Consider the following 144,179-nt stretch of genomic DNA (forward strand, 5'->3'; position numbering starts at 1 on the left):
GGAAAGAAACACCATGGAAGTGGAGTGAGGAATGCAAAAAGGCTTTTCGCAGAAGCAAGGAGTTGATTACCGCTGAAGAAGTGTTGGCTCATTTCAACCCAGAATTACCCCTTCGTCTAGCTTGCGATGCTTCCCCGTACGGAATTGGGGCAGTACTCTCGCATAGGCTACCAAATGGCTCGGAAAGGCCAGTGGCTTTCGCGTCCCGATCATTGACACCCGCGGAGCGAAATTACGCCCAAATAGATAGGGAGGCCCTCAGTCTTGTGTGGGGCGTGAAGAAATTCAACCATTACCTACAATGTAAAAAGTTCACATTGCTGACAGACCACCAGCCGTTGGTGTCCATATTCAACCCAAATAAGGCCGTTTCCACCATGACAGCACAAAGGTTACAAAGGTGGTCCGTGTTACTTGGGGCACACCAATACGAAATTGAGTACAAAAGGTCTAAACAGCATGGAAATGCTGATGGGTTGTCACGCTTGCCATTGCTGATGGTAGAAGAAGCGAGTATAGTGGACCCAGTAGAGTTGTTCCACTCATCCATAGTGGAGTGTCTACCGATAACAAACTCAATGATTGAGAATGAGACAAGGAATGACCCGACTCTTTCACGAGTCTATGATGTAACGGTGGAGGGATGGCCAGCACAGAGCGAACCAACACTGCAAGCATTTGCACAGAGGAAAGAACAACTGTCAGTGTGTCGAGGAACCCTGATGTGTGGATCTAGAGTGGTGATTCCACCCAAACTCCAAAAGAAGGTGCTAAAGGAGCTGCACGAAGGACATCTGGGGGGAGTAAAGATGAAAAATCTAGCAAGAGCGTTTGTGTGGTGGCCAGGCATTGATAGAGACATAGAGGAGATCACGAAGAACTGCCTAGGATGTCAGAGGGTTCAGAATGCGCCACCACAGGCTCCTCTGCACCCATGGGAGTGGCCCTCATCTCCCTGGCAAAGAGTACACATCAACTTTGCTGGTCCATTTATGGACTCGATGTTCCTAATAGCAGTAGATGCCCACTCCAAGTGGCCAGAAGTAATTAAGATGACCACCACCACGACGGAAAAAACCATCACGGTGTTAAGGACTATGTTTGCTCGGAATGGCCTGCCAGAACAGATCTGTTCTGACAATGGACCGCAATTTGTATCTGAGGAATTTAAGAAATTCTTAAAGAGCAATGGGGTTAAACATTACACGTCAGCCCCATACCATCCCGCCTCCAATGGATTGGCTGAAAGGTTTGTCCAGACCTTCAAGAAGGCCGTAAAGGCCATGAGTAATGAAGACATAAGTTTACAGCATAAGGTGGATAGTTTTTTGTTGGCATACCGAAATGCAACCCATGCGGTCACAAATCAAACTCCCGCGATGATGTTTTGTAATAGACGCCTACGATGTCGGCTGGATTTACTCAAACCAAACGTCAGAAGGGACGTAGAGAACCGACAATTCCAGGGCATGAACGAAAGGGCCACTAGATCCTTCCAGACCGGTCAACGAGTTTTGGCCCGGGACTATCGTACTGAGAAATGGCAGCCTGGAACGATTGGAAAAAGGCTAGGCCCGTTGATGTACACTGTGGACATTGGAGACAATATAATAAGGCGCCATGTTGACCAGATCATAGGGTCCGCCACAAATGGGCCCCCGACTTCACCACCTTACCCGGATAAGGTTGAGACTGAGTTACCCAGAACACCTACGTCCGATCTGGTAGTTCTGGAGTCAGAGGAACCTGACACTGTGCTTCGAGCCGATTCAACTTTAACAGAAACACCTACTAGCCCGCTTGGAATGACGACACCACTGCAGCGTTACCCGGACAGAATCCGGAAACCTCCCGAAAGACTGAATCTATGAACTGTCTTAAATAAATCTGTATATATATATGTGATAATGTATGTCCACTATGGACTCAGTATGTTGAAAGCTAAAAAGGGAGGATTGTAGTGTATGTACCCGTCTACCCTTAAGGAAATTATTGTATGTAACCATTCACCTTTAAGGGAACTACTTTAAGTGCGGCACTACTTGTTTGGCTTCTGTATACTGTAATACCGACAGTGACCACACCAGTGTATAAGTGTTGTGACAGGATAACTGGGGCAGATTCGCCCGGACCTTCGAATAGAAAAGACCTGTTTGTTGTTATTTCTGAAGTCTGTGTATTGATTAACTGCACAACCCACAGACTTTACAGCTAGCTTTTGCTAGACACTTTATTGAGCACATGTGGGCTAGGTACAGTATCTGTAGAGGCCTCCATCTTGACTGCTGCCTTGTGGGTAGCTGTTGTGTATGTACCTTTAAGGGAATAACTGGTCTCAGACTGCAGTGCCGGCAGTGGCCACCCCTGTATAAAAGGCCCTAGCAGGCTTCTGTAGTTTCAGTTTCCAGGTTGTCTCCATTCAGTAAAGACTTGTTATAATGAACTCCTGCAGTCCGTGTCTCAATTATACACGGACATAATACTGGCGACGAGTAAGAAACAAACTTCCCTGCAACTCGGCAGCACCTCAGACGACATTATTGAAGGTCGAAGACAGAAGAAAGAAAAAAAATAATCCAAAGAAACTCAAGAAACGGGCATCGACCGTGGGCAACCGCCCTCCAAATCATCAAATTGAAAAGTGCAGGAGAGACTGTCGAGAGCCAGGCTTGGTTCTCCAGTCTGTGGTTTCCCAGCTAATCGGGCTGGTGGCAGGTAGTGCACTGATCCTTCCTGGGCTGCGGCGGGCTAGAGCTCGATCGGGTGGCTCTGCAACGGGGCCGGGCAGCGAGCCGGGAAGCAAAGAGAGAGAGAGAGGGTGGAGTACACAGGGCGCGGCCAGTGCTTCGAAGCCGGGCAGCGTTCGGACCTAAGAAGAGGGAGGGAAGTGTCCCAGAGGGTCCGCTCCATGACGGGAATGGTTCTTCAATTAACGGAGCAAACATTGAAGCGCGATAGAAAAATAAAAATACCGCGGAGAGCGGCATTGACAGCAGCGATCGGGGAGGCGCGAAGACCATAGGGCGTCGCCATTACAGGATAGTAAAATAAATATAATCACCAGCAACAGTGTTGGCAGCAGCGGCAGCGGCGGGAAAGCGCGGGAGGCGCCATCTTAACTTGGCGGGGAAGAAGGAAAAGCGCGGGAGGCGCCATTTTGATCCATCGGGGACGAAGGCAAAGTATGGGAGGCGCCATCTTAGATTTTCAAGATGCCAAAGACTGGCGATATCACTGCCTTCGATAATGCAATAGAAGACTGGACCACGTATGTGGAAAGAGTCGAGGTATATTGCGAGGCAAACAAAATAGCCGATGAGAAAAAGGCATCGGTATTGCTAAATTTAATGGGCGCAAGAACGTACGGCCTATTGCGGGACCTGATTACTCCAGCCAAACTGAAGGCGAAGAGTTTTAACGAAATTGTTGCTATCCTACAGGAACACCTAAATCCTACACCGCTGCTGATAGCAGAAAGATTTAAATTCCACAGGAGAAATCAGCATAAAAATCAGAGCAATGCTGATTACCTTACGGAACTACGCAAGTTATCAAAGCACTGCCAGTTCGGAGCAGGACTGGCAGATACCTTACGGGACAAATTTGTCTGTGGACTCCTGAGTGAAGGAACCCAGAAGAGGTTACTCTCAGAGAAAGAGCTGACGCTAGATAAGGCTTTCAGCATGTCAGTATCGTACGAAGCAGCAGCAAGGGGAGCTGTGGAAATACAACAAAAGCCACAGGAATACGGCACCCACGAAATGACACGGGGGTTTGCAAAATGTTATCGCTGCGGCAGAACAAACCATGACCAGAAGGACTGCTGGTCCAAGGACAAAATATGCAGGCAATGCGGAAAGATGGGACACATTGCATGAGTTTGCAGGTCTGGGAAGAAGACTAACGACAACAAAAAGGCTACTAAGGAACCGTACAGGAAAGTACAAAAGATGACGGACAGTAGTTCCGAAGACCAGATGAGCGATAGTGAATCCGGGAACAAGAGACTAAGCTGTCTCAAACTTCACAACGTAATCGCAGAAGAGGATCACCGCACCATTTGGGTCACCCTCACGATAGCAGGGTCCCAAGTCAAAATAGAATTGAATACAGGATCAGCTCTAACCGTCATGAATCGACGAGACTACGAGCGGCTATTCTCACACATACCCTTGAGAGAGACATCCATTGTCTTGAGGACGTATACGGGGCAAAAAGTATACCCCAGAGGAAAAATAAGGGTGCCTGTCGAATACAACGGCAAGAAAATACGGAAATTGTATCTCTACATCCTGCAAGATGGTGGACCACCGTTATTGGGACGTGAATGGATCAGAAAGATAAGTTTAGACTGGCACTCCATTCAGGCACTGACGGTGGCTGGTAAAAAGGATGACGACGTCACCCCTGGATGATTGTCAACAATCTTAGCTGACGCCAAAGAGGTATTTCAACAAGAACTGGGCACTCTTAAAGGCGTAACCGCCTCGATAAAAATAGAGGAGAATGCAATTCCCAAGTTTTTCAAAGCAAGACCGGTACCATATGCAATTCGCCCAGCCGTCGAGGCAGAGCTGGAGAATCTGGAGAATGCAGGCGTGTTATCTAAGGTAGACTGGAGCGAGTGGGCGACACCCATCGTTCCTGTCATGAAGAAAATGTTAAACAATAAGTCTGAGGAGCCAAGGAAGGTTAGCATCTGTGGGGACTTCAAGGTGATGGTGAACCCAGTCCTTCACACAGTACAATATCCTCTTCCAAGGATAGAAGATATCTTCGCCTCACTATCTGGAGGGAAGCGTTTTACAAAAATTGACCTAGCACAAGCATATTTGCAGATGGAGGTTGAAGAATCCTCTACGAAGTATCTCACGATAAACACTCACAAAGGTCTTTACCAGTATAATCGACTGGTATTCGGAGTAGCATCAGCTCCGGCAATATGGCAAAGAGCGATGGAACAAGTCCTGCAAGGGATTCCGGGGACTCAGTGTTACTTGGACGACATCCTAGTGACAGGTGAAGATGACAATGAACACCTTGCCAACCTAGAGCAGGTGCTCACTAGACTACGTGAACATGGGCTATGAGCCAATCGCCCCAAGTGCGAGTTTTTTAAGAAACAGATATCGTATTGTGGCCACGTGATTGATGAAGAGGGGTTGCATAAGTCCCCTGACAAAATTGAAGCAGTGGTTAAGGCTCCAGCACCTGAAAATGTGTCGCAACTGAGGTCATTCCTCGGATTGGTGAATTAGTACCATAAGTTTTTGCCGAATTTGTCCACAATTCTGCATCCACTGAACACCCTACTACGAATGGGGGTAGCTTGGAAATGGAGCGATGAATGTAAGCGGGCCTTTCAGAAGAGTAAGGACCTAATCACTTCAAGAGAAGTATTGGCTCACTACAACCCATCACTACCGATAAGACTGGCATGTGATGCGTCTCCCTACGGCATTGGGGCGGTACTGTCACATAAATTCCTTGATGGGTCAGAGAGGCCGATAGCTTTTGCGTCACGCTCGTTAACTTCAGCCGAGCGTAACTACGCCCAGATTGACAGAGAGGCCCTCAGCCTGGTGTGGGGGGTGAAGAAGGTCAATCACTACCTGCACGGTCAGAAATTTACTCTACCAACTGATCATCAACCTCTCGTCTCCATTTTCAACCCTCAGAAGGGCGTACCGATAATGACGGCACAACGGCTACAGAGGTGGTCCCTTTTCCTAGGGGCACACCAATATGACATTGAGTACAAAGGAACTAAACAGCATGGGAATGCTGATGGATTGTCGCGCCTACTGTTGCCGACGGTGGAAGAAGAACTGGCAGTGGATCCAGTGGAGTTATTCCACTCGACTATAGTCGAATGTCTCCCTGTGACGAATGCAAACATAGAAAAGGAAACACGAAATGACCCGACACTCTCCTGGGTCTATGATTTAACGGTGAAGGGATGGCCAGCACATGGTGAACCACTGCTGCCAGCATTCTCGCCGAGAAGAGAACAGCTGTCAGTGTGCAGAGGAACCTTGATGTGTGGACCTAGAGTAGTAATTCCACCCAAATTGAAGGATAGAGTGCTCAATGAGCTTCATGAGGGTCATCTGGGAGGGGTAAAAATGAAGAACTTAGCCAGAGCGTTTGTGTGGTGGCCGGGAATCGATAGAGAAATCGAAGAGATGACCAAGAGCTGTACAGGATGCCAGAAGGTCCAAAACGCCCCACCACAAGCCCCTCTACATCCATGGGAGTGGCCCTCATCTCCATGGCAAAGGGTGCACATTGATTTTGCTGGTCCCTTTATGGACTCGATGTTTTTAATTGCGGTGGATGCACATTCAAAGTGGCCAGAGGTAATAAAAATGTCCTCAACCACCACAGAAAAAACTATCACAGTCTTACGAACCATATTTGCCAGGAATGGGCTGCCTGAACAGATTTGCTCTGACAATGGACCACAGTTTGTGTCTGAAGAGTTCCGGAGGTTCTTAAAGAACAATGGCGTTAAGCATTACACATCCGCCCCATATCATCCAGCCACTAATGGATTGGCCGAGAGGTTTGTTCAAACATTCAAGCAGGCTATCAAGGCAATGTGTAATGAAGATATACCCCTACAACACAAGGTGGATAACTTTTTGTTTGCCTACCGGAATGCGACACATGCGGTTACCAACCAAACTCCAGCCATGATGTTCTTCAATCGAAGACTATGATGCCGCTTGGATTTGGTTAAGCCAAACGTCAGAAGAAATGTGGAGAACAGGCAGTTTCAGAATATGAATGAAAGGCCGACCAGGAGTTTTAAGATAGGTCAACCAGTTTTGGCCCGGGACTACCACACAGAGAAATGGCAGCCAGGAACGATCTGCACATGGCAAGAACCTCTAATGTATACCGTGGACGTTGGAGAGAGCATTGTAAGACGACATGCTGACCAGATTCTAGAGTCACTGGAAAACGGCAACTCCACACCACGATCTGATACACCTGGCGACGAAACCGAAGTACCAATTGCATCTACCGCAGAATCGGTGATATTGGAAGCAGACGAATCAAACAACGACATTGATCCCGACTCAACCGTGCCAGAAGAACCTGATATCCCAAAGAGGTGTTATCCAGACAGAATCAGGAAGCCTCCTCAAAGACTGAACTTATAATTGCTTAACTTCAACCAATGTATCTAGCTACCGTAATTGTAATTGTAATTAGTTATTATTTAGTTGTTAAATGAATGTTATGTACTGTTTATCTAAAAGGGGAGGAATTGTTGTGTATGTATCTTTAAGGGAATAATTGGTCTCAGACTGCAGTACCGGCAGTGACCACCCCTGTATAAAAGGCCCTAGCAGGCTTCTGTAGTTTCAGTTTCCAGGTTGTCTCCATTCAGTAAAGACTTGTTATAATGAACTCCTGCAGTCCGTGTCTCAATTATACACGGACATAATAGTAGCCTAGTGCATCCTGGGTAGCCCACTCTTATATACATACAGCACCACCTAGTGTACCATTCCAGAATGACAGGTTACTAATCATTACACTAGGGTTGATTTCTAGAGTGATAGAATTGAAAAGTAGAGAAGTTATGCTAAACTTATATCGAACCTTAGTTAAACCACACTTGCAGTACTGTGTACAATTCTGGGCTTCGTATTATAAAAAGGATATAGAGACACTGGAGAGCGTGCAGAGAAGATTTACCAGAAATGCGAGGGTATACATATCAGGAAATGATGAACAGGCTGGGTCTCTTTTCTCTTGAAAAGAGAAGGCTGAGCGGTGACCTAATAGAGGTCTTTAAAATTATGAAAGGTTTTGATAGAATGGATACAGAGAGAATGTTTCCACTTGTGGGGAAGAGCATAACTAGAGGCCATCAATATAAGACAGTCACCAAGAAATCTAATCGGCAATTCAGAAGAAACTTCTTTACCCAGAGAGTGGTGAGAATGTGGAACTTGCTACCACAGGGAGTGGTTGAAATGAATAGTATAGAGCATTTAAGGGAAGGCTAGACAAGCATATGAGGGAGAAGGAAATAGAGGGTTATGCTGATAGAGTTAGCTGATTAAAGACAGATCGAGTGCAGCATAAATGCCGGCATGGACTGGTTGGGCCAATTGGCGCGATTGGTGGCGGGATCGGGTGGGAAAGTGTTTTTTTCCCCCAGTGGGTCAGGACCCTGCCGTGAACCTGCTGCCATGTGCCTTTACCAAATGTTGGTTCTGTCAGTGCTGAGTAGACCCGACATGCAGCGGCGGGGGAGCCGATTAAAATCATTAGTGGCTTGTTTACAGCCACTTATCAATGTTTTTTTTCCCAGTTTTTTGAATTTGACAGGTCACCCACCGGTTTCCTGCCGAGCCTAGACCTTGTCTGTGAAGCTGAGGTGGGAGGTCACTTGCCATTGAATCAGCTGATGAGTTGACAGCTTCAAATATCAAGTCAAAGCTCCCAGCTGATTGAGAAATGTTCCCTTAACCACTAGCTTCTCTAAACTGCATTTCCACTACAGATTCAGGATGCTGCAAGTCTTTACACAAGTCTCCATCCAGTCTGACCTCATTACCTCTCGCACCATAGGCAGAACTCTTCTGTCATCACTAGTTCATCTGCCATCTATTCCATCAGCACAGGTGCTCTTGAACTCTCTCACCTTGGTCCTCAGTATCCCATCACGATCAGCCCCAACACCAGCAGCACCAGGCACACCAGCAGCACCAACAACAACACCAACCTTCTCCGCAATCACCTGGTGCTGTACAGGACAGAGGGCATCAGCACCTGATCACATTGCTGCCTGGAAGGCCAAGGATGACTTCGCCATGGTCACATTTACTTCATTTGATGCTGTACATCCTGGCTGCCATATGATGTGCCAGGTTGGCACCACCCCCCACAAACACCATAAAGCAGCCATTCCATTCACACTCATCACCATTGCGGGGGGTACCGTTATGTCAATTCACTAAGCCACTTCCAAAGGTGCACACAAATTTGTCCAAGAACACAAAGTGTTGAAAAAAAAGTTTCAATGTTTGACACCACATTAACAGGAAATTTACATCAACATTGCATAAAACACCCAAATGCCTACCCTTGTGTGTTGTTACTTGGTATGATTGCACTAGGATGAGGGTGAGAGTGAGAGGTGGCTAGTGAGATGGGGATGTGATAATGTAGATAGAGAGGGATGGATGGAGGTGCAAGGTAAGTTGGTGAGAGTAAGGATGTGCAGGAGTAGGGTAGGGAAGGTAGAGTGATGGGGATGTGATGAGAGGCACAGCAGGATGAGGTTGAGTGTGACTTTGTACTAACATTTCATGATCTACTGAGATCATTGAAAGGTTTGCGGCACTGCACCCAGATCCTCCTGAGCACATCCCTGCTTGTGCCCTCCTCTGCAATGTGCAACCAGGCTGTGTTGATCTCCTGGGGAGGTGTCTTCCGCCCATGGGAAGGGAAAAGGACCTCCCCACATGCTGTGACTCCCTCCATAAGCATATGGAGGGAGTCATGGGAGAGCCATGGTGCAGCCCTGCGCCTCTGTGCAGTGCTTGTTAGTGTTTGCAGCACCTCAATGCTGACAGCACAAATGTCAAAATAAAGTTGGCCATGGTCCCTTTAAGGAAACTGGCTGATGAAGCATCATCAAATGATGTCACCAGGCCCACTTTGTCTAATTGCCTGGGAAATGCGCTGGATGGGCTTAAGAAGCCCTATCAAGGGAAATTCATTTCAGAGGTTGAGATGGAGCCAGCAGCGGTTTCGGGACCCGCCACCAATGTTGCCCGCTACGGATCCGCTGAGCTTAGTAAAATCACGGCCTATGTATTTACGGCACAGAAACAGGCCACTCAGTCCAACAAAGCCAGTATTTATGTTCCACACAGCCTCCTCCCACCCTTCTTTATCTAGTCCCATCAACATATCCTTCTGTTCCTTTCTCCCACATGTGCTTATCTAGATTCCCCTTAAATGCATGTATGCTATTTGCCTCAACTACTCCCTGTGGTTGTGAGTTGCACATTCTAACTACCCACTGGGTAAAGAGGTTTCTCCTGAATTCCCTATTACATTTATTGGTGACTGTCTTATATTTATGGCCCCTAGTTCTGGTATCGTCCGCAAGTGGAATCATCCTCTCTACGTCTACACTATCAAAATCCTTCATAATCTTAAACACCTCTATCAGGGCACGCCTCAGTCTTCTCTTTTCTAGAGAAAAGAGCTCCAGCTGTTCAATCTCTCCTGAGAGGTATAAGCTCTCAGTTCTGGTATCATTCTATGTAACCGTAATGTCACACATGTCACCATGTGCACTTCTCCAATCTTCTGAGTGGTAGACTGTTTAACGCTTTAGAGACAAGGCCAAATAAAAATTGTCAAACTGCTTTATTTTAGAAACAGCAAGGGAATGCACAGAATACCATTTATTGTAAATCACTCCTTACTTTAACTTAATTCTGTAACACTCTTTGCAACATAAGAAATAAAAAAATACACCATGCTATCCTTGTTAGTGAACAAAGTGGACTCTTCTACCAGAGAATTCTTTGAAACTAGTTGGCACTGAACTTGGATGAGAAACCTTTCTCTCTCTCTCTCTAGGTATAGCTGCCTCACTAGCTCTCCCTGACTGTCACAGACCATTTGATTCTTTGCCCCTTTGGCCGGACAGGACCTCTGACCTCCTTCCAGCTTTTTGGGGCCGGGGATTGACCAGCTGACCTGGCAATTAAACAAGCTACTGCCCTCCTAGGTAAGGGTCCTCTGCAACTATCTCTGTGCTTCTCAAATAAATAGGTCACCTTAACATAAGTGGATGTTGACTGGAATGTTTAGGTGTTCCTCCATTGTCTAAGGTTGAAGTCGTATGCAGGACGCACCATTTCACTGGCTGGTTTAGGATTTATGATGTGAGCATGCCCTGTGCGCATGCCTACCAGCTCTCTCATAGCTGAGTTGCACAGCAAAGCTTTCTCTCATACAGCATGACCCACTACGGGTGAAATTCATCTTGGGTGGCAGTGAAAAACAGACAATAGCGAATCAACAGCTAATCATTTCGCTGTGGAAATGGTCAGGTGGAGTGTAAAATGGGCTGCCTATTGGCTACTGCCTAACAACAATTGTATTTGTATTGCCAAAGGCAAATTTCACCACCACAGCCCTCAGAACAGGAAGGGGAGAACTTGGAAGACAAAAGTCTTCAATTTATCATTAGGTTACTATTTGTTTTGCATACCGATGACTGACAGCAGACAAATAGGAACAGTTGCTTTCATTATTCACTTTCTGGGTGTATTAGCACGTAAGACTTACAAGACTGGTTCCAGGGATGATGGACTTCAGTACGTGGATAGACTGGAGAAGCTGTGGTTGTTCTCCTTAGAGCAGAGAAAGTTGAGAGGAGATTTGACAGAGGTGTTCAAAATCATTAGGGGTCTAGACAGAGTAGATAGAGAGAAACTGTTCTCATTGGTGGAGGGGTCCAGAACCAGAGGACACAGATTTAAGGCAGAAGAACCAAAGGCGACATGAGGAAAAACTTTTTTACGCAGCAAGGGGCTAGGATCTGAAATGCACTGCCTGAAAGGGAGGCGGAGGCAGATTCAATTGTGGCTTTCAAAAGGGAATTTGATAAGTACCCAAAGGAAAAACATTTGCAGGGCTACGAGGAAAGGGCGGGGGAGTGGGACTAGCTGAAGTGCTCTTGCAGAGAGCCGGCATGGGCTCGACGGGCTGAATGGCCTCCTTCTGTGCTGTAACCATTCTATGATTCTATGATAAGATAAAAGGACTTGCATTTATATCACATTTTATCATACACTCAGGAAATTCCAAAGCACTTCACCACAAACTTCTGAAGTGCAGTCTCTCTTATTATGTTGGCATACACAACAGTCAGTTTGCACTTACCAAGGTCCCACAAACAACAAATGAGATGAATGACTAGTTCCTGGTGGTGTTGGTTGTCGAGGGAACATTGACCATCAGAAAAATTTCTTACACTTCAGATAGTGCCATGGGATCTTTACATCTACCTGACTGACAGAACAGGACTTCATTTTAACATCCCATCTGAAAGTTGGCGATACTCACAGAGCAGCAATCCCTCCGCATTACAGTGTCACCCTAGATTACCTGCTCAAGTCCAAAGGTTGGCCTAGAACCCACAGTATTCTGACCGACAGATGAGATTACTCAGTCAAGGTGACAGACAGGTAAATATGTAAGAAAGAAAACAGGATGAAAAGCTGAGTTCTAAGGCAAAAATTTGATTGTTATATTGGAACACTGGAATGTTTTTGAAAACTGTAGTCTGTTCTGGCAGAAAATAAGGAGTTTTATCGAAGTATTTGAGAGGAATAAGAAAATGCTAGTTAATTATAACCTTGACTTCTGTTAATGCAGCTGATAGAGCAATTCTTCCCCACAATGTTAGCTTATTCCCTGTGACAAGGTCATTAGTCCATGTGATGTATGATTATTCCATGTGACAGTGTAATTCTTCCACCGTACCAGGTAATTCCAACTCAAGGTTCTGTAAAGACTACAAATGCTCGAGCTTATTGCGCAGTGCCTCAGTTTTACAGCCAGCTCCAGGCACAAGGCACCAGGCTACTCCAATTATGTGCGGGCTCCAAAATTACAGGGTGGGGAAACCGTGAGCAGACACTTAACGCATGTTATTTTAGCGGGGGTGGTGACCCGTGGTTTAAAATAAAGGGGTTAACGTCGCCACTAAAATAAGGGAGAGGGGAATTTCAGACGGATGTGGTAAGCCTTCATATGCGGTTATTCACAGGTTATTTTCTAAGCTATACGACCTGGAAATTCCTGGGTTCCCGATGCGGCGGCTTAAGCACCACTGAAATCGGAGGACGCGGAAATCCCCAGTCAGCTCATTTAAATAAGATTGGCAGGTCAAGGGCTAGAGGAATGTAAACTTGCTCTTCCTTTCTATCAGCAAATCGTTGAAACCTGTGTTTCATTCTTACTTTGTTTTTTTTCCCTTCTTTAATCTGTTCTTAAAATATACCTTGTCTCCTTGCTTAATTATTGGGAGCTGGGTGGGTTTCAGTCTTGCCTTTTAGAAACATAGAAACATAGAAGATAGGAGCAGGAGTAGGCCATTCGGCCCTTCGAGCTTGCTCCGCCATTCAATGAGATCATGGTTGATCATCCAAATTCAGTACCCTGTCCCTGCCTTCTCTCCATATCCCTTGATCCCTTTAGCCTTAAGAAATATATCTAACTCCTTCTTGAATATATTTAATGAATTGGCCTCTACTGCCTTCTATGGTGGAGAATTCCACAGGTTCACCACTCTCTGGGTGAAGAAATTCCTCCTCATCTCTGTCCTAAATGGCTTACCCCTTATCCTTAGACTGTGACCCCTGGTTCTGGACTCCCCGGCCATCGGGAACATCCTTCCTGCATCTAGTCTGTCTAGTCCTGTTAGAATTTTATAAGTTTCAATGAGATCCCCTCTCATTCTTCTAAACTCCAGCAAGTATAAGCCCAATTGACCCAATCTCTCCTCATACGTCATTCCTGCCATCCCAGGTATCAGCCTGGTGAATCTTCGCTGCACTCCCTCCATGGCAAGAACATCCTTCCTCAGATAAGGCGACCAAAACTGCACACAATACTCAAGATGTGGTTTCGCCAAGGCCCTGTACAACTGCAGCAAGACATCCTTGTTCCTGTACTGAAACCCTCTCGCTACGAAGGCCAACATACCATTTGCCTTCTTAACCGCCTGCTGCACCTGCATGCTTACCTTCAGCGACTGGTGCACAAGGACACCCAGGTCTCGTTGCATTTCCCCTTCTCCCAATCTATTGCCATTCAGATAATAATCTGCCTTCCTGTTTTTGCCACCAAAGTGGATAACCTCGCATTTATCCACATTATATTGCATCTGCCATGCTTCTGCCCAATCACCCAACCTGTCCAAATCATACTGGAGCTCCTCGGCATCCTCCTCACAGCACACACGCCCACCCAGCTTTGTGTCGTCTGCAAACTTGGAGATATTACATCTAGTTCCCTCGTCTAGATCATTAATATATATTGTGAATAGCTGGGGTCCAAGGACCAATCCCTGCGATACCCCACCAGTCACTGCCTGCCACTCGGAAAAAGACCCATTTATTCCAACTCTTTGCTTTCTGTCTGCCGACCAGTTCTCTATCCAAGTCAATATCTTGCCCCCAATCCCATGTGCCTTAACGTTACACGCTAATCTCTTATGTGGGACCTTATCAAAAGCCTTCTGAAAGTCCAAATACACCACATCCACTGGTTCTCCCTTATCTATTTTACCAGATACATTCTCAAAGAATTCCAAAAAGTTTGCCTTTGGTAAATCCATGTTGACTTTTTCCGATCCTGTCACTGTTTTCCAAGTGTTCTGCTATTACATCTTATATAATGGACTCCAGCATTTTCCCCACGACCGATGTCAGGCTTACCGGTCTATAATTCCCTGTTTTCTCTCTACCACACCTTTTGAATAGTGGGGTAACATTAGCTACCCTCCAATCCATGGGTACTGTTCCAGAGTCTATAGAATTTTGGAAGATGACCAGCAATGCATCTACTATTTCTAGGGCCACTTCCTTAAGTACCCTAGGATGTAGATTATCAGGCCCTGGGGATTTATCGGCCTTCAATCCCATCAATTTCCCTAACACCATTTCCCTACAAATACTGATTTCTTTCAGTTCCTCCCTCTCATTAGAACCTATGTTCCCCGACATCTCTGGGAGGTTATTTGTGTCCTCCTTTGTGAAGACAGAACCAAATTATGTATTTAATTGGTCTGCCATTTCTTTGTTCCCCATTATAAATTCCCCTGATTCTGACTGCAAGGGACCTACGCTTGACTTCACCAATCTTTTTCTCTTCACATATCTACAAAAGCTTTTACAGTCAGTTTTTATGTTCCCTGCAAGCTTACTCATACTCTATTTTCCCCTTCTTAATTAATCCCTTTGTCCTCCTTTGTTGAATCCTAAACTGCTCCCAATCCTCATGTTTACTGCTTTTTCTGGCCAATTTATATGTCCTCTCCTTGGATCTTCTGCTATCCCTAATTTCCCTTGTTAGCCACGGTTGAGTCACCTTTTTTGTTTTATTTTTATGCCAAACTGGGTGAACAAATTCTGTAGTTCACCCATGCGATCTTTGAATGTTTGCCAGTGCCTATCCACCGTCAACCCTTTGAGTGACATTCCCCAATCAATCCTACCCAACTCGCGCCTCATACCATTGTAGTTTCCTTTATTTAAATTCAGGACCCTAGTTACTGAGTCAACTACTTCACTCTCCATCTTAATGAAGAGTTCTATCATATGATGATCGCTCTGACCCAAGGGGCCTCGCACAACAAGATTGCAAATTAATCCCTTCTCATTACATAATACCCAGTCTAAGATGGCCTGATCTCTAGTTGGTTCCTCGACATATTGGTCCAGGAAACCATCCCGTGTACACTCCCGGAATACCTCCTCCACAGTATTGTTACTTATTTGGTTAGCTCAATCTATATGTAGATTAAAGTCACCCATGATAACTGCTGTGCCCTTATTGCACGCATCTGTAATTTCCCTTTTAATGCCATCCCCAACCTCCACATTACTGTTTGGAGGTCTATATACCACACCCACTAAGGATTTCTGCCCCTTGGTATTTCTCAGTTCTACCCATACAGATTCCACTTCGTCAGAGCTTATATCCTTCCTTACAATTGTGTTAATCCCCTCTTTAACCAGCAATGCTACCCCACCTCCTTTTCCTTTTTGCCTATCTTTCCTGAATTTTGAATACCCCTGGATGTTGAGTTTCCAGCCTTGGCCACCCTGGAGCCATGTTTCCGTAATCCCAATCATATCATATTCAGTTACCTCTATTTGCGCAGCTAATTCATCCACCTTATTACGAACGCTCCTCGCATTAAGACACAAAGCCTTCAGGCTTGTTTTTTTAATGCTCTTAGACCTTTTAGAATTATTATTTACTGTGGCCAAGTTTGATTTAAACCCTTGATTTCTCTGACTGCCACCTTTGTTTTTCTCCTTCCTGTCTTTTGCTTTTATCCTTGTTTCACTTTCCTCTGTCTCCCTGCTCAGGTTCCCAACCCCCTGCCTTTTTAGTTTAAACCCTCCCCCAGAGCACTAGCAAACACTCCCCCTAGGACATCGGTTCCGGTCTTGCCCAGGTGCAAACCGTTCGGTTTGTACTGGTCCCACCTCCCCCAGAACCGGTTCCAATGTCCCAGGAATTTGAATCCCTCCGCCTTGCACCATTCCTCTAGCCACGTATTCATCTGAAATATCCTTCTATTTCTACTCTGACTAGCACGTGGCACTGGTAGCAATCCTGAGATTACTACCTTTGAGGTCCTATTTTTTAATTTACCTCCTAACTCCCTATATTCAGCTTTTAGGACCTCATCCTGTTTTTTACCTATATCGTTGGTACCTATATGCACCATGACAACTGGCTGTTCACCCTCCCCTTCCAAAATGTTCTGCAGCCGCTCTGAGCCATCCTTGACCCTTGCACCAGGGAGGCACCACATCATCCTGGAGTCTCGTTTGTGGCCGCAGAAACGCCTATCTATTCCCCTTACAATAGAATCCTCTATTACTATAGCTCTACCCCTCTTTTCCCTCCCATCCTGTGCAGCAGAACCACCCCTGGTTCCAGGAAGATGGCTGCTGCTGCCTTCCATTGATAAGCCATCCCCCTCAACAGTATCCAAAGTGTTATATCTGTTTGAGAGGGGGATGACCACAGGGGACTCCTGCACTACCTGCCTGCGCTTACTACCCTGGTGGTCACCCATTCCCTTTCTGCCTGTGCAACCTTTACCTGCGGTGAGACCAGCTGATTAAACGTGATATCCACGACGTCCTCAGCATCGCAAATGGTGCAGTATGTATCCATTCGCAGCTCCAGCGCCGCAATGCGGTCTGCCAGTAGCTGCAGCTGGATACACTTCCTGCATACATGGTTGTCAGGGACACAGGAAGTGTCCCTGATTACCCACATAGCGTAGGAGGAGCATACCACAGGGCCGAGCTCTCCTGCCATGACTTACCCTTTAATTAATTTAAATTAAATTAACTCAAATCAATACCACCAATTACATTATAATTAAATGATATATTCAAGGGCCCTTGTTTACCAACAGTCCCTGCTACACCAGAGAGAGCTTAGAAATTATAACCGCAGAGTTTAAGTTTGGAAAAAAGGAGAAAGAGAGAAATATTCACCAGCTTTCTGGTGATGTCACACTTTGATTACTTTTTACTTCCCTCTCTCCCGCTCTGAGATTGGTAAGCCTACCTACTCCTCGCTGCCTCTTGTAGTCGCTCCGCCGCCGCTACCTCACCCAGATCCACTGCCGCTATGGGGCCTACCTGCTCCTTGCTGCCTCTTGTAGTCGCTCTGCCGCCTCACCCAGGTCTGCCGCCGCTGTGGGGCCTACCTGCTCCTCGCCGCCTTTTGTAGTCGATCCGCCACCGCCGCTTCACCCAGGTCTGCCGCTGCTGTCAGTCTGGTGAATCTTCGCTGCACTCCCTCTATGGCAAGAACATCCGTCCTCAGATAAGGCGACCAAAACTGTACGCAATACTCAAGGTGTGGTCTCACCAAGGCCGTGTACAACTGCAGCAAGACATCCTTGTGTTACGGGTGTGGTAGTGGACCCAAGTGCAGACAGACAGCCAGAGACCTAAGATGGAGTAAAACTCGAAAGATGCTTTAGTAGAAGGCTCTTCAAAAACAGGACGTACAGAGAATTCTTCAAACAAAAGACCAAAGTAACAATTTAAGGAAACAAAAGCGAGTATACAACACGCAGGGCAAGGACTAGAAACTAACCTGTGACTTGCAAGCGTGAGCACTCAAGACTGAGCGACTGGGGCCGGAAATAGCCAGCTTAAATAACAGGCCTGATTATTCTGATGAGACAATTACACTAATGAGACACATGTGAGGAGAGAGATACAGAGACATGGCAGCGGAGTACTGAGGCCTCCTAAACCGCCCTCTGGCGGCCAGCAGAGGAACGTGTATCTGGGACCCTGACACCTTGCTCCTGTACTCGAATCCTCTTGCTATGAAGGCCAACATACCATTTGCCTTCTTAACCGCCTGCTGCACCTGCATGCTTACCTTCAGCGACTGGTGCACAAGGACACCCAGGCCTCGTTGCACTTCCCCTTCTCCCATCTATTGCCATTCAGATAATAATCTGCCTTCCTGTTTTTGCCGCCAAAGTGGATAACCTCGCATTTATCCACATTATACTGCATCTGCCATGCATCTGCCCAATCACCCAACCTGTCCAAATCATACTGGAGTTTCTCGGCATCCTCCTCACAACACACACGCCCACACAGCTTTGTGTCGTCTGCAAACTTGGAGATATTATATCTAGTTCCCTCATCTAGATCATTGATATATATTGTGAATAGCTGGGGTCCTAGCACCGATCCCTGCGATACCCCACTAGTCACTGCCTGCCACTCGGAAAAAGACCCATTTATTCCAACGCTTCCTGTCTGCCATCCAGTTCTCTATCCAAGTCAGTACCTTACCCCCATTCCCATGTGCTTTAACTTTGCATGCCAATCTCTTATGCGGGGCCTTATCGAAAGTCCAAATACACCACATCCACTGGTTCTCCCTTATTTATTCTATCAGTTACATCCTCAAAAAATTTGATTAGCTTGGGCTGCCAGCAATGTTTAAAATACAAACCAGACAACCGCAAATCTGACTTGTAAACCAGAAATCCATTCTACTATTGCCTTCTGTGCATTAGTTTTTATACTTGTTGAAGGGAAGGTAACTCTAGAGGGAATAACGTTGGTTCAAAAGTATGCCCCTTTTTATAGAAGAAACCAAGGGACCGATAATGCAACAGTCCCTGTACTATTGGATGTGGAGGCCTGAGGCCTATAATGTGCCTGAGGCACCCAGCACATCGCAATGCAGGTGGTGAGTGCAGAGGTGGCTGGTGGTATGCTCATAAGTTGCACACTAGGCTCATTAGGACGATAGCAAAATACTGCGGATGCTGGAAATCCAAAATATCAACAGAAAATGCTGGAAAAACTCAGCAGGCTAGGCAACATCCATGGGGAGAGAAATAGAGTCAACGTTTCAGGTCGAAACTGTTGTGTATATACCTTTAAGAGAATAACTGGTCTCAGACTGCAGTACCGGCAGTGACCACCCCTGTATAAAATGCGCTAGTGAGCCTCTGTTGTTTTCAGTTTCACTATTGACTTCCACCAGTAAAGACTTGTTTTGTTCAACTCCTGCTGTCCGTGTCCCAATCATTCACGGACATAATACTGGCGACGAGCAGGTACGAACTTACCTACAGTCTGCACCACCTCCTGGGATCCATTCCTACAGCAAAGTGAGCAGAGGTCGAGGCCAGGAAGAAAAAGAAAAAAAAGTAAGAAGCAGTAGAAACGGGCGTCGACCGTGGGCATCCGCCCCTGTGTTAGCGGAGTTGAAGATTGCTGGAGAAGCTGTCGAAAGCGGGGCCTGGTTCCTGTCGACGGTGCTTCAGCTAATCGGGCTGGTGGCAGGTAGTACACTGATCCTTCCTGGGCTGCGGCGGTCGCGAACTCGAGCGGGTGGCTTGCAACGGGGCCGAGCAGCGTTGTCGGGAAGAAGAGAGAGAGAGGGTGGAGCACACAGGGCGCGGCCGGTGCTACAAAGCCGGGCTGCGTATAGACCCGAGAAGAGGGAGGCAAGAGTCCCACAGGGTTGTTCCACGACGGGAAAATAATAAAAAAAGAAATATTAAACGCGCAAGAAACCGCGAGGAGCTGCAGGTTGCAACGGGAACCGCGGAAAGCAGCGCTAGCAACAGCGGGGAAGAAGGCAAAGCGTGGGGGGCGCCATCTTAATCAGCGGGGAAGAAGGCAAAGCGCGGGAGGCGCCATTTTAGATTTGCAAGATGCCGAAGACTGGCTGTATCACTGATTTTGATAATACAATAGAGGACTGGACCACGTATGTGGAAAGAGTCGAGGTATATTTCGAGGCAAACGAAATAGCTGATGAGAAAAAGGCATCGGTATTGCTAAGCGTAATGGGCGCTAGAACGTACGGCCTATTGCGGGACCTGATTACTCCAGCCAAACCGAAGGCGAAGAGTTTTAACGAAATTATTGCTGTCTTACAGGAACACCTAAACCCTGCACCGTTCATAGCAGAAAGATTTAAATTCCACAGGAGAACTCAGCATAAAGATGAGAGCAATGCTGAGTACCTTATGGAACTACGCAAGCTATCAAAGAACTGCCAGTTCGGAGAAGGACTGGCAGATACCCTACGGGACAAATTTGTCTGTGGACTCCTGAGTGAAGGAACACAGAAGAAGTTACTATCAGAGAAAGAGCTGACGCTAGATAAGGCTTTCAGCATGGCAGTATCGTATGAAGCAGCAGCCAGGGGAGCTGCAGAAATTCAACAAAAGCCACAGGAATACGGCACCCACAAAATGACACAGGCATTTGCAAAATGTTATCGCTGCGGCAGAACTAACCATGACCAGAAGGACCGCTGGTCCAAAGACAAAATATGCAGGCAATGTGGAAAGATGGGACACATTGCACGAGTTTGCAGGTCTGGGAAGAAGACCAGCGACAACAAAAAGGCTACTAAGGGACCGTACAAGAAAGTACAAAAGATGACGGACAGTAGTTCCGAAGACCAGATGAGCGATAGTGAATCCGGGAACAGGAGACTAAGCTGTCTCAAACTTCACAATGTAATCACAAAAGAGGGTCACCGAACCATTTGGGTCACCCTCACGATAGCAGGGTCCCAAGTTAAAATGGAATTGGATACAGGATCAGCGCTAACCGTCATGAATCGACGAGACTACGAGCGGCTATTCTCACACATACCCTTGAGAGAGACATCCATCGTCTTGACGACGTATACGGGGCAAAAAGTATACCCCAGAGGAAAAATAAGGGTGCCTGTCGAATACATTGGCAAGAAAATACGGAAATTGTATCTCTACATACTGCCAAATGGTGGACCACCGTTATTGGGACGTGAATGGATCAGGAAGATAAACTTAGATTGGCACTCCATTCATGCAATGACGGTGGACGGTAAAACAGATGAAGACGTCACTCCTGGACGATTGTCAACAATCTTAGCTAACGCCAAAGAGGTATTTCAACAAGAACTGGGCACTCTTAAAGGCGTAACCGCCTTGATAAAAATAGAAGAGAATGCAGTTCCCAAGTTTTTCAAAGCAAGACCGGTACCATATGCAATTCGCCCAGCCGTCGAGGCAGAGCTGGAGAATCTGGAGAAGGCAGGCGTGTTGTCTAAGGTCGACTGGAGCGAGTGGTTGACACCCATCGTTCCTGTCATGAAGAAAACGTTAAGCAATAAGTCCGGGGAGCCAAGGAAGATTCGCATCTGTGGGGATTTCAAGGTGATGGTGAGCTCAGTCCTTCACACAGTACAATATCCTCTTCCAAGGATAGAAGACATCTTCGCCTCACTGTCTGGAGGGAAGCGTTTTACAAAAATTGACCTAGCACAAGCATATTTGCAGATGAAGGTTTGTAGTGTATGTAACTGTTCCACCTTTAAGAGAACTATTTTAAGGGTTGCACTACTTTATCTTGGCTGCTGTATACTGTAATACCGGTGGTGACCACACCAGTATATAAGTGCTGTGTAATGATTTATTGGGCAGTTCCGCCCTGACCTTCGACTAGTAAAGACCTGTTAAATTTTACTCTTGTGGTCTGTGTAGTAATTCTCAATATAACACACAGACTTAACAGTGGCGACGAGTACGATCTTACCCTGCGGCAGAGATACATCCAAGGCAGTTTAACGGGCGTCGAGAGGAGGCATCCGCCCTCATCATTCTGCTGAGAGAAGACTCGGGTCTGCAGAGCAAAGGAAGAATTCTGACATGAAGCCTTCCATCAGCAACAGGCAGTGATCATCCCTTCTATCACGGTGGTGGGTAAGCCGATCAGCGACGAGCAGCAAGTCGGCCACGTTGGCTGTGAAATAGGGGAGGGAAGATCGGAGGATATAAGGGCGGAGAACTCGACCACGGCCGGGGAAAAGAGCCGGACAGTAGTCGGGGCCAGAGGCGCTGAGACTGGGGCAGCGTAAGGCACGAAAACCGCGGAGAACTCAGCCGCAGCCGGGGGGGAAAGGACCGGACTGCAAGAGGGGCTGGGAGGCACGATTCGAGAACCGCTTGCGCGGGAGAAAATTAATTTTTTTTTAAAAAAACCGCGGAGAACTCAGCCGCAGCCGGGGGGAAAGGACCGGATTGTAAGAGGGGCTGGGAGGCACGATTCGAGAACCGCTGGGGAGGGCGAACGCAGCAATATGGCAATCGCCATTACAGCCAGCGGGGGAGAAAGGCAAATGCGGGAAGCCGCCATTTTCGTGGGCGGGGAAGAAGACAAGCGCGGGAAACCGCCATTTAAAAAAAAAGTTAAAGAAAAATTTCTTTTTGTTTCTCAAGAAGATTGCGAGGATGCCTAAGCGTGGTAACATCAATGATTTCGATCCCGATGTTGAAGATTGGGCCACGTATGTAGAACGCATAGAGATATATTGTAAGGCAAATAAAATATCAAATGAAGATAAAGCAGTAACCTTACTAAACTCAATGGGTGCAAAGACATACGGGCTATTGAAGCATCTTCTATCACCAGCTAAACCGACGGATCAGACTTTCGCTAATATTGTTGCGGTCCTGAAGGATCATTTGAACCCCACACCGCTGATGTTAGCGGAACGATTTAAATTTTATGCGAGAACGCAACTGAAAGAGGAAAGCAACGCGGAGTATTTAATTGAACTGCGTAAGCTAGCGAAATACTGTCAGTTTGGGGAAAGTCTGACAGAGGCACTGAGAGACAAATTCGTGTGCGGATTGTCGAAAGAAGGAACACAAAAGCCGCTGCTTGAAGAGAATGATCTTACACTTGATAAGGCTGTCTCTATTGCAGCATCGCACGAAGCCGCAGCGAGAGGCACTGCGGAAATGCAGCTGAAGGCAGCGGTACTCGGCGTAGATCAAATGGCTTTGGGTACAACGAAATGTTATCATTGTGGGAAGACAAAACACGATCAGAACCAATGCTGGTTTAAAAACCAGGAATGTAGAAAATGTGGCAAGCTTGGTCACATAGCTAAAGTATGCCGGTCAGGAAAGAAGACCAGCAACAAAAAGTCACCGCAGGAAAAGTGCAGAAGGTGGCTGAGAAGAGTTCGGATGAACAGAATTCGGATTCAGACTCCAACAGCAAGGAACTGGGTAGTCTGAGAATTCACAATGTGAGTAAGGAAGCTGACCGACAAACTATCTGGGTCACACTGCAGATAGCAGGAGTCCATGTGAAGATGGAATTGGACACTGGATCGGCATTGACGGTCATGAATAAGCAAGATTACAAAAGGTTATTCACACATATTCCCCTACGGGATGCGGAGATAGTATTGCAGACATACACGGGGCAAAAAGTATACCCCATCGGAAAGATAAAAGTCAAGGTGATACACAAGGGCAAAGAACACCAAGGAATGGACATATATGTACTACCTGAGGGAGGTCCACCACTTCTAGGACGGGAGTGGATCAGGAAAATAAATATGGACTGGCACTCCCTAAAAGCAATAACGGTAGATTCCGGAAAGAAAGATGTCAAACCTGAACGATTGTCCAGAATATTGGATGAGGCTAAAGAGGTGTTCCAACAGGGACTGGGTACACTGAGAGGAATTAAGGCAAAAATCAAGATTGCAGAACATGCAAACCCAAAATTTTTCAAAGCCAGACCGGTACCTTATGCGATACGACCTGCTGTGGAAGCTGAACTAGAAGGGCTTGAACGTTCAGGAGTACTGTCTAAGGTGGACTGGAGTGAGCGGGCCACGCCCATTGTTCCCGTCATGAAGCGTTCATCGAGTAACAAGCCAGGGGAACCGGGGAAGGTCCGCATCTGTGGAGACTTCAAGATCACAGTTAATCCGGTGCTTCACACGGTGCAATATCCGCTTCCGCGGATTGAGGATATCTTTGCTTCATTGTCTGGCGGGAAACACTTCACCAAGATAGACCTGGCGCAATCGTACTTACAGATGGAAGTTGAGGAAGAGTCGCGCCAGTATCTCACAATCAACACGCACAGAGGCTTGTATCGATATAATAGACTGGTTTTTGGAGTGGCTTCGGCTCCAGCAATTTGGCAGAGGGCCATGGAGCAGGTATTACAGGGAATTCCAAGCACTCAATGTTACTTGGACGATATTCTGATTACAGGAGAGGACGATGAGGAACACCTCGCAAATTTGAAACTGGTGCTCACCAGGTTGAAGGAATATGGCCTTCGAGTTAATCGCCAGAAATGTGAGTTCTTTCAGAAACGGATCTCGTACTGTGGTCATGTCATTGACCAGGAGGGGCTGCACAAGTCACCTGACAAGATCGAAGCTGTTGTGAAGGCTCCCGCTCCGGAAAATGTATCCCAGTTGAGGTCGTTCCTAGGGTTGATTAACTATTACCATAAGTTTCTGCCAAATCTATCAACGGTGCTGCACCCGCTGAATGCTCTGTTGCAGAAAGAAGTACCATGGAAGTGGAGCGAGGACTGTAAGAAGGCCTTTCGCAAAAGCAAGGCATTGATCACCTCAGAGGAAGTGTTGGCTCACTTCAACCCAACGCTACCTATTCGTCTAGCTTGTGATGCTTCCCCTTATGGTATTGGAGCAGTACTCTCACACAAGTTGCCAAATGGCTCGGAAAGGCCAGTCGCATTTGCATCCAGATCATTGACCTCCGCTGAGCGCAACTATGCTCAGATAGATAGGGAGGCTCGCAACCTTGTGCGGGGAGTAAAGAAGTTCAATCATTACCTGCAGGGCAAGAAGTTTACACTGCTGACAGACCACCAGCCGTTGGTATCCATATTCAACCCTAAAAAGGGCGTTTCCATTATGACAGCGCAAAGGCAACAGAGGTGGTCCATTTCCCTAGGGGCACACCAATATGACATCGAATACAAAAGATCAAAACAGCATGGGAATGCTGACGGTTTATCGCGCCTACCGTTGCCAACGGTAGAAGAGGCGCCTACCGTGGACCAATTGGAGATGTTCCACTCAACCATAGTGGAATGTCTACCAGTAACAAATTCTACCATTGAAAAGGAAGCGAGAAATGACCCGACTCTCTCACGAGTCTACGATCTAACGGTGAAGGGATGGCCAGCACATGGCGAGCCACTGTTGCCAGCATTCTCGCAAAGAAGAGAACAGCTGTCAGTGTGCCGAGGAACCTTGATGTGTGGATCCAGAGTGGTGATTCCACCCAAACTTCAGCATAAAGTGTTAAAGGAGCTTCACGAGGGGCATCTGGGTGGAGTGAAAATGAAGAACCTAGCCAGAGCATTTGTGTGGTGGCCAGGTATCGATGGAGACATCGAAGAAATGACCAAGAGCTGTCTAGGATGCCAGAAGGTCCAAAACGCCCCACCACAAGCCCCTCTACATCCATGGGAGTGGCCCTCATCTCCATGGCAAAGGGTACATATCGACTTTGCTGGTCCATTTATGGACTCAATGTTCTTAATCGCGGTGGATGCACACTCCAAGTGGCCGGAGGTAATAAAGATGTCCTCCACCACCACGGAAAAAACCATCACAGTATTAAGGACCATATTTGCCAGGAATGGGCTGCCGGAACAGATCTGTTCTGATAATGGACCGCAATTTGTGTCCGAAGAATTCAGGAAGTTCTTAAAAAACAATGGGGTTAAACACTACACGTCCGCCCCATACCATCCCGCCACCAATGGATTAGCTGAAAGGTTTGCCCAGACCTTCAAGAAGGCCATAAAGGCCATGGGTAATGAAGACATAAATCTACAACATAAGGTAGATAACTTCTTGTTGGCGTACAGGAATGCAACACATGCGGTCACAAACCAAACTCCCACCATGATGTTTTTCAATAGAAGACTAAGTTGCCGGCTGGATTTGATCAAGCCAAACATCAGAAGGGACGTAGAGAACCGACAATTTCAAGGCATGAATGAAAGGCCAACTAGAACCTTCCAGATAGGTCAACAAGTTTTGGCCCGGGACTACCGTACCGAGAAATGGCAGCCTGGAACTATTTGCACACGACTAGGACCGCTGATGTATACTGTGGACATTGGTGAAAGCATAATAAGGCGCCATGTTGACCAGATCATAGAGTCATCCGAAAAGGGCCAACCTACTCCACAACTCTATACGCCTAATGATGAAGCAGAGATACCCATAGTATCTACCTCCGATCCGGTAATACTGGAATCAGATGAACCCGACACTGGCATTCAAGCCAAATCGACCTTGCCAAAAGAACCTACTACACCACCGAAAACTACTACACCACCAAGGCGTTATCCGGACCGAGTCAGGAAGCCTCCAGAGAGACTGAATCTGTGAACTGTGTTTACATGAAGTTGTGTATATATGTTATGATGTTATGTTTAATGAAGAATATATACTGTTAAGCTAAAAAGGGAGGATTGTAGTGTATGTAACCGTTCCACCTTTAAGAGAACTATTTTAAGGGTTGCACTACTTTATCTTGGCTGCTGTATACTGTAATACCGGTGGTGACCACACCAGTATATAAGTGCTGTGTAATGATTTATTGGGCAGTTCCGCCCTGACCTTCGACTAGTAAAGACCTGTTAAATTTTACTCTTGTGGTCTGTGTAGTAATTCTCAATATAACACACAGACTTAACAAGGTTGAAAGGTCCTCTAGGAAGTATCTCACGATAAACACTCACAAAGGTCTTTACCAGTATCATCGATTGGTATTCGGAGTAGCATCGGCTCCGGCGACATGGCAAAGAGCGATGGAACAAGTCCTGCAAGGGATTCCGGGGACTCAGTGTTACTTGGACGACATCCTAGTGACAGGTGAAGATGACAGTGAACACCTTAACAACCTAGAACAGGTGCTCACTAGACTACGGGAACATGGGCTACGAGCCAACCACCCCAAGTGCGAGTTTTTTAAGAAACAGATATCGTATTGTGGCCACGTAATTGATGAAGAGGGGTTACATAAGTCCCCTGACAAAATTGAAGCGGTTGTTAAGGCCCCAGCACCTGAAAATGTGTCGCAACTGAGGTAATTCCTCGGATTGGTGAATTAGTACCATAAGTTTTTGCCGAATTTGTCGACAATTCTGCACCCACTGAACGCCCTGCTACGAACGGGGGTAGCATGGAAATGGAGCGATGAATGTAAGCGGGCCTTTCAGAAGAGTAAGGACTTAATCACTTCAAGGGAAGTATTGGCTCACTACAACCCAGCACTGCCGATCAGACTGGTGTGTGATGCGTCTCCCTACGGCATTGGGGCGGTACTGTCACATAAATTCCTTGATGGTTTAGAGAGGCCGATAGCTTTTGCGTCACGCTCGTTAACTTCTGCCGAGCGTAACTACGCCCAGATTGACAGAGAGGCCCTCAGCCTAGTGTGGGGGGTGAAGAAGTTCAATCACTACCTGCACGGTCAAAAATTTTCTCTACTAACTGATCATCAACCTCTTGTCTCCATTTTCAACCCTCAGAAGGGCGTACCGATAATGACAGCACAACGGCTGCAGAGGTGGTCCCTTTTCCTAGGGGCACACCAATATGACATCGAGTACAAAGGAACTAAACAGCATGGGAATGCTGAAGGATTGTCACGCCTACCGTTGCCGACGGTGGAAGAAGAAGGCCTTGCAGTGGATCCAATGGAGTTATTCCACTCGACCATAGTCGAATGTCTCCCTGTGACGAATGCAAACATAGAAAAGGAAACACAGAATGACCCGACAGTATCACGGGTCTATGATTTAACGGTGAAGGGATGGCCAGCACATGGCGAACCACTGCTGCCAGCATTCTCGCCGAGAAGAGAACAGCTGTCAGTGTGCAGAGGAACCTTGATGTGTGGATCCAGAGTAGTAATTCCACCTAAGTTGATGGATAGAGTGCTCAATGAGCTTCATGAGGGTCATCTGGGTGGGGTAAAAATGAAGAACTTAGCCAGAGCATTTGTGTGGTGGCCGGGAATCGATAGAGAAATTGAAGAGGTGACCAAGAGCTGTGCAGGATGCCAGAAGGTCCAAAACGCCCCACCACAAGCTCCTCTGCATCCATGGGAGTGGCCCTCATCTCCATGGCAAAGGGTGCACATTGATTTTGCTGGTCCCTTCATGGACTCGATGTTTTTAATTGCGGTGGATGCACATTCAAAGTGGCCAGAGGTAATAAAAATGTCCTCAACCACCACGGAAAAAACTATCACAGTTTTACGAACCATATTCACCAGGAATGGGCTGCCTGAACAGATTTGCTCTGACAATGGACCACAGTTTGTGTCTGAAGCGTTCCGGAGGTTCTTAAAGAACAATGGCGTTAAGCATTACGCATCTGCCCCATATCATCCAGCCACTAATGGATTGGCCGAGAGGTTTGTCCAAACATTCAAGAAAGCTATCAAGGCAATGTGTAATGAAGATATACCCCTACAACACAAGGTGGACAACTTCTTGTTTGCCTACCGGAATGCGACACATGCGGTTACCAACCAAACTCCAGCCATGATGTTCTTCAATCGAAGACTACGATGCTGCTTGGATTTGGTTAAGCCAAACGTCCGAAGAGATGTGGAGAACAGGCAGTTTCAGAATATGAATGAAAGGCCGACCAGGAGTTTTAAGATAGGTCAACCAGTTTTGGCCCGGGACTACCGCACTGAGAAATGGCAGCCAGGAACGATTTGTACACGGCAAGGACCTCTCATGTATACCGTGGACGTTGGAGAGAGCATTGTAAGACGCCATGCTGACCAGATTCTAGAGTCACTGGAAAACGTCAACTCCACACCACGATCTGATACACCTGGCAATGAAATCGACGTACCAATTGCAGCTACCGCAGAACCGGTGATATTGGAAGCAGATGAACCAAACAACGACATTGATCCCGACTCAACATTGCCAGAAGAACCTGATACCCCAAAGAGGCGTTATCCAGACAGAATCAGGAAGCCTCCTCAAAGACTGAACTTATAATTGCTTAAACTTAATTACGGTTGCTAGATACATTGGTTGTGATTGTAATTACAGGTAGACTACCTTTTATCCGAACTTCCGAAAACCGAAACCCTCTAAAAACCGAAGGTTTTTTCGTTCAGCGTAAGTCGTGCGCACGACATGACCAGAGTGGCGCACGACTTACGCTGAGCAGAGGGTCAGCGTAAGTCGTGCGCACGACCCCGATCCCCGCCGACGACCCCCCACGGACCCCCGCCGACCCCCCCGCCGACCCCCGCCGGCCCCCCCGCTGACCCCGACTCCCGCCGCCCCCCCCGCGGACCCCCGCCGACCCCCCCGCCGACCCTGACTCCCGCCGACCCCCCCGCCGACCCCGCCGACCCCCCCGACCCCCCGCCGACCCCCCCAACCCCCTGCCGACCCCCACCCCGACAAATTTCCCAGTCTTATAAAATACCTTCCGAAATCCGAAATTTTCCGAAAACCGAAACACGGCTGGTCCCGAGGTTTTCAGATAAAGGATAGTCTACCTGTAGTTATCATTTAGTTGTTAAATGTATGTTATGTACTGTTTATCTAAAAGGGGAGGAATTGTTGTGTATGTACCTTTAAGAGAATAACTGGTCTCAGACTGCAGTACCGGCAGTGACCACCCCTGTATAAAAGGCGCTAGTGAGCCTCTGTTGTTTTCAGTTTCACTATTGACTTCCACCAGTAAAGACTTGTTTTGTTCAACTCCTGCTGTCCGTGTCCCAATCATTCACGGACATAATAGAAACCCTTCGTCAGGACTGAAGAAACACAGGAAATGAAACAGATTAAAAGGCCAGTTTGGGGGCTGGGAAATGGGGATGAAAGAACAAAAGAGAAGTGAAGAGACATTAAGAGGTATTCAAAACGAGACGAGATGGTGATAGGACAAGTAAAGAGACAAAAGACGGCTCTAGATGAGGTGTGAAATGCGCTGGCAGAATGAGAGACAGCTGCCATGTGGGAGAGAAAAAAGGGGGAAGGGCACAAAAGAAAGTTGTGGATAAAAAATATATATAAAAATGTAATAGTGACCGAGGTTATGATCTGAAACTGTTGAACTCGATTTAGGATCCTGACTTTTCTGTAAAGAAGGCAGGCACGATATAGTGTGGTTGGAATGTCTGAATTGAGCCATGCAGCAGTTGTTTGCAAAGGGCATTGAGAAGGAGGCCATTGCTTAAAGCTAAATTCCCACCCACCGTCGCTGCTGCCCCGGCACCCACGACCCTCTGGGGCAAGCAAGCGCCCTTAACCATGCTCCCATGTCTTCCTGTTCTCCCAACCCTTGCCATCCTACCCTGTGCTCTCATCTCCACATTGGAAAATTGCCCAGTGCACAATGGCCAACTTCACTGGCTCTTGGTGCCTGACATTGCAGTCCTGGCACTCCTGTCACATTATGGGTGACACACTTGCGAACAAACTGATGCTGTGTTATCTGGCGAGGTCAACCCATTAGTACACAAGTGCATGCAGCATCTGCATTGGTGTCACCGTGCATGGGGTGGATCATCTACCTTTCATTGTCTTATCAGAAATTTCTCAAACATTTTAAAAAACCATTAGCTTTACTGCTGATCAGGACTTTTTTGAGTAGGATTTCATTGCAAACCTGTGAAGGGGTGGAACTTCAAACCATCTCAAGTGCAGCTCCAGAACTGCTGATTTTGTAAACCCAATGCTGAAGCTTAGGAACGCAGATGACCCAGTCTATGGTGTTGTTTATTGATGTCAAATGGCTTTGGAGAGTCCCTCAGGTTGGTTTGAAATTGTTGACCTGACCACCGTTTTCAATATAGCCACTTCAACTTGGGAAAGCTCCTTATATTTGACATCACTTGAGTGACCCAGCAGAGTAGGAGACCTTGCTGGACGATCTCAGTGATGAAGATTGATAAAAGTCAAAGACATTTCTGGCAAGTTTGTTATTTTCATCTATAGTGAAGAGGGAATGCTCTGAAGCATCCCTTTTATACCTACCTTCCACTTTAAGATTTCCTCTGCTGTAGCCCTGAAACTGCAGGGCTGATTTTCATCTTGCTACTGCCCCTTTGTAGGGGGTGGTGTTTGGGGTCAGCTTCACCCCTGACTTATGAGCGATTCAAATCGCTCCCACTCCCTTGGTTCTAGACCTTGGATTTATTTGGGGGTTGTGACAAAAGTGCAGCAGACAACTGGTTTTGGTGCAAGAAAACTTTGTTCTTTATTTGAGAAAGAAAATACAACACAATAATCTTAACACTCTAATAAAATGGGGAACACTTCGATACACACGAGGGAATTACAGTAGAAAAATACCTCACCCCTCCCAATCCCACCTTACTAGTTAAGTTGGACATTAAAGGACCAGGGATAATGACCGGACTTTATGGTAGTCCCGGCGATCACAAACCATCCCGAAACCCGCTCGCCGAGACCAGATGAGGGGCGGGATCGGTGTGCCTGGGCGGTCGTGTGGTCGGTGTGTGACTGTGAAAGGATAAGATCTGAGCGTTCCTGGCGGGGCCCGGAGGAGCACTGCTGCTCTCCCTGACCTCCCCTCCCAAAGATGGTCACTGAAACTGTTGCTCTGGTTTCTTCTTGTGTGTTACTTCTTCTTCAAGAGAGAGCTGCTTCGAGATGCTTGAAGTCCTTGATCTTGATATTGCTCTGAAACGGTCGAGTTTCGATGTTGGAACTGTGCTGAACTCGAACTTGGAACTCCTACTGCTGTGAAAAGAGGCCTTTAGTTATACTAATCGGGGCCTGCTAATGTGCGTGCCAAATCAGTCCTGGTTTATTGTTAGATTTTGGCGGGCTCGTTAATATTAAGTTGTTTAAAGTGGTTTCGGTATGCTTCCATGAGCTGTTGAAGTTTTAAGAATGTGTGAAGTGGTTTCGGGATGGTTTCATGAGCAGTTGAGCTCATACTTGATTGTAGTGAAATTGTCCTCAGGCTTTGAGTTTCCTGTGGGGCCTGAGATTCTTTGTAGGTTGGCGAAGTGATTTGTTTTATGCATTTGTTGGATGGGTCCTGTGTTTTGGGTGGAGACTGCTCTTCCGTGGGTCTATTGTTATAATGTAAAATTGTCTGATAGGGGCTGAGTGACGTTTTCCGTTCCCCCAGACAGTTTGATTAACTGATTAACTCCAATACTCAAACTGTCTATTACAGAGGTTGATCCCATTTCCTATTGTTGCAGCCTTTTTCTTCCATTTCAGGCCCAAACATGCCCCCTTTTAAAATGCCATGTCTGTTTTTGACCTTGAATCTCCCTGTTAGGCCCAACATGCTTTTGATCCCCCTGAAGTTTTTGGCAAGGGTCCAAAATCATTTTCTTTAAGGGTTTTCTTCCCGTTTTGGGGGATCTGTTAATTTTGAGAATTTTACAGTCCCCCCTGTAATACTTTACTTGCTAGAGTATCATGCTGGGTGAGCAAAATTCTTGATCCTTGAGAGCCAACCTTCCCCTGTAGCTTACCTATCTAAGACCCAAAACATACATTCCCTTTTAGCTATTGTACTTCCCTTTTAGATGTAGTGTTCAGATGGTAAAAATTCAATTACATTCATATCCAAGCACGGAGGGGGTCCAAAACCCCTGCACCACTTGGAAAATATGGTACATACATAGAAAAAGAATACACGGTCACAAAACTTTATTTTAAAAACAATTAAGGCTCGTCCCATACCTGGTCATAGACTTTATTGTAATGCACGTCCCATGCTCTCTCATGTCGGGATCGGGGCATTCTGCCCCTCCCCTTGCACTTTGTGCAAAGTCAGTAGAAGACTATACCGAGCTGGCAGACCACTAAAATATGGGAAGCCATTCTGATCCAGGAAGGGACCTCTATATTTTTGAAAATATCCCACCAGGGTGGAATTATGACATCCAAAATCGCGGCCCCTATCTCGACTGTCTTTTGTTCTAGAGTATAGAAATGTTTTTGTGATACTTCTATGGCTTTGAGTAGGGTGGTAAGATGTTCGGGTAGAGGGGGAATTCCAAAGCCGAAATGTGTGACATAGTTTTGCAGGTTGGTTATGTTTTCCCTGACAGTGAGGTGAACAGTAGAGGGTTCAGGAATGGGGACAATCCGTTCCTGGGCCACTTGAACTTGTGCCTCGGGTTTAAAGCAGAAACTGCTGTCACTCACCGGACACCAAATGTGCTGTCCATGCTGGTAGTGGGGCGCACTTCTGGTGACACAATATGTCCCACCCCCTATGAACGCTACCTGTGGGGGAACATGGCCTTGTGCCATTACCTCCATGGTACAGTTCACAGGTTGTGCACCAGCAGCTTTAAACCCACACTGTGGTCTAGAATAGGCGTTCAAGTGCTGGGGACACAGTATTATGTGTGCTCCCTGGTTCCGGCACCCGGAGAGGCCAGTACCTGTCATAGCGTGCTCCCACTTTATGACATAAGGTGGGACTGCTGCGAAATGGACGTGTGCACCCCCTTGAATGATCCCAATGTTCTCCACCCTGTATACTGGTGCGGGTCAGGCTGTCCCACCCATGACCGGCATCCTCACTACTATCCCCATGATAGTGTGATTGGAATGCCCGCAATCTACTGGGACAGGGTAGGCTTCAGAGGCTAGGCGGAGCTGACACGGGCTCAGCGAATTGCTAAACGGGTGGAGGGCTGCGAGGTGCTTGTTGCTGATCCAGGAGGGGACTAAACATCATTTTAAATCCTCCAGGTTGCTGCGGCCCTCGCCCAGCAACTATGGCCCGTATAGCACACACACCTCATTCTGTGCAGCCTGATCCGAAGCATTCCTGCCCTCCCGTATGAGTGCATTTACTGTTTTTGCGTGTCTTTCTAGCTCAGCAATGATCTCCTTTAAATGGACCATCATAGCTTGGTCCTCGTGTAGCTCTGGGCCTACCACTGTGTTTTCTTCCATTAGGATCTTTCGTAGTTGGGTTTTTAGGCCATTTATTTGTGTTTGCAGTTCTATATCGTCCAGGCTATTTATTACAGAGGATCCTGTATTGTAGGTTGTGAAAATATCGTTCCAGGTTCCCCTTCTTTCTCTCCCTGTGCCCATAGTGTGCTCAGCGTGTAATGTGTACAGCTCTGCTTTGTCTATGTTGGCAAAGTTGAATTTGTAAAATTTCCTAAACATTTCTTGTGGTAGGGCCTGGCATAGCTGTTCTGTCTCCTTAGGGCACCATTCAGGTAAGTGTACTTCGGTAAGGTTTAGGATAACTGAAGCTACGGCATAGTGTACCCCCGGTATAGTACCTTTTCGGTCGGCACTAGTACTAACCCATTCCCCGGTCCCTTAGTGGTGGTAGGACACCTCTCTATTACTGTCCGTGATGTCGGGGTCGTGGGCAGGGGCTTTCGGGTGCGTGCTACGAGTTCGGTGGTGTTGACTGGGATAGGGGAGTGTTGGAGCGTGCATGCATGCAGGCTAGAATCCCACCCCATCCCCTTCCCGGTATCTTGCCATTGTCTAGAGAAGATGATGGCTATGCCTGTGGGGAAGGCTCTCTCTGATCCCCACATGCAGATATAGATTCCCTGTTCCGACTCCCACCACTTATCCCAACACACAATCACTCCCCCTTGGGTCCCTGTGATCGTCCGGTGGGTGTTGTTCCCCAGTCATTCCCAGTCGGCTGTACGGTCCCCTATGTCCCTGCTCAGCTTCCTGAGCCACCACCACCTATCCAGGGGAATCCATCCCTTGCATGTAAGACACACACGTTTCCCCTCAGTGACACTGACCCTTGTAGCAACGACCTGTACCCTGGGGCACGGGATGGAGGCCTCCCCGTAGGTGAACCCGGTCTGGCTGGAGTATTGTGTCGAGATAGACCCCAACCACCCTGGCCACCTTCCCTCAAGGAAGTAAATAGTGAGCTCCTCCACACCTGGTTCACCACCCCCAGCGGTAACGATCGGCGCTCTCTCTCCTGAGCACCCATAGATGTGGGAGTCCTCCACGTCGCCTCGGTCACCGATGCTCACCCCTACCAGGGCAAGCAGGAGCAGAACCCTCCTCATGCCGATTTCCTCTCTGTAGGGACACACAAAACAGATAGCTATGTCCCGAGAAGGTTCTCTGGCTTGACAAGTGATCGAGTCTCGAAATGTAAACCTACGTATTGTAAAATAATTAAATAATAATGATATTAAAACTACCAAAACTGTAAAAAACACCTAACATTCATCAGAAAAGCTATGTACATCCGCCGCTCGTCTCCGGACGGCCAGGTTAATTCCTGTATGGCCTCTGTCTTCTGCGGCTTCTGGGCAGCTTGTACACCTGGGCGTAAGGTGGCCTGTACCGCAGGACCCGGAGAGTCCTTCTTAAAACAACTGGGAGTTTCCCTGAATCCCAGATGATAGGGGGAGTGTGCGCTCCTGTACTGCAGCACACTACCCCCTTCGGTGTGGCTGCTGAGTCCCTGTCCTGTCCTGTGGGTTCCGCGCAGTCTGAGGCTGCAGGCTGTGGATCCCTATCTCTAGATTGATCCCTGACCTTGGGCATTCTTTTTCGGGTTGCGACCCTTCCGGGGCTGAGTCATTTAAACTGAGGCACTGGTGACCATGGTAGTCTTGGCTGTGGTGTGCGAGGAGACCTCCTTAGGGCTCCGGCTACTGGGGGTGTGTCCGAGTCCCAAATAATTGGTGGGATGGCCCCTCCATTGACTCAAGCCACTGCCCCCACCGGTGCGGTCTGTGAGTCTGCCACAGCTGCTGGCTGAGGATCTCTGGCCTAGAAATTCCCTTGGGTTTGCGCCCATTTAGGGGCGCAAGAGTGGGTTGCGCCGGAAGTTGCGTCGCCGCTGAAATTAGGTGGGCCTTTAAATCGGCGTAAGCTGGTAGCGCTGCGCCGGCACCGATGACGTCATCGGTGTGCGCAGCGCCCCGGTACCGCCCGAAACCACGCCGATCCCCATCTTCAGTAGCGGCCGCCACTTCCCTGGCGGCCGCTAACAACGTTTTGAAAACCTGGCCGTGCTGCAGCCTTAGAGGCGCTATTTAAAGCGGAGATGCGGCCGGCCGCTTTTTCGGCGGCCGCCTGCCCGCACCTCCTTCCCCGGCCTCCTCCACCCCCCCCCCCCGCGGCATTGCCGGCTGGTTTCCGTGGAGCCCGGCACTTCGCCGTTGTGCCGGGCTCTTTTGCCGGCACTTTCAACGGGGCTCCGGCCGTTGCAGGCACCTCCCCCTTAAGAGAAGGGGGAGGCCTGCAGTACAGCAGCCTGCCGCTCCGCATCGGGTGGTGCAGCGGGACCGGCAGCGCTGAAATTCACTTTCAGCGCCCCAAGCGGGGCGGGCACACCCTGTACCAGCGCCCGCTTCCGCTTTGGGGCGCTGAAAGTGAATTTGGGGCGGGCACAACTGGCTCGGCGGCGGGCGCTAAATTTCCGGCGCAAACGTGCTGGCGGGGCGTCACCGAATTTATAGGCCTCTATCTTTAACCTTATCCTCTGCTTCCTGACCCTCCTCGTCCCACTCCATCTGGGTTTCCCCTGGTGCTATTGAACAGACCATGCCTCTGGCCTCAGACAAGGCTTGGGTCAATTTTGTAATCCTTTCCTCGCAGAGACTGTGATCAGAGTCTTCATAATCCCTACTTCTAACTACCTTATCAGCTATTTTAATGTCCCTCAGCTGACCCTCCAAACCAACAGCTCTCGTTGTTAATCTTGCGTTCTCCTCCCGTAAAGCCTGCTCATTTAACCTGGCCTCCGTAACCTGGCACCGCAGGTATTCCCCCATATTACGGGAGGTCTCTTCCTGGGCACGTCTTTCAAGGGGACACAGGTAGACAGGCTGCGCTGGTTCTAGTCATAGGTCTGTGTTGAGTGGGGCAGATGGGGTTAAAGCACCAGTGGCGGTGACTACCTTCCCTGGGCCATTTAATAAAGCTCGGATCGCAGCTACGACTGAGTCTAATGTGGGGGGAGAGGTCGGTGTTTCGGTTCTTGGGGCAGGAGCTGGGGAGTTCTTTCCTATGTTATCCTTCCACGGATTCCTACAGTCCCTTCTCCAATGCCCATTCTTCCCACACCCGAAGCAGTTGCGCTTTGTGTCGGAAGGGTTACCCCCTTCCTGGTGCCACTCTTTCTTATTACTAGGTTTCATTTCATGTACTTTTCCTTTTGGTGGGTGCTCTTCTGTCCCTCTACAATTCCGGTGAGCCAGGGTCAGTTGTCTGACCACTGTCTCCTCGGTGACCCAGGGGTCTTTCGGGTCAAATCACAGCTCAGCCTTGGCTCTGATCCGCGGCAAGCTGTTTGCCACCAGGCTTCGGAGCCAGTGGGTCAGCTCATCCTCATTCTGGTGAGCCTAGTCGAGAACCCCATTACAGGCACTCTTATACACAGGCCACAGTCGGTCTGCGAAAGCTTGTGGAGTCTCCCCTGCTAGCTGTGTGGTACTCTCCACCCGGGAGAAAGGACTATCATCGTTCATAACCACGGCCTCCAGAACTTCCTCCCGGAGAGCAGCGTACCCGCTCTGCCCTTTCTTGCTCTCCGCAGAGAGGGACTGGTACAATTTGCCATCCAGGGAGAAGAGGAGCATTTTTGCCATCTCGGAGTCATCACACTGGTTAACGCCAGCTGCCTGTTCCACTTCCATGAAGTGGACCGAGGGGTCTCCTTTTTGGGTGAGCTTACTCAGGTGGTTTATCATAGCCCTAAGCTGTTGGGTGCCATGGGGAGCCACAAATTGGTTTTCAAGGGGTCCTTGACCCCCACCACCGCTGGGCGGGCCAAACTTTTGCTGCCGGATCGGGCACATCGGCCCCAGCTCCAACATTTCTTGCATTGGTTCGCCCACCCCTCCCTGCTGCCAAACCGAGTTAAAACCCGGCGCCACAGGTGGTGGTTGTGTGTACTCCCTGCCAGCCTCACAAATCGTTCGTCCCTCCTGCTGCCAAAACGGGTTGTTCTCCGGCACCACAGGTGGCATCCAAACAGTTTCCCCTTGCACTTCCAGGTCCACCCGGGCCACACCCGGGCTTATTAGGCATACCATGCCTTTGGCCCTGGACAGAGCAAGGTTCAAACTCTCGATTTGTTTCTGGCAGGGGCCGTGATTTCCCGCCTCAAACCCCCTAGTGCTTGCTGTCTTGTAAGCTGCCTGTACGTCTCTCAACCTCTCCTCCTGTTGTTTTACTTGCCTGGCAAGGCGGGCGTTCTCTTCCCGTAACACCAGTTCATTACATTTTGCTTCGGTGACCTGACACCGAAAGTATTCCTGTCTGTTCCTATGTTTCTCTACTATCTGCATTTTTTCCTGATTTTGGGCGGTTTGTTCTGCCAATAATCTGTCCTCTGCTAGAGCCCTTGCTTGAGACAGTTGAGCTGATTCCCACAGCTCTTCTGTCAGTGCCTCGATGCATTTATCTAAAAGCTGGATCTGTCACTGGGAGCAGACCAACCAGATGGCTTTCTCCACAGACTTTTTATGATCCTTGCTCTCAGTCCATTTGGCTGCAGCATCCATCGGATGCTCAGCGCGCAACAGACTGAGCACCCATTTCTTTGTTATATTTACTTTCTCGAACATGTAAGAGGAAATCATCGCTTCCATCTTAGTTCTCTCCTCAAAAACAGTGTCCACTGTATCACATCCCTTTTGCCAAGGTCCTGCCGTGGTCGCCATTATGTAGGGGGTGGTGTTTGGGGTCAGCTTCACCTCTGACTTATGAGTGGTTCGAATTGCTCCCACTCCCTTGGTTCTAGACCTTGGACTTGTTTGGGGGTTGTGACAAAAGTGCAGCAGACAACTGGTTTTGGTGCAAGAAAACTTTGATCTTTATTTGAGAAAGAAAATACAACACAATAATCTTAACACTCTAATAAAATGGGGAACACTTTGATACACATGAGGGAATTACAGTAGAAAAATACCTCACTCCTCCCAATCCCACCTTACTAGCTAAGTTGGACGTTGAAGGACCAGGGATAATGCTCACCAAATGAATCCTTGACAGTTGGGCTGGTTTGCGGTTTTGGGGTTTGCTGGATATGCTGGTTGGGGCCTGCCATACCCCGGACATGGTAGAGGACTTCACCTGAGTATCTGGTCAGTCTTCGTGAGTCCGCTGATGCGGTAGGATGCGTATTGGATTTATCGGGTGAGTACCCAATTTTCTTCTGTTAGAAATAGGGCTTAGAGTCTCCTTGAGTAAAATCTTACCCAGGGGTAAGTCAGGAATAGTTTGTAGAGTGGAAAAACTTGCGAATCTTTGGTTTTCTTCCGAGCTGGTTTTCTTTGGTCGCGGTGGCCCAGTATTACCCGATTGGCTGATGGTAATGTTCAGTTGGTTGTTTCGTAAGGCCCTTGTTGCCGCGAGGTGTCCGATGGTCACTGAAACTGATGCTCTGGTTTCTTCTTGTGTGTTGCTTCTTCGAGAGAGAGAACTGCTTCGAGATGCTTGAAGTCCTTGATCTTGATGTTGCTCTGAAACCGCCGAGTTTTAATGTTGGAACTGTACTGAACTCGAACTTGGAACTCCTACTGCTGTGAAAACAGGCCTTTAGTTATACTAATCGGGGCCTGCTAATGTGTGCGCCAAATCAGTCCTAGTTTATTGTTAGATTTTGGCGGGCTCGTTAATATTAAGTTGTTTAAAGTGGTTTTGTGATGGTTCCATGAGCTGTTGAAGTTTTAAGAATGTGTGAAGTGGTTTCGGGATGGTTTCATGAGCGGCTGAACTCTTACTTGATTGTAGTGAAATTGTCCTCAGGCTTTGAGTTTCCTGTGGGGCCTGAGATTCTTTGTAGGTTGGCGAAGTGATTTGTTTTATGCATGTGTTGGATGGGTCCTGTGTTTTGGGTGGAGACTGCTGTTCCATGGGTCTATTGTCATAATGTAAAATTGTCTGATAGGGGCTGAGTGACGTTTTCAGTTCCCCCAGACAGTTTGATTAACTGATTAACTCCAATACTCAAACTGTCTATTACAGAGGTTGATCCCATTTCCTATTGTTGCAGCCTTTTTCTTCCATTGCAGGCCCAAACATGCCCCCTTTTAAAATGCCATGTCTGTTTTTGACGTTGAATCTCCCTGTTAGGCCCAACATGCTTTTTATCCTCCTGAAGTTTTTAGCAAGGGTCCAAAGTCATTTTATTTAAGGGTTTTCTTCCCGTTTTGGGGGATCTGTTAATTTTGAGAATCTTACACCTTTTATGTACATTGTCAAAAATGGGTTTAGAATGCATATACGTAAATGCACAAAGTGTGGTGAAGAAGGTTGGTGAGCTACAAGCACAATTAGCCATGTGGCAATATGATGTTGTGGCAATAACGGAAACGTGGCTTCAAAACGGTGAGGACTGGGCACTTAATATTCAAGGGTATAAGTTGTTCAGAAAAGGTAGGGAAGGAAAAAAGGGAGTTGGGGTGGCAGTGCTGATTAAGGAAGACATTGTAGTGGTGGAAAGGGAGGATGTTCTTGAGGGGACAAGGACAGAATCCATTTGGTTAGAGTTGAGGAGCAAAAAGGATTTGATCATGCTATTGGGGGTGTTCTACAGGCCTCCAGAGGGAGGTAGAAGAACAAATCTGCAGAGACATGCAAGAGCTATAGAGTGGTGATGTTGGGGGACTTTTATTACCCAAATATCAACTGGGATAATGCTAGGATAAAGGAAAAGGAGGGGGAGGATTTTCTGAAATGTGTACAGGAGAATTTCCTTGACCAGTATGTTCTTGGCCCAACTAGGAAGGACGCATTGCTGTATCTGGTGCTGGGGAATGAGGTGGGCCAGGTCGACCAAGTGTCTGTGGGAGAAAACTTGGGTACGAGTGATCATCGTATCATAAGATTTAGATTAGCAATGGAGAGGAGCAAGAAACAATCTAGAGTGGAACTTCTAAACTGGAATAGGGCTAACTTCAATTGGATGCGAAAGGATCTAGCCAGAGTAAAATGGAACCAAAGACTGACAGGAAAAACTGTAACGGAACAATGGGTGATCTTTAAGGAGGAGATGTTCCAAGTACAGGCTAGGTACATTCCAACAAGAGGGAAGGGTAAGGGAACCAAAGCAAGGGCTCCTTGGATGTCGAGGGAGATAGAGAAGATGATGAAACAAAAAAAGAGGGTGTCTGATGCTGGTCAGGTGAATTCTTCAAGGGAGAACCAGACCAAATACCTTAAGTTGAGAGGGGAGTGAAGATGAAAATAAGATTGGCAAAGAGAGAATATGAGAGTAGAATGGCAGTCAACATAAAAGGGAACCCAAAAATCTTCTACCGGCATGTAAACAGTAAGCAGGTCATAAGAGGCGGGGTAGGGCCTATTGGGACAAAGAAGGTGATATATGCTTAGAGGGCAAGGCTAGAATACTCAATGAGTACTTTGTATTGGTGTTTACTAAGGAGGTGGGTGCTGACAAAATATCGGTAGAAGTGGAAAAGGTAGAAGCAATGGAAGGGGTGAAAATTGATAGACAGGATGTACTAGAAAGACTGGGTATGCTTAGAGTAGATAAGTCACCTGGTCCAGCTGGCTTGCATCCCAGGTTGCTAAGGGAATTGAGGAAGGAGATAGCAGAATGACTTGCCATAACTTTCCAATCTTCCCTAGATGCGAGGGAAGTGCCTGAGGATTGGAAATTGGCAAATGTGAAACCATTGTTCAAGAAAGGGTGTGAGGACAATCCTAGTAACTACAGGCCAGTCAGTTTAACATCAGTGGTGGGTAAAGTTTTAGAAACAATAATCAAGGAAAAAATTAACGGGCACTTGAAGAGGTTTAAGCTCATTAAGGAGAGCCAACACGGATTTGTAAAAGGCAGATCATGTTTGACTAACCTAATTGAATTTTTTTATGAAGTAACAGGGATGATTGATGAAGGGAATGTAATGGATGTTGTCTACATGGATTTTAGGAAGGCGTTTGACAAAGTACCACATATAAGGCTGGTTAATAAAATTGAGGCTCATGGAATAGGTGGGTCAGTGACAGCTTGGATAAGGAATTGGCTTAAGGACAGAAAACAGTGAGTTGTGGTAAATGGCTGCTTTTCAGTCTAGAGGATGGTAGACAGTGGTGTTCCCCAAGGGTCAGTGCTGGGACCACTGCTTTTTTTGATATATATAAATGACCTGGATATTGGAATACAGAGTAGAATTTCTAAATTTGCCAATGACACCAAACTTGGGGGTGTGGCAAACAGTGAGGATGATACCAATTGACTGCAACAGGACATAGAGAGGCTAGCAGAATTGGCAGACAAGTGGCAGATGGAATTTAATACAGAGAAGTGTGAGGTGATGCATTTTGGCAGAAGGAACAAGGAGAGGCAATAAACACTTAATGGCACAGTTTTAAAGAGTGTGAAGGGTCAGAGGGACCTGGGAGTTAATGTGCACAGGTCCCTGAAGGTGGCGAGACATATTGAGAGAGTGGTTAGCAAAGCATATGGGATCTTGGGCTTCATAAATAGAGGTATTGAGTACAAAAGTAGAGAAGTTATGCTGAACCTTTATAAAGCACTGGTTAGGCCACAACTGGAGTATTGCGTTCAGTTCTGGTCACCACACTTTAGGAAGGATGTGAAGGCACTTGAGAGGGTGCAGAGGAGATTTACCAGAATGGTTCCGGTATGGGAAATCTTAGCTACAAGGACAGGTTGGAGAAGCTGGATTTGTTTTCATTAGAGCAAAGGAGGTTGAGATTTGATTTGATAGAGGTGTACAAGATTATGATGGGTTTGGATAGGCTAGATGGGGAAAGGCTGTCCCCACTAATTGATGGTACAAGGACTGGGGGACACAGATTTAAGGTTTTGGTCAAGAGATACAGGGGGGATGTGAGGAAAAACCTTTTTATGCAGCGAGTGGTGAGGACCTGCAACTTGCTGCCGATGGAAGTGGTGGAAGCGGAGACACTCAGGCCTAGAAATTGGGTTGGGGCGCCAAAGTGGCGCAAAAGTCGTCTGAGCGCAGGATTTAGCGCAGCGATCGGAGTAATACCGATCGCCAGAAATTCAGTTTCAGTGCCGCTCGAGGGACACAGGGCGAGGCTCGAGGTGCGCCGCATCCCTCTTAGGGCGCTGAAACTGATTATCGCAGCGCAACGTGCCGCAGCGCCACACGCTGCGGCACGGCATGCTGCGGTACTGCAGGCCTTCCTCCCACTGTTGAGGGGGAGGTGCCTGCAACAGCGCGATCCCTGCTCGCGAGTGCCGGCAAATGAGCCCGGCACCAAGGAGAAGTACCGGGCTCTCGGGAAACAGCCGGCAATGCCGTGGGGGGGGTGCGTTAGGAGGCCGGGGACGGAGGTGCTGGCAGGCGGCCGCCGAAAAAGCGGCTGCCCCGCACCTCCACCTTAACTTGCGCCGCTGCCGGCACAGTAAGGCCCCGTGAACCGGGCGCGGGTAGCGAACGGCGCAACTGCAGCGTTCGCTACCAAATATCGCAAACAGGGCACAAATGGGGCGCTGCGCACACCGATGACGTCGTCGGTAGCGGTGCAGCGCAAATGCCTAACGCCACCATTAGCGCCCTGACTGAATATCGCGGGAGACACAGCCAGTGGCGCTACAGCCACTGACTGCCTCTTTAGGCGCTAACAGGTGGCGTTACTCACCCAATTTCTCCCCCTCAATGTTTTCAAGGGGAGACTGGATAGACACTTGAGGGAAATAAACTTGCAGGGCTACGGGGTTAGAGCGGGGTAATGGGACTGACTGGATTGCTCTACAGAGAGCCGGCATGGACTCGATGGGCCAAATGGCCTCCTTCTGTGCCATTATGACTGTATGATTACAAGCCAGGCAGAAGTGGGATGAAAATTGCAGAATTTAAAAAAACGGTGACTAACAGCAGGAGATCTGCCTGTTTTGATTTTCAGGCAATTAAAATATTAAAATAATATTAGGGGCCTAATTAAAATATTAAAATAATGCTCAAATGATGCAGTTAAGACCCCAATGTGATATTCAGCGCTGCTACCGCTGCCACTGTGGTACAAGTCAGGAGGCGGCCATTTCCGGTGCTTCTTAAAGGAGATACTCACCTCCTTCTATTTAAAGCACTGCAAAGGCTCAGGAGACAAACTGGACATCCTTTTAGCAATTCCATTCTGGCTGGAGGAAGTGGAGCAGAAGCAACAGGTGGAAGGTGCACTGGAGTCCAACTAGAAGGAAATGTGTTCGCAGGAATCCTTAATCTCGCAACAAAGTGTACAGGCCCAGTATAACACATCTGCACTTATCTGAGGAGCAGTGCTTTAAGGAGGCTCCAGTGCTCCAGGGATGCTCTCACAGAGTTGTGTTGTCTCCTGCAACAAGGCCTGCAGCCTACTGCCACAGCTGGCACTTGTTGCAGTCAAAGTCACTACAGCCCTGAACATCTTTGCCTTTGGCTCCTTCCAAGCTGCAACATAGGGAAACCATCAACAACAGTCAGTTGTAGTTCATGCATGTCTTTTGCTGGCTACTGATGCCATGTTTCTTCACTTTCTTCCATGGACAACATGAAAACAACAGGATGGGGCCCTAAGGTTCGCACGCATTGAGGCATCCCCTAAGTCCAGGGCCTCAGTGGCTGCACCCACTTTGCCCTGAGGGCTCCTTCAGACAAGCCCATGACTTTCCTGAATTGCAACTGGTTTGTCGTCACGAGCCGTGCATCATGCAGGTCTGTGCCCACTTTTCTGACGGCTGCCATTGTAAAGTCTGTGGGTTGTTTAGTTAATTAATACACAGACTCCAAGAGTAACTTAAAACAGGACTTTACTATTCGAAGGTCAGGGCGAATCTGCCCAATAACTCCTGGCACAACACTTATATACTGGTGTGGTCACCGTCGGTATTACCGTATACAGAAGCCAAACAAAGTAGTGCCACACCTAAAATAGTTCTCTTAAAGGTGAACGGTTACATACAATAGTTCTCTTAAAGGTAGACGGGTACATACACTACAATCCTCCCTTTTTAGCTTACAACATACTTATTCCCCATTAAACATAACATATAATCAACTTCATGTAAAACAATTCACAGATATAGTTTCTGCGGGAAACAGTTCACAGATTCAGTCTCTGCGGGAACAGTTCACAGATTCAGTCTCTGGTCTTGACTCGGTCCGAACAACATCTCTGTGGTGTAGCCAGTTCACATTTCTAGCGTGACTCATCCAATAGTCTTTCCCTTGGCTTAACAGCTTGAACTTCCGTCCTGCTGAACCAGCAGTGCTGACTTTTACAAACAGCTGGACTGCCTTGGTAATTTTTCCTACTTTCCAACTGATTTGGCCCCCTTCGTGGGGCCCACGTGCATGATCTGATAGAAGTGATAATGATTTAGATGGTTATCGTCTTCTGCTTCGTCTTTTTCTTTTCTGCTTCTTGGAGACTCTCGGGGCTCCCTTATCCGCTGCCAGCTGTAGCGCCACCATCTCCCTATGTTCCTTAGACTTTAAGTGCTTCATCCTGATTTCTGCACTTTCGGAGTTTTCATCACAAGCTGGGCAGACCAAGCCATCGTAATATTCCGTGTCACTCAACAGGTCATGGTAATATTCGGTGTCGTCCTGAGCTAGTCTAGCGAGAGGGCCTGCTACTTCTTCCGTACCCAACTGGACGTTAGCCAGCTGTTGTTCCCTCCCTAGACATCTTTCCTGAAGAGACTTCTTCATGCGTTCATATTCATCCCGCTCTTCCTGGGTTTCCTGCAAATCCTTCACTAATGACCTCGTTTGTGATTTCAATACTTCCCCTTCCCTCGGGGATTGATTGATCAGGCTATTCAATCCTTCTACTGGAGCAGCTGTTTCAACATTCTGCTGTTCACATTGACGTGATTCAGCGTACTTTTGGCATCCCTGTAAAATCTGTGTTGCAACCTCAGCTATTTCCATAACTTTTGAGAACTCCGAACTCCTTCCCTTTGAAGGTTGAAGCTCGTGTTCAGATTGTTCCCATTGTAGAGTCTTGTCCTTCAGCATATGAAGGAGTTGGCTGACCGTTAACTCTTCCACGGGAACACTGTGGGTCAGAGTCTTCTCCATTTCGTCCACCTTTTCCTCCAATGCTTTCACCTTCTTTTCCTCTTGTACTTTGGCTTCCAGCGCTCGGAGAAGTTGTGCCTTGATGCTCTCTAGCTCATGTTCAGAGGCCATTCTTACAGTCTCTGTGTTTCTTACAGTTCCCTTTTCTTCCACTGAACGGATTCCCAGTTGAATCTGTTCTTCAAGTTGTTGAATCTCGGTCATTGCCGCCCCATATTTGTCTTGGGTTTCCTTTAATATTTTTATGAGTTCTTGTACATCTTGTCTTTCATGTTCTGCCATGTCTTTCACCTCTAATTTCTCATCTATGGATGGAACTTCTACCGATGAGTCTGTCTTGGCCTTGAGCGCATCAAGAATTTCCTGCAGCCTTTGGACTTCCTGCTCATGTTCAACCTTCAGTTGCTCATATGCTTTCACTGAAACTAGCTTTTCGGAGGTTGCCGAGTTAACCCCTTCCAGAATTGTAGCCTGGGCCTGTTCATACTGTTCTTTCAACTTCTCACACTCTGCTTGTAAGGAGTCGTAGGGAAGAACTGGAATAAAATCCTGGCTTCCTGAAGATTCCTCTTCATTTGCTTCTTCCTGCAAATATTCTAACTCCTGAACAGCATAAGGGAGATGTGATCGGTAATTGGTCACGATGGCTCTATGGTCGCTCTCTGCTTGAGCTAGCTGCTTCTGTTGTCTTTCCAGATTCTCCCATTCGGTGTCATAGAACTTTTTCATTGTTTTCATCTCTTGTACGAGACGGTAACTCAATTGTTCTAATTGTTGTCGTAATTTGAAATAAGTTTGAGTCCGAGCTCGGTGTTCTTCCGTCATGGGTATGTCCGTAACTTGAACAGGCTCAGAATTTTCTGTCAAACTAGGTTGTCGTTGTTCGGTGGAGTTCTGTTCTGAAACTTTGTTCTTCTCTGGAGCATAAGCCTTTATGCATGCCTTCGTTTTTCCAACCTTCGTCGGCAAGTGCATTTCAGCCTTGTCTTTCATATTTGGGTTGGTCTTATCGTCATCCATTTCAGAATCTGAGCTGATTGTCTGCACCGAGTCCTCACTCGTTATGGCTTTTAGATAGTGCCATTCCATGTCTATTTTCTTGATCCACTCCCGTCCTAGAAGTGGTGGTCCTCCCTCATGTAGTACGTATAAGTTCATTCTTGGGTGTTCTTTACCCCTATCTCTCACTTTGACTCTTATCTTTCCCATGGGGTATACTTTATGCCCCGTGTATGTCTGCAATACGAACTTGGTATCTCTTAAGGGTATATGTGAGAATAGCCGGTGGTAATCCCTTCGATTTATGACTGATAGAGCTGATCCAGTGTCCAACTCCATTTTCACTTGGATTCCAGCTATTTTTAGCATGACCCAGATAGTTTGTAGGTCAGCTTCCTTACTCACATTGTGAATTCTCAGACTACCCAGCTCCTGGCCGTTTGGGCCTGAGTCTGAATTCTGTTCGTCTGAACTCTTCTCAGCCACCTTGTGTACCTTGTTGTACTTTTCCTGTGATGGCTTCCTTTGGTTGTTGGTCCTTTGGTTGTTGGTCTTCTTCCCTGACCGGCATACCTTAGCTATGTGACCCAGTTTGCCACATTTCCTACATTCCTGGTTCTTAAACCAGCATTGGTTCTGGTCGTGTGTTGTCTTCCCACAACGATAGCATTTTGTTGTTGTCGAGGTAATTTGATCCACACTTAGTGCTGCTGTCTTTAGCTGCATTTCCGCAGTTCCCTTCGCTGCGGCTTCGTGCGATGCTGCAATAAGGACAGCCCTGTCAAGTGTAAGGTCGTTCTCTTCGAGTAGTCGCTTTTGCGTTCCTTCCTTTGCCAACCCGCACACGAACTTGTCTCGCAATGCCTCTGTCAGATTCCCTCCAAACTGGCAGTATTTCGCTAGTCTACGCAGTTCGACCAAGTATTCTGCGTTGCTTTCGTCTTTCCGTTGCGTTCTCGCATAGAATTTGAATCGTTCCGCCAACATCAACGGTGTGGGGTTCAAGTGATCCTTCAGAACAGCCACAATATCATCGAAAGTCTGATCCGCCGGTTTAGCTGGTGATAGTAGATGCTTCAAGAGCCCGTATGTCTTCGCGCCCATCGAGTTTAGCAAGGTTATAGCTTTGTCATCTTCTTCTATTTTAGTGGCCTCACAATAGATCTCGATGCGTTCCACGTACGTGGCCCAGTCTTCTACCTCGGCATTAAAATCATTGATGTTACCACGCTTAGGCATCTTCCTCTCTTTCTGATGACACCCTGAATTATTTCTTTAACTTATTTTTTTTTTTTTTCTAAGATGGCGGTTTTCCCGCGAAAATGGCGGTTTCCCGCGCTTATCTTCTCTCCCCGCCCACTTCAATGGCGGTTTCTCACTTCTGTCTTCTTCCCCGCCTAATGGCGGCTTCCCGCGTTTCTTCCCTAGCGGGAGGGGTACACTTTCCCCCACAGGCGACGGCCGCTGGCTTTCAGATTCACAGCCTGCGCGTCGGCTTCAGTGCTTTCCCTTTTCTCGGCAAGGCAACCGGCGCTGGGTACACCCCGTTGACGGCGAACAGGTTCAGCCGCTGGGCTGGCTCTCGCTCAGTTCCCCTTGCTCGGGCTCGGTCTCTCTCCCACTCTCTCGTCTCTACCGGCGCTGGGTACACCCCGTTGATGGAGAACAGTTTCAGCCGCTGGACTGGCTCTCGCGCAGTCTCCCTTGGTCGGCTCTGCCTCTCCCGCTCGCTCGGCTCTACCGGCGCTGGGTACACCCCGTTGACGGAGAACAGTTTCAGCCGCTGGACTGGCTCTCGCGCAGTCTCCCTTGGTCGGCTCTGCCTCTCCCGCTCGCTCGGCTCCCAAACGCCTCTCCCAGCCGCCTCGCAGTCTGGTGCTTCCCTCCCCGGCTGCGGCTGAGTTTTTATATCTTCCCGCGCCTACGCTCCCGGTCGCAGCGCTTCGTGGCTTCGGTCGCTGCCCGGCCTTTTTCGCCGGTCGCGGTCTAGCTGTCTCACGACGCCGTTGCGTCCCCAGCCTGTCTGTACCGCGGCTTCCTTGCTCCACGCTGCCCCAGTCTCAGCGCCTCTGGGCCCGACTTCTTTCCGGCTCCTTTGCCCCTCGACCGTGGTCGAGTGATCCGCCCTTATCCTCCGGTTATTCTTTTTACTTTTCCCTTACTCACAGTCACCGTGGCCGCCTTGCTTCTCGTGTTGATCGGCTCACTCCTCACCGTGGCAGAAGGGACAGTCAGTGCCTGTTGCTGATGGAAGTCTTTGTCTCTGAATTCTTCCTCCTTTCCAGCTCTGCAGACTCGAGTTTTCTCCCAGCAGAATGACGAGGGCGGTTGCCTCTTCTCGACGCTCGTTAACTGCTTCGGAATTATTGTTGCCGCAGGGTACGATCGGACTCGTCGCCACTGTAAAGTCTGTGGGTTGTTTTGTTAATTAATACACAGACTCCAAGAGTAACTTAAAACAGGACTTTACTATTCGAAGGTCAGGGCGAATCTGCCCAATAACTCCTGGCACAACACTTATATACTGGTGTGGTCACCGTCGGTATTACCGTATACAGAAGCCAAACAAAGTAGTGCCACACCTAAAATAGTTCTCTTAAAGGTGAACGGTTACATACAATAGTTCTCTTAAAGGTAGACAGGTACATACACTACAGCCATGATGCAGTTATATTGTGCCGGTCCTCCATCCCCACTCCCTCCACACATTTTTCCCTCTGCACAGCAAAGGAGAGGATGGCTGCTTGGCACAAGGGCTAACTCCTGTTCACTTAGCTCAGGATTCCTCTGGGGAACTCACACTTGGTGGCCAAACTGAGCTACAGTCAGATCCATGGTTCAACTAGACTCTTGATTGAGCAGACCATTGGGGGGAAAAATTCAGTAGTTTGCACCTACTGTTAGCACCTTACGAGGGCACTAATGGGGCGCAAAGCAACTACCGCCCAGGCACGGCAATGTTTGCGCCGCTCGCAAAATTAGCTAGACATTTTGCGGCGGCACTAAACACTACCACCATGATCTCCTGCACCGGCAGATTGTGACGTCAGTCGAGTGCGCAACGCCCCGGTAGCGCTCCGGACCGGATATTGAGTGGCGCCCCCTGCCTTACCGCCTGCCACTAGCAATGGCAAGTTGAGGGGAGCGTTTTGCAGTCAGAAAGGGACTGGGGGAGCACTATTTAAAGGTGACCGCTTCCTGCCTTTTTTTGTTGGTGACATTTTTGCACCACGCATTCTGAGAGAGAGAGAGAGAGACTTCTGGAGAGATTCAACGCTATGTGAAGGAGTTTTGGGTACTGAGCAGCACCTTGCATGTTCATTTTGATTTGCCCTTCCTTGCTTCGCCAGTGCTCTGAGGTAGCGCCTCGCTCCTCGGCCTTTGCGCCCTAAGACAGGTGTGAAGCGCCTGATTTAGCGCTCCAATCACCTCCAGGGGCAATAAAAGCCAAGTTAGCTGTCGGAGGCGATAATTAGCACCAGGCGCTAAACTTTGCGCACGGCCGATAATGGCGCCCCAAATGGGGCGATACTGAATTTCTCCCCCCAATTGGTGTCCTCAAGCAACGACTCCACTGCCTGGACAGGTCTGCTGGCTTCCTCCAATAAGTCCCAGAAAGAGCATTCCACATGATGGTGGTTTGCTGTATGCTGCGTAGCATTGACATCACCCTGCGAGAGAAGCCATACTGATAACTCAAACAGCTGCCAACCAGATTTTGGGCTGCACCATCACCACATGGTTACTGATGAGCTTGCCCAAATGAGGGAAGAGATGGAGATCAGTCACAAAATGGGGGCAAAGGATTTACACCTATTGTCCCTGTGTATAGTGTCTATTTTGTAGGCACGATTTGTGCTAAACAAAGGAAAATCAACTCTTAAATTTTCTTTACTGAACGGTGGCTATTACCAGTTGCAGGCAATGCTTTTGGGAGGGGAAAACTGGCAGAAGAAAAAGGGAAAAATAGAAGACAAAATGAATCAGGAAGTAGGGATTATGCAATCACATTGTAGGAAGGGTAGACTAAGGGAGGTAAGCAGTCCCTTATTTTTTAGATCCTGGGAAAGCATGAGTTGAAATCTGAATTGACATTTAACTCACCAATGCTTTGATCAACTTACTGCCATTGTACTAACCCAGCCCATGCAAATATATGCTTTCTCAGAAGGAGACTGCTGAGCCAAAACTTCAAAGTGCAACAGCCTAAAGCTAAATATGAGTGAGTGTTATCTGTAATTCATGCAATTATCAATGAATTTGTTTCATAAGGTTAAACTTCAGGCACTGTTAGGAACTATTTAGAGGCACATGCCTTCGGGCTTTGTGTGTGTGTGTGTGTGTGTGTAATCATGCTCTGTTTGATGGCTTGCAATAAATGATATCCTTCTTTAAACTGCTTAACAAGCATATTGCAGTTGTTACCATGCAGCCAATATTGTTTTAAATGTAATAGAATTGAGGCTCCCTGTATTACTTCTGTGCTAATATTACGATTATTCATTTGGATCAGCATCAAGTTTTATTAAAGCATAAAACTGACTTCATGGAATGCAATATATATGGCTATTTTATTCTGAAATATTTATTAGAAATCTATGGAATTTACTTGAATACAGGTCACCTCAACACATAACCCCTACACCAGCTTGATTCCTGTCCTCGGGGGTTGAGGAGCAGGGAAATAATAACTACCATTGAGACTGCATGTCTAATTCAAATCAATTACAGACTTTCATTTATTGTTAAGTAAGTACTGAGAACATAAAACATAAGAAATATGAGCAGGAGTAGGCCATTTGGACCCTTGAGCCTGCTCCGCCATTCAATACGATCATGGCTGATCTTCTACCTCATCTCCACTTTCCTGAACTATCCCCATATCCCTTCATTCCCTTAATATTCAAACATTTATTGATCTCTGTCTTAAATATACTCAACGACTGAGCCTCCACAGCCCTCTGGCGTAGAGAATTCCAAAGATTCACCACCCTCTGAGTGAAGAAATTTCTCCTCCTCTCAGTCCTAAATGACCGACCCCTTATTCTGAGACTGTGACCCCTGGTTCTAGACTCCCCAGACAGGGGAAACATCCTCCCTGCATCTACCCTGTCAAGCCCTGTAAGAATATTGTATGTTTCAATGCGATCACCTCTCATTCTTCTAAACGCTAGAGAATATAGGCCTAGTCTACTCAATCTGTCCTCATAGGACAATCCCCCCATCCCAGGAACTAGTCTGGTGAACCTTTGTTGCACTCCCTCTATGGCAAGTATATCATTCTTTAGGTAAGGAGACCAAAACTGTACACAATACTCCAGGTGTGGTCTCACCAGGGCCCTATATAATTGCAGTAAGACTGTACTGTATTGTGCCAACTTGTAAGTATAGACAAACCCTTAATTTTTAATTTTAGTATATATTAAAATGCTTTGCCAGGCCAAAAGGTTTTTCGAAGTGAAATAAAGTTGGTGAATGTAACAGACTGTCTTTCACTGATAAGTGGACATGGAATGTGCTTTGATGTGCTTTACTAAAAGGCAGCAGATATTTGGTGAGCAAATGTGCTTTCAAAAGAAACTGTTGAATTGGAGAACTGCTTTGTGATGGAGATATTTCAAGAGCTGTGTTTCAGATCTTCTTCTTAGGCAGTCCCTTGGAATCGCAGGTGACTGATGAGTCCAATGTGCTTTCAAATGTGCTTTCAAAAGAAACTGTTGAATTGGAGAGCTGCTTTGTGATGGAGATATTTCAAGAGCTGTGTTTCAGATAAGCAGATACTGACAGAACAAATGGTTGTGACTGCAGGGGGTCGTCATAGACAATAGAGATAAAGGAGAAAAGGAGCAAAGAGAGGTAACTGCACCGAGAGAGAGAGACGGAGCGAGAGAGCGTGAGAGAGAGATTGGGAGAGAATCAGCAGCGCGGCGGCGCGAAGAGATACTGTGAGAAAAAATCCTGAAAGAGAAACCCCGAGAGAGAGAGAAACCCCGAGCGGAGAGCAGGTGAGAGCCGAAAATCAGCAACATGTCCCGGGAACGGCAACTCCCAACTTGGGCAGAGTTCGCGGCTGCTCCGAGTAACTCGGGAGAGAGAAACAGCGAGAAATAGCGAGAGAGAAACAGCGAGAGAGAGCGCTGAGAGAATCACAGATACACACTGAGACAGAGGCCTGAACCGCGAGACCGGAGACCGGGAGGAGCAGCCCGAACCAGGACAGTAAATAAGAGGCCTGGGGAGGGTGAACCCGAGAACGCGAGGCCCAGAGACCGCGGGATCGGAGACCGGGAGGAGCGGCCCGAACCGGGAAAACGAGTAAGAGGCCTGGGGAGGGTGAACCCGAGACCGCAAGGTCGGAGAACGGGAGGAGCGGCCCGAACCGGGAAAACGAGTAAGAGACCTGGGGAGGGTGAACCCGAGACCGCGAGGCCCAGAGACCGCGGGAACGGAGACCGGGAGACCAGGGCAGAAAACAGCCTGGCGAGTCAAAAAACCCGGGGGCCTGAGACCGACACGACGACGCGAAGAGATCCGCCCAGAGCGCGGAAAGCGAATGAGTCCGGGGCACGGAGAGTGGACGAGTTTGGAACACGGAGAGAGAGAGCGAGTCCAAGACCCGGAGAGCGAGTGAGAGAGTCGGAAGAGGAAAAAAAATAAATTAAAAAAAAATAAATAAATAAAGCCGGAGAAATAAGTTTTACCTAATTCTACCTAAGCTTCATTTTAGTTAAAGTTAGTTCGGAAAAAGTTTAATTTTATTTAAATTTAGTTCGAAAAAAACCTGAAAAAAGAACAACAAACCCGCGAGGAAAAGGAATAGAAACCCGAGAGAAACGATAAACTACCCGAACCAAGAGCCTGTGAGAGAAAGAGAAAGATAAACCTTTAAGAGCAGCTATATCAAAGATGAACCCCTGAAAAACTCCCAATTTTGGACCTAAAAGTGGGCTAAGGTGGAACACGACACAAAAAAGAGAAAAAAAAAAGTTATCTATCTGAGACAAAAAACAAACGACTACAATGAGCAGGGAAATGATATATCCTGAGCAATGCACAAAAAATAAAGCAAAGGAAAAATACAAGTACACAACACTAAAAAATAACCCAGAGATCCTCTACGTTGACTATACCACACACAAAGGGACTAAGCTGAAGAACAACCTCATATTCTACACCGAATACGTCACCTCCTGGAAGGAGACTTTACAAAAACACTACACATACGTCTCCAGTGAAGGTATTGGCAGTGGAGGCAGACTGAAAATATGTAAAGATGGAAACCTAGATAAAGATGACCCCCTGCTAACCATAAGCTACTACAACAAAAATAGAAAGATCATGATACAGGGGAATGTGGAAAATCTGGACTCCTTCGAAAAGGAATTCCCCCAGTTGAAAACTAAGGCAGACACAAAGAGGACCAATGGACAGGAAACAAAAGAGAGTCGAACAGAGGATGATGAGAGCCAAGTGGAGGAAGAAGAAGAGAGACCAGCAGAGGAAAACACCTCCCTGTCCATCTCCACCCCCCCCACACCTCTCAACGAAAACAAAATGATGAAAGAGAATCTGGCCAAACTAGAACTTGATTTCAACGAATACAGAGAAACACTGGCCAAGAATTTGAAGGAGGAATTCAAACAGCTAAAAACGGAACACGAGTCCACCATCCACAAACTGAGAAAGACCATAGAGGAGCAAAGAAATGAGATCAAAGAACTCCGTACTCAACAAAACAAAACGAAGGAGACCGTAGAAAGGCTCAGCAGGCAACACAAACCTCTTAAGGTCCAAAAACCTGAGGACACAAAAACACACACAAGGACACAGAACCCGCCGGATGCCACCCCACACGAAGACACACCGAAAGCCACAAACCCCGCTCCAACCAGCCCTCAGTCGAGTCATGCCCAGACTACTGCTACCCAGTCCTCACACACAGGAACACAAAAACCGACAGATACCCCCCCAAACGATGACACACCGAAAGCCCCAAACCCCGCTCCTGCCACACAACATATCCCAGAAACCCAGCCAACAACCAGCCACCAGGCGAGTCCTACCCAGACTACTGTTACCCAGTCTGAAAAACCAGCCCCTCAGGCGGTCCTGCTGACCGACTCCAACGGAAAGTTTCTGGACCCCCAGAGGCTGTTCCCAGACCATCAAGTCCTGAAAAAATGGTGCAGCAACACAGACCAAGCAATGAAGATCCTGAACAAAGAATCCCTTGGAAGCCCCAAATGGATTGTGATCCACACAGGCACGAACGACCTACGCACCCTACAGGAAGGCACTGCTAGGGCGGTGAGCAGGATGGCGGAAAAGGCCAGCAGGGAATTCCCCGAGGCGCAGATCGTGATCTCCACACTACTGCCCAGAAAGGACACCCCAGCCTATATAATCCACAACACCAACAGGGAGATCGACACGAGATGTTCTGTCCTCCCCAACGTCTCCCTGGCCCATCATCCAAACATCAACACAAGGGACCTCTATGACGAAATACATCTACTCAAACAGCGGATGTGGGTCTTCGCAAGAAACCTCATAAACACTGCCAAAAGACGCAGACCTCCCACCCCCTCTACCATTGGGAGACCAAACAGGACCACCAATGTCCCCCACCCCCCTTTACAAAACCAACAACAGAACCGTGCTTTTATACCTGACCCAAGACCCCCCTCTAGACCACAGACTGTAGACCAAGAACTGAGAAAGATCATGACGATGCTGAACAGCCTGATAGAAAGCCGGAGAAATTATTAATATTGCTATTTATCATTATCATTATTGTTATCTTATCAGTATTATTACTATTATTAGATAGATATATGTGCATGCCTCATGAAATTTATACTAAATCATCATTTAGCATTATAGAAAATAGTGTTTCCACACTCATCCCACAAAATAGGTCCATTTTATTTCGTTTTATTGAACTATATAAATGCGTTCTTTCCACATAAGCTGCTGGAATATCCAGGGCCTCCGCTCCTCAACTTTTGGGATGAAGAGTACAGACCCTGAACTCCTAAAAGCTATAAAAGACATTGATATAATTGTGTTAACAGAAACATGGTGCCAAAAGGACGTGCCGACCCACTGTCCTCCAATGTACCATGAAATCATTGTGCCCTCAGTAAAGAACACTAAAACACGCAAGGGCAGAACCTCCGGGGGAATATTGGTGTGGTATAAGGGAGAACTGGACAAACACATCTCACCGGTAAAACAGGGAAAATCACACGTATGGCTAAAACTAGATAAAAATATAGGAATAGCAAAAAAAGATGTTTACTTATGTGCGATCTACATACCTCCAATAGAATCGCCATATTTCGAAGAGGAGTTATTTGATACTCTCCACATGGAAATCAGCCATTTCCAGGCCCAAGGAAAGGTGATAATATGTGGGGACCTAAATGCAAGGACCGGTTGTGAACCTGACTTCATAGACCCACAGGGAAACAACCATGTGTTTGGCCAGACCCCTTTAGATGTCACACCAGCCATCGCAAATCGGAACAACCTTGATCGTGAAATAAATAAAAGCGGTAGGGAGGTAGTGCAACTCTGCCGAGCCTTAGGCCTGTACATAGTTAACGGTAGGTTCAGAGGGGACTCCCTAGGGAGACTCACATACTCCTCAACTCTTGGGTCTAGTGTGGTGGACTACACAATCACTGACCTGGACCCCTGCGATATCAACGCATTCACTGTCAGGCAGCAATCCCCCCTCTCAGACCATAACCAAATAAATGTGTACCTTAAACTTTCTGCCCAAACTACAGACACAAAAAAGGAACCCAGTAAGCTACATAAAATAAACCAGACATACAGATGGGCCCCAGACAGTGGAGATAAATTCATCACAGCACTAAAGTCACCTGATCTCACAAGAAAAATATCAAAATTTAAAGAAAACCCATACGAGATCACCAGAGATGGTGTAAACATGGCCATAGAGGATATAAATATGATCTTCCATGAGGCAGCTGTAAAAGCCGACCTTGTGAAACAGAAGAGGAAGCTTCACAAAAGACAAAATAAAAATAAGAAATGGTTTGACCACGAATGCAAAAATGCCAGAAAAGACCTGAGAAAAATATCAAACCAAAAGCATCGCCAACCAAACAATCCGGACCTACGTACTAGATACAATGAAACCCTCAAAAGATATAAACACACCATTAGGAACAAAACACAAAACTATACCCACAAAATACTCGAAGAAATTGAAAACTCCACCAATCCAAAACAATTCTGGGAAATGTGGAATAACCTGAGTACAACACAATTGCAAGCATTACCAATCCAAGATGGCGACATCTGGAGAACACATTTTGAAAACCTCTACAAAGACATCCCAATAAACGAAACAAACCCAAGTCAACATCAGGTCACAGAAAAACTCCACACATTAGAAGCAACAATTAAAGACAACCAAAACCCTCTAGACTCCCCAATCACATGGAAAGAACTGGCCACAAAAACAAAATCTCTCCACCTAAAGAAAGCCTGTGGCCCAGACAACATCAAAAATGAAATGCTCAAGTTCAGCAATATGGAGATGCAGGGTGCGGTACTCAAATTATTCAACATCATATTACGTTCAGGCTGTTTTCCCGATATCTGGTGCCAAGGACTAATCTCCCCCATATATAAAAGTGGAAACAAATCAGACCCAAATAACTACCGCGGCATCTGTGTCAACAGTTGTCTAGGGAAGTTATTCTGCAGTATTCTAAATAGTAGATTACTTGATTTTCTTAACAAACATAATATCCTCAGAAAAAACCAAATAGGCTTTCTTCCAAAACACCGCACCGCCGACCATATCTATACCCTTCACACCCTCATTGAAAAACATATACACCAAACAAAAAATGGGAAAATATTCGCCTGTTTCATCGACTTCAAGAAAGCCTTTGACTCTATATGGCACGAAGGGCTCTATTATAAACTTCTTCAGTGTGGAATAGGGGGCAAAGTCTATGACCTTATTAAATCAATGTATCTGAAAAACAAATGCGGGGTCAAAATTGGAGACAAACGCACCGATTTCTTCACCCAGAGAAGAGGCGTCCGGCAGGGCTGCAATTTGAGCCCGACCCTGTTCAACATATACATAAATGAATTAGCAGACATGCTGGAGCAAAGCGAGTCACCAGGTCTCCGTCTCCTGGATGGAGAAGTGAAATCCCTGTTCTATGCGGACGACCTGGTTCTGCTGTCTCCCACAGAACAGGGATTACAGCAACAACTAGACCTACTCGACAAATACTGCCAAAATTGGGCTCTAACAGTAAATCTAAAGAAAACCAACATCATGATTTTTCAAAAAAGGCCCAGATGTCAGGAAAACAAATACCAGTTTACCCTCAGTGATACCACCATAGGACACACTATGAGCTACACCTACCTTGGTCTAACTATTACAGCATCAGGGAGCTTCAGCATAGCAGTGAATGCACTAAAAGAAAAAGCCCGAAGAGCCCTATATGCAATAAAAAGAAAATTCTACAACATCCAAATCCCAATCAAAATCTGGCTCAAAATATTTGACAGCATAATCCTGCCCATTGCACTGTACGGTAGTGAAGTATGGGGCCCGCTAAATCACCAAAGCTACACTAAATGGGAAAAACACACAATAGAAGCCCTACATGCAGAATTCTGCCGAAGCATCCTTCGCACCCAAAGAAAAACGCCAACAAATGCATGCAGAGCCGAACTAGGCAGATACCCACTGATAATAAACATCCAAAAACGAGCACTAAACTTCCTAAATCACCTCAAATCTAGCTCCCCAGACACCCTTCATTTCAAAGCCTTTCAGACCCAAGAGCTAAACCCAGAAAAGAGTCCCCTGAGTCAGCTGCTACTGAAACTAAGTACTCAGCCGGACCCTGACCAGCCCCAGACCAACACAGCCGTCCAAACACCAATCCGAGTGAACCAAATCATTAAAAAATGCAAAGAAACCTACCTGGAACATTGGAACAAAATAACTGAAAGCCAAAGCAGATTAGAATGTTACCGGGCCCTAAAAAGAGAATATAAACTGGCAGACTACCTCACGACCATCAGAGACACAAAACAGAGACAGACCCTCACCAGGTACAGACTAAGCGACCACCAACTGGAAATTGAAAAAGGCAGATACAAGAAATCCTAGAGAGAATAGAATATGCGATCAATGTCTGGCCGGCGAGGTTGAAACAGAGATGCATTTCCTCCTAAAATGCGAAAAATTCAACACATCAAGAAACATATTATTCAACAAGCTAAGCCAAACAACCCCAGATTTCAAGGAATTGGATGACCTGTCAAAATTGAGATTAGTCCTAGGAGAAGGAGACAGACCATACCTTGGGGCCAAATATGTAACAACATGTCACAACCTGAGGACTGTTTAAAAATTAAGACTGTTTAAAATTAATATTGAGCGTACCAAATGAAGTACAAAGACTGTTTAAAATTAATATTGTTTAAAAGTAATATTGTATGTAACCAACAAATGTCAAATCGATTGACACCTACAGAATGTTGGAAAACTGTACCTTTTTGCTATGTAAGCTTTGGCAATATGGTTCTCTGTAAACTTTCATGCCAATAAAGCATTTGAATTGGAATTGGAATTGGATAAAACAAACCCCCTTAGATTTGCAGACTTTGTGTCTACAACGAACAGGCCACAAGGTTGTGGGACGACTTTTGGTGGCTAAAGGGGAGGAGTCAAACCATGGGAGTTCGGAAATACAGGATGCAACATAACACGTGAAATGTGACAAGTGCTTTGCTGCCACTTCTTAAACTTTTATGAGTGAATGAACAATTTGGGCTTTGATAAAGGCAGCTAATGGGTAACCACACAAGATGTGAGGGTGTGAAAGGTTTACAGCTCAAACAACTCAAGTCGAACATTAAAGGAACACCTCTCAATCTCTGAATGATTGATTTACTGAGCAAAGCAAGGAAAACTATAAAAGACAGTGACTAAAAATATCTGTATTGCAGTCGACAGGTGAAGAGCTACCGCAGTCGGAAGACAAAGAGCTACCGCAGTCGGATGGAAGGGATTGGCTGATCATCTCATCTCGAAGAGCTGCTGCAATCGAAAGGAAGTGACATGCAATCAACGCTGGACTGATCATCTGCGGGTGGCTGTATGTATGATTTCTTGTAATATTACTGGTGTGCTGCTCGAATAGTGGCTGGGGTTTTGAATCTGTTTTAGGAACAATAAAAGGTTAAAGGCAGAACTGGTGTGTCTGGTGTAATTTCTCATAAGTTTCAAGTCCGAACTCTATAACCTGTTGGATGGGGCGAGGGGTAATTCCGCATGTCCTACAAACTTTCTGATGAGACATTAAACCATAACCATTGCACTATTTGAAGAAGAGAAGGGAATTCTCCTGGTATCCTGACCAACATTCTTCCTTCAACCAACTCCAACAAAAACAGATTTTCCAGCCATTCAATCATTTGCCATTTGTTCCGCTGTGCACAAAGTTACTGTTGTGTTTGCTTACATGACAACAGCGACTACTACAAAAGGAATACATTGGCTGTGAATTACTTTAGGACATTCTGAGGATGCAATGAGGCATAAGAGCATAGGAACAGGAGTAGGCCATTTAGCCCCTTGAGCTTATACTGCCATTCAAAGAGACCATGGCTGATATGTGACCTAACTTCATATACCCACGCACCAGTCCATTTATTTGTGTTAAAAAAGCATGGCCTATATTCAATGAAGTATGGTAAATTGCATGATACATGCAAAAGATGCAACATGAGTAAACATAGATTACAGCATCCCACAAGTGGCCTGAACTAATGTTAATTTTAATCAGATCCACTTGCGCAGTTTTGCATTGTGCATTGTGGCTGCACATACTAAGTAGTCAAATAAAAACAGTTTTTGTTGTGGGTCCACACCCACTAAAAACTGCATTGAGACTTTCTAAAATAATTTCACAAAGGAGCCTCACAACCAAAAGTCAGAGAAGACCTTTATCCCATCAGTGTGAAGTGCATTTGCCCATAGGCCTCAGATATGAAAGGACAGTGTGCCAATTTGCTAGACCCCAAAAAGTTGCCTTTTGGAACAAGGAATCACTACTGCAAGTCAAATTGAGACCAAGTTTTGTTTCAATTTGATGGCTGGTATCCAAGAAGAATATTGAAAGGGAGTTGGTGTAATGGAGTCATCAGCAGCATGTGTTCAGATACTAAACAAGTTTAACTGAGCTCTGTATGCATAGACTGGAAAGGTTTGGACAGCATATAAAGCCTTATGGGATATCAAAGCCAGTCATAAAATGGACACTGAAGGTAGCGCTGTAGCACAGAAAGTGAAGAAAAACTCAGAAGGACCATATTAAAGAGAATGTGTAAGCAACTGGGCTATATGGTGGCCAGAGAGGTCCTCAAGGAAATAGCAGACACCCTAATAGATCAATACAGTGTAAGGAAGCATGTCAGATAATAATTTCAATAATTTAATTATTAGTTGATGTCCAGCTTAAAAAAGGAAGTCTATTTTTTTCATTTTTTCCAGTCTGTTCATTAATACTTTTTGTTTAGTGAGTGCTGATGACATCATGGGGGAAACTAGTTTGGAAGAGATATTAGCCTTCGAATTATATAATTAATGAGCCTTTAAAGGAAATTTCTTTGCTATTTTAATGGACGGTCAACCCATTTATTCTAATGTTTGGATAATGGCATTTCAAAGTCATTGGGGTAAACATTCATCTTGGGCGATAGGGCAAAATGAGATAGTGAAGCAACAGCCTGTTTTACATTCCACCCAATTTCCTTTTCCATTAACTTTAGTAGAAAGGAAAATAGGGCGGAGTTTAATTCATACTGTCGATTTGCGCGACCGTCCAAGACAAATTTCTACCCCATTCAGTCTGCCAGTGTGGAACCGAGTAAAGATAGACACAGTTAGAAAAATATGATCACTGAAGCGCCGGCAGTTAAGAGTACAGTAGCATAGTGGTTATGTTACTGGATTAGTAATTCAGAGGCCTGGACTAATGATCTGTGAGACGTGAGTTCAAATCCTACCATGGCAGCTGGGGAATTTAAATTCAGTTAATTAAATAAAAAGCTAGTATCAGTAATGATGACCATGAAACTACTAGATTGTTGTTAAAACCCATCTGGTTCACTAATGTCCTTTAGGGAAGGAAATCTGCTGTCTTTACCTGGTCTGACCTATATGTGACTCCAGGCCCACAGCAATGTGGTTGACTCTTAACTGCCCTCTGAAATGGCTGAGCAAGCCACTCAGTTGTATCAAAACCACTACATAGAAAAATAGGAGCAGGAGCAGGAGTAGGCCATTCAGCCCTTCGAGCCTGCTCCGCCATTCAATATGATCATGGCTGATCCTCTATCTCCATACCATATTCCCACTCTCTCCCCATACCCCTGACAAAGTCAGCACTGCGGGCATACCTTCACCACATGGACTGCAGCGGCTCACCACCACCTTCTCAAGGGCAATTAGGGATGGGCAATGAATGTTGGCCTGGCCAGTGATACCCACATCGAATGAATAAATACAGAATATAAAAGAAAAAAGGTAATGATGATTCTATATAAAACCTTAATGCATCTCAGGTAGAGTACTGTGTGCAGTATTGGGCTTCACACTATAAGAAGGGCAATGAGGTTTTAGTGAGGGTACAACACAGATTCACTGGGATGCTGCCTAGTATGAGGAAATGCTAGGGATGGAGTCTTCTGTCCAATCAACAAATGAGGATGAGTCTCATAAAACAGGTTATAAAGTGGGAAACATTGCTTATAATGGGGGAATGTGACTTATAAAGTGAAGAATGCTGCTTATAAAATGTGTGGAAATTGACATTATACTTAGCATGCTGGGTAGAATAAAATGGCCAAGTAAAAATAAGCTATCAAGGGGTTAAAAGAACAAACTTGCTTAGGTTGTAGCTAAAGCATAGAAGCAAATGTGTCACAACGTGTCTAGGACCAAGAGACCTTTCAAAATACCCACCCACATTGATGATGTGATAACAGCTGTATTGACTCACTAGCACAAGGGAGGCTTAGGCTATAGAATAGATAAACAATTAATGATTGTCGCTAGACAAAGAAGTAAAACTATTGAGTAAGCTGATCATTTTGGTAACAAGATTCAGACATGAGTAAGCTGATCATTTCGGTAACAAGATTCAGACAGAACCTCCTGACAGGATATATGATTAACTAACCTTGTCTGGAGATATTTCTGTCCTGCTGACCTTTTGATTGTCCTTGTGCAAACTCTTAATTTGTTCAAAATGATACAATACCATTACACATGATATATGGAATGCTTGCTTGTTTGAGTGTATAAATATGCTGCATTCGCTGATGTTCTTTGGAGATGTTGGCCTAGCCTTTGTCCAGGCAGCTCTCCCCTTGTGCAAGTAAAAAAAAAATAAACTAACAATCTGACGGTATTGCTTGTGTTTTAGAGTCTTACTCGGAGTCGAGATTTCGACAGTAAAACTTGGAGGTTCCACCGAGATCGCTTACTACCTACTGGTGAGTAAACGGACAAGAACATGATGACTCTCTAAGAACGGACCCTAACTGGCCAGTTATCAGTGGCGCTTAGTCACCAAAGGGGTTCCTCCTTGGACAGTACAGTAGTGTAGTCTGTTTGTCTCAGCAGGAGTACTGCGATCTGTTAAGACTCATTTCAGGGTTGAGTTGAAATTTTTGTTATCACTTCCTCTTTCAGCTTGACAGTAAAGGGAGACAGATTTCGAAAACCTGAACCCTGAAAACAGACTGGGCAGATTGTTGAAAGGAAGGTAAGAAGAGATGTCTGTAGAGGTCCCTGTTTCTTGAAGGAAAGAAATGATTACCCTTGAAAGAAAGGGAGAGATATCCTTGAAATAGAGGAAAAGTAAAAAGGGACGCTCGTCCTTGAAAGATAGGACTTATCCTTGAAAGACAGGATTTTAAAGTAACAAGTTTTACTGTTAAGGACTCAGTACAACGCAGACTGAGAATTGGCTATTTGTTTAGTTAGAGTATAAGAATTATGATCTGTATACCCCTCTGGGTTTTTGCAATTTTTTTGTCATCTCTGTAATTTTTTTTAGCTTTGTATTATTGTGCTACTATTGTCTGTGAGCTCTTGGAAAAACATAACAGGGGATTCAATAGGGGAGGTTGGGTCTTAGGAACACTTAAATTGGTAGAGAGTAAAAAGTGATCGGGGGATCGTCAATCCGTTTTCAGCAGTATATCCCACACACCCAGACTGGTCAAGTGACGGCCAGGTGAAGTGGGCATAGAAAACTCGGTTGGAACGGAGGGATTGTGATACCAATTACTTGTGATAACCTCAACCAATAAAAATGGGAGCCAGAGCAAGTAAAATACCAGAAAAAGGCACACCTGCCTGTTACATGCTCCAGAATTGTGGTCAGACATCAATAGATGACTTACCCAAATGGGTAAAATGGACCAAAAAGGGGAAAAGGCCATGCCCACCGGATGGTACATTTAATCTAGACTGAATAACGTGTCTCGAGGGGTGTCTCTTAGAAAGGGACCCAGGGAGAAGTGGTAGAAGGAAAGCAAACTGGTCAGCATTTGATTCGAAATGGGAAGCTGAGAAAAGACGCAAACGAAGTATTGAAGCTAGTAACGCAGGACGTAGTGAGAAAAAGTGAGTCGAAGAAGGTAAAGGGGATGTATGTATCCAAAAACAAATGGTACTAAGAAGGGCACAAAGAAACAAGCCCGCTGCCCCTCGTTGGGCTGCAGAGGAAAGGGATGAAGTAGATGATGATTGGCCGGGGTATCCACCCCTGCCTCCACCTTACGTAGCACCACCTGATAATAATAACCCCCTTGTTGGTAACAATGATTGATTGCCGGCTCTACCACCCCCACCCCCAGTAGACAATGATGAAACACAAAACCCTCAACCACAGGCAAATGGCGAAAGGGGGGACGGTCCGGCTGCCTACACTCATAGTCAAGGGTCCGGTGATCCGTCCACATCAACACCCACCAGTATGTACCCTCTTAGGTACTTTCCTAACAACAACCCAGCTGGTGGAGACCCGATAGGGGTCCATAGACCATGGACTGCTGCCGAACTTAGAGCCATGGTAGATGGGCTCCCAGATCCCCGATTAGACATAGAAAAATCCATAGACCAACTAAGGACCATTATTCTCTGTCATGAACCAAGTATTCTGGATGCAGAACAATTGTTTAAAGCCTGGATGAAAGATTCAAAATTTAAGGCTTTTGAGGAAGGGGACGATGGGTTTAAAGGATTTAAGGACCATCGAGGGTCACAAAACCCAAGTCCTACTACCATGCCCGATGCTAATTTCTGGAATAACTGTTGGGACGCAATGCATGCTAAATTCCCAAAGAAGACTAATTGGGCAAAAATTATGGAAACAACCCAGAAAAAGGATGAGGATATAGAAGATTATGTAGAAAGATTGGAGGAAATAATGGCCCAATATTCGGGATTGCCAAAAGAATCCCAAAAAGCACCCATGGTCAACGCATTAGTAAATGGCCTTAGACCAGAATTAAAAGACCCTCTAAAATTGGTTTGCCTGGGATGGAGACAGAAAAACCTCCCAGAGTTGGTGGCCATATTGAAAAACTTACAGGAAAGAAATTCCGAATCTAAGAATAAGGTCACCGTTCTTATGGAACAAACCACTGAACCCACTATGTATTACCAAGGCCAACAGTATCCCCAGCAAAATAGGGGAAGGGGCCGAGGTTTCGGAAACAAAAGAGGATTCGGAGGTAGAAATAGAGGAGGTGTGGAACGAGGGGGTCAGTGGAACAAAGGTGGGGGAAGTACAAGCTGCTATAATTGTGGACAAATGGGACATTGGAAAGCCAATTGCCCTTGCCCACCACAACAACAACAACAGCAAAACTGGCAATTACAACAAAATGGGGGACAAGGTAATGAATTTACCCAGGGAAACGGTTCTACCCAAGCGCAGGCTCACACCCGCCCTCAAGCGAATTTTTCAGTCCACAACCCATGGGAAGCACAAAATGCTACCCAGAATCAAAGTGGACAAAGTTTAAATTTACCCTATTCAGCATGATGCCTGGGACCTGACCCGCAGATTGCCCAAAAGCAATTACCCCTAGTACGATTGCCTGCAGTTTCAACCAATATGACAGAAGAGCCCACCTTAATAATAAATATGGAGGGAAAAGAAATTCCTTTTCTGGTAGATACAGGAGCCACCAATTCAGTGTTGACAAAACAATATGCAGAAGGAATTCCGTGTACATCCAATAGTGCCAGTTGCGTAGGATTGTCAGGAGTTACTCAGACCATGACTTGATCAGAACCCCTCAATGTGCAAGTAGATAATTACAGGAATCAACATACCTTTTTACTGTCTCAAGAAGTACCAGTGAATTTATTAGGAAGAGACTTATTATGCAAAATGAAGGCAACGATTGTTTGCTCTGAAAAAGGACTTGAAGTCCATGTTCCCGTAGACAGATGTGGTATGTACCCACTACAGATCAAATTGTCCCCGGTCCTATACGCATGGCAGATGTGTGAAGATGGTCTTAGTAAAACATTGTCAACTATTATAGGCTCCCTCCAATTTGTCCTTAGATCGGTGTCCAAATACCAGAAAGAATTGCATTTGGGCCATTGGCATACAGAGCTCCACTGCACAGCCTTTTATGATGAGACAGGAATAGACAAATACCACAAAAGATATTATCAGCCCGTTCTACAACACAGATATTTGCTGAAAATTCAGAAAATTTTAATTGGTCCCGAAGGCATAGCCACCGCTGTTCTTTTACCCATGGAAGCATGGGACCTGTTTGAAGAAAAAGACAGTAAACCACATTGCACCCTAACGGTGGCACAAGGACATGCAACAAGGGATTTGGGACCAATGGTTAAAAGAATGGGAGGACTAGGAATAGAAAAAGAGTGGCAAGTGCCTCAGGGTACCTTGGTCCAGTATGAAGAAAAGCAGGGATACGGGGTGGAGTTGCAGACAAGCCTGCTGTTTGAAGGCAAATTTGAGGCAAGGGTGTTGGACATCCATAACTTCCCGCTCCTACCAGAAGTAGAGAAACTTCTGAGTCAAATCCCCAAGCAAGTATGGTCTAGCCACCCCAATGAGGTCGGAAAGATGTTAACTGCACAACCCTACAAGGTTACCCTCAATCCTGCAGTCCCACTCCCAAGAAAGGCACAATATCCTTTCTCCCAAGCAGCAGAACAAGGCATTGAACCAGTAATCAAGTCCTTACTTGACCAGGGCATTATAATACCAACAAGAAGTCCCTGCAACACCCCTATCCTCCCGGTCCAGAAAGCCAATAGTGATAAATGGCGGCTTGTACAGGACCTTCGAGCAGTGAATGAGTCCGTTTTTCCCGTCTATCCAGTGGTGCCAAACCCTGCAATTATTTTAGCAAGTATCCCCGTGGGATCACTGTACTACACGGTCATCGACCTATGTTCGGCCTTCTTTTCTATTCCAATTCATCAGGACTCACAGTTCCTATTTCCCTTCACATTCAAAGGAACTCAGTATACATGGACAAGACTCCCACAAGGTTATACTGAGAGCCCAACAATTTTCTCCCAATGTCTGAAAAAGGACTTCGAAGATGTTGTATTGCCGGCAGGCTCAACCCTCGTCCAATATGTAGATGATTTGCTATTGGCTTCACCCGATAAGCAAACCTGTGAAACTGACTCACTGATATTGCTACAGGCTTTGGCCCAAAAAGGCCATAAGGTCTCAAAATCAAAATTGCTGTTTGTGTCCGAAAGGGTCCGATATTTGGGTCGTGAACTGTTCCGTGACACTCGTCAATTGGCCCAAGAGAGTGCAGGCGATATGCTCAGTCCCATTGCCCACCACCAAGAGGGAAATGAAGCACTTCCTGGGCATGTCAGGATATTGTAGACAGTGGATTGTTGGCTATGCAGAGTTAGTACAGCCACTTCTAGACATCTCCATGCCCTCAGAGGACGATCCCTTGGTCTGGAACCAGAAGGCAAACGACGCTTTTGCCTCACTCAAACGGGCCTTAGTTTCTGCGCCTGCCCTGGGGCTCCCTGATTATGAGAAGCCGTTTCATCTGTTCATCCACCACAGATCAGGCTTTGCTCAATCAGTCCTCACCCAAAACCATGGAGACAATCAGCGACCCATCGCCTATTTTAGTACCCAATTGGACCCAGTAGCCAGAGGTCTGCCGGGATGCCTGCCCGCACTCGCCGACACTTACTATGCTGTACAACAAGCACAAACTGTGACTCTAAATCATCATACAGTACTACATGTCCCACACTCTGTCGAGGTGCTGTTAACCAAATGCGCCACTCAGCACCTAACATCAGCACGTACCATTAGGTATGAGGTAGAATTACTGTCCAATTCAAATTTGACCATAAAGCGATGCACAACCCTAAATCCAGCTACGCTCCTCCCGACCATTGAGGATGGCACACACCACTGCTGTGAGACGGTAACCCAACTGGTCACCAAACCCCGAGTGGACTTAAGTGAAACACAGCTAGAAAATCCAGATTTAATATATTTCGTCGACGGCTCAGCCCTCCGAGATGACAAAGGTACTTCCCGCACTGGCTACGCCATCACGATGGACAATTCAACTGTAGAGGCAATGTCGTTACCAAACTCCTTTTCAGCACAACAAGCAGAACTATTCGCACTCACAAGAGCATGTATCTTGGCCACAGACAAAACTGTTAATATTTATACAGATTCAAGGTATGCCTTTGGAGTTGCCCAAGATTATGGACAGACCTGGAAATTTAGGGGTTACTTGACCTCCGCAGGCTCAACGATCAAGAATGCAGAACAAGTTGACAATCTTTTACGTGCTGTCCAGTGTCCACGTAAAATTGCTATTATTAAATGTCAAGCACACACAGGCAATCAGGACCAAATTGCATTGGGCAATGACAGGGCTGACAGGGCTGCAAAAGGTGCTGCTTTGTCAGATACAGGTTCCCAGGTGTCAGCCTATGTTCTTAAAAACACAAAACCCGTTGATTTGCCGCCCACATTGGATGATGTATTGGCCTTTCAGTCACAGGCCAGTACTGAGGAGGTGTTAGCCTGGGCACAAGATCAATGTGATAAAACACCTAAGGGAGTGTGTGTTCACCATGACGGCCGAGTGGTGGCACCCAGATCTTTGCTCCCATGGATTGCCCGCTGTGTTCGTACTTTCACACATGCGGGCAAAGGGGGGATGGCAGACTATATCGCACAGACATGGTTCGCACCGGGTATTTCGGCAATTGCAAAACAAATTAGTGAAAAGTGTACTGCCTGTCAGACGATGAATCCGGGAAAAACGGAGCAAGTACAGTCTGCCTCCCACCCAAATCCAACAGGACCTTTTGTGAATTTGCAAATGGATTTTATTGAATTACCCGCATGTATGGGTTTTAAGTATGTATTGGTTATTATAGATGTGTTTTCTGTTAAGTCTGTGTGTTATAGTGAGAATTACTACACAGACCACAAGAGTAAATTCAACAGGTCTTTACTGGTTGGAGGTCGGACTATACTGAATACAATATTATTACACTGTGCTTATATACCGGTGTGGTCACCACCGGTATTACGTATACAGCAGCCAAAGAAAGTAGTACCTTTCTTAAGGTGGACCAGGCTTAAGTTCTCTTAAGGTGGAACAGGTTACATACACCACAATCCTCCCTTTTTAGCTTAACAGTCATATCCCCAAATAAACATAACATATATACATATATAACTTCAGGTATAACAGTTCAAAGGTTCAGTCTCTCAGGAGGCTTTCTGATTCGGCTTGGATAACGCCTTTCAGTGGTCTCTGATTCTCGTTGTTGAGGTGCCTCCTCTAGTTGGTTGCCAATGTATTGGGTGTCATCATCATCAAATACATTCTCGGCCGAGGTAGATGCTTCAGGTTCATGAACGTCTTCCACAGCTGTCTCTGTCACAAACATGGGTTTGACCCTTGCTCTCGACTCTACCAGTTGATCCGCATGACGCCTTATCACATTATGACCAATATCTACGGTGTACATCAGAGGTCCTTGTCTGGCCCGGATTGTTCCAGACTGCCATTTGTCGTTTCCATAGCCCCTTGCCATCACTGGTTGTCCTACGTCGAAAGTTCGAGTGGTCTTGCTGTTAATATGCCGAAACTGTTTGTTTTCCACTTCCCTCCGCACATTTGGTTTTAACAAGTCCAACTTGGACCACAACCTCCTGTTATAAAACATCATAGCAGGACTTTGGTTAGTCACGGCCTGATCGGCGTTTCTATATGACATCAGGAACTTATCGACCTTGTGTTGCAGCGGAATCTGATCATCATTCATGGCCTTAATAGCCTTTTTGAATGTCTGGACAAATCTTTCAGCCAACCCGTTTGTCGCCGGATGATATGGGGCAGAGGTATAATGTTTAACTCCATTCTTCTTTAAGAATTGTTGGAATTCTTCCGATACAAACTGTGGTCCGTTGTCCGAACAGATCTGTTCTGGCAATCCGTTCCTTGCGAATATTGTTCTTAACACCGCAATTGTCTTTTCTGAAGTAGTGGTATTCATCTTGATGACTTCTGGCCATTTGGAATGTGCGTCCACCGCGATTAGGAACATGGAGTCCATGAATGGACCAGCAAAGTCAATGTGTACGCGTTGCCATGGGGCTGAAGGCCATTCCCATGGGTGTAGCGGTGCTATCGGAGGTGCATTTTGCACTTTTTGACACCCAGCGCAGCTTTTCGTTAACTCCTCAATCTGTTGGTCAATACCCGGCCACCATACGTAAGCCCTAGCAAGACTTTTCATTTTAACTCCCCCCAGATGACCTTCATGTAGTTCTTTTAAAACTCTTTCCCTTAACTTGGGAGGAATAATCACTCTTGTCCCGTACATCAAAGTACCATGGCAGACGGACAGCTGGTCTCGCCTTGCCGAGAATGCCGGTAACAGAGGATCACCCCGTGTTGGCCATCCTTTCACTGTCACCTCGTAGACTCTGGACAGTGTCGGGTCGTTCCTGGTTTCTCTTTCAATACTTGCGTTGGTGACAGGTAAACACTCGATAATGGTCGAATGAAATAACTCAACAGGGTCAACTTCCGTCGTGTCTTCATCTTCAGGTAGTGGCAGGCGCGACAGGCCATCAGCATTGCCATGCTGTTTCGTGCCTTTGAATTCTATCTGATATTGATGTGCCCCTAAGAAAAGAGACCATCTCTGGAGACGCTGTGCTGTCATCACCGAAACACCCTTCTTAGGGTTAAAAATGGACACCAACGGTTGATGGTCCGTCAGAAGTGTGAATTTTTGGCCCTGTAGGTAATGATTAAGCTTCTTCACTCCCCATACAAGGCTAAGGGCCTCCCTATCGATCTGCGCATAGTTGCGCTCAGCGGAGGTCAATGATCTGGATGCAAACGCGACTGGCCTTTCCGTGCCATTTGGCAATTTATGTGAGAGTACTGCCCCAATACCATATGGAGAAGCATCACAAGCCAACCGAATAGGCAGTGTTGGGTTGAAGTGAGCCAACACTTCCTCTGAGGTGATCAATTCTTTGCTTTTGCGAAATGCCTTCTTACAGTTTTCGCCCCAGTCCCATGGTACCCCTTTCTGTAAAAGAGCGTTCAACGGATGCAGCACCGTGGATAGATTTGGCAGAAATTTATGGTAGTAGTTAATTAATCCTAGAAACGACCTCAACTGAGAGACATTCTCCGGAGCGGGAGCCTTTACAACTGCCGCTATCTTGTCAGGAGACTTATGAAGCCCCTCCCGGTCAATGACATGACCACAGTACGAGATCCGCTTCTGGAAGAACTCACATTTCTGCCGATTTACCCTAAGTCCATACTCTTTCAGTCTGTTGAGCACCAGTTCCAAGTTAGCGAGATGCTGTTCATCACCATCACCTGTGATCAGAATGTCGTCCAGGTAACATTGTGTGCCTGGAATTCCCTGTAATACCTGCTCCATGGCCCTCTGCCAAATTGCTGGAGCCGATGCCACACCAAAAACCAGCCTATTGTACCGGTACAACCCTCGATGCGTGTTGATCGTGAGGTATTGGCGTGACTCTTCTTCAACCTCCATCTGCAAGTACGCCTGCGCCAGGTCTATCTTGGTGAAGTGTTTCCCATCAGACAGTGAAGCGAAAATATCCTCAATCCGTGGAAGCGGATACTGCACCGTGTGAAGCACCGGATTAACGGTGATCTTGAAATCTCCACAGATGCGAACCTTCCCTGGATCTCCTGGCTTATTGTTCGCAGGACGTTTCATAACGGGAACAATGGGCATAGCCCACTCACTCCAATCTACTTTAGACAGTACCCCTGAACGTTCTAGTGCTTCCAGCTCCGCTTCAACCGCAGGTCGTATTGCATAGGGTACCGGTCTGGCTTTAAAAAAATTTGGTTGTGCATGTTCATCAATCTTGATGTTTGCCGTAATTCCTCTCAGTGTTCCCAGTCCCGGCTGGAACACCTCTTTAGCCTCATCCAATATTCTGGACAATCGTTTAGGTTTGACAGCTGTTTCCCCGGAATCTACCGTTAGTGCTTTCAAGGAGTGCCAGTCCATATTCATTTTCCTAATCCACTCCCGTCCTAGTAGTGGTGGACCTCCTTCAGGTAACACATATAAGTCCATTACTTGGCTTCCTTCGCCCTTGTGGACCACTTCTACCTCTATTTTTCCGATGGGGTACACTCTTTGCCCTGTGTACGTTTTCAATATAATCTCCGTATCCTGTAAGGGAATATGTTGGAATAACCTTCTGTAATCTTTCTTATTCATGACCGTCAATGCCGATCCAGTGTCCAATTCCATTTTTACTTGGACTCCTGCTATCTTAAGAGTGACCCAAATTGTCTGGAGGTCTGTATCCTTACCAACGTTGTGTATTCTTAAGCTATCCAGTTCATTACTGCTAGCGTCTGAATCTGACTTCTGCTCAGTCAAACTGTTCTTTATCACCTTGTGTACCTTTGCATATTTTCCTTGCGGTGACTTTTTATTGCTGGTCTTCTTTCCTGACCGGCATACTTTAGCTATGTGGCCAAACCTGCCACACGTTCTGCATTCTTGGTTTTTAAACCAACACTGGTTCTGATCATGCGTTGTCTTTCCACAACGATAACATTTGACAGAACTCAAACCCAATTTGTTTGTACCGAGTTCCGGTGGCCGTAGCTGCATTACTGCCGTGCCTCTCGCTGCGGCCTCGTGTGCTGCTGCCATAGTGACCGCCTTCTCGAGAGACAGCTCATTCTCCTTGAGCAGTCGCCTTTGTGTATCCTGTTTAAATAAACCACACACAAATCTATCTCGAAGTGCCTCTGTCAGTCCCGTTCCAAACTGACAATATTTTGCTAGCTTACGTAATTCCATCAAATATTCAGCATTGCTTTCATTTTGCCGCTGCCTTCTATCATAAAATTTAAATCGTTCCGCTAGCATCAGCGGCGTGGGGCTAAGATGATTTTTTAGGACAGTAACAATCTGTTTGAACTTCTTATCCACCGGTTCATCTGGTGATAACAGGTGTTCCAATTGCCCGTATGTCTTTGCACCCATTAAGTTTAGTAATGTTAGTGCTTTATCTGTCTCAGGAATTTTATTTGCCTTACAATAGTTTTGTATGCGTTCTACATACATAGCCCAGTCTTCTATATCACTGTCGAAGGCATTAATGTTCCCATGTTTAGGCATCATAGCAATTTATCGTATTTTTAATGTTATCTAAGATGGCGGCTTCCCGTTCTTGCCGTCGTCCTCCGCCCACAAAATGGCGGTTTTCCCACGCTTGGCGGTCTTCACCTGTCCCCCGACGCTGTCTCCGCTTCACCGCGGCTCTCGCGCCTTCAGTTTCCCCAGACGCTGCGCCTTTAGCCCGAATGCGGCCCTTATCTCCGGTCGCGATCGATGTCCCGCGCTGCGCCTCTCGCTCGAAAGCGGCCCGGCCCTTATCTCTGGTCGCGATCGACCTCACCGCCCTTATTCCTCCGTCTTCCCAGCCCCGTCTGTACAGCCAACGCGGTTGACTTTCTGTCGCGTCGCTGCCCGGCTTACCCACCACGAGGTAGTAGAAGAAGCTGACAGTCGCTGATGGAGGCTTCGAGGTCAGGATGTCTTCTGCACTCCGGTTGCTCGATGCCTGCCGCTCGACGTGTCTTCCCGTAGGTGATGAGGGTGGAAACCTCTCTTCGACGTCCTGTCTGTGGACGAAGTCGCCGTGGAAATTACTGCAGCAGGGTAAGAATCGGACTCGTCGCCACTGTTAAGTCTGTGTGTTATAGTGAGAATTACTACACAGGCCACAAGAGTAAATTCAACAGGTCTTTACTGGTTGGAGGTCGGACTATACTGAATACAATATTATTACACTGTGCTTATATACCGGTGTGGTCACCACCGGTATTACGTATACAGCAGCCAAAGAAAGTAGTACCTTTCTTAAGGTGGACCAGGCTTAAGTTCTCTTAAGGTGGAACAGGTTACATACACCACATTTTCTAAATGGGTTGAAGCTTTTCCATGTAAAAAGAATGATGCTGTTACTGTCGCTAAACATTTGTTAAAGGAAATTGTACCACGATTTGGTATACCTGTACACCTCTCGAGTGACAATGGGTCACATTTTACTGGGACAATTATGCGAGAGATGTGCAAGGCTTTGCAAATCAATCAGCATTTTCACTGCAGCTATCATCCACAGTCAGCTGGGCTGGTGGAGTGATATAATGGAATGTTGAAAAATAAGTTAGCTAAGCTATGTGATGAGACTGGACTCAAATGGGTCGAACTGTTACCCCTAGCATTGATGGTAATGTGGTCAGCCACAAATAGAACAACAGGATTATCACCACAGAAATCATCATGGGACATCCCCGATGATTGCCTTTTTCCACACCGTTTACTGCTAAACAAATGGACATTCACAAAATGGAAGAAAATATGCTAAACTATTGCATTGCTCTAACAAAATGTATTTCTAGTTTCCATTCGCAGGTAAAAGAAGCCCAAGTTGACCCTGCCGAAGGAAGATGCCATAGCTTGGAGCCCGGCGAGTTCGTCTACGTAAAGGTGTTCAAGAGAAAGAGTAACCTTCACCCAAGATTTGAGGGTCTGTTCCAGATCCTGTTAACCACCAACACTGCTGTAAAGGTGAAAGAGAGACCAACATGGATCCACGCCTCGCACTGCAAAAAAGCCCCAGAACCCGAGGAAGAGGAATCGCCAACCCCATCAGTAAATGGAAATGGACATTAGGACTATGTTTCCTTGTGACACTTATAATACCTGTAATGCCCGAATTGCATGTAAACACCTTTTTGTACATGTCTTACACTTATGCTAGGGAAACTAATGCCTCCAGTTGTTGGGTATGCAAACAGGTGCCCATCCACACGAAGGGAGGAATTCCATTAAGACCTATCCCCTTTAATGCCAATGAAATGGCATATTGGCTGTTTCAACAAAATGGGACTAAGAATGGAATAAGGGATGGACAAGATACTAGCGGAGGAACTTATAAGGTTCAGATGGATGGATTGGCTGAGAAATATAAAATTGAAACTAGATGTAGCCTTACATGCCTTGACGGTTGGTATCAACCAAAGTACAATCGGTCGAGATATAAACCCCCATTCCTGGTGTTAATTAACACTTCAGGGGCCGGAAGACCCCGAGGGGCAATATGCTTAACCTGTAACCAAACAGGTGGGACAAAGATGGGAAAAAGTAAATGCTCCCAGTACTTTAACTTAACCAATGATCAATTGAACGGAAAGCCATCGCCCTTGCAGTTGAACTGCAGTGGGGGAGGAAATTACACAAATCTGATATCAGCAGAAATTATACCCAGCCCCACTGCATACAACGGCACCTACTTTATATGTGGCCATAAAGCATACCCATGGCTGCCGAATGATTGGACAGGCTCTTGTTACTTGGGGTATGTGGTTCCCTGCATACACCACCTAAACTCCCTCAAAGAACATCCCCACCACACCAGGACTAGAAGGGCCATTACAGAAACAGAACGGTTCTTCGCTATCCTATTCCCCAGGTATGGAACGACCAGGGCAATACAGGAAATTCGGCTTGTAGCCTCGATTCTTGAGGAGGTAGCCAATGACATGGCTGAATCACTGAGTGAAATCAATGCCGAGATGATGGCAATGCGCACAGTTGCCCTACAAAATAGAATGGCTCTAGACTATCTGTTAGCAGAAAAGGGTGGAACATGTGCCCTGATATGATCTGAGTGTTGCACATACATTCCTGAGAATTCTGAGGAAATAAGTAACCTGGCAGACCACATCCAGAAAGAAGTTGAAAAGTTAAAAGAACCAAGTTCTTGGAACATATTTGACTGGACAGGCGGATGGCTGGGGTCCATAGGACTGTCCTTAGTACAAGGACTGATCATAGTCCTGTTCATTTTCTTTGCCCTATATTTGGTATTTGTCCTGATAAAATGCTGCTGTGTGTGACTAGGGGCTGTAGCCATACCGGAGGGAACAGTCACCACCATGATGATAGCTAGAACCTCCGCTGCTTCAGAAAAGGCAGAAGCCATGGAGTTAGAAAGGCTCCGAAGAATCCAGATCTGATTAGATTATTGTCCTAGTTAGGACAAAAGGGGGGAATGTGGAAATTGACATTATACTTAGCATGCTGGGTAGAATAAAATGGCCAAGTAAAAATAAGCTATCAAGGGGTTAAAAGAACAAACTTGCTTAGGTTGTAGCTACAGCATAGAAGCAAATGTGTCACAACGTGTCTAGGACCAAGAGACCTTTCAAAATACCCACCCACATTGATGATGTGATAACAGCTGTATTGACTCACTAGCACAAGGGAGGCATAAGGCTATAGAATAGATAAACTATTTGTAACGTCCGTGTGTAATTGAGACACGGACTGCAGAAGTTGGTTATAACAGGTGTTTACTGAATGGAGACAAAACTGGAACTACTATACAAAGTTACGGGTGGATGCGGGGAGGATGTTCCCGATGATGGGTGAAACTAGAACTAGGGGGCATAGTCTTAGAATAAGGGGCTGCTCTTTCAAAACTGAGATGAGGAGGAACTACTTCACTCAGAGGGTAGTAGGTCCATGGAATATGCTGCCCCAAAAAGCTGTAGAAGCTACATCATTACATAAATTTAAAACAGAAATAGACAGTTTCCTAGAAGTAAAGGGAATAAAGGGTTATGGGGAGCGAGCAGGAATTTGGACATGAGCCTAGGTTCGGATCGGTCATGGCCCTGTGGGTAGCGGAGCGGGCTCAGGGGCCGTGTAGCCTGATCCTGCTCCTATTTCGTGTGTCTAATTCTGTTAGATTCAGGAGATGGTTCTGTGATAGTAGATTGGCGGTTAGGATCAGATCAGCCATGATCTTATTGAATGGCGGAGCAGGCTCGAGGGGCCGATTGGCCTACTCCTGCTCCTATTTCTTATGTTCTTATGTTCTGACTACACAGGCTTATATACAGGGGTGGTCACTACTGGTACTGCAGTATACAGGTGCTGCAGAATATAGTTCCTTCTTCAAGGTACATACACTACAATTTCTCCCCTTTTAGCTAAACAGTACATAACATTCGATTAATAATTAAATAACATATTTACAATTACAGTTGCTATATACATTAGCTGAAGTTAATCAATTATAAATTCAGTCTTTGAGGAGGCTTCCTGCTTCTGTCCGGATAACGCCTCTTTGGGGTATCAGGTTTTTCTGGCAAAGTTGATTCGGAATCAACGTCGTTGTTTGATTCGTCTGCTTCCAATATCACCGATTCTGAGGTAGATGCAATTGGTACTTCGGTTTCATCACCAGGTGTATAGGATCGTGGTGTAGATTTGACGTTTTCCAGTGACTCTAGAATCTGGTCAGCATGGCGTCTTACAATGCTCTCTCCAACGTCCACGGTATACATGAGAGGTCCTTGCCGTGTGCAGATCGTTCCTGGCTGCCGTTTCTCTGTGCGGTAGTCCTGGGCCAAAACTGGTTGACCTATCTTGAAACTCCTGGTTGGCCTTTCATTCATATTCTGAAACTGCCTGTTCTCCACATCTCTTCTGATGTTTGGCTTAACCAAATCCAAGCAGCATCTTAGTCTTCGATTGAAGAACATCATGGCTGGAGTTTGGTTGGTAACCGCATGTGTCGCATTCCGGTAGGCAAACAAGAAGTTATCCACCTTGTGTTGTAGGAGTATGTCTTCATTACACATTGCCTTGATAGCCTTCTTGAATGTTTGAACGAACCTCTCAGCCAATCCATTGGTGGCTGGATGATATGGAGCGGATGTGTAATGCTTAACACCATTGTTCTTTAAGAACCTCCGGAACTCTTCAGACACAAACTGTGGTCCATTGTCGGAGCAAGTCTGTTCAGGCAGCCCATTTCTGGCGAATATGGTTCGTAAGACTGTGATAGTTTTTTCTGTGGTGGTTGAGGACATTTTTATTACCTCTGGCCACTTTGAATGTGCATCCACCGCAATTAAAAACATCGAGTCCATAAATGGACCAGCAAAATCAATGTGCACCCTTTGCCATGGAGATGAGGGCCACTCCCATGGATGTAGAGGGGCTTGTGGTGGGGTGTTTTGGACCTTCTGGCATCCTGTACAGCTCTTGGTCATCTCTTCATGAAGCTCATTGAGCACTCTACCCTTCAATTTGGGTGGAATTACTACTCTGGATCCACACATCAAGGTTCCTCGGCACGCTGACAGCTGTTCTCTTCTCGGCGAGAATGCTGGCAACAGTGGTTCGCCATGTGCTGGCCATCCCTTCACTGTTAAATCATAGACCCTGGAGAGTGTCAGGTCATTTCGTGTTTCCTTTTCTATGTTTGCATTCATCACAGGTAGACATTCGACTCTGGTCGAGTGGAATATCTCCACAGGATCCACTGCAGGTGCTTCTTCCACCGTCGGCAACGGTAGGCGCGACAATACATCAGCATTCCCATGCTGTTTAGTTCCTTTGTACTCGATGTCATATTGGTGTGCCCCTAGGAAAAGAGACCACCTCTGTAGCCGTTGTGCTGTCATTATCGGGACGCCCTTCTGAGGGTTGAAAATGGAGACAAGAGGTTGATGATCAGTTAGTAGAGTAAATTTCTGTCCGTGCATATAGTGATTGAACTTCTTCACCCCCCACACCAGGCTGAGGGCCTCTCTGTCAAACTGGGCGTAGTTACGCTCGGCTGCAGTTAACGAGCGTGACGCAAAAGCTATCGGCCTCTCTGAACTATCAAGGGATTTATGTGACAGTACCGCTACAGCGCCGTAGGGAGACGCATCACACGCCAGTCTTATCGATAGTGATGGGTTGTAGTGAGCCAATACTTCTCTTGAAGTGATCAGGCCTTTACACTTCTGAAAGGCCCGCTTACATTCATCGCTCCATTTCCATGCTACTCCAGTTTGTAGCAGGGCATTCAGTGGGTGCAGAATTGTGGACAAATTCGGCAAAAACTTATGGTAGTAATTCACCAATCCGAGGAATGACCTCAGTTGCGACACATTTTCAGGTGCTGGAGCCTTAATTACCGCTTCAATTTTGTCAGGGGACTTATGTAACCCCTCTTCATCAATCACGTGGCCACAATACGATATTTGTTTCTTAAAAAACTCGCACTTGGGGCGATTGGCTCGTAGCCCATGTTCTCTTAGTCTAGTGAGCACATGCTCTAGGTTGGCAAGGTGTTCACTGTCATTTTCACCTGTCACTAGGATGTCGTCCAAGTAACACTGAGTCCCCGGAATCCCTTGCAGGACTTGTTCCATTGCTCTTTGCCATATAGCCGGAGCTGATGCAACTCCAAATACCAGTCGATTATACTGGTAAAGACCTTTGTGAGTGTTTATCGTGAGATATTTCCTAGAGGATTCTTCAACCTCCATCAATTTTTGTAAAACGTTTCCCTCCAGATAGTGAGGCGAAAATATCTTCTATCCTCGGAAGAGGATACTGTACTGTGTGAAGGACTGGGTTCACAGTCACCTTGAAGTCCCCACAGATGCGAACCTTCCTTGGCTCCTCAGACTTATTGTTTAAAGTTTTCTTCATGACAGGAACGATGGGTGTCGCCCACTCACTCCAGTCTACCTTAGTTAACATGCCTGCATTCTCCAGATTCTCCAGCTCTGCCTCGACGGCTGGGCGAATTGCATACGGTACCGGTCTTGCTTTGAAAAACTTGGGAATTGCATTCTCTTCTATTTTTATCGAGGCGGTTACACCTTTAAGAGTTCCCAGTCCTTGTTGAAATACCTCTTTAGCGTTAGCCAAGATTTTTGACAATCGTCCAGGTGTGACGTCGTCATCCTTTTTACCAGCCACAGTCAGTGCCTGAATGGAGTGCCAGTCTAAACTTATCTTTCTGATCCATTCACGTCCCAATAACGGTGGTCCACCATCTTGCAGTATGTACAGATACAATTTCTGTATTTCCTTGCCGTTGTATTTGACAGGCACCCTTATTTTCCCTCTGGGGTATACTTTCTGCCCCGTATATGTCTTCAAGACAATGGATGTGTCTTTGAAGGGTATGTGTGAGAATAGCCGCTCATAGTCTCATCGATTCATGACGGTCAGGGCTGATCCTGTATCCAATTCCATTTTGACTTGGGACCCTGCAATCGTGAGGGTGACCCAAATGGTTCGGTGATCCTCTTTTGTGATTACGTTGTGTAGTTTGAGACAGCTTAGTCTCTTTTCCCGGATTCACTATCGCTCTTCTGGTCTTCGGAACTACTGTCCGTCATCTTTTGTACTTTCCTGTACTTTTCCTTAGTAGTTTTTTTGTTGTCGTTAGTCTTCTTCCTGGACCTGCAAACTCGTGCAATGTGTCCCATCTTTCCGCATTGCTTGCATGTTTTGTCCTTGGACCAGCAGTCCTTCTGGTCATGGGTTGTTCTGCCGCAGCGATAACATTTTTCAAATCCCCGTGTCATTTCATGGGTGCCGTATTCCTGTGGCTTTTGCTGTATTTCCGCAGCTCCCCTTGCTGCTGCTTCATACGATACTGCCACACTGAAAGCCTTATCTAGCGTCAGCTCTTTCTCTGAGAGTAACCTCTTCTGGGTTCCTTCACTCAGGAGTCCACAGGCAAATTTGTCCCGTAGGGTATCTGCCAGTCCTGCTCCGAACTGGCAGTGCTTTGATAGCTTGCGTAGTTCCGTAAGGTAATCAGCATTGCTCTCATCTTTATGCTGATTTCTCTTGTGGAATTTAAATCTTTCTGCTATCAGCAGCGGTGTAGGATTTAGGTGTTCCTGTAGGATATCTACAATTTCATTAAAACTCTTCTCCATCGGTTTGACTGGAGTGATCAGGTTCCGCAATAGGCCGTACGTTCTTGCGCCCATTAAGTTTAGTAGTACCGATGCCTTTTTCTCATCGGCTACTTCATTTGTCTTGCAATATACTTCGACTCTTTCCACATACGTGGTCCAGTCTTCTATTGCATTATCGAAGGCAATGATATTGCCAGTCTTCGGCATCTTGGAGATCTAAGATGGCACTTCCCGCGCTTTGCCTTCTTCCCCGATTGAACAAAATGGCACCTCCCGCGCTTTGCCTTCTTCCCCGCTGTATTAAGATGGCGCCTCCCGCGCTTTCTGCCTTTTCCGCTGCTGCCAGCGCTGTTGCTGGCATTTTTATGCCTTGGGGGCGACGCCCTATGGTCTTCGCGCACTTCCCCCCGCGCTGCTGCCAACGCCGCTCTCCGCGGTCCCCGTGGCAAACTGCAGCTCCTCGCGGCTTTTTGCGCTTCTAATTTCTTTAGTTTTAATTACTGTTCCCGTCGTCAGAGCAGACCCTATGGGACACTTTCCTCCCTCTTCTCGGGTCTGTACGCTGCCTGGCGTCGTAGCACTGGCCGCGCCCTGTGTGCTCCACCCTCTCTCTCTCCTCTTCCCGACAACGCTGCTCGGCCCCGTTGAAAAGCCACCGATCGAGCTCTAGCCCGCCGCAGCCCAGGAAGGATCAGTTTACTACCTGCCACCAGCTGGAACACCATAGACTGGATAACCAAGCCCAGCTCTCGACAGCCTCTCCTGCAAATCTTCGAATTCGATGAATCAGAGGGCGGTTGCCCACGGTCGACGCCCGTTTCTTCTATTTGTTTTTTTTTCTTTTTGGATTTCTTCCTTCTGGCCTCGACCTCGAACAACTTCGCTTCAGGGATGAATCCCCGTGAGGTGGTGCAGAACTGTAGGTAAGTTCGGATCTGTTCGTCGCCAATGTAACGTCCGTGTGTAATTGAGACACGGACTGCAGAAGTTGGTTATAACAGGTGTTTACTGAATGGAGACAAAACTGGAACTACTATACAAAGCTACTACACATGCTTATATACAGGGGTGGTCACTACTGGCACTGCAGTATACAGGGGCTGAAGAATATAGTTCCTTTTTCAAGGTACATACACTACACTATTAATGATTGTCGCTAGACAAAGAAGCAAAACTATTGAGTAAGCTGATCATTTTGGTAACAAGATTCAGACAGAACCTCCTGACAGGATATATGATTAACTAACCTTGTCTGGAGATATTTCTGTCCTGCTGACCTTTTGATTGTCCTTGTGCAAACTCTTAATTTGTTCAAAATGATACAATACCATTACACGTGATATATGGAACGCTTGCTTGTTTGAGTGTATAAATATGCTGCATTCGCTGATGTTCTTTGGAGTTGTTGGCCTAGCCTTTGTCCAGGCAGCTCTCCCCTTGTGCAAGTAAACTAAAAATAAACTAACAATCTGACGGTACTGCTTGTGTTTTAGAGTCTTACTCGGAGTCGAGATTTCGACAAATGGCCGCACTGCTTGTGAAGGTGGAATGTGATTTATAAAGCAGCTGCTTAGCAAATGAAGACCATTGCTTATCAGATACAGAATGCTGCTTTAAAGTGGGAAACTATTTCTAAGGGAGAATCATTGCTTTTAAAACGGGAGCATTGCGTGCCACTGGAAATATTTTTGCTAAATTTAGAGAACGGAAGGAAATGGTCTCCAAGGTGTGATTATGATCACAACAGCATAGACTATCACTTGTGATTCAAGAAAATATCCCAGAAAGGACATTAAAAAGCCTTGAATCCCTTAAAATTACCAATTTGTCTGAGAAAAAGCAATTTGCTTCCGTAATTACCAGTTTTGCATTTTAAATGCAAGCTTGCAAGAGCAATGTGAAATCTCCAAGTTTGGTTGTAAATGGATGCAGTTAAAATTTCACAGACTTTCCTGATGTTGTGTTGCTGGTGGGAGCCTTGCCGGCAGTGTATACTGGAAATTCAGGCACGCCATTGAGATCAAAAAGTTAGACGGAAAGTGTGGCTGAGTTACAGTATGCACTATCAGGAAGTGAGGTTTCCTGCTGGTAATATTAAGGGAGCATCTTGCTATAATTCAGATATCACCCATTTCTAACTTATGTATCTTGCAATTTCTTAGCAGTGCTGATCTGGACATTCCCACAAGGGTGCTCCCAGTCTGCTACCGTAATCCCCAGAGAAATGGTGTAAATAATTCCACAATCCAAATAATTGGGAATAAAATGCAAATTTAGACCAATTTAGACTGGTCAGATTTACCTGTTCCTTTAAGATACTGGTACTGCTCTTACACAGAATTGGCCAGTTTGTGTCCTTTCTGTGAAGGTCCAAGTCCATTTTCAAGACTTAGATAGATACTTGTTATGTATCAAGGGATATGGAGCATATGGTGGGAACATGGAGTTGTGGTGCAGATCAGCCATGATCTAATTGAACGATGGAACAGGCTCAAGGCGCTGAATGGCCTACTCCTGTTCCTAATGTTCCTATGTTCCGATTTGATCTGCCATCTCTGGTGGTTTAAGGGAGATATATATATTCACGCTAAATAGTGGAGGGGAGGGAGAAGATATATTTGAGTTCTTGGCCATTGACTAAAGAGGTGGGGAGATATGAAGGATGGATCTGTAGACTCTCTAGGGCAGTTTTCTTTTAATTTTGACTTGAAAGGCTTGAAAGAAAAATAGAAAGTAAGATCAGCATATTATTTGAAAAAACACAAGGCTTCGGCTCCTTGTAATTAGAGTTTGAAGAATTTTGTTTGTATAGAACTCATTCTTTACAATTCGAAATCCATGTTTGGACTCAAATCTTTATCCACAAGAACCGAATTTCACCAGCCACTATTACTCAAATGTTGACAAATTGATAGGGAAGGTGCTTTTATCAATTATTTGTAACTGCATCTGTTTTAAGATACCGTGACGTGCATTTTTCTTTCTTCTAAGTGACACGCCACAAATGGAATTATCATTGCTGTAATAGCATCTATCTCTTATGTGCAGGGAACATTTAACGAAGTGTCGCCAGAGCAGGAGTAAAAAGCACTGTGATAATAAAAGCTAGGCAGCAGGTTTTGTTTGAATGTATTACTATACACTTATATTACCTGCTTGCAATCACCCTTTCTTGCATGTTGTAATGCCATGAAGTCTATTTAGGATTATAGAAACTAATATCACCTTTAGACTACAGTACTGCCACCATCAGCCAAAGGAACATAGGAACAGGAGTAGGCCAATCAGCCCCTCGAGTCTGCTTCGCCATTCAGTTCATGGCTGATCTGCATTTTAACTCTATTGACCCGCCTTGGTTCCATGGGGGAAAAATTTGGTTGCTTTGCACCTCCTGCTAATGGGGCACATAGCAACTACCGCCCGGGTGCGCTGCCGCCAACACCTCCCGCAAAATTCAGCTGGAGGTTAGCGGAGGCGCAAACTGTTAGTGCCCTGCGGCGCTGTGCCGCCGGCGATGACATCATCGCCGTGCGCAGCGCCCTGGCCGCGATCTTCGGTAGCGCCCCCTGACTTACCGGGGTGGGTCTATTTAAAGGTGAGGTGCCGGGTGGCCATTTTTGTTGCTGGCCACCTGCCAGCACCTGCCTCTGCTCCTGTCCCCAGCCTCCTTACCCATCCCCCCGCAGAGTGCCGGCTGCGCTCCATGAGCCCGGCAGTTCTCTTGAGTGCCGGCCTCTTTTGCCAGCACTTCCAATCCCTGGGGGCCCAGCTGGGCCTCGGGTCGCGCTGCGCAAGGCCTCTCCCCTTTAAGAAGGGGAGGAAGGCCTGTGTGGTAAACCACTTTTACCGTTCACTATCGTTACACTATAGTTATCACTGTTAGATCGTTTCCCTATAGTTATCACTGTTCACATTGTTGTATCACTGTACGAGGTCGCCTCTTGTCATGCTGCTATACCTGGGCTGACCACTGCCGACTCCGCCCATGGCTCCACCTACCTGCCCAGGTATAAAAGTGGTCGACTGGCTGATATTCCTCCTTCTTGGATCCGATCACCCACGAGGGTGGGCTCTGTTATTTAGTCAATAAAAACCTATAGTTACTTTCTTAACTCGTCGCTTTTCATTGGGCGAATTGATAGGTATATCAATTTTATTGACTAAATTTAAAAATGTCGGTACCTGAGCAGCCAAACAACCAGTCAACGGAGCAGCCAACCGACCAGCCAGACGCCCAGCTACAACAGCCACAGCAGCCGGCTTGGCTGCGAGCCCTCAAACCACCGTACCTGGATCTAAACCCACAAGCAACAAACGCAGCCCTCGACTTCAAACACTGGCTGTGCTGCTTCGAATCCTACCTGGAAGAATCCGGCGTCCCTCAGAGATCCAAACTAAGAGTTCTGACCGCCCAAGCGAGCCCTAAAGTATACGCACTCATCCAGGACATTACTACTTACGAGGCCGCTATCAACCTACTGAAACAGCAGTACCGGAGCCCGGTAAATTCCATGTATGCCAGACACCTCCTAAGATCCCGCCCGCAACAGCCAGGAGAGTCTGTAGCTGAATTTTTACGGGCGCTACGAACACTCGGCAGGGACTGTGACTTTAAAGCAGTATCGGCCGCAGAAAACACTGAAGATAACATCCGCGATGCCTTCGTGAAAGGCCTTCGGTCCGACTACTCACGGCAGAGACTGCGGGAATCAAAGGACCTCGACCTGAACACAGCTGCAGCCTTGGCCTACTCCCTAGAAGTGACCCAGCGGGACCTCGAGGTGTATTCCAGGTACAGTTCGCGACTCTGGGACTCGGGCCCGACCCCGACCGCAATACCCCTCATAGCGCCGCCCCCGGGACCTACCTCAGCGTCGGCGTCCCGGACCCGATCGGGACCGCCACCCCCGGTACCGGCTGCGACTTCGGACCCCCGCGATCGGGCCGCCGGCTGCTTCTTCTGTGGGCAGGCGAAACACCTGAGGTCGCGCTGCCCAGCCAAAAACGCGACGTGCTCCAGCTGCCTGAAGAAAGGCCACTTCGCGAAGGCCTGCAGAGGGAGAGCAGCAGAGGCCAGCAGTGCCTCATGCGAACTGTGGGGGCGGCCATCTTTTATCAAGGCCACAGATGCCAGCATCCCCTTGTGTGAGCAATGGGGGCGGCCATCTTTGATCCAGGCAACCAACGCCAGCAGTGCCTCATGTGGGTTGTGGGGGCAGCCATCTTCTCCGCCATTTTGCCCAACCTCGTGGGCGCCTCCATTTTACCCACCACGCTCGACCGCCACCTTACCTCCAGACCTGACGACCGCTTCACCCACAGACTACAGCGACCCGCTCAGCCACACACTAGCCTCCGTCACACTGGACCAAGCTCGCCCGCATCATCTGTCCAAGTCAATGATGGACATCAAAGTAGACGGCCACGCCACGACCTGCCTGTTCGACAGCGGAAGCACGGAGAGCTTCATACATCCAGACACGGTGAGCCACTACTCCCTCACTGTCCAGCCAACGCGCAACCGGATCTCGATGGCATCGAGGTCCCACGCCACAGACATCAGCGGCTACTGTGTTGTGACCCTGTCGGTTAAGGGCACGGAGTATAAAAACTTTAAACTCCTCGTCCTGCCCCAGCTATGCGCTGCCATCCTACTAGGGCTAGATTTTCAATCCCACCTCCAAAGCGTCACTCTAGCATACGGTGGACCCCTCCCCCCGCTCACAGTCGACAACCAGCAGCCTTTAAATCGGCCACCGCGTAACACCTGTGGCCTATCCACCCTCAAGGTCCCGCCACCTTCCCTGTTCGCTAACCTCACCCCCGACTGCAAACCCGTCGCTACCAAGAGCAGGCGGTACAGCGCTGGGGACAGAGCTTTTATTAGCTCTGAGGTGCAGCGTCTCCTGAAGGAGGGCATCATCGAGGGGAGCAGCAGCCTCTGGCGTACCCAGGTTGTAGTCGTTAAGACCGGCAATAAAAACCGCCTGGTCATCGACTACAGCCAAACCATAAACCGGTACACCCAGCTGGACGCATACCCCCTTCCCCGCATATCTGATATGGTCAATCAGATTGCTCAATACCGGGTATTCTCTACCATCGACCTAAAGTCGGCCTACCACCAACTCCCTATCCGTCCCGAGGACCGCCAGTATACCGCCTTCGAGGCGAATGGCCGCCTCTACCACTTCCTGAGGGTTCCCTTCGGCGTCACCAACGGGGTTTCGGTCTTCCAAAGGGAGATGGACCGGATGGTTGACCAGAACGGGCTGCAAGCCACGTTCCCCTATCTAGATAACGTCACCGTCTGCGGCCGCGACCGGCAAGACCATGACGCTAATCTGGAAAGATTCCTCCGTACGGCCCAACGGCTGAACCTCACCTACAATAAGGAGAAATGTGTGTTTAACACCTCACGCCTTGCCATCCTCGGCTGCGTAGTAGAGAACGGAATCATCGGCCCCGATCCCGAAAGAATGCGTCCCCTCATGGAGCTACCCCTTCCCCACTGTCCAAAGGCGCTGAAGAGAACCCTGGGGCTCTTCGCCTACTATGCCCAATGGGTGCCGAATTATGCGGACAAAGCCAGACCCCTCATGAAGTCCACCTCCTTCCCCCTTACGGAAGAAGTGCGCGCGGCCTTCTCCCTCATCAGGGGAGACATTGCTAAGGCCACTATGCACGCAGTGGATGAGTCCATCCCCTTCCAAGTGGAGAGCGATGCATCCGACTTCGCCCTAGCCGCTACCCTCAACCAGGAGGGGAGACCGGTGGCCTTCTTCTCAAGGACCCCACAGGGCCCTGAGATCCGACACTCTTCGGTCGAGAAGGAGGCCCAGGCGATTGTGGAGGCGGTACGCCGCTGGAGGCATTACCTCGCAGGCAAGCGATTTACCCTCCTCACCGACCAGCGTTCGGTCGCTTTTATGTTTAATAACAAGCTGAGGGGTAAAATCAAGAACGACAAGATCTTGAGGTGGAGAATCGAGCTATCCACCTACGATTATGATATCTTGTACCGGCCTGGTAAGCTGAACGAACCCCCTGACGCTCTATCGCGAATTACATGCGCCAACGCGCAAATTGATAGACTTCAGACCCTCCACAACGACCTCTGCCACCCCGGGGTCACCAGGCTTTACCACTTCATTAAGGCCCGCAACCTGACCTACTCCATCAAGGAGGTCAGGACCATGACCAGGAACTGCCAGACCTGTGCCGAGTGCAAACCGCACTTCTTTAGGCCGGACAGGGCAAGCCTGATCAAGGCCACCCGCCCCTTCGAGCGCTTGAGCATCGATTTTAAGGGGCCCCTCCCGTCCTCTGACCGTAATGTGTACTTCCTCAACATTGTTGATGAGTACTCTCGTTTCCCCTTTGCCTTCCCCTGCCCAGACATGACCAGTACCACGGTCATTAAATGCCTGAACGACCTCTTTGCCTTGTTCGGGTTACCAAACTATATACATAGTGACCGGGGGCGCCTCCTTCATGAGCGAGGAACTCCGTCAGTTCCTACTAGCGAGAGGCATCGCCACTAGCAGGACCACCAGCTACAACCCCCGAGGGAACGGCCAGGTGGAAAGAGAGAACGCGACGGTATGGAAGGCCGTCCTCTTAGCCTTAAAGTCTAAGGGCCTCCCAACCTCTCGCTGGCAGGAGGTCCTCCCGGCGGCGCTGCATTCCACCCGGTCACTACTTTGCACTGCCATTAACGCCACCCCCCATGAACGAATGTTTGTTTTCCCCAGGAAGTCGACTACGGGAACCACGCTACCAACCTGGCTGACCTCTCCGGGGCCTGTCTTGCTGCGAAAGCACGTGAGGGCCCATAAAATGGACCCCCTGGTCGAGAGGGTGAACCTCCTGCACGCCAACCCCCAGTATGCCTACGTGGCATACCCAGACGGGCGGGAGGACACAGTCTCCTTACGAGACCTCGCACCCTCGGGCACCCCGGAGACACCACCTTTACCCCCCCCACCCCCCCAATTCCAGCCCAGGTAGACGGTACGCCGGAACCCCAAGAGCCTTCGCCTACCTCGCAGACGCCAGCATTAACACCGGAGAACGCAACACCGCCGCTGCGACGATCAGACAGGCTTACGAGGCCTCCGGACAGACTGACATACCAGAACTGGTAGTACACTTCACCCCGCCGGACTCAAATCTAAACAAGGGGTGAATGTGGTAAACCACTTTTACCGTTCACTATCGTTACACTATAGTTATCACTGTTAGATCGTTTCCCTATAGTTATCACTGTTCACATTGTTGTATCACTGTACGAGGTCGCCTCTTGTCACGCTGCTATACCTGGGCTGACCACTGCCGACTCCGCCCATGGCTCCACCTACCTGCCCAGGTATAAAGGTGGTCGACTGGCTGGTATTCCTCCTTCTTGGATCCGATCACCCGCGAGGGTGGGCTCTGTTATTTAGTCAATAAAAACCTATAGTTACTTTCTTAACTCGTCGCTTTTCATTGGGCGAATTGATAGGTATATCAGCCTGTAATACTGCGGCACTGCGACACGTAGCGCTGCGATATTCCCTCGCAGCACCCCGCATCCCTCTTGGGGTGCTACCACTCAATTTCGGTTGTGGGGGTGCTACTTTTAGCGCCCCGGTGAAGTTAGCACCCCAAAGGGGGCGCAACTCCATTTTTCACCCCATGGGGGAGAAATTGGGTGAGTAGCGCCACCTGTTAGCACCTAAAGAGGCAGTCAGTGGCTGTCGCGCCACTGGCTGCGTCTCCGGCAATATTCAGTTGGGGCGCTAATGGTGGCGTTAGGCATTTGCGCTGCGCCGCCACCGATGACATCATCGGTGCGCGCAGCGCCCCATTCATGCCCCGTTCGCGATATTTGGTAGCGAACGCTGCAGTTGCGCTGCTCGCTACCCACGCCTGGTTCATGGGGCCATACTGTGCCGGCAGCGGCGCAAGTTAAGGTGGAGGTGCGGGGCAGCCGCTTTTTCGGCGGCCGCCTGCCAGCACCTCCGTCCCTGGCCTCCTAACCCCGCCCCCCGCGGCATTGCCGGCTGTTTCCCGAGAGCCCGGCACTTCTCCTTGGTGCCGGGCTCATTTGCCAGCACTCGCGATCGGGGATCGCGCTGTTGCAGGCACCTCCCCCTTAACAGTGGGAGGAAGGCCTGCAGTACCACAGCGTGCCGTGCCGCAGCATGTGGCGCTGCGGCATGTTGCGCTGCGATAATCAGTTTCAGCGCCCTAAGAGGGACGTGGAGCGCCTCGAGCCTCGCCCCGTGTCCCTCGAGGGGCACTGAAACTGAATTTCTGGCGATCGGTATCACACCGATCGCTGCGCTAAATCCTGCGCTCAGCCGACTTTTGCGCCACTTTGGTGCCCCAACCCAATTTCTAGGCCCATGGCCTAGAAATTCGGTGGGGTTAGCGCCCAATTAGAGGCGTTAGAGGGCTTTGCGCCGGAATTATAGCCGCGATCGAAATTGCGTTGGGCCCTACCATCGGCGTTAGCCGGTAGCGCTGCGCTGGCACCAATGACGTCATCGGTGTGCGCAGCGTCCCGGTTGCCGTGGTAACGCGGCCGGACGCCCAAATTCAGTTGCGGCCGCCTCGCCCGTGGCAGCCGCAACCAACGATTGTTCAACGGGATGTTGCAGCACGTAGCGCCGGCGCATTAAGGTGGAGCGGCGGCCGGCCGCTTTCCCGGCGGCCGCCTGCCCGCACCTCCCTCCCCGGACTCCTCCACCACCCCCCCGCGGCACTGATGTGTGTGGCCCGCGAGCCCGGCACTTCTCTGAGGTGCCGGGCTCATTTGTCGGGCGAATCGACCGGTCAGCGGTCGGCTGCAGGCAGCTCCTCCTTAACAGAAGGAGGAGGCCTGCAGTACCCCAGCCTGCCGCACCGCATCGGGTGCCGCAGCAGGGGATTAGCGCCGCAAACCTGCATTCAGCGCCCATAGCGAGGCGCTGAAACCCTCCATTAGCGCCTGCAGCCATCTGGGCGCGGGGCAGCTGAATTTTTGGCGGGCGCAGCGGCAATTATCGCGGGCGCAAAAGCCCTGGCGGAGGCAAACCTAATTTCTAGGCCCATATCTCTTAATACCCTTGGCAAACAAAAATCTATCAATCTCAGTTTTGAAAATTTTAATTGACCTAGCCTCAAAAGTATTTTGGGGGATAGAGTTCCAGATTTCTACTACACTTTTCCTGAAGAAATACTTCCTAATATCACCCTGAATGGCCTAGCTCTAATTTTATGGTTATTCCCCCTTGTTCTGGACTGCCCCACCAAAGGAAATGGTTTCTTTCTAGTTACCCTTTCTAGTTAATCAGAGGGTTGTGAATCTTTGGAATTCTCTTGTAGGATTCGCAAAATTGTCAAATGGCAGAAGAGGCCATGGTTTTTAAAGACTGTTTTAAAAGAAGCCCAGAAAAAGGGGGCATAAAAAATGGCCGCCATACCATGTGACCGGCTTATTGGGACATTTTAAAATGGTTCCTGCGAATCCTCAGACAGCTTTGTGGATTCAACCCACAGTACGTTCTGGAAGCTGTTTCTGAGAGAATGAAACCAGACCCACACATATACATATGGATTAGATGCAGATCCAGTCAAGATCGGCCTGGAGACAGAGGCCATCTAAATGTTGACCCAGACAAAAGGGGACAATTTCATATTCATGAGAACAACACCAAGGAGTAGATAACGAGATCAGCAGGACATTAAAAACAATGAAGGTCATTCCAGACCAGAGATGGGCCTTTACCGGCCATCGAAAACATTTTAAAATATAATAACTACCCCGCTGTGCTCCCAGCCCGCCAAAAGTTAAACAAAGACTAACCTGATTTTGGGCGGGAAGTGGAAGCTTCTGGGGGAAAAGTATAACTGGAGACAGTTGGAGCTGTACAGGGTCGGGAAGCACACTGAAGGAGACACCGGAGTTGTAGTTGCGGAGACAGTTGGAGACAGCGGTGGGTGAAGAGGAGTCGCTTCGGGAGAAGATCAGCAAACTCCTCTCCACCACCGGAGGAGGAAGAAGAATTAAGCCAACATCAAGAAGGCCGCTCGAGCCGGCGTCCCGCCCCGGGGAAACACATCGGGAGATCATCGACCATCCCCGGGCCGTTGCCGGAACGAGAGGCCATCGACCCAACTTGGGAGAGGAGACAAAAACGAACTGAAGGAACGATGGGAGCCAGCCCAAGGCTCCTCTGACCGGGGTCGAGCCGACGATCCCCGACCCCGCCGACACCCAGGCCCACCGGTGTCCAGCCGCCCCGACCCCCACCTCAGGAGAGAGGTGTGGCACAGCTCGCAGGGGTTCCATGATCCACGAGGAGACGGAGCGCCTGAAGGGATCAAAACACAGACTTGATTTCAAAACCTTGCACTTGCTAGTGGGATTGGTGAACATGTTTCTGGCCCTTCACAATCAGATCTAGATAGGTTTAATAAGGGGGTGGATTTAAGGGTACAATTAACATGAGTTGTTGTCCCTCGATGTTCCGTGTGTTTCCTTATTTCATAATGATCTTTGTAGAGTATAAGATGCCTGTATTTGCCTTAGTTAGTACTGTGTCGTTATGATTTGTTTGTGTGTTTTTCCCTCCCATGTACTCTCTTATCTGCTTGCATTTGATTTGATATTTTTCCTTATGCAATAAAATTTCATTTTGTTTCATCAAACTTGGTCTACAAGAGTTTTCTCTACATTGTAGTTCCTGCCCCAAAGTCCAGAGTATAGAATCTAAGGGGCGAGTGGGTCGAACCACTCAAGGTTTTACTGTGCAAGAGAGAGAGGTGTCTAGAGAGAGAAACCTCAGAGACACCTCTCAAGGAAAACCTCTTACACTCTGCCCCAGAGGGCTGTGAATGCTGAGTCTTTGAGTATATTCAAGGCTGAGATAGAAAGATTTGTGGACTCATGGTGAATCAAGGGATATGGAGATCGGCTGGGAAAGTGGAGTTGAGGTCGATGATCAGCCATGATCTTATTGAATGGCAGAGCAGGCTTGAGGGGCCACAAGGTCTACTCCTGCTCTTATTTCTTATGTTCTTATGTACCCTATCAAATGCTTTCATCGTCTTATACACCTCAATGATATCACCCCTTAATCTTCTATACTCAAGGAAATACAAGCCTAGTCTATGTAAACTGTCCTCATAATTTAACCCTTTTATCCCCGGTATCATTCTGGTGAATCTGCGCTGCACTTGCTCCAAGGCTCCCTGAGATGCGGCAACTAGACTTTGCAGTGACATCAGGTAACCGAGGTGGTGCTGCTGCTAGAGGAATAGTGAAGAGAAGTATCTGCTCCTCCTGAAGCTGAAGTGCCACCACCAATGCAGTAAAACACCATTTGTTATGTCTACCAGCAAATTGAGTTCAATCTGTCTACACCAGCCTGCTGTGCACCTTTTGTTTTTGCAAAGCAAGACCTTTCCCAACCATAAATGTATTTTGATGCTTTGGCAACATAAGATGTACCTTATCATGCCAATAAAGCGATTTGTATTGTAAAAAAAAAAAAAAAGTCTTGCAGCCATTAAAAAAACACTGCAAATATACTAACTTGCTTAAGGCTTCCTCTGCAGGTGGAGATTGGAGAAATGAGAAGTTAAGCCATTGCACACATGTGATCCAAACTAAAGGTGAATAGGAGCCAGATCATCAGCCTGAACCTCTCTGCACAGTGATGGTCCTGAATGTGTGTGGGGCAAGGAGGTCCTAACAGAGATGAAAAAGCACAAGATAGAAATAACAATCCGACTGTTTGTTATAATATTGTGTGTGGATAGTAAAACTATTCAGTGTTATGTACACACATTCAGCCAGTACTCATTGAGGCTGTTATTTGTCTCAGATTCTAAGAATTGGCTCTATGGGACATATGGCATTTCTCTCAGGCTTTTCCTTGCACCATATGACACCATTTGGGAATAATATATTTTCAAATAAGACAAAGATGGAATCTTATCACTGTTTTCCTTACTTATTACTCACAGAACTCACAGAAACCCCACAGTGCAGATAGAGGCCATTTCGGCCCATTGAGCCGGCACCGACACATATCCCACCCGATCCCCGTAACCCCTACACCAACACATATCCCACCCTATCCCCGTAACCCCATGTATTTAATCCCCCTAACACTAAGGGTCAATTTATCATAGCCAATCAACCTAACCTGCACATCTTTGGACTGTGGGAGGAAACCGGAGCACCCGGAGAAAACCCACGCAAACACGGGGAGAATGTGCAAACTCCACACAGACAGTCGCCCGAGGCCGGATTCGAACCCGGGTCCCTGGCGCTGTGAGACAACAGTGCTAACCACTATGCCACAGTTTGTCTTTTTCTCAATGTGATCGTTAATGAAGTGATTATGAAATGCAATTCCAAATATGGTCTCAAAGTGTTCAGATCCTAGTGTCATTAGGCATCTGCGTGGAAATACAAATGCCTATGCAAAATATTATTTCAAATTTACATTTAAATGTTCATTCATGCTTGGCTGGTTCAGTGATTCTAGTGGTTGAATAATGAGCACTTGACTTCATTCCCAGGGGTTGTCCTTCTATTTGAACTCAATTGCTTCAGTTGCATAGAAAATGCTTCAGGTCCTTCAGCAGCAAGTTATACTCTGACAAACTGCTACTGGGAATGTTCTAATGAGATAGCTGGGTTCTTGATTCCAATTAGTTCATTGGCTATGAAGAGATGATGTTATATAATGCTTCGTAAACTTGACCTAGGAAAAGATCAGAAAGAAATACTGAAAGGGCGATATTAACCCTACTACCTGGTGGAAATCATGCAGCATATTCCTCATAATAATAATTGGATCTATGTCTTCACATATTTGCCTGCAGTATCATGTATTAGATATAGGTTGGGGCATATTTTCTGACTGGCACTGTTCCCACACAAACGCTTAATGTGCTTGCTCAAAATTCCCGAGTGTGCCTTTTAAAGCGCATGCTAATCCATTTAAAGTAAATGGATTAATGCATGCATTAAAAAAGTACACGGAGGAATTTAGTACAAACGTATTACACATTAATACAGGAACAGTGCCAGTCAGAAAATAAACTGCATAATTCCATAGCAATCTGTGTGTGACATCTACAACTTGCAATTATATAGTGCCTTTAACCTAGTAAAACATCCCAAGGTCCTTCACAGGAGCGTTGTCAGACAAAAAAAATTGACACCAAGCAAAGAAGGAGCGCTTAGAACAGGTAATGAGGTAAGTTTTAAGGAGTGTCTTAATGGAGAGGGAGGTGGCGAGGCGGAGAGGTTTAGGGAGGGAATTCCAGAGCTTAAGGCTTTGACAGCTGAAGATACCAATGATAGGGCAAAGAAAGTTGGTGATGCAAAAAAGACCAGAATTGAAGTTCTTGGAGGGTTGTAGGGTTGGAGGAGGTTACAAAGATAGGGAGGGATGAGGCCATGGAGGGAATTGAACACGAGGATGAGAATATTTAAACTGAGGTGTTCGTTCAGGGGTCAGGAGCCAATGTAGGTCAGCGAGCGCAGGAGTGATGGGCAAACAGGACTTGGCGTGAGTTAGGACACGGGCAGCAGAGTTTTGAATTAGCTCAAGTTTATGGAGGGTGGAAGATGGGAGGCCGGCCAAGAGAGCATTGGAATAGTTGAGTCTGGAGGTAACAAATGCCTGGATGAGGGTTTCAGCAGCAGGTGGGCAGGGGCAGAGACGGGCGATGTTACAGTGGCTTGAGGATCACTCTTTGGAAAGCTACAACTTTCTATACCACAGAACTATGGAGGTGGGTCTGCACCTGGAGTTCTCCACACATCAAGCTCCAGATTTCAATCATGTCTCTAAAGATAAAGGCATCTTCCTAGAGACACACAGAGAAAAAAAACTGTAAGCGTAGTAGTTCTATTTAAATAGGGCCCTTTTGCTTGTTACATAGAAGCGGGGATGGCTTTACTGTTTAATAGCATTTCCCTTGCCTTCTTTTGCAGAAGAGCAGGAAAAGGAGAGAGAACAGCTTGAATTCCAGCTGATTGAATATCCAAGAGCTTGGCAGGTCAGGAATGGAGGCCGAGAAAAACAGAAAACAGCAAGCCAATCAAGGGCCAAATATAAATGGGTAGCAGAATGCAATTGGCTTTTGGGACGAATTACGAACACTTCAGATCGGTAGGGGGTGGTGTCCATGTAGTCAGCTCTGCCCCTGACTGTTTTGAGCGGTTCGAATCGCTCCCACACCCCTGGGTTCTAGACACCGGACTTAGGTACAGGCGGCGATACAGAATCGGAGTAGACAACTGGTTTGGTGCAAGAAAACCGTATTTTATTAAAAGGCACAATAAGATTACAACACTGAAAATTACTGGAATAGTCACAGGCTTACCAGAGTACACTCAATTAGGAATGGGGAACACATGGCACATTGAGGGAAAAATCATATTAATAATCCCCCTACCGTTGTTCCACCCCCAATATCTAATTAAATTGTGCTGTAAGGGGCCAGGGATTATGCTCACCAATAAGGGTTTCTGGACAGGTCGAATCCTGTCGATTAAGCCGGTTGTGGTTTTGGGGTTCGTTCTTTGTGTCCTTTGGGGCCTACCGTCGTCACGTGGTTCCAGGGCGCCGTGGTGGAGTCATCTGAGTAAAGTACCCTCTTTTCCCTGTTAGATATAGGGAGTAAAGTCTTTGTTGGGTACTTTACCTTGTAGAGTGGAAAACTTCGGGTTTTGTTCTTCTGGTGGTGGTCTGGTCGTCGAAGTTTTGTTGCGGTTGGGGTTCGGTTGGCGGTCTTCGGTGTTAGCACGGTCGCGGTGGCCTAGATCACTACCTGTGCAGTAGTAATGATCTGAAGGTATGGTTTACCCGGCCCTTTGTTAGCGCGGTGCTCATGGTCGTTCCTCGTGTAAGGCTGCGGTTGCGGCCTAGTCGTCTTCGGTCGAGCCTGCCCCACCGTGCCGATCTACTTCTTTGAGTTTCGAGTAACCCTGGACCTGAGCGTGTGCTTACTCGTCCCCCAACACTTCTTTGCGTTTCGAGTAAACCTGGGCCTGAGCGTGGGCCTGCCCGTCCCCAATGCTTCTCCACACTGCCCTTCTCTGCTTGCTCATCTGCCTTGCTGTTCATCTCGCCTCGCTTGCCCGCTTGCTGCACTCTTTGGTTACCGGTGCGCCAAATCAGGGTTAGTTCTTTGTCTAATTTTGGCGGGCTCGTCTGAGGTGATTATAGTCGTTCACCTTAACTGCTTTTGGGGTGGTTGTCTCGTTGCTAAATGGCTTTAATATCTTGGGTGTTTGTTATTCATAATGTTTAATCGGCATCTTCCTGGCTTGGTAGCTACTTCGAACTGTAACCGATTATTTATGCAAAGGTTTGATGGGTTCAAGATTCAGTCTTTCCTGAGTTGATGAAGAATGTGTATTCTGTGTTATCTAGTTATCTGGCTTCAGAAATAACAAGTCTCTCACAGGCCCAGGCATGTCAGGTTTTCCAAAGCCCTTTTGAATTTGACTTGCCGCTTTTGCAGGGTCCTGCTTTCAATCTCGCAGGCTTCTGCCACGAGGTCCAGAAGCCATTTTCTTTAGGGTACCCTTATTAATAACTTTGTTCTTCAGGGTCCCTTTATTACTAACTTTGGGGAATGTGGGAATTTTGAGAACCCTACACTCCCCCCTGTTGATACTAAAACTCGCTTTAAGTATCATACTTATGAAGGTGAGCAACATTCCGACCCTCCACAGCCAATCTTCCCTGTAATTACCTATCTAAAATCCCATGACACATGCATTTCCCATTCTTCGAAAATGTAGTGTACATAAGCATACATAGGAAGAATACAGTTGTTTACATACATCCAAGCATGGAGGGGGTCCAACACCCCTGCACCACTTGGTACACATACATCTTTATTAAAAATAACACGTCAAAGTCTTTATTAAAAATAACAAAAAACACAAAAAAACAACAATCTTTATTCAAAAATACAAAACAAAAGATTCAAACAGGTGTCTCTCCCTCCACCTTAACATAATGCTCTTTCCAAGTCCGTTGGTTTCGGAATTCTAGTATTTGGCCTTTTCCCTTGCACTGAGTGCACACTTGGTACAATACTATTCCCAGCTGGCAAACCACGAGGATGTGGGAAGCTATTCTAACCCATGAAGGGACCTCTATATTTTCAAAAATGTCCCACCAGGGTGGAACTACAATGTCCAATATCTTGGCCCCTATCTCTACTGTCTTCTGCTCTAACGTGTAGAAATATTTTTGTGAGATGATTACTGCTTTTAGTATCTTGGTCAGATATTCTGGTAGAGGGGGGATTTCGTAGCCGAAATGTGCTACATATTCCTGCAGGTTGGTGAAATTCTCTTTTACAGTGAGGTGAACAGTGGCGGGTTCAGGAATGGGGACAATTCGTTCCTGGGCCACTTGAACTTCTGCCTCGGGTTTAAAGCAGAAACTGCTGTCACTCACCGGACACCAACTATGCTGTCCATGCTGGTAGTGGGGCGTACCTGTGGTGACACAATATGTCCCACCTACTATATATGCTACCTGTGGGGGAACATTGTCTTGTGTCATTACCTCCATAGTACAGTTTATAGGTTTTGCGCCAGCAGCTTTAAACCTGCACTGTGGTTTTAAATAGGCATTCAAGCGCTGGGGACACAGTATTATGTGTGCTCCCCGGCTCCGGCACCCCAAGAGGTCAGTACCTGTCATAGTGTGCTCCCACTTTATGACATAAGGTGGGACCGCTGTGAAACGGATGTGTGCACCCCCTTGAATGACTCCAATGTTCTCTACCCTGTATACCAGCGCGGGTCAGGCTGTCCCACCCATGACCGGCATCCTCACTACTATCCCCATGATAGTGTGGTTGGACCGTCCACAATCTACTGGGACAGGGTAGGCCTCAGAAGCTAGCCGGAGTTGACACGGGCTCAATGCATTCTCAAATGGATGGAGGGCTGAGAGGTGCTTGTTGCTGATCCAGGAGGGGACTAAACTCTGTTTTAAATCCTCCAGGTTACTGCGGCCCTCGCCTAGCAACCACGCCCCATACAGTATGCACACCTCGTTCCATGCAGCCTAATCTGAAGCATTTCTGTCCTCTCTTATGAGGGCATTTACAGTCTTTGCGTGCTTCTCCAGCTCAGCAATGATCTCTTTTAAATGGACCGTCATAGCTTGGTCCTCGTGTAACTCTGAGCCTACTACTGTATTTTCATCCATTAAGATTTTTCGCAATTGTGTTTTTAAACCGTTTATCTGTGTCTGCAATTCTATATCATCCAGGCTGTTGATGACAGAGGATCCTGTGTTAAATGCTGTGAAAACATCATTCCAGGCTCCCCTTCTTTGTGTCCCCGCATTACCAAAATACTCCGTGTGTGTAGTGTACAGTTCTGTCTTGTCCACATTGGCAAAATCGAACTCGTAGAATTTCCTGAACATTTCTTTTAACAGGGCCTGGTATAGCTGTTCTGTCTCTGTGGGGCACCACTCAGGTAAGTGTACCTCGGTAATGTTCAGGATCACGGAAGCTACTGCGTAGTGTACCCCCTGGTATAGCACCTTTTCCGTCAGCACTAGTACCAGCTCATTCCCTGGTCACTTGGTGGTGGCAGGGCACCCCTCTCTGTGTGTCCTTGCTGCCTGAGCCGTGGGCAGGGGCTTTCGGGCGCGTGCCACGAGTTCAGTGGCTTTGACTGGGGTTGGGGAGCGTGGGACTATGCAAATGTGTAGGTGGGAATCCCATTCCACCCCCTTCCCCTTATCCTGCCATGATGCGGAGAAGATGATGGATATGCCTGTGGGGCAGGCCCTTTGCAACCCCCATATGCAGACATAAATTCACTGTTCCGACTCCCACCAATTATCCCAGCATACTCTAGTCCCCCCTCGGGTCCCTGTGACCGTCCAGTAGGTGTCTTTCCCCAGCCGTACCCAGTCAGCTGTACGGTCCCCCATGTCTCTGCTCAGCTTTCTGAGCCACCACCACCTTCCCAGGGGAACCTGTCCTCTGCAATTCAGGCACACGCGTTTCCCCTCAGTGACCCCGACCCGTGAGGCCACAACCTGTACGCTGGGGCAGGGGAGGGAGGCCTCCCCGTAGGTGAACCTGGTCTGGCTAGAGTATCGGGTGGAGTTAGATCCCAGCCACCCTGGCCATCTTTCCTCATGGGAATAGATAGCGAGCTCCTCCACGCCTCGTTCGCCGCCCCTAGCAGTCACAACCGGTGCTTTTTCTCCTGAGCACCCACAGATGTGGGAGTCATCCACGTCACCTCGCTTCCCAGTGCTCATTCCTATCAGGGTGAGTAGGAGTATGCCCCCCTTCATTTCAAAATCCCTTCTGTAAAGAGACACAAGAGCATATAGCCGGGCCCCGAGAAGATTCTCTGGCTTGGGTAAAGCATAGTCGAGTCTTGCAACCTCGACTCAATACAAACACTCTTAAAACAATAACACTTAAACTACCAATCACCATGTTTCAAATTAAACTAACACCCAAACTTAACAATAACTACAATTACATTACAGGAACTATGTACATCCGCCGCCCGTCTCCGGGCGGCCAGCCTAATCCCTGTTCGGGCTGCAGCACACTACTCCCTTCGGTGTGGCTGCTCTGTCCTGTACTTTTGGTCCCTCGCAGCCTGCGGCTGTTGGCTGGGGACCTCTGCCCTCAGACCGATCCCTGACTTGAGAGGCTGCCCGTTTAAACTGGGGAGCCAGTGACCACGGTTTCTTTGGCCGTGGCGTTCGTGGGGGCCTTCTAGGGGCTTTGGCTGGTGGGGTTTTTCTGGCTGGTGGTTCTTTAACACGAGCCACTGCCCCCTCCGGTGCGGTCTGTGAGCTTTCCACGACCGCTGGCTGGGGATTTTCATCCTCAGGCTTTACCTCTCCTAAACCTGTGCTCGGGGCAGGTAACTCTTCGCAGCCTGGTGCTGCAGGCTGAGGGTCCTCGCCCTCAGGTCCCACCTCGTCTAAGTCTGGGTCAAGGGCAGGGTCTTCGCCCTCACATCCCACCTCATCTAAATCCCAGAGGAGCGGGGGAGTGTCCCAAACGGTGGGTGGGATGGCCCCTCCCGAAAACAAGCCGCTGCACCTGCCTGTGCAGTCTGTGAATTTTCTCCTGCTGCAGGCTGAGGATTTCTATCCTCAGACCTTGCCCCAACTGGCTGTTCTCTTTTCTCGGGCTTAAACAATTTGCATTGCTTAATATGGAACCATTTGATGCGCCGAGGCCTCTTTATGGCGTATACCATGGGGCTTGCCTTGTCTACAATGCTGTAGGGCCCCATGTATAACGGTTCTAGACTTCCTACCCGAGCAAAATTCCTCACCATATCCTGATCCCCTATTTCCCACACGAGGGGCTAGATTTTCAGTTGCTTGCGCCAGCAGTTAGCGCCTTAAGAGAAGTGATTTTCGGGCGCTATGCGTGTAGCGCCTGGGCGCAGCGCAGTTTGCGCCCCGCCCCAAATTAAGTTGCCCGTTAGCGCCGGCGCAAAGTTTAGCGGCCGCCCGGATGCGCGCGCAGAAAATGACGTCACATCCTCGTGCAACGCCCTTTGGCCGCCCCGAATCCAAACTTCAGTCGGACCGCCCCATTGTGCGCCTGGCGTCCAGAGCGTTTGTAAAATGGAACGCAACACACCCTGGGGAGCGCAAATTAAAGGGCACTCGTACAAAAGGCACTCTGCATGTGTTGTGTGGAAGTAAGCTGTGTGTTGTTCTGAACGGTCTATTTATGTTTCCGGGCACCAATTCCTCCTCCTCCTCCTCCTCCTCCTCCTCCTCCTCCTCCTCATCATCATCATCATCATCATCATCATCATCATCATCATCCCGTTTCTCCCCAGACTTTGCATTTGAAAAAAATACATGCACCCTTCCCCTTTAAGAGCTCACTGGCACCAGAGTGTCTGCCGTGCGCTGCGCCCGAGCTCGGGTGTTGCGCTCTCCACCGCCGGCTTAGCGCCTAAAGATACTAGTGGAGCGCCTCTTTTAGCGCTCCACCAACCTCTTAGGGCGAAGCCACTGAATTTCCGGCAACGGGGCGCTACTTTGGGGCGGGCGCTAACTTCGGGCGGGCGCTAAGCTTAGCGCCCCAAAACTGTCTATACTGAAAATCTAGCCCGAGGTGTTTTCGGGGTTCTAACAGCAATCGGTTACTCCGATGCTGCTTTCCCATGTTCCCAGCCGCCTGCCCGTGGACCTGTTTAAGGTGCTTGAAGATGTTCCTGGCGAACCTGTCCTGGTTTACCTCCCTGAGCTGACCTTCCGTGAGCACCGGAGCTAGTACATGGCTCGGGGTCCGCATAACTTTGCCAGTCATCAGCTCGTGCGGGGAGTACCCCGTGCTTTTTGACTGGCTAGCACGATCCCCATCAGGACCAATGGTAGGACCTCTGCCCATTTTCTAGGTGATTCCACCGTCTCTTTCCTCAGCCTTTCTTTCAAGGTCCTGTTCATCCTCTCCACAATCCCTGAGGACTGTGGGTTGTGTGCAACGTGCCATTTTCCCTCAATGCCAAGCACCATAAGGGTATTCTGCATGACTAGCCCGGTAAAGTGACTCCCTTGGTCGTACTCTGTATTGATTTCTTTGTGGGTTCAATGACGAGACATTTATGAAAGAGAATGGCCTAGAAATTCAGTGGCCTGCGCCACCAGTTTGCGCCCAAAGAGGGCTTTTGCGCCACTGTGCAAACCTACCGCGATATTTAGCGGGGCGCTAATGGCGGCGTTAGCCAGTAGCGCTGCGCCGCCACCGATGACGTCATCGGTGTGCGCAGCACCCCGCTATCGCCCCGCTGGCCATATTTGGTCGCTGCCGCCTCCCCCGCGCCGGCCGCAAACAGCGACCGGTACACGGGGCCTACCTGTGCCGGTAGTGGGGCGAGTTAAGGTGGAGGTGCGGCCGGCTGCTTTTTCGGCGGCCGCCTGCCCGCACCTCCGTCCCCGGCCTCCTACACCCCCCCCCCGCGGCATTGCCAGCTGTTTCCAGAGAGCCCGGCACTTCTCCTTGGTGCCGGGCTCATTTGCCGGCACTCGCGAGCGGGGATCGTGCTGTTGCAGGCACCTCCCCCTTAAGAGTGCGAGGAAGGCCTGCAGTACCGCAGGCTGCCGTGCCGCAGCGGGTGGCGCTGCGGCACTTTGCACGCCGATATTCAGTTTCAGCGCCCCAAGCGGGGCGCCGAAACCCTTGTTTAGCGGCCGGCTTCCACTTGGGGCGCTGAAACTGAATATCCCGCTGGCGCAAGTGGCTCCGCGCGCAGCGGTAATTCTGGCGCCCAGGCGAGCTGGGCGCCCCTAACTGAATTTCTAGGCCAATGTCTTTTAATCTAAAGCTTGTTCAACTCTTTTTAACAGCATTTACAGGAGACACCATGCTAGTGATGCATCTAGAACGAAACTGAAACCAAACTAAACTGCCTTGCTTGTCTCGGTCACATGCCCTCTGCTGGTCAGGCACAAGCAATCAATACATGCAATCATGCTGGTTAGGCATCATAATCGAACAGGCAAATACCATCTCTATTTGCTGATATCATTACATCTCCTTTTCTTAAAACAAAAGTATTTTACTTTTAACTAACAACATGTTTTCTTTGTATTAATCTGCATTTTAACTGTAACACTTAATGAACTTACATTATCATTATCATGATCAAGGTTTTTTAACCTTGCTTTGTGTGTTCACATGAAATATGTAAATACACTAGAACTTGCAGAAAGAATAAGATAACATTACTTCCTTTTATAACAATACTCCTTAAATTTGCTCAATGAGTCTCTCAGGAGGCTTCACGTGTCTTGAGGATTTTCTGATTGATTGTCCTTGAATCTGAGTTGTTGCCTCAGATGATTGGTTCTCAGCTGTGTGATCAGGTTGTTCAACAGTATCAGTCTCTTGACCTGCTGTGGCTGGTCCCATGAGAAGATCTCAACAATTTCTTCTCAGAACAGCACCCTCATCTGTCTGAATGGTATATGATCTTGGTTGAACTTCACTCAGGACAGTTCCCTTCTGAGTCCATGTGTTTGTTTTGTCTTTGAACCTTACTTGGTCACCAGTGTGGAGTTCAGGTAGGTTTTGTGTTCCTCTGTCATAGTAGTACTTTTGCTTTTCTTTCTGTTGCTCTTTGAACTTCCTCACTTTCTCCCCCTCTTTTGTTTTCAGGAGGTTCTCCGGGATGGGTAGGTTTGACCTTAGCCGACGTCCCATAAGGAGTTGGGCTGGTGACATACCACACTCGAGCGGCGTTGTGCGGTATACAAGCATGCTTTGGTAGAAGTCAGTTCCACTGTCTTTTGCCTTGTACATCAGTCTTTTCACTGTCTGGACCGATTTTTCCACTACTCCATTGGACTGTGGATAGTGAGGACTTGACGTTGTGTGGACAAAGTCCCACTCTTTGGCAAAGTGTCGGAAACTTGCATTGTAAAACTGGGGTCCGTTGTCTGTGAAGACCTCGCTTGCCACGCCATGTCTGGAGAATATGGCTTTCATACATGTTATCACAGCATCTGCAGTGGTGGTGTACAGTCTACAAACCTCTGGATACAGGAAGTAATAGTCTGTGACTACAAGATAGTCCTTCCCTTGACATACGAATAGGTCTGTCTGGCGCTGGGTGTGGCTTTAGTGGTTCTACCGGATTGCTTGCTCGATATTTCAGGCATATTGTGCAGTTTGACACCTCATTTGTCACATCTTGGTTGATTCGTGGCCAGTACATCACCTCTCGTGCTCTTTTCTTACACTTTTCGATTCCCAGATGTCCTCCATGGATCTTTTTTAACATCTCTTTTCTCAGACTCTTTGGGATAACTATTTTACTTCCTTTGTAGATGATGTCTTCGACCACTGATAGTTCCGCCCTGCAGTTCCAGTACTCTGCTATGTCAGGTGAGCAGTCTTGCTTCATGTTGGGCCATCCATCCAAGATGCTTTTCTTCAGTCGTCTCATTGTTTCATCTTTGTTTGTCTCAGTCTTTATGAGCTCCATTTTTGCATCTGCTATGGGCAGTGCACTTGTGATCATGTCCACGTAGGCGTTCACTTTTTCATCCATTGTGGTGTTTGCGGGCTCACTTGGGTCAACAGCTCTGGACAACGTGTCTGCTGTATACATCAGCTTACCCGGTGTGTACGCAACATTCAGTGTATAGCGCTGCAGCCTGATCATCATTCTTTGTATTCTAAGCGGACAGCTATTTAGTGGCTTTTGGAACAATGCAATCAAGGGCTTATGGTCAGTCTCTACACTGATTGCTTGTCCTGCCACAAACTGGTGAAATCTTTCACAGGCGTATGTGATGCTGAGCAGCTCCTTTTCTATTTGAGCATATCGCGTCTCCGCGTCTGTCATTGAGCGTGATGCATATGCAATAGGTTGCCAGTAGTCATATTTTTGCAGAAGAACGGCACCGAGCCCACTCTGTGATGCATCTGATGATATCTTGATGGGTCTCGCTGGGTCATAAAACCTCAGAACTGGTTCCTCTGTGAGCAGTTTCTTTAGATCTCTCCATGACTTCTCATGCTCATGATTCCATTCCCACTCTATATTCTTTTCAGTTAGTCTTCTCAGTGGCGCCATCTTTTCTGAGAGGTTGGATATGAATTTACCCATGTAGTTGATCATTCCATTAAACCTCTGCACGTCCTTTTTGCATTGTGGCTTTGGCATATTCTCAATGGCGGACACCTTTCTGGGATCTGGTCTGATGCCCTCACTGCTAAGGATATCTCCCACGAATGTCAGTTCTGTCACCCTGAGCTGGCATTTCTCTCTATTCAGCTTCAGGTTTGTTTTCCTTGTTGCTTCCAGCACTTTTTTCAGTCTCTCATCATGCTCAGTTCTCGTGGTTCCCCATACTATGATGTCATCCATTGATGTATCAACTCCCTCCAGGTGCTCATAGATCATATGGATAATTTTGTGATACACTTCAGGAGCTGAGGCAATGCCAAATGGTAACCTTGGAATCTGTATCTGCCAAATGGACTGTTGAACGTGCACAGTCTTGAACTTGCTTCGTCCAATTTCACCTGCCAAAATCCTGATGATGCATCTAACTTGCTGAAATACTTTGCATTTGCAAACTGTGCCATGATTTCCTCACGTGTAGGAAGCTTGAAGTGCTCTCTCTTTATTGCTCTGTTTAGATCTCTTGGATCCAGGCAAATTCTGAGCTTTCCATTCTTTTTGTCCACTACGACGAGGGAACTCACCCACTCAGTTGGCTCATCTATCTTTTGAATCACGTTTAGGCTTTCCATCCTGTCCAACTCTGCCTTCAGTTGCTTTTGAAGAGCAAACGGAACTTTTCTGCATGGATGTATGACCGGTGTCATACTTTTATCTACTCTGATCGTGTGTTCTCCTGGAATGCAGCCTAGACTCTTAAATAGGTTGTTGTACTCTTTCATGAGTTCATCATAGACTGCCTCTCCTTCGCTTTCCACAACGAGGACTCTCTTTACCAGGTTCAGCCTCTCACAGGCTTTTAAACCTAGTATGGCTTGCACATCCTTTGGCACCACGATTAATGCTAACGTGTGCTCTCTGTCCTTGTGTGTTACTTTGACAATGCATCTTCCTTTCACTGGTATATCAGTACCTGAGTATCCTGTCACTTTCACTTTTATTCCATGTATCTTTGGTTTGGGTCTAATTTTCTTAAAATCAGTCTCTGATATCACATTAACTTGTGCTCCAGTATCCAATTTAAATGGAATATGTATGTCATTCACTTTTAGTGTCAACATCCAGTCTCTTTTTTCTTCTTTGTTTTCAGACACAACGTCTACATTGAACTCCTCAATCTCGCTTTCATCTGCTGTATGGACCTTGCTTTGTTGCGCTTGATTCTTACAGCAACGGGCATAATGGTTGTTTTTGTTGCAACTATTGCATTTTTTACCATATGCTGGACACTTTCTTGGTGGATGCTGTGTACTGCATCGACTACATGACTTTCGATTGTCCCTTTCATTTTCGTTTGCTGGCCACGCCTCTTTTTTCACATTGGCGCTCTTTTTGTTAAACGGTTTGTGTCCGTTCCTTATCACTGCATCCACGTTGCAGCTACTGTCACTGAACAGCTCCTTTGCCTGCAACTTCACAGTCTCTGTAGCCCTACACAGTGCTATGGCTTTTCCCAGGTCTAGATCTTGCTCTCTTAGCAGTCTTTCCCTTAGACCATTATCTGGAATACCACACACCAGTCTGTCTTTTATCAGCGAGTCTGCCAGTCCCCCAAATTCACACGATTTGCTTCTATTTCTCAGTTCAGTCACATACTGATCAACAGTCTCACCCGTTTTCTGAACACATGTGAATAATCTGTGCCTCTCAAACGTCACGTTACGTTTAGAAATGCAGTAGGCCTCAAACTGTTCCATTATTTTATCTAGCTTCATTTTGTCTCCATTAGCAGCGAATGTGAAGTTATTATACACCTCCAGCGCTTCATCACCCACGACATGTAAGAACAGTGACGATTTCCTTTTATTACTTTTCTCGTCAGCTCCGATTGCTGATAAATACAACCCCACACGTTGTTTGAACCTTCTCCAATTTTCAGCCACATTACCTGTCAACTGAAGCGTCGCCGGTGGGTGTAAACCTTCCATTTTTCACTTCGTTAGCTATTCTCCAATGGTAAGCAACGATGTTCTCTTTTGGCTTGCTAATTTGTGGAGAGCTGATTTAACTTCAGATTTTTTCTCTTCATCTCTTTCAATCATTTCTGACACCATGTATTGATTTCTTTGTGGGTTCAATGATGAGACATTTATGAAAGAGAATGGGCTAGAAATTCACTTTGGCCCCGCCAGCTGGCTAGCGCCCAAAAGTTAGCGCTGCGCGCGGAGCCAGTTGCGCCTGTCAGAAATTCAGTTTTTGCGCCCCAAGTCGGAACCGGGCGCTATTCCAGGGTGTGCCCGCCCCCGCTTGGGGCGCTGAAACTGGATTTCAGCGTTGTAGGTGCCGCAGCGCCACCTGCTGCGGAGCGGCAGGCTGCGGTACTGCAGGCCTCCTCCTTCTCTTAAGGGGGAGGTGCCTGCAACTCAGAGATCGCCGCTCGCTAGTGCCGGCAAATGAGCCCGGCACCACGGAGAAGTGCCGGGCTCCCGGAAAGCAGCCGGCAATGCCGTGGGGGGGGTGGGGTGGAGGAGGCCGGGGAAGGAGGTGCGGGCAGGCGGCCGCCGAAAAAGCGGCCGGCCGCACCTCCGCCTTAACTAGCGCCACTAAGGCTGCAGCATGGCCCGGTCTTCACATCGTTGTTTGCGGCCGCTGCGGAAGAGGCGGCCGCAACTAAATATGGGGGTCGGGCCGGTAGCGGGGCGGCACCGGGGCACTGCGCACACCGATGACGTCATCGGTGCCGGCGCAGCGCTACCGGCTACCGCCGCCATTACCGCACCGCTGAATATCAGCGCAAACTCCTCTACTGGCGCAGAAGCCCTCTTTGGGCGGTAACTGGGCGCAAAGCCCACTGAATTTCTGGCCCAATGTCTTTTAATCTAAAGCTTGTTCAACTCTTTTTAACAGCATTTACAGGAGACACCATGCTAGTGATGCATCTAGAACGAAACTGAAACCAAACTAAACTGCCTTGCTTGTCTCGGTCACATGCCCTCTGCTGGTCAGGCACAAGCAATCAATACATGCAATCATGCTGGTAAGGCATCATAATCGAACAGGCAAATACCATCTCTATTTGCTGATATCATTACAGTACTCCACACACTGTGGTAGCCCCCATCGCAAGAACACCTCCCTGACCAGGATCCTGGCTGTACCCAGAGCTGTGGCTGTTTGGCAGGGAAAGTCTTCTACCCATTTCGTGAACACATCTACCAGGACTAGGCAGTACTTATAGCCTCACTGGGCGGTGGGTAGGGGCCTGATGTAGTCGACCTGGATCGACTGCCATGGTCCCTCTACCCTCCTGATGTGTCCCATAGGTACCTTCCTTTTGTGGGGGTCAGGGTTGTTAGTAGCACACACCAGACAGCTGGCACAGAACTCGGGACATCTTCCCTGAGTCCTGGCCACCATCCCGCCTGTTCCACCCGCTGCCAGGTGGTCTCAGGCCCGGGATGCCCCGCTCCTGGACCCTCATGGGCCAGTTGAAGGAATTCCCTCCGATGCTGCTGTGGTACTACCCATTGTTCTCCCCTAAACAGCATGCCTTCTTTCACAGAGAGGGCTGCTGTGCCATAAGGGTCCTCTACCCTTTTTCCCTCAGTCACTGCACTGAGGACTGCCTTGAGGACGGGGTCTTAGGTTTGGACCGTCTTAAGGTCCGGTGTTAAAGCTACCCCTGCACTCCCTTGTGTCCCGTTCCTACCCCTGACTGCTGCTACAGGTCTGGACCCATATGGGTCCCAGAAAGTGCCTGTGCGGGCACCCTCCTTAGCTAGCACATCAGCCTGCTGGTTGCCCTGACTACGGGGTTCTGTGGAGGAATGGGCTTTCACCTTATGGGTGAAAACCTTCCCTTTCTCCCCCCACTGCTGCTAAGATTTTCTCCAGCAGGGGTTTCACTGTGAGGGGTCTCCCGTCAGTGGAGGTGTATCTGCGGCGGGACCAGATGGCCAGGTACTCCATACATGAATTGCACATAAACATACTGTCCGAGGAAATCGTGTATGGGGTGGGGAAGATTTTGGGGTGTGTAACGACGTACACTACCGCGGACAGTTCAGCCTGCTGGGCACTCATGGTACTGGGGAGCTTAATTGCCAGGGCAATGTTTGCCGCTGGGTCATAAACTCCACACTCTGTGAGTCGCTCACCAGCAGATACTGTGTTGGAGCCATCCATGTAGATTTTGCGGCCTGTGGGGTGTATCCCGGCCCGCAAACCTATGTCCACTTCCCAAACCCCTTCTATGGAACACTGGTGGGCTGTTCCAGGATATACCAAGTTAGCTGTGAGCTTTGGCTCACAGAGCCCTTTCACTTTTAGGTCCATCTGTGAGAGAAGCAGGGTCCAGCGAGCAATGCGGGCACTGCTCACTGTCCCATCCTTGATTCTCCCGTCCAGGAGCATCTGGGTGGGTGTGTGATGGGTGAGGAGGGTGATGGGAGAGGTGCCTGTGAAGATCAGCGATCTTTTCACAGCCCAATGTGTGGCCAAGAGGTGCCTCTCACAATTGGAGTAGCTCTTCTCCACATCCGTGAGTATCCGGGAGGAGTAGACCACCGGCCTCAGCCTGCCATGCCGCTCTTGGAGCAGCACAGCACTCAGGCTGTCCCCACTGGCTGCCACCTCCAGGAAGAACACTTTCCCTCCATCTATGGCCCCTAGAGCTGGTGCGGTCTGCAGATCTTCCTTGAGCCTGACAAATGCTGCCTGGCAACCCCCATCCCAAGCCCACTCCACTCCCTTGTGTAGGAGTCGGAGCAGAGGGGCTGCTGTGGCTGCAAATTCCTCAATAAAATCTCTGCAGTACCCAGTTAGCCCTAGAAAAGAACACACTCCCGTGACTGTGTTGGGGACTGGTATCTCCTGTACCGCTTCCCTTCCAGCTTTGTCTATGGCCCTTTCCCCAGCGCATACGGTCAGGCCCAGGAATTTCACCTCCTGCTGGCCGATCTGCGCTTTCTTTGGGTTACTTTGAAACCCTCGGCCTAGAAATTCAGTGCCCTTAGCACCGATTTTGCGGCGCTAGAGGGCCTAGCGCTGCAATTGGCGCCGGTTCCTAAATTGCCTGGGGCCCTTCCGCGGCGGTAGACCGGTAGCGCTGCGCCGGCACCGATGACGTCATCGGTGTGCGCAGCGTCCCGGTTGCCGTGGTAACCCGGCCCCAAGCCGAAATTCAGTTGCGGCCGCCTCGCCAGTGGCAGCTGCAACGAAGACTCCGGCAAACGAGTGTTGCCGGAGTCTGCGCCGGCGCTTTAAGGAGGCGCAGCGGCCGGCCGCTTTCCCGCCGGCCGCCTGCCCGCAGCTCCCTCCCCGGACTTCTCCCCCCCCCGCCCCCGGAACAGATGCAAGCCCGGCACTTGTCCGAGGTGCCGGGCTAATTTTTGAAGAGATTTGCGCGGGCCGCGGCCGGGTGCAGGCAGCTCCTCCTTAACGGAAGGAGGAGGCCTGCACTTCCCGAGCCTGCCGCACCGCAGCGGGCGCCGCAGCGCCGGAATAGCGCCGCAATGCGGCGCGTTGCGCCAGTTTTCAGGCGCTAAAACCCTTCAGTAGCGCCGGCAGCCGTTTGGGCGCAGCGCTACTGAATTTTTGGCGCGCGCAAAGGGACTTAGCGCCGGCGCTAACTTCCGGCGCTAAAGCCCTGGCACAGCGCAAACTCAATTTCTAGGCCCTCCTGCCTGAGCAGTTCCAGCAGTTCGGCCAGCAGTGGGCCATGCTCCTCTCTTGAATCAGTGAATAGGAGCAGGTCATCCACATACTGTACCAGTTGCTTGGGCTGGCTGAAGCCCTTTAAACTGCCATGCATTGATGGAAAATGCTTGGGCTATTGTGGAAGCCAAGAGACAAACAGTTCCAGGTGTACTGTTGCCCTTTAACAGTAAAGGCAAACTTGTACTGATCCTCCCTCCTTAAAGGGATGGACCAAAACCCGTTGGAAATATCCAGCACCGTGAAAGTGGTCGCGGATGCTGGAATACTTCCTATCAGGTCGGCAACTGCTGCTACCGTGGGTGCACAGGCTGGGATGTTACTGTTGAGCACCTGATAGTCAACCGTGGCCCTCCAGGAGTTGTCTGGCTTTCTAGCCGGCCACAGTGGAGAGTTTACGTGGGTGGCTATCGGTCTCAGAACCGCCTGTTGTACTAAGGAGGACATGGCTGCTTCCATGTCCGGCTCCGCTTCCCTGGGGAAGTTATACTGTTTCTGTGGTCGGGCCATGGGGTCTCCGTCTACGCTGACCTCAAGCCCGTTGACCCTCCCACAGTCGTGTTTGTGTGTGGCAAAGGTGGCTAGCTGGGCTCGCACAAATGCCTGGAACTCCTTTGGGGTATTACTGACCAAGAGCTTGAGGTTATAACCCTCTTTAGGCTTCATGGTGCACAGAATCCCCTTCCTCTCCTTCTCTGGGATGACTACAACCCCGCCTTCCTTTCCTGTACTTGCCCCCCATAGGCAGTGATTCCTTAAATCCACCAGGATCCCGTGGCCTACAATAAAGTCGGCTCCCAGGATCCCTTTTCCACCCTCCACTTCCCACTTCATTAGGGTACAGGTGCACTTAGAGTGGAGTGTTCCCAAACGAATGGACAGAAGATGGAAAATGAGCCAGCCTCTTCTTTACCTGTGAATCCCTTCAGATTGTATGGGACCCCGCTCGATAGAGGTGAGGTGGTGGGGTTATCTGAATGGTTCATGGTGCATGATGCCCCCGTGTCCAACAGATAGGTCCCCTTTACCTTTTCTACCTCCATCTCAACGAGGGGTCTCTTCCATAAGTCGTCCTGAAGGGATCACAGGTAAACAGGCTGCGCTGGCTCTAGTCAGGGCTGTGGGTTGGATGGGGCTGATAGGGTCAGAGCACCGGTAGTGGCTGCTACCCTCCCTTGGCCAGTCAATAGGGTCCTCATCGCGTCCAAAAGTGACTCGACCGTGGGGGGAGGGATTCCTAACTCTGTCTTTTGGGCTGGGGCTGAGGAATTTTTTCCCTTGTTATCCTTCCAAGGGTTTTTGCACTTCTTCCTCCAGTATCCATCCTTCCCACACCCGTAACAATTCAGCCTTGTGCCGGAAGGGTTATTCCCTTCCTGATGCCACTCCTTCCTACCCTGTCCAAGTTTTACTTCATGCACCTTCCCCTTAGGTGGGTGTGCATCGGTTCCCCTACCATTCCTGTAGGCTAGGGTCAACTGTCTGATCACCGTGAGTTCGGTGGTCAGGGGATTCTTAGGGTCAAACCAGACTTCCGCCTTGGCCCTGACCTGTGGCAGGCTGTTTGCCACCAGGCAACGGAGCCAGTGGGCCAGCTGATCCCGGTCCAGGTACGTTCGGTTAGGTGTCCCTGTACAGGCACTCCTATACACCGGCCACAACCTGTCTGCGAAAGCCTGCGGGGTTTCCCCTGCGAGCTGCACTGTCTTCTCCACTCGGGAGAAAGGACTTCCCTCATTCATCCCCATGGCCTCAAGAACTTCCTCCTTGAGTTCCCCATACTCGCACTGTCCCTTCTTACACTGGTCAGAAAGGAACTGGAGGAGCTTACCCTCCAGGGAGAACAGCAGCATTTTGGCCTGTTCGGCATCATCGCACTCGTTGATGCTGGCTGCCTGTTCCACTTCCCTGAAATGGACCGAGGGGTCCCCCTTTTCTGTGAGCTTTGGTATGTGGCTTACCATAGCTCTAAGCTGTTGGGTGCCGTAGGGAACTACGAACTGGTTTTGGAGGGGTCCCTCTTCCCTGTCACGAGCGGGTGGGCCAAACCTTCGCTGCTGGGCTGGGCACATCTGCCCCGGTTCCGGCCTCTCTTGCGGGGGTTGTTCCACCTCCGCTTCTACCCCTAACTCCACCTCCCCTTCCTGCCAGACCTCACTAAAACCTGGCGCTACGGGTGGTGGTCGTGGGACCTCCTGTACCTCAACCGGGTCGTCGCTTGGCACTACCACTGGTGTCTGAACCGTTCTCCCCTCGTTCCCTGTAAAATCTGCCTGGGCTGCCTTCGGACTTATGAGGCACACCATGCCCTTTGCCTTCCTTAGGGCCAGGCTCAGATTTTCTATCTGTTCCTTGCAGGGGCCATGATCTGCATCTTCAAACCCCTGCTCGCTCGCTAACTTATAGGCTGCCTTTATGTCTTTTATTTTCTCCTCCTGCTCTCTTACTTGTCTCGCTAGGCGGGCATTCTTCTCCCGCAACCTCAGCTCATTGCTCTTGGCCTCGGTGACCTGGCACTGTAGGTATTCCAACCTGGCCTTATGCTCCCCCATTAACTGTACCCTTTCCTGGTTCAGAGTCTGCAATGCTACCAGCAACTTCTCCCCTGCTAGAGTCCTGTCTTGGACTTCCAGGGCTGACTCCCGTATCTCAGCTGCCTGTGCTTCAACGAGCCTGTCCAAAAGCTGGATCTGTTTCTTGAAGCAGATCAGCCAGTGTAGTGTATGTAACCGTTCCACCTTTAAGAGAACTATTTTAAGGGTTGCACTACTTTATCTTGGCTGCTGTATACTGTAATACCGGTGGTGACCACACCGGTATATAAGTGCTGTGTAATGATTTATTGGGCAGTTCAGCCCGGACCTTCGACTAGTAAAGACCTGTTAAAAGTTACTCTTGTGGTCTGTGTAGTAATTCTCATTATAACACACAGACTTAACAGTGGCGACGAGTACGATCTTACCTTGCGGCAGAGATACATCCAAGGCAGTTTAACGGGCGTCGAGAGGAGGCATCCGCCCTCATCATTCTGCTGAGAAAAGACTCGGGTCTGCAGAGCAAAGGAAGAATTCTGACACGAAGCCTTCCATCAGCAACAGGCAGTGATCATCCCTTCTATCACGGTGGTGGGTAAGCCGATCAGCGACGAGCAGCAAGTCGGCCACGTTGGCGTGAAGTAGGGGAGGGAAAAACGGAGGATATAAGGGCGGAGAACTCGACCACGGCCGGGGAAAAGAGCCAGACAGAAGTCGGGGCCAGAGGCGCTGAGACTGGGGCAGCGTAAAGCACGGGAGCCGCGGTGAATGCAAACGCAGCCGGTGTAAAAGACCGGGCTGCAAGCGGGCTGGGAGACGCAACAGCGTCGAGAAAGAGCTCGACCGCGACCGGTGAAAAAGGCCGGGCAGCTACCGAGGCCGCGAGGCGCAGCGACAGGGTCAGCGTAAGGCGCGAGAGAAAATAAAAAAAAAAAAACCGCGGAGAACTCAGCCGCAGCCGGGGGGAAAGGACCGGACTGCAAGAGGGGCTGGGAGGCACGATTTGAAAACCGCTGGGGAGGGCGAATGCAGCAATACAGCAATTGCCATTACAGCCAGCAGGGGAGAAAGGCAAATGCGGGAAGCCGCCATTTTCGTAGGCGGGGGAAGAAGACAAGCGCGGGAAACCGCCATTTTGAAAAAAATAAAAGAAAAATTTCTTTTTGTTTCTCAAGAAGATTGCGAGGATGCCTAAGCGTGGTAACATCAATGATTTCGATCCCGATGTTGAAGATTGGGCCACGTATGTAGAACGCATAGAGATATATTGCAAGGCAAATAAAATATCAGATGAAGATAAAGCACTAACCTTACGAAACTCAATGGGTGCGAAGACATACGGGCTATTGAAGCATCTTCTATCACCAGCTAAACCGGCGGATCAGACTTTCGCTAAAATTGTTGCTGTCCTGAAAAATCATTTGAACCCCACACCGCTGATATTAGCGGAACGATTTAAATTTTATGCGAGAACGCAACTGAAAGAGGAAAGCAACGCGGAGTATTTAATTGAACTGCGTAAGCTAGCGAAATACTGTCAGTTTGGGGAAACTCTGACAGAGGCACTGAGAGACAAATTCGTGTGTGGATTGTTGAAAGAAGGAACACAAAAGCGGCTGCTTGAAGAGAATGATCTTACACTTGATAAGGCTGTCACTATTGCAGCATCGCACGAAGCCGCAGCGAGAGGCACTGCGGAAATGCAGCTGAAGGCAGCGGTACTCAGCGTAGATCAAATAGCTTTGGGTACAACGAAATGTTATCATTGTGGAAAGACAACACACGATCAGAACCAGTGCTGCTTTAAAAACCAGGAATGTAGAAAATGTGGCAAGCTTGGTTACATAGCTAAAGTATGCTGGTCAGGAAAGAAGACCAGCAACAAAAAGTCACCGCAGGAAAAGTGCAGAAAGGTACATAAGGTGGCTGAGAAGAGTTCGGATGAACAGAATTCGGATTCAGACTCCAACAGCAAGGAACTGGGTAGTCTGAGAATTCACAACGTGAGTAAGGAAGCTGACCTACAAACTATCTGGGTCACACTGCAGATAGCAGGAGTCCAAGTGAAGATGGAATTGGACACCGGATCGGCGTTGACGGTCATGAATAAGCAAGATTACAAAAAGTTATTCAAACATATTCCCCTACAGGATACGGAGATAGTATTGCAGACATACACGAGGCAAAGAGTATACCCCATCGGAAAGATAAAAGTCAAGGTGGTACACAAGGGCAAAGAACACCAAGGAATGGACTTATATGTACTACCTGAGGGAGGTCCACCGCTTCTGGGACGGGAGTGGATCAGGAAAATAAATATGGACTGGCACTCCCTAAACGCAATAACGGTAGATTCCGGAAAAAAAGATGTCAAACCTGAACGATTGTCCAGAATATTGGATGAGGCTAAAGAGGTGTTCCAACAGGGACTGGGAACACTGAGAGGAATTAAGGCAAAAATCAAGATTGCAGAACATGCAAACCCAACATTTTTCAAAGCCAGACCGGTACCTTATGCGATACGACCTGCTGTGGAAGCTGAGCTGGAAGGGCAAGAACGTTCAGGAGTACTGTCTAAGGTGGACTGGAGTGAGTGGGCCACGCCCATTGTTCCCGTCATGAAGCGTTCATCGAGTAACAAGCCAGGGGAACCGGGGAAGGTCCGCATCTGTGGAGACTTCAAGATCACAGTTAATCCGGTGCTTCACACGGTACAATATCCGCTTCCGCGGATTGAGGATATCTTTGCTTCATTGTCTGGCGGGAAACGCTTCACCAAGGTAGACCTGGCGCAAGCGTACTTACAGATGGAAGTTGAGGAAGAGTCGCGCCAGTATCTCACAATCAACACGCACAGAGGCTTGTATCGATATAATAAACTGGTTTTTGGAGTGGCTTCGGCTCCAGCAATTTGGCAGAGGGCCATGGAGCAGGTATTACAGGGAATTCCAAGCACTCAATGTTACTTGGACGATATCCTGATTACAGGAGATGACGATGAGGAACACCTTGCAAATTTGAAACTGGTGCTCACCAGGTTGAAGGAATATGGCCTTCGAGTTAATCGCTAGAAATGTGAGTTCTTTCAGAAACGGATCTCGTACTGTGGTCCTGTCATTGACCAGGAGGGGCTGCACAAGTCACCTGACAAGATCGAAGCTGTTGTGAAGGCTCCCGCTCCGGAAAATATATCCCAGTTGAGGTCGTTCGTGGGTTGATTAACTATTACCATAAGTTTCTGCCAAATCTATGCACGGTGCTGCACCCGCTGAATGCTCTTTTGCAGAAAGAAGTACCATGGAAGTGGAGCGAGGACTGTAGGAAGGCCTTTCGCAAAAGCAAGGCATTGATCACCTCAGAGGAAGTGTTGGCTCACTTCAACCCAACGCTACCTATTCGTTTAGCTTGTGATGCTTCTCCTTATGGTATTGGAGCAGTACTCTCACAGAAGTTGCCAAATGGCTCGGAAAGGCCAGTCGCATTTGCATCCAGATCATTGACCTCCGCTGAGCGCAACTATGCTCAGATAGATAGGGAGGCTCTCAGCCTGGTGTGGGGAGTAAAGAAGTTTAATCATTACCTGCAGGTCCAGAAGTTTACACTGCTGACAGACCACCAGCCGTCGGTATCCATATTCAACCCTAAAAAGGGCGTTTCCATTGTGACAGCGCAAAGGCTACAGAGGTGGTCCCTTTTCCTAGGGGCACACCAATATGACATAGAATACAAAGGATCAAAACAGCATGGGAATGCTGACGGTTTATCGCGCCTACCGTTGCCAACGGTAGAAGAGGCGCCTACCGTGGACCCAGTGGAGATGTTCCACTCAACCATAGTGGAATGTCTACCAGTAACAAATTCTACGATCGAAAAGGAAACAAGAAATGACCCGACTCTCCCACGAGTCTACGATTTAACGGTGAAGGATGGCCAGCACATGGCGAACCACTGTTGCCAGCATTTTCGCAAAGAAGAGAACAGCTGTCAGTGTGCCGAGGAACTTTGATGTGTGGATCCAGAGTGGTGATTCCACCCAAACTCCAGCATAAAGTGCGAAAGGAGCTTCACGAGGGGCATCTGGGTGGAGTGAAAATGAAGAACCTAGCCAGAGCGTTTGTGTGGTGGCCAGGTATCGATGGAGACATCGAAGAAATGACCAAGAGCTGTCTAGGATGCCAGAAGGTACAAAACGCCCCACCACAAGCTCCTCTACATCCATGGGAGTGGCCCTCATCTCCATGGCAAAGGGTACATATCGACTTTGCTGGTCCATTTATGGACTCAATGTTCTTAATCGCGGTGGATGTACACTCCAAGTGGCCGGAGGTAATAAAGATGTCCTCCACCACCACGGAAAAAACCATCACAGTATTAAGGACCATATTTGCCAGGAATGGGCTGCCGGAACAGATCTGTTCGGATAATGGACCGCAATTTGTGTCCGAAGAATTCAGGAAGTTCTTAAAAAACAATGGGGTTAAGCACTACACGTCCGCCCCATACCATCCCGCCACCAATGGATTAGCTGAAAGGTTTGTCCAGACCTTCAAGAAGGCCATAAAGGCCATGGGTAAGGAAGGCATAAATCTACAACATAAGCTAGATAACGTCTTGTTGGCGTACAGGAATGCAACACATGCGGTTACAAACCAAACTCCCGCCATGATGTTTTTCAATAGAAGACTAAGATGCCGGCTGGATTTGATCAAGCCAAACATCAGAAGGGACGTAGAGAACCGGCAATTTCAAGGCATGAATGAAAGGCCAACTAGAACCTTCCAGATAGGTCAACAAGTTTTGGCCCGGGACTACCGTACCGAGAAATGGCAGCCTGGAACTATTTGCACACGACTAGGACTGCTGATGTATACCGTGGACATTGGTGAAAGCATAATAAGGCGCCATGTTGACCAGATCATAGAGTCATCCGAAAAGGGACAACCTACTCCACAACTCTATACGCCTAATGATGAAGCAGAGATACCCATAGGATCTACCTCCGATCCGGTGATACTGGAATCAGATGAACCCGACACTGGCATTCAAGCCGAATCGACCTTGCCAAAAGAACCTACTACACCACCGAAAACTACTACACCACCGAGGCGTTATCCGGACCGAGTCAGGAAGCCTCCAGAGAGACTGAATCTGTGAACTGTTTTTACATGAAGTTGTGTATATATGTTACGATGTTATGTTTAATGGGGAATATATACTGTTAAGCTAAAAAGGGAGGATTGTAGTGTATGTAACCATTCCACCTTTAAGAGAACTATTTTAAGGGTTGCACTACTTTATCTTGGCTGCTGTATACTGTAATACCGGTGGTGACCACACCGGTATATAAGTGCTGTGTAATGATTTATTGGGCAGTTCAGCCCGGACCTTCGACTAGTAAAGACCTGTTAAAAGTTACTCTTGTGGTCTGTGTAGTAATTCCCATTATAACACACAGACTTAACAGCCAGACTGCCTTTTCTATGGATTTCCTATGATCCTTCGCTTCTGTCCATTTAGCTGCAGCATCTACCGGATGCCTAGCCTTTAACAGATTAGTGATCCACTTCTTAGTGATATTCACTTTACTGAATACATAATTAGAAATCCTCTCTTCCATTACAGTTTGCTCTTCCGAATCAGTGTCTACTGTATCGCACCCCTGTTGCCGGAGTCCTGCCGCGGTCGTCATTTCTGTAGGGGATGGTGTCTGTGTAGTCAGCTTGCCCCTGACTGTTTTGAGCAGTTCAAATCGCTCCCACATCCCTGGGTTTTAGACACCAGACTTAGGTACAGGCGGCGATACAGAATTGTAGTAGACAACTGGTTTGGTGCAAGAAAACTGTATTTTATTAAAAGGCACAATAAGATTACAACACTGAAATTTACTGGAATAGTTACAGGCTTACCAGAGTACACTCAATTAGGAATGGGGAACACACGGCACATCGAGGGAAAAATCACATTAGTAATCCCCCTACCCTTGTCCCACCCCCAATATCTAACTAAATTGTGCTGTAAGGGGCCAGGGATTATGCTCACCAATAAGGGTTTCTGGACAGGTCGAATCCTGTTGATTAAGCCGGTTGCGATTTTGGGGTTCGCTCTTTGTGTCCTTTGGGGCCTGCCGTCGTCATGTGGTCCCAGGGCACGGTGGTGGAGTCATCTGAGTAAAGTACCCTCTTTTTCCCGTTAGATATAGGGAGTAAAGTCTTTGTTGGGTACTTTACCTTGTAGAGTGGAAAACTTCGGGTTTTGTTCTTCTGGTGGTGGTCTGGTCATCGAAGCTTTGTTGCGGTTGGGGTTCGGTTGACGGTCTTCGGTGTTAGCTCTTTCGCATTGGCCTAGACCACTACCTGTACAGTGGTAATGATTTGAAGGTATGGTTTACCCGGCCCTTTGTTACCATGGTTGTTCCTCGAGTAAGGCTACGGTTGTGGCCTAGACATCTTCGGTCGAGCCTGCCCCACTGTGCCGATCTACTTCTTTGAGGTTCGAGTAACCCTGGACCTGAGTGTGTGCTTACTCATCCCCCAACACTTCTTTGCGTTTCGAGCAAACCTGGGCCTGCCCGTCCCCAATGTTTCTCCACACTGCCCTTCTCTGTTTGCTCATCGGCCTTGCCGTTCATCTCGCCTCACTTGCCCGTTTGCTGCACACTTTGGTTACCGGTGGGCCTACAATTATACTCTTTTGGAGTTCGATATCTGTGCGCCAAATCAGGGTTAGTTCTTTGTCAAATTTTGGCGGGCTCATCTGAGGTGATTATAGTCGTTCACCGTAATTGCTTTTGGGGCGGTTGTCTCGTTGCTAAATGGCTTTAATATCTTGGGTGTTTGTTATTCATAATGTTTAATCGGCGTCTTCCTGGCTTGGTAGCTACTTCGAACTGTAACCGATTATTTATGCAAAGGTTTGATGGATTCAAGATGAAGTCTTTCCTGAGTTGATGAAGAATGCATATTCTGTATTATCTAGTTGTCTGGCTTCAGAAATAACAAGTCTCTCACAGGCCCAGGCATGTCTGGTTTTCCAAAGCCCTTTTGAATTTGACTTGCCGTTTTTGCAGGGTCCTGCTTTCAATCTCGCAGGCTTCTGCCATGATGTCCAGAAGCCATTTTCTTTAGGGTACCCTTATTAATAACTTTATCCTTCAGGGTCCTCTTATTACTAACTTTGGGGAATGTGGGAATTTTGAGAACCCTACACATCTGATGTCTGAAGCTCTCTGCTGGTGGTGTGGAATCTTGCTGCCAGCAGGCGCATGTTAGATAATTAGGCCCCCAAAATTGTGCTCTCGATTTGCATCCTGCCTGATCTCGATTTTGGGGCCAAAAAAAAATGAGGCAACACTCAGCCTCATTTAAATATTTAAATTATATTATAACAGTTGAACCTTCCCCATTCAAAATATAATTATGTTCCATAACTTCACGTTTACTGATACTGACTCAAAACTGCACACAGTACTCAAACTGTGGCCTAACCAATGTTTTGTACAAATTCATTACTTTTGCTTTTATACTCAATGCCCCTATTTATAAAATCCAAAATGCTGTTGGCCTTTTATTATGGATTCATCTAGCTGCGCTCACACGTTCAGGAAATCATCTATTTGAATCCCTGATGTCTTTTTATTCATTGACAATTTTCTACATCTTTCCGATGAGTGTATATTTTTTGTTTTTATTACCATAGTGTATTACTTCAAACTTGCCCACATGAAATGACACCTGCCACCTGTATGACCATTCTGCAAACCTATCTAGGTCTTCCTGAAATCTTTTACTGTCCTTCTCAGTGTTTACATAAACCCGAGGTGAACAATTGGTCAAGTTTTCTGTACCCAACTGAACTTCCCCTTTAATGATGAACTGTAGCCCTTTAAAAGCTGCCTTACTAATCTCTCCTGGTAATTGTGCTACAGGCAAAATTCTCTGGGCAAGCTTCTCATGTGTAGAAGCCCAGTCAAATTAGGGGAAGGGACTTCCATTGCAAAAATCGGCACATTGCACCACCTGAGTTATGTGTGGGAGTGAGCTGTGTCACAGGACAGCATGGCCCCGTTTTGGCGATTATTGCAAAATTGGGGCTGAGCAGGTTTATTCTGTAATGTTATTAGGAATTTATGTAAGATCACACTCTTCTGTCATTTCAAGAATGACACTATTCGTGATGCCACTGAAATTTTTTGAAAGGTGATTTGCTTTCTGAGGGTAGGCAGGTTTCATTGGTTCTGTTTGAATTTATATGAATTGTTGAGTGCTTGTCCATATTGCATTTTATGAGCGCCCAAGTTAGATCAGGAAATGTGAGGTGAAAGGTGGGAAGGCACCTGTGATACAGTTCCGAACTTTGTTCTTAGGGTTTGGGCAATTTTAGTAATGCCACAATTATTGTCCGTCCTTAATTGCTCTGAGAAGTTGGTCTGAACATTTCCTTGAACCACTGCAGTTCTTGTAGTGACTGTGTTCCCACAATGGTGTTAAATAGGGAATTCCAGGATTTTGACACAATGATGAAGGAATGGTGATTACATATCCAACTCAGAATGCTGTGTGACTTGAAGAGGAAATTGGAAATGATTGTGTTGTCATGGCAATGCTGCTGTTGTCATTCTCAGTGGTAGATGTTGCAGTGCTGGCAGCCACATCTGGTGAGGCCACCTTAAGATTTTGAGCTGTAATTATCACATACTGGCTACATCATTGTGGGTAGCCTGATATATGTTGGAGGAGGTTACTAATGTATGTTGGAGGAGCTCCTAGAGCGATCAAAACCGAGAAATTCCATGACTCTGCATCCATTTTACAAGTGTAAAGGTGTCCAGTATGGTGGGAAGTGTACATGTGCACATTCTGAGCCAGAAGTGTGCCACCCATCATATTGTTATACGCATTAAAAGATGCATCCAGGGCCCACGCCTGAAACTGGTGTTAGGCTCTTTGCATATGTAAATTGGGGCCCTAGCCTGTTTGAGGTCCCTTTTGTAAAGTTAGGTTCCCAAGCCGACCAGGTAAATTCAGGTCTACCTGCGGCCTAATTACTCCAGGCTGTCACCAAAAAGGTAAATGTGGAGCCAGAAGGAGCAGGAGTTATAATCACAGGCTGCTGCCGGCCACCGCTCGCCCCCCACCCCCACCCCCTCCCGATTGCCTCCCTCCCTCTCCTGATCTCTTAACCCCTGCCCCTCTCAGTCGCTGCTTCATTCCCTCCCTCAATCACTCCCTCCTCCCCTCTCCCGATCACTTCCCTGCACTTTACTGGTTGCTGTCTCCCTTCCACTCGATCGCTGACCCTCACCTCTTCCAGTGGTCCCCTCCCTCCCGCTTGCTTCCCCTTCACTCCTGACTGACCCCCACCCCCCCACCCGATCACTTGGCCCCTTCCAAGACCAACCTGAGGGCCACTGTCATCGATACAGTGGCCCAAAATTGAAATAGCTTCGGTTTGACGTAAACGAGGCCCACCTGATAGTGGGATCATTCCCTGCACCCAGTTTGCGCCAGCCTGTCGGTGTGAACTAACTTCTTGGCCCAGGAGTCTTACCGACATTATGTAGGCCTGTCCATTGGCTTGGTGTTGTTGAGCTATTCACTTGCCCCCTCTGTAATGCACTTGTCCCTAATCATTATTGTTTTATTTGCTGTCATTCTCACCTTATTTTTAAAACTTGCTTAAAACAAAAGTAAAAAAAAATCAAAAAGTCTACTGTGATTTTAGCATTGCTGTCAACTTACATATGGCATATGAGGGAGAAGGGAACAGAGGGTTATGTTGATAGATTTAGATGAGGAAAGACGGGAGGAGGCTCAAGTAGAGCATAAACGCCGGCATGGACTGGTTGGGCTGAATGGCCTGTTTCTGTGCCGTATATCCTATGTAATCACTGCTTGTAACAACTTTAACTGTGCTGAACAGTTACTCTAACCACTTCCTAGTGCTTCACATTGACTTGTGGGGTAACAATGCTTCTTTTAGGTGTGATACCCTGTAAAGAATGTACTCCTGAGCAGGCTCTCATTAGTTGAAGATATTTGATTTAGTAAAGTGATTCTGGCATGAATAACCAGTTGTTTATTCGCACACATTAAAAATATAATTGCTGTACTTCATCACCTAACAACAGACATCAGAGGCAATAATCACCTTGCCACCTCTTAGCTTAATGCAGGTATCAGGACGGAGTTATTGAGGAACTAATGAAATATTTATGCCACAAGCTGCATTTTAATAGATCTTGCTCAAGAATCCTGCCTTAGGGTGTAATATTTCTTTATAGCTAATACAAACAGCTCAGACAAACCTATACAGAATTAATCATGACATTGGAATTTTCTTACCTGTAAATGTGCATTAGCTTCAGCGGCAGTTTGCAGATGATCTAGGGCAGTTCCACTTTAGAGTGCAATGAGTCAAGCGCAGATTGGTGATGAATATACATAATTCTGCAGGCAAGAGTGTGTAGATATTAATCTGGTTATTGTTAGCAGGAATGCAGAGTGTCATCCTTGTGACTGTACATATTTACTTCATGCTGAGGTATTCACTTATTTTTACTGCTAAAACGGATCTGAAGTAGCGTGTTTCAGTGATGGTGGCAGTCAAACCAGCAGAGAGAAAGAAAGCAATTACCAAAAGTGGTATTAGCATATGTTGTGCAGCATACAGCATATGGCAAACCACGTATGGAAGGCAACATTTAAAAAGTGAATGGCACCCTGTTATTAATTGTCATGGCAACGCATACATAAATAATGAGGTTTGTTACTGCGGACCTGTTGAGGAACTGTGTCCTGTATGCTGTAACTTAAAACTCACCTAGTTCTCCTATCCGAAGTGACTATGGAATTATAAAGCACGAAGGGTTGGTTAGCGCCACCCGTTAGCACCTCAGGGGGATGCTAACAGGGTGCTAATGACCTACCACCTGTGCGCGGCAAGTTTAGCGCTGCCCACAAAATTCAACTGGCGGTTTGAGGTGGCGCTAACCACTACCGCCACAATCTTTTGCGCCCGGAGATCGTGACATCATCCAAGCGCGCATCGTCCCGGTACTGCCCCGGACTGGAAATCGATTCTTGCCCCCTGCCTCAGCGCCTGCCGCAAGGAACGACAGGTAGAGGGGGACGGTTTGCATCCAGCTGGGAGCTGGGGTGGGGGTGGGGGGGTGGGGGGCACTATTTAAAGGCGTGCGCTTCCTTTTTTTTCCTGTCGGCAATCAATTCTGCACATGCAGGTTGAGAGAGGGCGAGAGGTGCTTGGAGAGATTTGACAGTTTCCTACTTGAAGGAGGTTTGGTCGTCAGCAAGACGTATCAGGTTCCCATTTCTGTAACCTTTAGCACATTTAAAAGAGTTAATGGGGGCTGTACTGGCACGGGGCCTCGCTCTCCAGCTTCACTGTCGGAGGCAGTGGAGGTGGAGAGAGTGGAAAATGTGGCCAGAGAGAGGAGGGCCAACAGGGCTCTGCACAGGAGACCTTACCCTCCCAGGGTATTCCGGGAGTAATCCTCAATATCCATCTGTCCGAGGAGCAGTGTTTCAGAAGGCTGCGCTTCAGCAAGGAGGTGGTCACAAAGCTCTGCCACCTCCTGCAGCCAGAGCCCCAGCCTCAGCTCAGGACATCTCTGTCGGTGGTAGTGGAGGTGACAGTGGCTCTCAATTTCTATGCCAGCGGCTCCTTCCAGGCTTCAACGGGGGATATTGTGAACATCTCCCAGTTTGCTGTTCATTGCTGCATTCGGGAGGTCACAAATGCTCTCTAGAAAAGGAAAAGGGAGTACATTTCATTCCCCATGACCTGAGACAAATAGCGTGAACACGCATGTGGCTTTGCTAGGATAGCGGGCTATCCCATGGTTCAGGGTGGCATTGACTGCATGCACGTGGCACTGCGGGCACCTCATGAAAATGCAGAGGTTCTCCGCAACCGCAAAGGTTACCACTCTCTGAATGTGCAGTTGGTTTGCAACAACAGACAGCGCATCCTCGCCATCAATGCCCGCTATCCTGGCAGCAGCCACGATTAATTCATCCTGCGTCAGACTGGTGTCCCAGCACTGTTCCAACCATCGCATCAACCTCGTGGCTGGCTCCTCGGGGACAAGGGTTATCCACTCTGCACCTGGCTGATGACACCGCTCTGAAACCCCAACCCTCCTGCTGACCTTGCCTACAATGAGCGCCATACCGCCATGAGGAACCTCATTGAACAGACGATCGGTGCGCTGAAGCAACGGTTCCGGTGTCTTGACCAGTCTGGAGGAGCCCTGCAGTACTCCCTGATCAGGTGTCGGTTTTCATTGTTGTGTGCTGCATGCTTCATAACCTTGTCATTCTGAAGACCCAGCCATTGCCGCCAGGGATTGGTGCACCACCTCAGGAGGAGGAAGAGGGAGAGGAGGAGGAGGAGGCGGTGGAGGAGGATGAAGAGGAGGAGGAGCAGCAGCAACATGCGAGAGAGCCACTTAATGTTGCTTCTTCAAGGGCCATTCGTGAACGCCTCATAACACAGCGCTTCCGATGAATGACAGTGAAGATGGCTTTTAGGCTTGCTCTGCCTTATAATTGCAGGAGTTTTGTTTTGTTGCCGCCAATAGGTGGCAGTAAATGGAAATGGCCAGTAGGGTCACTCAACAGGAAGTAGTATAGTGATAGCAATCAAAGAGGTCACATCAGCATGGAGCATGCTGCAAGTTAATCTGCTGTAATCTTACATTGTTACGCCTTCGAAAGCATTGCCTGTGAGTTGAATGGTTTCATTACATATTCATGATTAGATGTTAGTTATATCTCATGTATGTAACAAGGTGCATTTCTTTCTTTTTTCTTTCTCAGTTTTACTCCAACCCAATGCAACTGATTTGTATTGTTTCATTGACCTCATGCAATTGTGGCATTATTAAACACCGGAGCTTGGACGCTACATCCTGACTCCCATGTTGTTATTGAAAGGAGTTTGGCTGGCTGTCTAACTGCGTACAGACACATACACGTAGGGAGGACAGTACAGTAAAAAGGCAAGCCATCAGCTGGCGCAACAAGCAACATTCGCAGTGCAGCATGGACGGCAAGAGCTTCCAAGATGAGCAGAGACCTGTGACCAGCTCAAAAAGTACATGCTCATCTAGATCATCAACAGCCAGTGTAGCAGCAGCTAGAGCCTGGGCTAAAGCTAAAGCGGCACAGGCTCGCGTGACCTTTGCTAAACAGGAACTCGCTGTGAAGAAAGAGAAGGTCCGACTACAAGCAGAGGCTGCTACATTGGAGAAAGAGAAGGTCCGACTACAAGCAGAGGCTGCTACATTGGACGCCACGCTGGAGGCACTACACATTGAGAAAGAAGCAGCTGCCGCTACTGCTGAGGCGGAGATATGGGAAGCGGCACTAGAAGCAGAGGTGGGAGAGCACTGCAGCATTGCTCGTCCTGCATCACCTCAAAGCACTGAGAGGCGGACAAGCGACTATGTCCAGGAGCAGGCTAGGATACGCACAGACATCTCCTCCTTCCCAAACTTTGAACCATTGCATGAGAACACGGAATCGCCATCACCAGCCCAACATGAGGTCACTCAGGTGGATCATTCACGCCACACTGATGACGACCCCTTCCTTGTTATTGATGACTGGTCACACGAAGGAGAGTTTGCAGTGCTCCCGAAGAAACCTGTGCCTCAATCCGCCACTCCCAACCACTTGGAAGGTACTCATGCCAAAATTCCACACATCAAAAAAGAACCCTTTTTAAAGGCTAGAACAGGTCATCCGGCATGGCAGTCTCCCATCCAATCGCAGCCCTTCTGATGCGATCATACTCTGGCAACCCATGCACAGACTCCTAATATGACAGGCATTGCCCAATATTTGGCACGTAGAGAACTTGTAAGGACAGGTCTCACAAAATTTGACGACAAGCCAGAGAGTTTTAGAGCATGGCAGTCATCCTTCCTTAATGCCACTGGCGGCTTGAGCCTGAGTGCTAGTGAGGAGTTGGATTTATTGTCATCATGGCTGGGCAAAGAATCATCAGAACATGCCCGTAGGATCTGGTTTGTGTACACAAATGACCCAAGCACAGCCCTTAGAATGGTCTGGGCAAGACTCAGGGAGTGTTACTGCGCTCCTGAGGTGATAGAGAAAGCCCTCTTCGGTAAGCTGGAAAACTTTCCTAAAATAGATAACAGAGACTACCTTAAGCTTAGAGAACTCGGAGACCTTTTAATGGAGTTACTGGCAGCCAAAACAGACGGATACTTACCCGGGCTCTCCTATTTAGATACTGCTCGCGGCATCAACCCAATAGTGGAGAAGTTGCCCCACCCTCTCCAAGAAAAATGGATCAACGTAGGCTCAAAATTCAAAGAAGACAACCACATGTGGTTTCCCCCATTTTCCTTCTTTGTGAACTTTATCTGCAGAGAGGACAGAATTAGAAATGATCCAAGCTTTGCCCTGTCCAGCTACTGTAGTGGACCCTCAAAGTATGAGAAGCCCACGTCAAAGTACGTAGGCACAAGAATGCCTATATCTGTGCATAAGACGGATGTCACTGCAAAGACCGACATCAGCATAGATGCAGCAAAGAATGAAGATGATCCCGGAAAACACTGCCCCATCCATCATAAGCCTCATCCGCTCGCAAAATGTAGAGGCTTCAGAAACAAGACCATAGATGAACGCAGAGCCTACCTCAAAGATAATGGGATATGTTTTAGGTGTTGCGCCTCCATTTCCCACACTGCAAGAGATTGTAGGATAGCGTTGAGATGCAGGGAGTGTGAGAGTGACCGCCACAGCACAGCTATGCACCCAGGTCCTACACCCACAACGGAAAAGCCGACCATCAAAGACTCTGAGCCCGGAGACGAGAGAAAGGGAACCCTTACCACTGCACCAACGGTGAGCTCCATATGCACTGAGGTGTGTGGCCAAGGCCTCACAGGACGATCGTGTTCCAAAATATGCCTTGTAAGAGTCTACCCACAAGGACAGCGCGACCGCTCAGTTAACATGTACGCAATACTCGATGACCAAAGTAACCGGTCACTCGCACGGTCAGACTTTTTTGACATATTTGGCGTCGAGAATAGCCCAGTCCCTTACTCACTGAGAACCTGTGCCTGACTCTTGGAGATGGCAGGAAGGAAAGCAGATGGGTTCTGTGCCGAGGCAGTGAGTGAAGGGGTGAGCATAGACTTACCGCCACTGATAGAGTGCAGTGAAATCCCGAATAACCGATCGGAGATACCAACGCCTGAGACAACACTTCACCATGCCCACCTAAAGCCCATAGCATCATGCATCCCAGCATTGGATCCAAAGGCCCAGATTCTCTTCCTGCTCGGGAGAGATGTGGTGAGGGTGCATAAGGTGAGAGAGCAAGTTAACGGACCACACGATGCCCACTTTGCCCAAAGACTCGACTTAGGCTGGGTGCTCGTGGGAGAAGTGTGCCTAGGCCAAGCTCACAAGCCCAACGTAAGCACCTTTAAGACCAACGTGCTAGAAAGCGGACGACCCTCTTTCCTCACTCCCTGCCTAAGTCACAGCCACCTGAAAGAGAGAGCGAGCTATGGCGGGGAGCAACAAGGTGATTTCTCTCACACAGCATGGGGGTGCTCAGCTGACACCAGAGCTGTCGACAAACTGGGGCACACTGTGTTTGAAAAGACAAAAGATGACAACATAGGTGCTCTCTCCTTCGAAGACGAAGCTTTCATGAATATTATGGAGAAAGAATTTCACAAAGATGAGGCGAACAGCTGGGTTGCGCCTCTCCCATTCAAGGTACCCCAGCTTCTTCTGCCTAACAATCGCGATCAGGCACTGTCATGCCTCGCATCACTGCGGCGCACATTAGATAGAAAGCCCGAAATGAAGGAACAGTTCATTGCCTTCATGGAAAAGGTTTTCGAGAGTAACCATGCTGAATTAGCACCTCCACTCCCGATTTTGGAGTTTATCACCCCCAGAAACCTAGTCAAATAAGAGTAGTTTTCGACTCCAGCGCTCAGCACTGTGGCATCTCACTCAACAACATTCTGCTCACGGGTCCAGATCTAAACAACACCCTCCTTGGCGTGCTGATTCGCTTTAGGAAAGAGCTCGTAGCAGTAACCACAGACATCCAACAGATGTTCTATTGCTTTGTGGTGAGAGAGGACCATAGGAACTATCTGAGGTTCTTCTGGTATCGCGACAACAACATGTCAAAGGACATCGCTGAATACAGGATGCGGGTCCACGTTTTTGGTAACAGCCCCTCCCCTGCAGTCTCCATCTATGGGCTCAGAAGTGCAGCCAAAGAGGGAGAACACGAGCATGGAAAAGACACAAGACAGTTTGTGGAGAGACATTTTTATGTTGATGACGGCCTCATATCCTTACCTTCAGAAGCAGAAGCCATCAACCTGCTGAAGCGAACTCAAGCTTCATTAGCACAGTCCAACCTGAGGCTGCACAAAATTGCCTCAAACAGTGTAGCAGTGATGGAGGCCTTTCCAGCTGAGGATCTCGCCAAGGGCATTAAAGACTTAGACCTCAGCGACGAAACCATGCCAGCCCAGCTAAGCCTTGGTTTACGTTGGGAAATTGAATCTGGCACCTTCACCTTTGCAGTGTCTGTAGGTGACAAGCCATTTACACGCCGTGGAGTGCTGTCAACGGTCAACTCGCTCTTTGGCCCTCTCGGCATGGTGGCGCCCGTGACTATTCAGGGAAGAGCCCTACTACGAGAACTGTGCACAGACACGAGCGACTGGGACTCTCCACTCCCCGAAGGCAGGTTAACAGAATGGGAGACATGGAGAAATTCTCTCAAAAATCTAAAAAATCTTCATATCCCACGCACCTACTCACCAGACACACTCTCCAAATCCAAACGCACCGAGTTGTGTGTATTCTCAGATGCATCTGAGAAAGCTATTGGCGCGGTAGCCTACCTGAGATCCCTGGATGATGAGGGCCAAAGCAACATGGGATTTGTCCTGGGAAAGGCAAAGTTGACACCCCGGCCAGAGCCCACCATACCACGCCTGGAGTTATGCACTGCAGTATTAGTGGTGGAGATGGCGGATCTCATCCTGGATGAGATAGATTTCAAGCTTGATGCAGTGAAATTCTACTGTGACAGCAATGTTGTGCTCGGTTACATCTCCAATGAGTCAAAGAGGTTCTTCATATATGTACACAACAGAGTTCAGCGAATAAGACAATCAACATGCCCCGACCAGTGGCACTATGTGCCCACAGAGCTGAATCCAGCTGACCTCGCCACCAGGTCAGTGCCTGCCTCCCAGCTCTCCAGTACAATGTGGTTTACCGGGCCAGCTTTCTTACACAAACCTGACCAAGCTGACCATACGGCACAAGAATCATTCAAGCTCGTCAGCCCAGAACTAGATGTGAAGGCCACTGTTCAAGGGACGGTCAAAAAGTTCTTCAGACCCATCTCAGAGGTTGTACTCCTCTTACCTAAGGAGGACTGAGTGTTATTGATTCCACAGTTCTGTATGTTTTATAAGTAGTGGCATCTAATAGATGCCAGGCGGGGAGTGTTCTGCCTTGTAATTGCAGGAGTTTTGTTTTGTTGCCACCAGTAGGTGGCAGTAAATGGAAATGGCCAGTAGGGTCACTCAACAGGAAGTAGTATAGTGATAGCAAACAAAGAGGTCACATCAGCATGGAGCGTGCTGCAAGTTAATCCACTGTAATCTTACATTGTTATGCCTTCGAAAGCATTGCCTGTGAGTTGAATGGTTTCATTACATATTCATGTTTAGATGTTAGTTATATCTCATGTATGTAACAAGGTGCATTTCTTTCTTTTTTCTTTCTCAGTTTTACTCCAACCCAATGCAACTGATTTGTATTGTTTCATTGACCTCATGCAAGTGTGGCATTATTAAACACCGGAGCTTGGACGCTACATCCTGACTCCCATGTCGTTATTGAAAGGAGTTTGGCTGGCTGTCTAACTGCATACAGACACATACATGTAGGGAGGACAGTATAGGGATCAACAACCACACCGTTACAGCCACCCCACAGCCCCTATGAGCGGCCAAAGTTCCAATGAGAAACATGAGGAAATTTGTAACGTTTAAATAAATATTTTTATTCTTCTGAACAGCAGTGTCTTATTAAGCACAACCAATAACAAGCTAACACAACAATTTATTAAGACAACTGGTTCTTAGCAGATCAAAATAATTCTTAACAAAGTGAACAATATATTTACAAACACATCCAACTTTGGTACAAACACTCCCCCAATTTGGTCGAAAATTTTTAGTTAGTCGGCCTTCTTCAATGATCTCCCTCCCCTTCATAATTCCCCCCTCCCAACCCTACTGCTCCTCCGTAATGTGGCCCCAGTGGCTGCAGAAAGGCTGGCAGAAGGCTGCTGAATCTCGGAGCCAGAGACTGGAGATGGCTTGCAGGATGCCCTCGACCAGCTCCAGGCCTGGAGAGCCTTGCTGCAGACTGCACCAACTCTGCATGGGCGGCAGCAGTCTGGGCTGGCTGGGTTACAGGCTGTGGCAAGTGCAATGGCGGAGTGGCAGTGGTGGGAGCAGGAATGCTGTCATCCTGAGAGAGGACAGCACCTTCCTGCTCAACCGACACACTGCCACTCCCCCAGGGCAGAACCACAGCATTTGGAGCAATCAGCTCGAGCACAGATTGCTGGCCTGCTGCGACACTGTCAGATCCCCGGTGGACTGTGGGCGACCCAGCGACGATGGCAGCAGTCAGCGCTTGCGTGGCATCAATCTGAGACTGCATCAGAGCAGTCTGAGATTGGATGGCACCAACCAATGACTCGATTCCAGCAGTAAGCCGTTGCGTTGCCTCGGCCTGTACTGCAATAGATGCTGCCACCTCACCCATTACACGCGGCATGGGGTCTGGGTCCCCACGGTCTCCCTGCAATTCAACCATCCTCTGCAACGAGGCAAGGATGGGCTCGAGGGTTTGCGCACAGATGACAGCTGTTCTGGCCGCAGACTCCTCCACGCTCCTAGCCAGTGCATCCATGCTCTCGGGCACCCTTGCCATTGCACCCATGATCTCTGTATGCATACTCATCGCCTGTGTGTTTATTGCCGCGATATCGAGATCCTGATCTGAGTCCTGTGCAGCAGAACTCGTGCGCGCACTCACTAGGAGATGGCCCCTGAGTTTCCCTTCCCCCATGGTGTTGCTGCAGCCCGCTGGGTCGCGGAGCTTCACCCACATCAGAGCCAAATCCCCTGCTCCCCTCCAGTGACCGCGTGGCCTCAGTACCCGATGTGTCGCCCTCGGGAGATGCAGGCAATGATCCTGATCCTCTCCCACGTCGCTTCCACTGGGAGGCTGATGGACAGGCTGTTCAGATGCTGGCTCACTATCTGAAAGCAGGAAGGCACAAGAGTGGCTTTAATGTGAGGGGAGAAGGGCAGGAAGGGAGCAAGGAATGGAAACAGTATGAAAAGTGGGAAGGGCTCATGTTGTGAGGGTGAAGTGGTATGTGAGAGGAGGGAGAGATGATGAACATACCGTTGCTGTCCCCAAGGGGGTCGACCTCTCCGACGACCACAGCGCCCACGACATGGCTCGCGATTACTCTGTGCACTCACTCTTCCAGCTGTGTGAGGGGGGTGCAGCTCCGCCTGACCTCCTCTCGTGCGTTGTTGTTCCCTCCTGTTATGACAAAGCTTGGCCTGCAAGAAAAGGACAGCGTGTAAGTGAGTGTCCAGCCATGTGTTTGGAGATGTGCCTCCCATAGTCGAATAGCCGTTAATGTCTGCAATCTCATGTGTGAGATGTGGATGTGACTTTTAGTAAATGGGCATAATTGTTGGGTGAGTGTTGGGGATTTGGCAGTTTAAACCATCTGTCATCTCTACTTCATCTGCCATCTATTCCATCAGCATGGGTGCCGTTTATACTGTCTCACCTTGGTCCTCAGAATCTGACCATGATGACCCCCAACACCAGCAGCACCAGGCACACCAGCAGTACCAACAACAACACCACCAACCTTCTCCCCAATCACCTGACAGGACAGGAGAGAGGGCATCAGCACCCAAGCACATTGCTGCCCAGGAGGCCAGGGATGGCCTCATTATGGCCAGTTTTACTTCACTTGGCTCTGTACACCCATATGGCTGCCACATGATGCGCCAGGTTGGCACCACACCACACCAACACCATAAAGCATCCCTGCAATCACCAAGCCATTCTTTTCACATTCATCACGATTGCTGGAGGTACCGTTATATCTCACCATTCACTGCAACTCACTCAGCCACTTACAAAGGTGCACACAAATCTGTCCAAGACTGGAAACTGTCCAGATACTGCTCCCCCTCCCTTATATTTCAGAGTGTCTCCAACTCGCACCCCAGCTCAATGACTCTGAGCCGGGAGGTTCAATGCGGAGACATCTACTGCAGATGTGTTCACTTGGGACGGTATGACATGGTAGCCATTACTGAGACAGCTGCAAGATGGTCAGAACTGGGAACTAATTATACCAGGTTAGAATGTCTGCAGGAAAGATAGGGAAAATGGTAGAGTGGGAGGAGAAACCTTAGTGATTAAGGATGAAATCATTTCAATGATAAGAGAGGATATAACGAGAGGTAAGCAGGCAGTGGAGAGTTTATGAGTAGAATTAAGAAATAGGAAAGGATTTAAGACTGTAGTGGGAGTTGTGTATAGGCCCCCTGGTAGCAGCTGTGACGTGCTACGGGGCTGAGTTTTCCCAGGTCCCATCCTCATGGAACGGGGAGACCCGGAAGATGGCGGGAAACCCGAACTTCTGGGTTTCCCAACGTGAAGGGTGGGTTCCCCACCTGGAGGTCAGCCTGATTGACAGGATGACTTCTAGTCGTGTGGGGAACGCGGACCAGAATACCGCAGGACCAGGTAAGTGCTGGGCCCAGGAAGTTGGCGGGGGGGAGGGTTTGAAGCCGTGGTGGTGGTGAAGGGGTGGGTCCGAATAGTGAGAGGGAAGCCAGGGAATTATAGACCAGTTAGCCTAACATCTGTTGTTGGGAAATTACTAGAGTCTATAATTTAAGATAGGGTGACTAAACACCTTGAAAATTTGCAGCTGATCAGAGAGAGGCAGCATGGATTTGTGAAAGGTAGTTCATGCCTGACAAACTTGATTGAATTTTTTGAAGAGGTGACTAAAGTAGTGGACAGGGAATGGATTTCCAGAAGGCATAAGATAAAGTCCCTCATAATAGACTGTTAATTGAGGTTGAAGCTCATGGAATTAAAGGGAAATTATTGACATAAGCTCATAAGACATAAGACGTAGGAACAGGAGTAGGTCATTTGGCCCCTCGAGCCTGCTCCGCCATTCAATAAGTTCATGGCTGATCTGATCTTGGCCTCAACTCCACTTCCCTGCCCGCTTCCCATAACCCTTGACTCCCTTATTGTTCAAAAATCTGTCTATCTCCACCTTAAATATACTCAATTACCCAGCCTCCACAGCTCTCTGGGGAAGAGAATTCCAAAGATTCACGACCCTCTGAGAGAAGAAATTCCCTCATTTCCGATTTAAAAGGGTGCCCCCTTATTCTGAAATTATGCCCCCTAGTTCTAGATTCCCCCATGAGGGGAAACATCCTCGCTGCATCTACCCTGTCAAGCCCCTTCAGAATCTTATGGCCTAGAAATTCAGTATAGCCACTTTTGGGGCGGTAAAGTCGGGCAGCCGCTAAAGTTTGCGCCCGGTGCAAAGTCGCGCCCCCTTCGCTGATATTCAGTCACATCGCCCCAAGAGGTTGCTGCTGCGCTAAAACAGGCGATGCACGACTATCTTTAGGCGCTAAGCCGGCGATGCTGAGCGACACCCCCGAGGCCGGGCGCAGCGCAGGTGCGGCGAGTTGCTGATTGACGGCAGACATCTGGCGCCGGTCAGCTCTTAAAGGGGGAGGGTGGATTTGTTTGCCTGCCACGCCCTGCACACTGCAGCCCTCAACCTAGGCCTGACCACTTCAGCTTCACCTGCACAACGCCCAGGGCTATGGAGAAGGCCAGGGAGAGAGCGCAGCGCTTCAGCGACGGTGACCTGAGGCTGCTGGTTGGCGGAGTGGAGCGCAGGCACCATGTTCTTTTCCCAGAAGGTGGCAAGAGGCCGCTGCCCAGCGCCTACCGGAAAGCCTGGAGGGAGGTCTCCAACAGGGTGTTTTCCAACAGTGTGGTTGCCAGGACTCCTGTGCAATGCCGGAAGAAGTTCAACGACCTCACTCGGGTTGTCAGGGTGAGTACCCTTTCCAGTGTCCTCCTCATCCTTGCATGTGCACCTCACTTTATGGGCAAAGGGACCTGAAAGCCCTAATGGCCAGCCCTCATCCAGCAGCTATGGGACTGTCATGAAAATCACTTGCACATTCAGCACTTTACACACTGTACAAGCTCTTCGACCATGGGAGGCAGTGCAGACAAGATCAGGGCTACACACTGTACAAGCTATTCGACCATGGGAGGCAGTGCAGACAAGATCAGGGCTACACACTGTACAAGCTATTCAACCATGGGAGGCAGTGCAGACAAGATCAGGGCTTCACACTGTACTTAGAGACCGTCCTTTCTCTTGCAGGCCAAGGTGGCGCACAACCGGCGCAACCAAACTGAGACCGGGGGAGGCCGTCCTGACCTCAAAGAGCTCTCCGACCTCGACCAGCGTGTGGAGCGCATTATGGCAGGCCGGCTGATTGGCCCCGTCGCCAGTGGAGATGCCGACCCTGTTCGGGGCACCAATGGTAAGGGCATCACCTTTTGGACCTCTCTCATTCCACTTGCGCATCAGATCAGCATCCTTTGCCACTGTCCGACCAATGTGGTGAATGGCACCACTCATGCCTCCCTCGCTGCCACCCTGTCCTCACTCTAAAGCTACTCTTGTGCCTTCCTGCTTTCAGATGGTGACTCGCCAGGTGAGGAGGCGGGCCCTCAAGCTGCCACTGTCAGCCCTTCGGAAGATGAGGAGGAGGAAGAGGAAGCCGGCCCATCAGTGCCACCCTCAGCCGCGCCAGCCCATGGCGATGTAGGGGACACGTCTTCCCTGGAGGGGAGCCGGGGGGAAGGGTCGGAGGAGAGTGAAGCTCCGGGGCCCAGCGGCCTGCAGCAACGCGGGAGGGGTGGGGAAGCTCGGCGGACTTCTCCCCAGAGGGTGAGTGCGGCCTCCAGTCCTGTGACGGTGAGCGCAGAGGAGGTGCGCCTCCTAGAGGAAATGGCCATCCAGGCTGAGCGCAGGCACACTGAGCTCATGGCTGCAGTGGCAAGGATGCCTGACTCCATAGAGTCACTGGCAAGGAGTGTGCAGGAATTCGGGGCAGCACAGGCCAGGAGTCTGGAACAATTCAGTGCAGCACAGGCCAGGAGTCTGCAACAATTCAGTGCAGCACAGGCCAGGAGTCTGCAGGACATTGCGGCAGCACAGGCCAGGAGTCTGCAGGACTTCGCGGCAGCACAGTCGGCTTCTAGCCAAGTGCTCAGTCGTGCAGTCCATTCACTGGCTGGTGTCATGCGGGCACAGACCAGGGCCACACGGGCACTAACTGCTGCCACCCTCGCTGGATCAGCCAGGCATCGCCAGGGCACCCGCCGCGCTGCAGCAGCCCAGCAGTCTGTTCTTCAGCTGTTTGCTGCGCATGCTGCAGTGCTGGCCCGTGCGAGTGCCAATGTCTCAGGCAACCAGCGAGCACCTGCGATCTGCCAGGTTGCCACCATTCCTGCAGCCGACACTGCCACTCCGCCATTGCAGCTGCCACGAGCTGCTGGACAGACTGCTGCCGCCCAGCCAGAGTTGGAGCAGTCAGCAGCCAGCCACTCCAAGGCCAGAGCTGGTGCAGGCCGACCCCCAAGGGCATCTGCCGTCTCGCCATCTGCCCCTCAGCAGCCTTCCCCCAGCCTTGCTGCAGCCACTGGGCTCCCATTGAGGAGGAGCAGCAGGGCGGGCAGGGGCCAGGCAAGGATGCGCAAGGCATCGCCCTCGCAGGGCAAAAAGTAGAGGTATGCACAAATGCCTGGTGCTTGTTGTAAGGCCGAGACTGGTGCAGTTGTTTTTGTGTAAGGCCGAGACTGGTGTCTTTCTTTCTTTTTGTAAGGCCGACACTGGTGTCTTTCTTTCTTTTTGTAAGGCCGACACTGGTGTCTTTCTTTCTTTTTGTAAGGCCGAGACTGGTAGTTTTGTGTTTTTGGAGGGGGCTTCTCCACATGAGCATGTAATGTGGGAAGGGCAGAGGTTTTCAATAAATTATTGTTGTTAAATTGCAGTGTGCATGGTTTTTTGGTTAAGTCCTGGTTGCCCTGCTCGGCTGAGGGCTTGTGGAGCGGCTACATTCATCTGCTGACATTGGCACAAGCCATTCCCTGAGAGGGTGCCTAGAACTGACGTTCAATAAGCCGGCGACGGGCGGCCCTTGCACTTTGTGCCTCCCTCCTGTGCTTGTCCTCCTCCTGCTCCTCCTCCTGAGGTGGTCCTCCAATCTCTGGTGGCAGTGCTTGAGTCCTGCGGATAGCCAGGTTGTGCAGCATGCAGCAAACGACCACGAAATGGGAGACTCGCTCCGGCGAATACTGTAGGGCTCCACCGGAACGATCCAGACAGCGGAACCATTGCTTCAGGACGCCGATTGTTTGTTCGATGATGTTCCTGGTCACTTGATGGCTCTCGTTGTATCCCTCTTCAGCAGGGGTGCTGGGCGCATGGAGCGGGGTCATCAGCCAGGTACACAAAGGATAGCCTTTGTCCCCGATAAGCCATCCTCGTGGGTGAGGCTGTGCCTGGAACATGTCTGCCACAGAAGTCTGTCGCAGGATGAAGGCATCGTGGCTGCTGCCTGGAAAGCGGGCATTGACAGCTAGGATGAGCTGCCTGTGGTCACACACCAGCTGGACGTTCAGCGAATGGTAGCCCTTCCGGTTGCGGTAATCCTCGGCATTCTCCAGAGGTGCCCGCAAAGCCACATGCATGCAGTCAATGGCGCCCTGCACCATGGGGAAGCCCGCGAATGTTGCAAAGCCCATTGCACGCTGTTGCTGCTTGGCAAGGGCCATGGAGAAGGAGATGAACTGACGTCTCCTTTTGAAAAGGGCATTGGTCACCTGGCGGATGCAGCAATGCACGGCAAACTGGGAGATGTTGGCAATGTCCCCAGTAGCGGATTGGAAGGAGCCGGTGGCATAGAAGTTGAGAGCCACCGTCACCTTCACTGCCACCGACAGAGACGTCCTGCTCCTCAGCTGTGGCTGCAGATCACCGCCAAGCAGCTGGCAGATCTCTGTGACCACGTCCCTTCTGAATCGCAGCCTCTGAACACACTGCTCGCCAGACATGTTGAGATAGGAGAACTGCTGGCGGTATACCCTGGGTGGGTAAGGCCTCCTTTGCCGACGCCTGTTGCCCCCTCTCCGTCTAGCCAGGGCTGCCACTCTCTCACGGCGTCTGTGAGCCCTTTGGATGTAATTGAGAAAGCCAGCGTTGACACCCATTGCAGCCCCCATAATATGCTGGCAAACAATGAGATGTCAATGAAGGCAAAGACAATTGGAAAGCTGTGGCCTGAAGCCTGAAGTATCTGTCCTAGTGTTGGGCCAAAGCAGAAAGCTCTCTACCTTGGTCTCTCTCCAAAGATCCGTTTGTCAAGAAGGAGTGCTGCAAAATGGCAGCCTTTTATAGTGCAGGAGGAGTGCCCTTTAATTTGCGTCCCCCGCGCCCCGCATCGGCTGAGCACCGTTCCACTCCAACAGTCACTAGGGGCGCCAGGCACACAATGGGGCGGCGCGACTGAAGTTCCGGTTGGGGGCGCACAAAGGGCGTTGCACGAGGAAATGACGTCATGATCTGCGCGCGCAGCTGAGCGCGCACAAAGACTTTGCGCCGCCGCTAAATCTCTAGTGAAGTTGGGGCGAGGCGCAGATCGCGCTGCGCCCGGGCGCTAGCCGCCTAGCGCCCGACATATACTCCTCCTAAGGCGCTAGCGGCTGGTGCAACCAACTGAATTTCTAGGCCTATATGCTTCAATAAGATCCCCTCTCATTCTTCTAAACTTCAATGAGTATAGGCCCAACCTGCTCAACCTTTCTTCATAAGATAACCCCTTCATCTCCGGAATCAACCTCGTGAACCTTCTCTGAACTGCCTCCAATGTAAGTTAGGGAATTGGCTGTGCAGCAGGAGACAGAGAGTGGGGATAATGGACAGGTACTCTAATTAGTAGGATGTGACTACTGGTGTCCTGCAGGGATCTGTGTTGGGGCCTCAACTAGTCACAGTATTTATTAACGACTGAGAGGATGGCATAGAAAGCCACATATAAAGAGATATTGATAGATAATGGCCCAGGAATTCGGGTCGGGGGCTTCCCGCGGGTGTAAGCCCCCGACCTGCACTTACCTAGCGCGCCGGCCGTTGAGCTGTGGGCCCCCGTGGAATTCCGATCCTGGGCCTGCTCCAACTGCCGGCGTGCAGTGCTTGCGTATCTCGGGGCGCAGTTAGTTCGAAGTGTCCCCTGGGATCACGTGGGCCATGGGGAGCCAATCGGAGCAGGGAATGCTTCATTCTTAAGTTTGACAGGAAGTGCTGTCAAACTTAGAAATACTACGAGCCCCAAAAATCACTAAATCTTCAAATACATTTTTAAAAAATCACATTTTTAAAATAAACTATAAATTACATGAAATAACTATTTTAAACAATAATTTAAATTTTTGAAAAAAATAATTTTATTTTCTAGCGGGGCTAAAAATAAACTTACCTTTCTTTAAAATATTTAAAAATAATAAACCTGTGGAAAAAATGTATTAATTTTAATTAATTCACCACTTACCTTGTAAAAAGCAGGCCTTGTGACTGTTTTTTAAATGTCTAACTTCTGGAGACTTACTTTCCTGGGAAAACCTGCAAAAAAAATGTAAGTTCGATGCGCACGCGCAGCCGCTCCTGCACACGTGTTCGACCTCTTAACCCCTGCTTTCAGGGGAACGGAAGTGCCGGTTTCCTGTGCATGCGCAGTGCATGCAGGAAACCGGCACTTCCATTAGGCTTACGGGTGAGTACCCCATGTGTACTCACCTGCGGAGACCTGAAGTTCTGGGCCATTAATATTATGAAGGGGCAAAACTGGCAAATGGATTTCAATGTAAGCAAATGTGAGGTCATCCACTTTGGACCTAAAAATTATAGAGCAGGGTACTTTCTAAATGGTGAACAGCTAAAAACAGTGGAAGTCCAAAGAAATTTGGGGGTCCAGGTACATAGATCATTAAAATGTCATGAACAGGTACAGAAAATAATCAAAAAGGCTAATGGAATGCCGGCCTTTAAATCTAGAGGACTAGAATACTGTAAGATTCGAAAATTTCCATTGATATAATCACACAAAATAACAGGATTAATTATACAGCTTTATTGACCAAAAGAAGCTTGTACAGATAAAACCTTTGAAAAAAGGGCATACAAAATGGCCACCGAACCTCGTGATCAGTTTCTTGGACCATTTGATTTCTGTTACTGCAAGCCAGACAGGCTTGTGGATTGAGAACAGTAAGCCCGCGAAAGCCAATTTCGGGAAACCGAAACTCAGGGAAATGGGCATACATATTCAATTGGATTCTAAGTACAAGACAGTTTCAGGCAACAGGATGGGGCCCATCAAGATATGGGCGGACAATGAATGAACACTTAAACCCATTTCATGTACAAAGGAAAAACCGTTTAACAGCCATCAAGGGAAATCTCCAGACCGATCAATATGCGAACCGAGTTACGGTGACAAAGTAAAAGACATTATCGGCCAGGAAGGCCAGTTAAGCTATCACCGGCTCCCTTTACAAGACAAAGTGTCCCTGCAGAGATTTCTGCCCGCCAAAAATATTACAAAGACTGGACTATGATCTGGCAGGAGATAAGACTGTCCCAAAAGAGTATAATTATGGATTTGAAAGTCCATCAAGACACACACACGGGAGACAACGCTTCACCTCGACGGCTACGCTTCATTCGTAGGACGATTCACTTCTTCGGTACAATTCGTAACTTTCGGCGACGACGAGAAGACTTTGGCTGGGAAGTCAGCTCGGCCAGGCAAGGCTCGACTACGACGGGAAGATGAAGGAGGGTGGCCCGGGTACTTTTGTCGGGAGATCATCGACGACCCAGGCCGAAGGAAAAGACACCCTCTGGAAAACCGCCGAGCCAGGCGGGAGCGAGAAATAAAAAGGACACTCCGGGCCTAGCACTTCCGTGCCTCAACATCCCATTCGCAGTTTTTCCGTACTGGACTCTCCCTGTGCATCCAGTTATTCAACATCACATCGGTGGCAGAGACGACCCTATGTATCCAAATCCACAACAGCTTTAACTGATCCATCCTTAACGAGCGCTCATCAAGGCTGTGTCCACTGCCTCATCGCCTGAGAGAGAGAGAAAAACAAGCTGCGCCAGAAGTTTCCAAATCCACGTGACGACGGAAAGCTGTGCCAAAAAGGCTGTGAACCCCCTCTTTTTGTGAATCTGAAAGTGGTGAGCATGATCCCGAGTTCCTCAAGTCGAAACTTAGTTTAGGTCTAGGGGAGGGAGAGGGTAAGGGTAATCGTAATGTGTTTCCCCTTTTTCGATGTGCCGTGTGTTTCCCATTTCCATGGAATCAAGTTTATAGATATGTGCATGCTTGTAGTCACTCTGATTTGTGCGTATGATATGTATTTTATAATGCTGCAAACTGTTTAATAATAAAAGCCTCCATTTCGTGCTATTCAACCTGGTCTATTGAGTCTTTCTCTGCACTACATTTCCCTGCACCTAAGTCCAAGGTCTAGAACCGTAGGGGAGAGTGGGTCGAACCACTCAAGGGTAATTATTGCACAAAGCCTGGTAGGGGACCAGAACGAAAAAGAGAAACCCCCTACAGAAATGGCGACCGCGGCAGGACCTTGGCAGCAGGAATGTAGCGTGTTAGATCAAGGTTTAAATAAACGAAATGTGATGGATGAGAGGATAGCGGATTATGTTTTTGGGAAGGTGAACCTTACAAAACAGTGGATATCTGACCTGTTAAGAGATAGGCGTCCGCTAGACGCAGCCATCAAGTGGACAGAAAACAAAGAGCATAAGAAATCGGTAGAAAAGGCGGCCTGGCTGATGTGTTACAAGAAGCAATTCCAGCTTTTGGACCAGGTCGTTGTAGCACAGACAGCCCAGATAAAAGGGCTGCTCACAGAAGTAGAGGAAAAGGTTGCGGGAGGTCAGAAACTGATTGAATCGCTTAACGCGCTGAATCAGGAACACCAATCCGTAACTCACCGCCATGAGACCCGGATAGAGTATTTGGAATGTCAGGTCATTGAGGCCAAGGCCAGTGAAGGTAGAATGAAAGAGAGGTGTTTCCGCCTAGCCAAGCAGGTAGCGGCACAGGAGGAAAGCATCTTGGGGGCCAGGGCAGCCTATAAGATGGCCATGCAGGATAGGTCTGAAAACACCGACCATAGCGCTTGCCACCGGGAGCTAGAGGACCTGAGAACGGCCCTAGCAAAGGCAACCGGCTTGGTGTGTCTCATAAACCCGCCAGCAAGCCAGCTACTGTTAGCCAAGGAATCAACAAGACCAATTCCACAGGAGACAGTTAGGGTACCAACCCCCGAGCCCTCAGCACCTC

General features: G+C 48.1%; 1 pseudogene; it reads right to left on the reverse strand.

Annotated features, from left to right (window-relative positions):
• Positions 1 to 31,396: 31,396 nt before the first annotated feature.
• LOC147114623 (uncharacterized) lies at positions 31,397 to 35,260 on the reverse strand (annotated as a pseudogene).
• Positions 35,261 to 144,179: the final 108,919 nt, after the last annotated feature.

Source organism: Somniosus microcephalus, chromosome 7 (assembly GCF_052327205.1).
Source record: "Somniosus microcephalus isolate GS21.2 chromosome 7, FLI_Smic_1.0, whole genome shotgun sequence".
In the NCBI taxonomy this organism is placed as follows: domain Eukaryota; kingdom Metazoa; phylum Chordata; class Chondrichthyes; order Squaliformes; family Somniosidae; genus Somniosus; species Somniosus microcephalus.